The 118611-nt window shown below is 46.0% G+C and overlaps 1 long non-coding RNA gene across 1 annotated transcript; it reads right to left on the minus strand.

The window, feature by feature from the left end:
* Positions 1-38828: 38828 nt before the first annotated feature.
* Positions 38829-93559, minus strand: LOC135050953 (uncharacterized). Its single transcript, XR_010241943.1, has 3 exons — positions 92984-93559; positions 40134-40240; positions 38829-39159 (listed from the first exon to the last, which is right to left on the minus strand). It is a non-coding gene; the product is annotated as an uncharacterized LOC135050953 (long non-coding RNA).
* Positions 93560-118611: the final 25052 nt, after the last annotated feature.

Consider the following 118611-nt stretch of genomic DNA (forward strand, 5'->3'; position numbering starts at 1 on the left):
AGTTTTTGAACTTGTCACTGACTTATGATGAATGCGCTGCAGGTGACGTATAAGGGAGGATGTTCCGAGGTGGTTAACGTCCTTACTCCTACTTATTACAGCTTGACAAAGGCAACACACGGCTTGACAAATGTTGTCCGCATTTCTGTTGAAATACTTCCACACCGAAGAGCTGATTTTTTTGGTATTTTCACCAGGCATGTCCCACGGACAACAGGTGGCTCCCCGGGTGCCTGACTTAAACAAACCACCTCACCATCAGAATCCTCCTGGTCAATTTCCTCCCCAGCGCCAGCAACACCCATATCCTCCTCATCCTGGTGTACTTCAACACTGACATCTTCAATCTGACTATCAGGAACTGGACTGCGGGTGCTCCTTCCAGCACTTGCAGGGGGCGTGCAAATGGTGGAAGGCGCATGCTCTTCACGTCCAGTGTTGGGAAGGTCAGGCATCGCAAACGACACAATTGGACTCTCCTTGTGGATTTGTGATTTCGAAGAACGCACAGTTCTTTGCTGTGCTTTTGCCAGCTTGAGTCTTTTCATTTTTCTAGCGAGAGGCTGAGTGCTTCCATCCTCATGTGAAGCTGAACCACTAGCCATGAACATAGGCCAGGGCCTCAGCCGTTCCTTGCCACTCCGTGTGGTAAATGGCATATTGGCAAGTTTTCGCTTCTCCTCCGACAATTTTATTTTAGATTTTTGAGTCCTTTTTTTACTGATATTTGGTGTTTTGGATTTTACATGCTCTGTACTATGACATTGGGCATCGGCCTTGGCAGACGACGTTGCTGGCATTTCATCGTCTCGGCCATGACTAGTGGCAGCAGCTTCAGCACGAGGTGGAAGTCGATCTTGATCTTTCCCTATTTTTGGAACCTCAACATTTTTGTTCTCCATATTTTAATAGGCACAACTAAAAGGCACCTCTGGTAAACAATGGAGATGGATGGATACTAGTATACTTATGGATGGATGAGCGACTGCCGACACAGAGGTAGCTACAGCCGTGGACTACCGTACTGCGTCTGCTGCTAATATAGACTGAATGATAATGATATAAAAAATATATATATATCACTACTGCAGCCGGACAGGTATATATTATATAATGACGGACCTGCTGGACACTGTCAGCACTGCAGACTCCTAAAGTAAGCTACTAGTAGTATCAAGAAGATAGAAAAAAAAAAAAAACACCACAGGTAGGTGGTATACAATTATGGATGGACGAGCGACTGCCGACACAGAGGTAGCTACAGCCGTGGACTACCGTACTGCATCTGCTGCTAATATAGACTGGATGGTAATGAGATATAAAATATATATATATCACTACTGCAGCCGGACAGGTATATATTATATAATGACGGACCTGCTGGACACTGTCAGCTCAGCACTGCAGACTCCTAAAGTAAGCTACTAGTAGTATCAAGAAGATAGAAAAAAAAAACACCACAGGTAGGTGGTATACAATTATGGATGGACGAGCGACTGCCGACACAGAGGTAGCTACAGCCGTGGACTACCGTACTGCGTCTGCTGCTAATATAGACTGGATGATAATGATATAAAAAATATATATATATCACTACTGCAGCCGGACAGGTATATATTATATAATGACGGACCTGCTGGACACTGTCAGCTCAGCACTGCAGACTCCTAAAGTAAGCTACTAGTATCAAGAAGATAGAAAAAAAAAAAAAACACCACGGGTAGGTGGTATACAATTATGGATGGACGAGCGACTGCCGACACAGAGGTAGCTACAGCCGTGGACTATCGAACTGCGTCTGCTGCTAATATAGACTGGATGATAATGATATAAAAAAAAAAATATATATATATATATCACTACTGCAGCCGGACAGGTATATATTATATAATGACGGACCTGCTGGACACTGTCAGCTTAGCACTGCAGACTCCTAAAGTAAGCTACTAGTATCAAGAAGATAGAAAAAAAAAAAAACACCACGGGTAGGTGATATACAATTATGGATGGACGAGCGACTGCCGACACAGAGGTAGCTACAGCCGTGGACTACCGTACTGCGTCTGCTGCTAATATAGACTGGATGATAATGATATAAAAAATATATATATATATCACTACTGCAGCCGGACAGGTATATATTATATAATGACGGACCTGCTGGACACTGTCAGCTCAACACTGCAGACTCCTAAAGTAAGCTACTAGTATAAAGAAGATAGAAAAAAAAAAAAAACACCACAGGTAGGTGGTATACAATTATGGATGGACAAGCGACTGCCGACACAGAGGTAGCTACAGCCGTGGACTACCGTACTGCGTCTGCTGCTAATATAGACTGGATGATAATGATATAAAAAATATATATATATATCACTACTGCAGCCGGACAGGTATATATTATATAATGACGGACCTGCTGGACACTGTCAGCTCAGCACTGCAGACTCCTAAAGTAAGCTACTAGTATAAAGAAGATAGAAAAAAAAAAAACACACCACAGGTAGGTGGTATACAATTATGGATGGACGAGCGACTGCCGACACAGAGGTAGCTACAGCCGTGGACTACCGTACTGCGTCTGCTGCAGTGCTAATATAGACTGGATGATAATGATATAAAAAAAATATATATATCACTACTGCAGCCGGACAGGTATATATTATATAATGACGGACCTGCTGGACACTGTCAGCAGAATGCGTTTATAGAATAAAAACACCACACGACGAGTGTTTAACTTTTTCAGGCAGACAATCACAATATACTGGTGGTCAGTGGTCACTGGTCAGTCACACTGGCAGTGGCACTCTGGCAGCAAAAGTGTGCACTGTTAAAATATGTACTCCTGCTATAACTGCTCCCCAGTCTCCCCCACAATTAAGCTGTGTGAGCAGTGAGCACTCAGCACAGTCAGATATACAGTATTACATAGATGATGCAGCACACTGAGGGCACACTGAGGCTGAGCACAGATATGGTATGTGACTGTGTCACACTGTGTATCGTTTTTTTTCAGGCAGAGAACGGATTAATTAAACTGGTGGTCACTGGTCACACTATCAGCAAGTAGTACTCCTAATATGCTCCCCAAAATTAGTAAATCAAGTGTCTCTACTACTCTCTAGTCTACTCTAAACGGAGAGGACGCCAGCCACGTCTTCTCCCTATGAATCTCAATGCACGTGTGAAAATGGCGGCGACGCGCGGCTCCTTATATAGAATCCGAGTCTCGCGATAGAATCCGAGCCTCGCGAGAATCCGACAGCGGGATGATGACGTTCGGGCGCGCTCGGGTTAACCGAGCAAGGCGGGAAGATCCGAGTCTGCCTCGGACCCGTGTAAAAAGCGTGAAGTTCGGGGGGGTTCGGTTTCCGAGAAACCGAACCCGCTCATCACTAATATATACACATATATATATATATATATATATATATATATGTGTAAATATATATATGTATATGTGTGTGTGTGTGTGTGTGTGTGTGTGTGTGTGTGTGTGTATATATATATATATACACACACACACACACACATATACATATATATATTTACACATATATATATATATATATATATATACACACACACACACACATATATATATACATATATATAGCAAGTAATATCCGGCACTCCAATACAACAACCAAGCTCAATGCCGGGTGCCCTCCTCTTGTTAATAAGGCATGTCACAGAATTACAGGCGGCACTCACGGACTCACTCAGAAAACGACCGGGAACCCCAAGTCTGCTTACTAAGCAGGGTTCCCAGTCATTTTCGGAGTGAGTCCGTGAGTGCCGGCTGTAATTCTATATATATATATATATATATATATATATACACACACACACACATATATATATATATACACACACATATATATATATATATACACACACATATATATATATATATATATATACACACACACACATATATATATATATCATCCCCTCTCAAGCAGTTTGGCGCAGTGTGTACTCTACATGCATATTTTCAAGTATGGCACTCAGCAGTTTGTCTTCAAGCAAACACACGTGGCCAGCTTAAATGTTATATATATACCTCTGTACATATACGTAGACAATAATAAGCTCAGAATACCCTCCCCCCACTCTCCCCCCCCCCCCCCCAATTACCCAATTAGCAGAAAGCACAGCTTACCTAGCAAGGCAGTTTGTGACTTACTGCAGGCTGCCGCTGCTGCAGAGTCCGTGCGAGTGGCGGAGACAGTCTCCGCTACCCAGTCTCTCACCCGGCACAGTCACAAAGTCCTGTGCCTGTGCGGAAGCTGTGCGCTACCACTGCAGCTCCGTACGTGCGGCCGGCTTCTCAGTGCACGTGCAGCCACAGTAGAGATAAAATAACATTGTTCCACAGCGCTGATGGATCGCACGCCAGGGGGGGTTTCTAGGTACTCGGAAACCCCCCCCTGCGTGCGCTTGTGAAAGGTGACACTGGAAAGAGTAAAGGTACACATTGGAACATTGGGCCTTATTCAGTTTCAGCTGCAAAATCACAGATCGGATGATTAACGGCCGCCTGCGCATGCACTGCGGACACACTGCGCATGTGCGACCCGTGATTTGTGATTCTTCTGCGATCGCATCTTGCTAGGATGAAATCGCAGGTTGATTGACAGGCGGCAGGCGGCGTGGGCGTATACATGGCGTTTGTGGGGAGTGGTTGAGGAAACGCAGGCGTGTCGTGGCCATTTTTGGTTCATGCATCTGACGTCAGCTGCGATTGCTGCGACTTAAAACATGACGGCCGGTGCAATTGCATTCTCATTATTCTGACTAGCCCTGGGTCATCCGCAACTGTCAGTGGTGTTTGTTTTTTGTGATGCATTCAAGATTCTGCAGCTGCGTTGGCAGAATTGCACATGCATCGTGTGGGCGGTCTTGCTCTGCGATTGTGTGCAGTTCTGAATGAGGTACATTATTCCTATATTTCTAAAGTCCAGTGTATTGGGGAAACCAACCTTCCTTCCTCTCCTCTTTCCTTACACCCTTCCTTTCCTCCTTCCTTCCTTTCCCCTTCCTTCCTTCCCCCTTCCTTCCTTCCTTCCTTTCCCCTTTCTTCCTGTCCCCTTCCTTCCTCTTCTCTTTCCTAACACCCTTCCTTTCCTCCTTCCTTCCTTTCATCCCTCCTTTCCCCTTCCTTCCTTCCTTTCCCCTTTCTACCTGTCCCCTTCCTTCCTTCCTTTCCCTTTTCTTCCTGTCCCCTTCCTTCCTTCCTTCCTTCCTTCCTTCCTTTCACGCCCCTCCCCCCTTGCCCATCCTTCACCTTTGTGCACAACTGAATTTAATGGCAACATTAATTGGTAAAATCCCTTTATATTCCCAGATGGTGCCACATAATTTCCTTTTACATCTTGTTCAGGGATCTATGTGGTCACCAATACAATGCGGTGACCGTTTTTTAAAAGATGCTATTTAATTAGCATATTGTACATATTAGTATTTATCATTTTTCAATAAAATAAATATAAGTACATTGTGTGATTTCTGGAGCACAGGACACCTGACGTAGACACAGCAGCCTGGTGCACGGCATTGGACGCCCGGCTATAGCGTTCAGTCTGTAACATGCTGAGACAAAGGGGGTCATTCAGACCTGATCGCATGCTAGCAGATAGTCGCCGCCCACCGGGGAGTGTATTTTAGCTGTGCAAGTGTGCGATTGCATGTTTCGGAGCTGCGCAGAACATACTCAGCCGCTGTGATCACATGCCTGCATTTTTCCGACCACTCCCAGAAAACGGTCGGTTGCCACCCACAAACGCCTTCTTCCTGTCAATCTCCTTGCGAATGGCTGTGCGAATGGATTCTTTGTAAAAACCCACCGCACAACAACGATCCGCTTTGTACCCATGTGATGCACCTGCGCATTGTGGTGCATACGCATGCGCAGTTCTGACCTGATCACTGCGCTGCACAAAAAGCTAGCGTGCAAAAGGGTCTGAATGACCCCCAAAGTCTTTATGCGTTTGTGTTTTCTTTGTACCACACGTTGGGAGCTGTAGTTACTGTCCACTGTCAGAGCACAGCGGTTACTGGAGCGGAGGACGGCCTGCGGTGGGTGGCGGAGGCCTCTCGTGGTGCTCTCAGTGACCTGGCAGCAAGAAAGAAAGTTCACTTCTTCATTGGCTTAACCACTCCCGATAGAAGTCAATGATCTCCTTGGGCTCAGGACAGGTGTACACAAAGGCTTTCACCTCCCCAGCGTGGCAGAGATAGTGGGATAACCCGTGTAGCTCCTTTGGGATCTCAAAGTTCCGGTAGTGTTCGCACACAGTCTGCTGGAGAGAAGAGACAGCGGAGTCAGTGCTTAGCTCAAATAAATCTGCCGCAGAGCCACCTATACCGGGAGGTGTGACTGTGGAATGTGAAGTGGAATAAATGTATATATTTGCAGTCGGGGGCAGATGATGGGTCACGTTTCTCTGGCGTTAGAGAAGGGAAGGTAGGAAAGAGACGTGTTCCTTCCGCCGACTGTTCCACTGCTTTTACCTCTGCTCTGTTCTGCATTATAGGAGACAGCACCGGGGTCTCACCCTTTTTTTTTTTTTAAAGTTAGAATTTTTTATTGAGAATGAACAGTGTCCATAACATGAACAATAGTTAGGTTGTACAGGTTGAGGGCATAAACATGGTTACAGGTTGTGTACATAACATACCATCTAAATAGAGACAATTCTATGGCGATAAAGGCGAATCGGTATCATCAAAATGTGTCATATGAAAGTCCATACGTGAACCTAAACAATTCTCAATTTATTTTTTATTTATCGAATCAATTCTATATCCAGACTGAGTGTAATTCTATGGAGGATAGAAGCAAGAAAGAGAAGGAGGGGGAAGGGAGTAAAGAAGCAAGAAAACGGGCGTTATTAAAGGAGGAAGATTAAGAAGGTTCCCTATAAGAAAGTAAGAGGTTGGGGATATTCTTCTGGTTTGATACCATAAGGAGGGACAATCAGTGGGCTAGAGGAGAAAGTAATGCTAGTGATAGTAGCAGTATTAGCTATATTATTAATATTAGCAGTATTAGGAGAATTAACAGAATTAGCAGAGTCCGGGCATCACTAGAGAGCGGGCGAAGTACCAAGGAGACCAGGTGTTGTGGAACTGCGCCACAGTGTTATTCCTTAGGCTTGTAATGTATTCCATATTGGCTATGTGATTAATCTTAGTCATCAGTACAGCCTTGGAGGGTGGCTTATGGTCTTTCCAGCATTTAGCGATCAGTGCTTTAGCCGCCATGCAAAGTTGCATGATTAGCTTGTCTTGGGTTTTGGGTATTGACGGTATGGGGGTGTGAAGCAAAGCAATGTCAGGAGAGAGGTCAAAGGTGTGCCCGCAGGTTTGAGCAATAAGTGCTCCGACCGTGTTCCAGAAGGGGCGGATAGAGGGGCAAGTCCACCACATGTGAAAAAAAGTTCCCTCCTCTCCACAGTGTCTCCAGCACAGATTTGATGTTGTGGGGAAAATGGCGTGAAGTCTGGAGGGGACCAGATACCACCTAGTGTAGACCTTATAACATGTTTCCTTAAGTGCTACACTGATAGAAGCCTTAGCGATACGCATTCTAATTTCCTCCCATTGATCGTCTTCCAACGGATGGGAGAGATCTGATTCCCAGGCTATTTCGTGGGGTTCTCGGATTGGGGGGTCTGGTGCCAAGATTGAGTTGTATATTGTTGAGATATTCCCCTTTTTGCCGATTGAACGTAAACACATATGCTCATAGGAGGTGGGTGTTTTCAGAGGGGTGGTTTTAAGCTGAGACTTGAGGAAGCTGAGATTTGGATATATTGGTATTGACACGAGGAAGGGATACCAAAGCGCTCTTGAATTTCTCCAAAAGTGGACGGTGCTGAGAGGCCTTTAACATGTAAGAATCTTGTGATACCCTGAGATTGCCATGGGGCCGCTATTCTTCGCTCGCACCCTGGGGGAAAGGCGGTGTGACCCCAGATGGGTGATAAGGGTGAGGGGTATGAAGATAGATTGTGGGTGCTGCGGAGTTTATCCCACAGTCTGAGTGTGAATTTAACCGTGGGGACTGAGTAGGCCGAGGCTGGTCTGCAGGACCTGGGGAGCCAGGTAAGAGAGTCGAGGGGGACACCCTGATATAGTGAATTTTCGATATCTACCCATTTTCTGATCCCTATGGGGGAGTGCCAGGACACTATATGGTTAAGGTGACATGCGTTAAAATAAGCCTGAAGGTCAGGGTATCCCAAACCTCCTGAGGTGGCACTCTTTGTCAACATAGCTCGTCTTAGTCGAGATTTACGCTGAGCCCAAACAAATTTGTTGCACTGTGATTGCAAAGACGCCAGAGTCACTCGGGGCACCATTATTGGAATGGTCTGAAACAGGTAAAGAAGACGGGGGAGGAGATTTATTTTTAGGGCATTGATCCGTCCGATCCATGAAATAAATAAACGGTCCCATTTATCTAGGTCTTGTGTGAGAGTTTTAATTATGGGAACATAATTAGCTTGAAATAGGCTGGTGTAGGATTTAGTAATAAATATGCCAAGGTATTTAATAGCCGAGGGTCTCCAAAGAAAAGGGAAAGAAGACGTTAAGATCCTATGGGTATGTGGTGGAACGTTAAAATGTAAGAGCCTTGGATTTGGTGTGGTTTATTTTGTAGCCAGAGAGGGAACCATATAAGAGTAGTTCTCTTTGTAAGTTAGGGAGAGATATCAAAGGGTTAGTGATAGTCAAGAATACGTCGTCAGCAAACAATGATATTTTATACGGATTCTGACCCACTGTAACGCCCCCAATATCCGTATTAAGTCTGATTCGGGCTGCAAGAGGTTCAATGCATAGGGCGAAAAGTAGGGGTGAGAGAGGGCATCCCTGCCTAGTACCATTCTTCAAGTTGATTCGATGTGAGCTCAAGCCATTGGTCAGGACCGCTGATGAGGGGTTAGAATAGAGAGCCGCTATTGCTGTGATAAAGTGTCCATGGAAGCCGAATGCGGACAAGGTAGAAAACAAAAAGGGCCACGAGATGCGATCAAATGCCTTTTCGGCGTCTAGAGCCAGAGCAATCGCTGGTATTTTTGTCGTGTTTATTTGGTGAATCAAGTTACCAATACGTCTGGTGTTGTCCGAGGCCTGACGGCCGGGAACAAATCCTACTTGATCAGGGTCTATTAATGACGGCAGCACAGCGTTTAGGCGTGAAGCCAGTATTTTGGCAAAAAGTTTGAGATCGGTGTTTATCAAAGATATGGGTCTGTAGTTTGAGCAATACGAGGGATCCTTTCCGGGTTTTGGGATTACTATAATACGGGATGTCGTGGAGTCCGGGTGAAATAGTGTGCCCTGGAGTATTTTGTTAAACAGAGAAACCATATGAGGAATAAGTTGAGGGGCGAAGGTTTTATAGTACACCATCGGATAGCCATCCAGGCCAGGTGCTTTAGAGAATTTCTGGGTTTTTAATGCAGCCTCAATTTCCTCAGCAGATATGTCGGCATTGAGAGCAGTGTTAGTCTCCTCGTCTAACCGAGGGAGGGCGCATGCGTCTAGGTATTGTTGTGTCTGATCGGCTTGTGCTAAAGGGTCGGACTGGGGATCAAGATTATAGAGTGTCTTATAATAATCAAAAAAGACACTGTTGATTTTTTTGGGGTCGTAAGTGGTATTACCTGAGGGCTGTTTTATAGAGTGGATGCATTGGTTAGCCTTTTTGGCGCGCAAGCGATTGGCCAACAAGGTGTGTGCTTTATTACTTTTATCATAAAACGTTTGGTTAGCCCATCGAAGTGAACGCTCGACGTTCTCCGCCAAAAGTGATTGTAGGCCGTTGCGTGCCTTAGAAAGTTCGGCTAGAGTTTTTTTAGAGCGTGTGCGTTTGTGTTCCTGATCCAATTTTGCAATGTTATTTGTTAATAAAGCAATTTGGTTTTCCCGAATTCTCTTACGGCGGGATGCAAATTGTATAATAGACCCCCTGATGACCGCCTTATGGGCTTCCCAAATAGTGGCTATGCTGCAGTCACTTTCCACATTAACCGCGAAATATTCTCTAAGCTCAGTTTTAATTAAGTCTTGGAATTTAGGAATCTTCAATAACGTCTCATTAAGTCTCCACGTCGGTCTACCGTCAGGGATATCAAAAATGTCAAATGCCGCAGCTAGAGCTGCGTGGTCAGTCCAGGTAAGTGGGATTATCGAGGAAGAGTGAGCGGTCCGGGATAGGGGTGCACAACTCAGAAACATATCAATACGCGAGTACACGTCATGTGGGTTGGAATAAAAAGTGTAGTCTCTGGTGGTCGGGTTAAGAAAACGCCATACATCGAACAAACCAGCCTCGGCCATGCACCTGTGTAATACTGAGGAGTTTAGGGTTTGACCGCTGCGCAAAGGACCGGATCTGTCCATGTTTGCGAGAGCCATGTTAAAGTCACCTCCGACCAGTGTTTTGCCTCTTCTATATGAGTAAAGGTCGTGAAAAAACTTACGGAAGAATTTAGATTGGGCAGTGTTTGGAGCGTATAGATTAGCCAAGGTAACCTCCTCGTGTCCAATTTTTCCTCGCACCATTATATAGCGTCCCTCGTTGTCGTGTTTACAATCTAGAAATTGGAAGGGGACTGACCCTTTTACCAATATGGCCACCCCATGTCTTTTTGCTGTGTGATTGGAGTACCAGGCCATAGGAAATAGTTTAGACGTCAGGGAGGGATGGGAGTCAGCTTTCAAATGTGTCTCCTGTAAGAAAACCACATCACCTTTTAATGTCTTAAGAGATCTGTGGAGATGTGAGCGTTTCTGGGGAGTATTCAGACCCTTAACATTGATGGACAGGCATGTTAACGGCATGGTTAAAGCAAGAGTGGGGGTGGTTCGCTGGTAACCCCTAAGATCCCGGACTCTGCTAGGGTAGACAAGAAGAACCAAAGAGAAAGATATAAAGAGGAGAATGAAAATGTATGTTACTGTACACGAACAGTACTTAATAACTAGGCCTATTTGTCGGTGAACACAGATATGTCAGCTTGCCACTGTCTCGTGACGGGGGTCTAAGGGAGGAAGATAATAGAAGAAAGAGAAGCAAAGGAGACTGCCAAGATTGAGCTCTAGATGAGAGAAGGAGCTCACTTGCGGGATATAAATGCAGTATAGCAAAAGAGGGTATCAACCCACTATGTTTGAATGTACCTTTGATCCCTATGAGTCGGGGGAGGATGTGTCAAGACAGAGTCCCGACACCCCCCACCCGAGACCATAAGTGCACCAAAAATAATAATAATAATGGACTTATATGTAGCTATCCAAGACTTAGCTCTGGGGCGGATCAGTCCCAGATACCAAATGTTAGCAAAAAAGTAAGCATGTTACAGCTAGTATCAATAGGGTAATAACCTAATAACAATAGAGCTTACAGTAACGTCGCCGAACAGGTCGGCACCCGGAGACAGGCTCCATGGTGTCAAAAATGGGGTCAATCCAGGACACCAGCCACCGGGCCATGTCTCCGAGCCGCCGGCCAGACCGGCGAAACCAAACAAAAACGCTGCTTTACGCGGAGTATAAAAGTCCGCCAACAAAAGCATTGTGTGAAAACAGTAAAAGGGTCGTCAATATACTAATACGATATCTAAAACATGGATTACATGGCATTTGAGCAAAGTTGAGAGCAAAATCAATCATACTAGACGTTGTAAAAACGCAGCGTTCAAACATAAACGTAATGAGCAGCAGAATTATGAAGTAGCAACCGGGGACAACTGCAATTTTCGAAGAAGCTTGTCCCCTTCATCAGGAGAGCGGATGGTGTGATCTTTGCCATCAATCTCCACAATGAGGCGAAAAGGAAAACCCCAGCGGTATTTGTATCCATTGTCGCGCAGTGTAGAGGTGACGGCACGTAAATCGCGCCGCTTGGCAATGGTCACCGGTGACAAGTCTTGGTAGATCTGAATCCGGGAGTCTTCAAATAAAATTGTGGTTGAATTCCTGCACGCCAGTGTGATACTATTTTTGATCTTAAAGGACAGAAACCGTAGGATGACGTCGCGAGGAGGGTCCGAATCCTTCGGTTTAGGTCTCAGGGCGCGGTGCGCTCTCTCAATCGAAATAGCTGAATCCGTAAGCGACGGGACCAATTGCAGGAACAAGCGTCGGAGGTATGGTTCCAGTTCGGAAGTTGAGACAGATTCTGGAATATTGCGGACGCGTAAATTGTTCCGTCTTTCGCGATTTTCGCTATCCTCAACCTTATCCTTGAGGATTTCCAGCTCGCTGGATAGGTAGCTCATGTCTTCGCCCACTTGTTTACGGAAGTTCTGTTGGTGGTCTTCCCTTGATTCCAGCGCGGTTGTGCGGGAATCTAGAGCCGCCATATCTGATTTTATTTCCCCGATCGCTGATTGAAGAGCTGTCGTGAAGGAGTTTTTAAGGTCTAAGATCATGTTTTGAAGGGATTGAATATCCGCTTTGGTTGAAGGTGCTTCCGTCTGATCCATGACGGGGGTAGGCATTGACGGGGGTGGAGATGAGGTTTCAGACAGTTTTTCCCGGCGTGAGAAATGTTGCGAGATATCCTGTGAAGCTCCCGGTTTTTTTGCTCTGGTGTTCGCTCTGCTCATAATATCTGGTAGTATAAAAACGTCCATTTAAGGATTGGTGTCGAGAGAGGTTTACGTGGATGTTACGTGTTCAACAATTGGTCCGGGTGAGGGAGGAAGTCAGGCATCCGTAGTGCTACATCGTTTACAGGACCTAGGTCCTAATAATCTGTGAGATCAGTGAGAGGGATCCCCAGGAGAGCGTCCCGGTTTAACACACCTCTTTCTCTGGAATTATGGAAAGGTATAGCAGCAGCTGCAGGGTGAGGGATCTGGGATGATAAATCAATTGAAGTAGATCTGGTGGTATAAGGAGCGTATTTCCATTTATCTCCAGCGGGGGCAGCACAATTCAGGGGAGAGGGGCCTAACCTGCCACCTCCAAGATGGCCGCCGTCCGTATTGTGCAGCTTTTTTTTTTTTTTTCCTACTTAGTTAATACAATTTTTCCGTGGGGCCAGACCCTATTCAATCACTGGGTGTCCTCTGCAACCTCCGCTAAGTCCCCTCTGTCACCGCCGCGGCCCGCCGGTTAGCTATTTCAGTGCGGCGCCTGCTTTCCGGCAGACGCCACAACCAAGATGGCCGCCGCCACCGGACCTTCTCAGCGCCGCTCGTCTCCGGCCTCGCAGCTCCTGGGGCTCTCCGGCTCACCTCAGCCCCACATCCAAGGCTCTCCAGGCAAGGGGCATCCAGCAGGACGGCGGGGTAGGTTCGGTGCAGTATTTTAAGGCGGCGGAGGTCGATCTCACACGGGCGGGGGTGGACGGAAATTGAGGTCCCGGCTTCACCTCGTGGGGGGGGCCGCAACCTGCAAGCACAGGGCAGGCCTGTGCTCCGGCTCCGCAGCTCACTCCCAACGTGTCCTTATGTGCAGATAGTAGTGTGGGACAGTATTTAGGATCTATAGGCAGCGTGAGGGCAATTTTAAAGTTAAATAGAAGCTTGTACTAGCAGGAGCTCTCCAGGGGCCGGGTCTCACCCTTTTTAATAGACAGCTTGTGCTACAGATTGCCTCTGATAGCTTATCTTAATCTTCCCATTTGCTACAGGTGGCACTTAATTCAGGTTGCCTAGCAGTTTACTGGTAGCGTCCGGCCTTCGCTGTGCTGGAGCTTGAGATAATGAACTAAAACAAGGTAACTTCTGTAACGGGAGCGCCCTTTTTGCTTTCTGGTATATATTTATACATTTTGGAGCATCCCCCCTCCCCAGTGCTGAAATGCTTCTAGAACCCCGTTCACAGTAGGCTTTGCCAGGTCTCTCCTATGTGTGAACAGACCAAGCCTGGGGCTGACCTGGGTCACCTGTGGTGTGAAGGGCATTACCTGGGTCACGATGACCCTGGTCGTGCCTAAAAGGGTCGGATTGGTGGGACAGCTGCACTTGGAGATGACATCATCTCCAAGCGTCCATTATAAGCTGGAAGACCCAGGTCGGGTGTGAACGGTGATGAGTCACGACCCGTAAATATCCTGGGTCCATCACCCATGAGTGAAAGGGGTAAGTACTGAAACCCCCATGTGCTCAGTGTCTCGGGTCCGAGCTGGGTTAAAGCCAGGGAATATGAGTCAAAGGCGTATAACTTGACCATTCTGGTTTCCTAAAGGGTGGAGTACGGAGAAGTGGTTTCTGGTTGATGATTCCTGACTGAAAGCAGTGACATATAACAAACTATAGCAAGCAGTGTAAAGAATGGAAAAGTTGCCCACAGCAACCAATCAGACTTTATATAAAGTGTACTTAATAAATGCTATGATTCTATCCAAATGCGGCATTAAGCTGATTGGTTGCTATGGGCCGCCTCACCACGTTTCCTCTTTACAGTACTTGATATATCTCCCCCTTTCCGTTTTCCACTAAGGCTTTTGAGAAGTGGATTTATTACCATGTTCCAAAGCATTCCTAACACAACACCGCTTAGAAGAATTTTTGAAATAGAAATAATAGGATTTTAATACCTACCGGTAAATCCTTTTCTCTTAGTCCGTAGAGGATGCTGGGGTCACCATTGGAACCATGGGGTATAGACGGGATCCGCAGGAGACATGGGCACTTTAAGACTTTGAATGGGTGTGAACTGGCTCCTCCCTCTATGCCCCTCCTCCAGACTCCAGTTATAGGAACTGTGCCCAGGGAGACGGACATTTCGAGAAAAGGATTTATTGCTAAACTAAGGTGAGATTCATACCAGCTCACACCTGAAGCATGCCGTACAACATGGCATTCAACGGAACACATGTCAACGGACAAGAACAATTTCAGCAACATGCTGGCAATAAGGTAACACAACAAGTGTGAAACCACAACTTATAACAGCAGATACAGTACGCACTGGGGCGGGCGCCCAGCATCCTCTACAGACTAAGAGAAAAGGATTTACTGGTAGGTATTAAAATCCTATTTTCTCATACGTCCTAGAGGATGCTAGGGTCACCATTAGAACCATGGGGTTATACCAAAGCTCTAGAATGGGCAGGAGAGTGCGGACGACTCTGCAGCACCAATTGACCAAACTTGAGGTCATCATCGGCCAGGGTATCAAACATGTAAAACTTAGCAAAAGTGTTTAAACCCGACCAAGTAGCTGCTCGGCAAAGCTGTAACGCCGAGACCCCCCCCCCCTTGAAGTCACCCAGGATGAGCCCACCTTCCTAGTAGAATGGGCCTTCACCGACTTCGGTAACGGCAAGCCGTGGAATGCGCCTGCTGAATCGTACCACAGTTCCAGCGCGCAATGGTCTGCATGGAAGCAGAACACCCGATCTTGTTGGGAGCATTCAGGACAAACAGAGCCCCTGTTTTCCTAATCTGAGCCGTTCCGGCGACATAGATTGTCAAAGCTCTGACCACATCCAGATACTTTAACTCAACAAAGGTGTCAGTAGCCACATGTACCACAATAGGTTAGTTCATGCGGAAAGAGGAAACCACCTTCAGAAGGAATTGTTGACTTGTCCTCAACTCTGCCCTATCTTCATGGAAGATCAAATAAGGGCTCTTGTGAGACAAGGCCACTAACGCAGACACCCGTCTCGCAGATGCCAAGGCCAACAGAATGACCACTTTCCAAGTGAGGAATTTTAACTCTACCTTCTGCAAAGGTTCAAACCAATGTGAGTGAAGGAACTGCAACACCACTTAAGGTCCCACGGTGCCACTGGAGGCATAAATGGAGGTTGGATGTGCAACACGCCTTTCACGAAAGTCTGACTTCTGGAAGGGAGGCCAATTGTTTCTGAAAGAACACCCAAAAGGCTGAAATCTGCACCTTAATTGAGCCCAATCTTAGGCCAGCATCCACACCTGCTTGTAGAACATGGAGAAAACTTCCTAGCTGAAACTCCTCCGTAGGAGCCTTTTTGGATTCACACCAAGAAACATATTTTCTCCAAATACGGTGGGAATGTTTAGACGTTACCCCTTTCCTGGCCTGAATAAGTGTGGGAATGACTTCACTGGGAATACCTTTACGGGCTAGGATTTGGTGCTCAACCGCCATGCCGTCAAACGCAGCCGCAGTAAGTCTTGATACACGCACGGCCCCTGCTGTAATAGGTCCTCGCGCAGAGGAAGAGGCCAGGGATCTCCTATGAGTAATTCCTGAAGATCTGGAGACCAAGCTCTCCTTGGCAAGTCTGGGACAATGAGGATCGCTCCAACCCTCGTTCTTCTTATGATCTTTAGAACTTTTGAAATGAGAGGAAGTGGAGGGAATACATACACCGACTGAAACACCCATGGTGTCACCAGTGCAACCACTGCTATTTCTTGAAGGTCTCTCGACCTGGAACAATATCTCTGAAGCGTCTTGTTGAGACAAGATGCCATCATATCGACCTGAGGAACTCCCCAACGACTTGTCACTTCTGCGAAGACTTCTAGGTGGAGACCCCACTCTCCTGGATGGAGATCGTGCCTGTTGAGGAAGTCTGCTTCCCAGTTGTCCATTCCTGGAATGAAGATCGCTGACAGAGCGCTTGTATGTTTTCCGCCCAGCGGAGAATCCTTCTGGCTTCTGCCATCGCCGCTCTGTTTTTTCGTTCCGCCCTGACTGTTTATGTATGCTACTGCTGTTACATTGTCCGACTTGATCAGTACGGGCAGATCTCGAAGAAGATATTCCGCTTGTAGAAGGCTGTTGTAAATGGCCCTTAACTCCAGAACGTTTATGTGGAGACAAGTTTCCTGATATGACCATCTTCCTTGGAAGTTTTCCCCCCGTGTGACTGCTTCCCAGCCTTGGAGGCTTGCATCCGTGGTTACTAGGATCAGTCCTGGATTCCGAACCTGAGCCCCTCTAGGAGGTGAGAGCTGTTCAGCTACCACAGGAGTGAGATTCTGGCCTTGGAAGACAGGATTACCCTCCGGTGCACGTGTAGGTGGGATCCGGACCACTTGTCCAACAGGTCCCACTGGAACACTCTGGCATGGAACCTGCCAAACTGAATGGCCTCGTAGGCCGCAACCATTTTCCCCAGCAACCGAATGCAAGATGTATTGACACTCTTGCTGGTTTCAGAATTTGTTTGACCAGACTCTGAATTTCCAGAGCCTTTTCCACTGGAAGAAAAACTCTCTGTAACTCTGTGTCCAGAATCTTTCCCAAGAACGACAATCTCGTCGTTGGAAGCAACTGTGAGTTTGGCAAGTTTAGGAGCCAACCATGTTGTTGAAGAACCATCAGGGAGAGTGCAATTTTCTGCACCAACTGCTCCCTGGATCTCGCCTTCATCAGGAGATCGTCCAAGTACGTGATAATAGTGACTCCTTGCTTGCGAAGGAGAACCATCATTTCCGCCATCACCTTGGTGAAAATCCTCGGAGTTGTGGATAGACCAAACGGCTACATCTGAAATTGGTAAAGACAATCCTGGATTACAAATCCCAGGTGAGCTTGATGTGGAGGAAAAATGGGAACATGTAAGTAGGCATCCTTTTTGTCTACTGAAACCATGAAATCTCCTTCCTCCAGACTGGATATCACCGCCCTGAGAGATTCCATCTTAAATTTGAATTTCTTCAGGTAGAAATTTAGGGATTTCAGGTTTAGGATTGGTCTGACCGAGCCGTCGGCTTCGGGACCACGAAAAGGCTGGAATAAAAAAGCCTTCTCCCTGTTGTGCCGGGGAAACCAGGATAATGACTTGATTCTGACACAACTTTTGTATAGCCTCGCATACTACCTCCCTTTCCGGAGGAGAAACTGGTAAGGCCGATTTGAAAAATCGGTGAGGGGGAACGTCTTGAAACTCCAGTTTGCACCCTTGGGACAGTTGGGCAGATGTATTAACCTGGAGAAGGCATAAGGAAGTGATAAACCAGTGATATGTGCTAGGTGATAAAGGCACCAGCCAATCTGACCCTAACTGTTAATTTACATATTGGAACTGATTGGCTGGTGCCTTTATCACCTTGCACATATCACTGGTTTATCACTTCCTTATGCCCTCTCCAGGTTATTACATCTACCCCATTATTTGTAAAACCCACGGGTCTAGGCCTGAACGAGCCCAGAACTGACTGAAGAGTTTGAGACGCGCCCCTACCGGTGCTGACTCTTGCACGAGAGCCCCAGCGTCATGCGGTGGATTCAGCAGAAGCCGGGGAAGACTTCTGCTCCTGCGAACCAGACAAGGCTGGTGATCTTTTACCTCTTCCCCTTCCTCTACTAGCAAAGAAGGAAGAGCCTCGCCCTCTTTTGTATTTAGTGGGCCGAAAGGACTGTATCTGATAGTGGTGCGTTTTCTTTTTGTTGCTGAGGGACATAAGGCAAAAAAATAAGATTACTTACCCGCGGTAGTCGTAGGTACTAAATCATCGAGGCCATCCCCAAACAAGACACCACCTTTATATGGGAGAGACTCCCTATTTTTCTTGGAGTCTGCATCAGCATTCCATTTGTGAATCCACAATGCTCGCCTAGCCGAAACCACCATGGCCTTGGCCTTTGATCCCAAAAGGCCAACATCCTTGCAGATTCCCTGAGGTACGCCGCAGCGTCCTTGATATAACCCAGAGTCAAGAGTATGCTATCCTTATCCAGTGCATCTGTATCAGATGACAATTTCTTGTTTACGATCTGCTGGGTCCTTAAGGGCCGCCATGCCCGGTGCTGGCAGAGCCACCTTTTTAGATAACTGGGACAGGGCCTTGTCCAAAATGGGGGAGTAACTCCCACTTTTTTCTGTCCTCAGTGGGAAAGGATAAGCAACCGGAATTCTTTTGGGAATTTTAATTTTTCTGTCAGGGCTTTCCCAGACTTTTTCAAATAGAGCGTTCAGTTCATGAGAGGGAGGAACGTTACCTCCGGTTTGTTTCCTTTATACATACAGACCCATTTATCAGGAACAAACGCGTCCTCAGTGATATGCAATACATCTTTTATAGCCACAATCATGTACTGAATGCTCTTTGCCAATTTCGGATCTAATCTGGAATCACTATAGTCGACACTGGAATCAGTGTCCGTGTCGGTATCAGTGTTAACCAACTAGTCAAACGACCGTTTTTGTGACCCCGAGGGGTCCTGAACTTGCAATAACACATCCTGCACAGATTTTTTCCATGCCTGGGTCTGAGACTCAGACTTATCTAACCTCTTACTGATACGAGCCATATTCGCATCAATATATGGGTACACTATGAGGACCGAACCCAGGTCCCTGTGTACATTATACCAGTGCTTTAGCCCACTAGGCTATTAAGCCTCTTTCAAGACATTCACACAGATAGGAGTCGGCGGTGCCGACAGGTTCTCACCCACATTTATCTGTGTCCCCAATACAGCCTCCTCCTGGGAAGAGCACTCAACCTCACACATGTCGACACACGTGTACCAAACACTCACAGACACACCGGCCTTATATGGGGACAGACCCACAGTAAAGTCTATTAGAGAGACACAGAGAGGATTTGCCAGCTCACCACCCAGCGCCAAACAACAACCCTGAAAACACTAAATAATGCCTCAAAAGTTGTAGCAATGTTTTGCCAATATATTGCACCGAAATTTACTGCATCCCCCCCACCCCCGTTTTGCACCCTGATACATGTCAGTCAGTGGAAGGGAGGACCAGCGTCTCTGCAGCCTTGTGAGAGGAAATGGTGCCGAGCAGTGAGCTGAGGGAGTGAAGAAGAAGCCCGTAATGGCGCGCTTCTGCCCGCTCCTAAATAAATAAACAATTATACTGGGGGGGGGGAGGGGGGGTTTGGCACTATTGTCCTCTCTTGCCAGGTCAAATTGAGGATTTTATGCTGCCCAGGGCGCCCCCCCGCGCCCTGCACTCTGCAGTGCCTGGGATTTGTGTGGGAGCATGATACCTCATAAAGCCGTCACTGAAGAGAAGTCTTCTTTCTTCTGCTACTCACCTGTAGTGATGTGCACCGGACATTTTTCGGGTTTTGTGTTTTGGTTTTGGATTCGGTTCCGCGGCCGTGTTTTGGATTCGGACGCGTTTTGGCAAAACCTCCCTGAAATTTTTTTGTCGGATTCGGGTGTTTTTTTTTTACAAAAAAAACTCAAAAACAGCTTAAATCATAGAATTTGGGGGTCCTTTTGATCCCATAGTATTATTAACCTCAATAACCATAATTTACACTCATTTCCAGTCTATTCTGAACACCTCACACCTCACAATATTATTTTTAGTCCTAAAATTTGCACCGAGGTCGCTGGATGAATAAGCTAAGCGACCCAAGTGGCCGACACAAACACCTGGCCCATCTAGGAGTGGCACTGCAGTGTCAGACAGGATTGCAGATTTAAAAAATAGTCCCCAAACAGCACATGATGCAAAGAAAAAAAGAGGTGCAATGAGGTAGCTGTGTGACTAAGCTAAGTGACCCAAGTGGCCGACACAAACACCTGGCCCATCTAGGAGTGGCACTGCAGTGTCAGACAGGATTGCAGATTTAAAAAATAGTCCCCAAACAGCACATGATGCAAAGAAAAAAAGAGGTGCACCAAGGTCACTGGATGGCTAAGCTAAGCGACCCAAGTGGCCGACACAAACACCTGGCCCATCTAGGAGTGGCACTGCAGTGTCAGACAGGATGGCAGATTTAAAAAATAGTCCCCAAACAGCACATGATGCAAAGAATAAAAGAGGTGCAATGAGGTAACTGTGTGACTAAGCTAAGCGACCCAAGTGGCCGACACAAACACCTGGCCCATCTAGGAGTGGTACTGCAGTGTCAGACAGGATGGCCCTTCAAAAAATAGTCCCCAAATAGCACATGATGCAAAGAAAAATGAAAGAAAAAAAGAGGCGCAAGATGGAATTGTCCTTGGGCCCTCCCACCCACCCTTATGTTGTATAAACAGGACATGCAATCTTTAACAAACCCATCATTTCAGCGACAGGGTCTGCCACACGACTGTGACTGAAATGACTGGTTGGTTTGGGCCCCCACCAAAAAAGAAGCAATCAATCTCTCCTTGCACAAACTGGCTCTACAGAGGCAAGATGTCCACCTCCTCCTCATCCTCCGATTCCTCACCCCTTTCACTGTGTACATCCCCCTCCTCACAGATGATTAATTAGTCCCCACTGGAATCCACCATCTCAGGTCCCTGTGTACTTTCTGGAGGCAATTGCTGGTGAATGTCCCCACGGAGGAATTGATTATAATTCATTTTGATGAACATCATCTTCTCCACATTTTCTGGAAGTAACCTCGTACGCCGATTGCTGACAAGGTGAGCGGCTGCACTAAACACTCTTTCGGAGTACACACTGGAGGGGGGGCAACTTAGGTAAAATAAAGCCAGTTTATGCAAGGGCCTACAAATTGCCTCTTTTTCCTGCCAGTATACGTACGGACTGTCTGACGTGCCTACTTGGATGCGGTCACTCATATAATCCTCCACCATTCTTTCAATGGTGACAAAATTATATGCAGTGACAGTAGACGACATGTCAGTAATCGTTGGCAGGTCCTTCAGTCCGGACCAGATGTCAGCACTCGCTCCAGACTGCCCTGCACCACCACCAGTGGATTGGCTCGGAATTCTTAGTCTTTTCCTCGCAGCCCCAGTTGTGGGAGAATGTGAAGGAGGAGCTGTTGACGGGTCACGTTCCGCTTGACTTGACAATTTTCTCACCAGCAGGTCTTTGAACCTCTGCAGACTTGTGTCTGCCGGAAAGAGAGATACAAGCGAATTAAGGGCTCCATCCACAAGTCCCACATGCCTAGCGGAATCGCTCTGTTTTAGCTCCTCCTTCAATCTCTCCAGCTTCTTCTGCAAAAGCCTGATGAGGGGAATGACCTGACTCAGGCTGGCAGTGTCTGAACTGCCTTCACGTGTGGCAAGTTCAAAGGGTTGCAGAACCTTGCACAACGTTGAAATCATTCTCGCTGCGCTTGAGTCAGGTGCATTCCCCCTCCTTTGCCTATATCGTAGGTAGCTGTATAGGCTTGAATGGCCTTTTGCTGCTCCTCCATCCTCTGAAGCATATAGAGGGTTGAATTCCACCTCGTTACCACCTCTTGCTTCAGATGATGGCGGGGCAAGTTCAGGAGTGTTTGCTGGTGCTTCAGTCTACGGCACGCGGTGGCTGAATGCCGAAAGTGGCCCGCAATTCTTCGGGTTACCGACAGCATCTCTTGAACGCCCCTCTCGTTTTTTTAAAAATTCTGCACCACCAAATTCAATGTATGTGCAAAACATGGCACGTGCTGGAATTTGCCCACATGTAATGCACGCACAATATTGGTGGCGTTGTCCGATGTCACAAATCCCCAGGAGAGTCCAATTGGGGTAAGCCATTCTGCGATGATGTTCCTCAGTTTCCGTAAGAGGTTGTCAGCTGTGTGCCTCTTCTGGAAAGCGGTGATACAAAGCGTAGCCCTCCTTGGAATGAGTTGGCGTTTGCGAGATGCTGCTACTGGTGCTGCCGCTGCTGTTCTTGCTGCGGGAGGCAATACATCTACCCAGTGGGCTGTCACAGTCATATAGTCCTTAGTCTGCCCTGCTCCACTTGTCCACATGTCCGTGGTTAAGTGGACATTGGGTACAACTGCATTTTTTAGGACACTGGTGACTCTTTTTCTGAGGTCTGTGTACATTCTCGGTATCGCCTGCCTAGAGAAATGGAACCTAGATGGTATTTGGTACCGGGGACACAGTACCTCAAGCAATTCTCTAGTTTCCTGTGAATTAACGGTGGATACCGGAAACACGTTTCACATCGCCCAGGCTGCCAGGGCCTGAGTTATCCGCTTTGCAGCAGGATGACTGTTGTGATATTTCATCTTCCTCGCAAAGGACTGTTGGACAGTCAATTGCTTACTGGAAGTTGTACAAGTGGTCTTCCGACTTCCCCTCTGGGATGACGATTGACTCTCAGCAGCAACAGCAGCGCCAGCAGCAGTAGGCGTTACACTCAAGGATGCATCGGAGGAATCCCAGGCAGGAGAGGACTCGTCAGACTTGACAGTGACATGGCCTGCAGGACTATTGGCTTTCCTGGGTAAGGAGGAAATTGACACTGAGGGAGTTGGTGGTGTGGTTTACAGGAGCTTGGTTACAAGAGGAAGGGATTTAGTTGGCAGTGGACTGCTTCCGCTGTCACCCAAAGTTTTTGAACTTGTCAATGACTTCTGATGAATGCGCTCCAGGTGACGTATAAGGGAGGATGTGCCGAGGTGGTTAACGTCCTTACCCCTACTTATTACAGCTTGACAAAGGCGACACACGGCTTGACACCTGTTGTCCGCATTTCTGTTGAAATAATTCCACACCGCAGAGGTGATTTTTTTTTGCAATTTGACCAGGCATGTCAGTGGCCATATTCGTCCCATGGACAACAGGTGTCTCCCCGGGTGCCTGACTTAAACAAACCACCTCACCATCAGAATCCTCCTTGTCAATTTCCTCCCCAGCACCAGCAACACCCATATCCTCATCCTGGTGTACTTCAACAGTGACATCTTCAATTTGACTATCAGGAACTTGCCTGCGGGTGCTACTTCCAGCACTTGCAGGGGGTGTGCAAATGGTGGAAGGCGCCACCTCTTCCCGTCCAGTGTTGGGAAGGTCAGGCATCGCAACCGACACAATTGGACTCTCCTTGGGGATTTGTGATTTAGAAGAACGCACAGTTCTTTGCTGTGCTTTTGCCAGCTTAAGTCTTTTCATTTTTCTAGCGAGAGGATGAGTGCTTCCATCCTCATGTGAATCTGAACCACTAGCCATGAACATAGGCCAGGGCCTCAGCCGTTCCTTGCCACTCCGTGTCGTAAATGGCATATTGGCAAGTTTACGCTTCTCATCAGACGCTTTTAATTTTGATTTTTGGGTCATTTTACTGAACTTTCGTTTTTTGGATTTTACATGCTCTCTACTATGACATTGGGCATCGGCCTTGGCAGACGACGTTGATGGCATTTCATCGTCTCGGCCATGACTAGTGGCAGCAGCTTCAGCACGAGGTGGAAGTGGATCTTGATCTTTCCCTATTTTAACCTCCACATTTTTGTTCTCCATTTTTTAATGTGTGGAATTATATGCCAGTAATATATCAATAGCAATGGCCTACTGTACCGTACTGCTATATATTATATACTGGTGGTCAGCAAATTATGCACTGTCCTCCTACTATATATACTGCGCACAACTTAAATGCACCACAGGTATGGATGGATAGTATACTTGATGACACAGAGGTAGGTAGAGCAGTGTACTACTGTACCGTACTGCTATATATTATATACTGGTGGTCAGCAAAATTATGCCCTGTCCTCCTACTATATATACTGTGCACAACTTAAATGCACCACAGGTATGGATAGATAGTATACTTGACGACACAGAGGTAGGTAGAGCAGTGGACTACTGTACCGTACTGCTATATATTATATACTGGTGGTCAGCACAATTATGCACTGTCCTCCTACTATATATACTGCGCACAACTTAAATGCACCACAGGTATGGATAGATTGTATACTTGACGACACAGAGGTAGGTAGAGCAGTGGACTACTGTACCGTACTGCTATATATTATATACTGGTGGTCAGCAAAATTATGCACTCCTCCTACTATATAAACTGCACACAACTAAAAAGCACCACAAGTATGGATGGATAGTATACTTGATGACACAGAGGTAGGTAGAGCAGTGGACTACTGTACCGTACTGATATAATACTGGTGGTCACTGGTCAGCAAAATTCTGCACTGTCCTCCTACTATATACTACAATGCAGCACAGATATGGAGCGTTTTTCAGGCAGAGAACGTAGATATTTTCAGCACACTGAGCACAGATATTTGCAAGCACACTGAGCACAGATATTTGCAGCACACTGAGCACAGATATTTGCAGCACACTGAACACAACTGAGAGAACGCTGCACGTCCTCTCCCTATCATCTCCAATGCACGAGTGAAAATGGCGGCGACGCGCAGCTCCTTATATAGAATACGAATCTCGCGAGAATACGACAGCGGGATGATGACGTTCAAGCGCGCTCGGGTTAACCGAGCAAGGCAGGAGGATCCGAATCTGCCTCGGAACCGTGTAAAATGGGTGAAGTTCGGGGGGGTTCGGATTCCAAGGAACCGAACCCGCTCATCACTACTCACCTGTCTTCTGGCTCTGTAAGGGGGTGACGGCAGGCTGTGGGAGTGAGCATCTAGGCGTACCCAGCGATCATCACCCTCAGGAGCTAATGGTGTCCTGTCAGCCAGAAGCAGAGCCTTTGAACTCACTAGAAGTAGGTCATACCTCTCTCCCCTAAGTCCCACAAAGCAGGGAGACTGTTGCCAGCAGTCTCCCTGAAAATTAAAAACCTAACAAAAGTCTTTTTCAGAGAAACTCGGTAGAGCTCCCCTGTAGTGCATCCAGTCTGCCTGGGCACAATTCTAAAACTGGAGTCTGGAGGAGGGGCATAGAGGGAGGAGCCAGTTCAAACCCATTCAAAGTCTTAAAGTGCCCATGTCTCCTGCGGATCCCGTGTATACCCCATGGTTCTAATGGTGACCCCAGCATCCTCTAGGACGTATGAGAAATTTTAGCTGTTATTTTGCTAAATATACCTTTGTCTGATATTACACTTGTGCATTTTCCTTTTTCCTGTCAGTAACAATGCATTTTAAATGAGTAGGAAACGCTTGATTTACTTTAGCCTCTACCACCTCTGATGGGAGGCTATTCCACTTGTCCACTACCCTTTCTGTACAGTCATTTTTCCTCAAATTTCCCCTGAACCTCCCCCCCCCCCCCTCCCCTCCAGTCTCAGTGCATGTCCTCGTGTCCTATTGCTTCTCTTCAATTGGAGAATGTTTCCCTCCTGGACTTTGTTAAAACCTTTGATATATTTGAAAGTTTCTATTAGAGATGAGCGGGTTCGGTTTCTTTGAATCCGAACCCGCACGAACTTCACTTTTTTTTCCACGGGTCCGAGCGACTCGGATCTTCCCGCCTTGCTCGGTTAACCCGAGCGCGCCCCGAACGTCATCATGACGCTGTCGGATTCTCGCGAGGCTCGGATTCTATCGCGAGACTCGGATTCTATATAAGGAGCCGCGCGTCGCCGCCATTTTCACTCGTGCATTGAGATTGATAGGGAGAGGACGTGTCTGGCGTCCTCTCCATTAGAATAGAGATAGATAGATTAGATAGAGAGAGATTGTGCAGAGTCGCAGACAGAGTTAGTTTACCACAGTCAGTGACCAGTGCAGTTGCTAGTTAACTTTTATTTAATATAATATATCCGTTCACTTCTCTCTGCTATATCCGTTCTCTGCCTGAAAAAAAAAACGATACACAGCACAGTCAGTCACACAGTGTGACTCAGTCTGTGTGCACTCAGCTCAGCCCAGTGTGCTGCACAGTCATCAATGTATAAATTAAAAGCTTATAATTAATTGTGGGGGAGACTGGGGAGCACTGCAGGTTGTTAGCAGGAGCCAGGAGTACAATTATATTAATTAACAGTGCACACTTTTGCTGCAGGAGTGGTGACCAGTGCCTGACCACCAGTATAGTATTGTTGTATACTACTAATATCTCTTTAAATATCAACCAGTCTATATTAGCAGCAGACACAGTACAGTGCGGTAGTTCACGGCTGTGGCTACCTCTGTGTCGGCACACGGCAGGCAGTCCGTCCGACCAGAATTGTATTATTTATTATTATATACCTACCACCTAACCGTGGTTTTTTTTTCATTCATTATACCGTCATAGTGTCATCCTAATTGTTACGAGTATACTACTATCTCTTTATCAACCAGTGTACAGTGCGGTAGTTCACGGCTGTGGCTACCTCTGTGTCGGCACACGGCAGGCAGTCCGTCCGACCAGAATTGTATTATTTATTATTATATACCTACCACCTAACCGTGGTTTTTTTTTCATTCTTTATACCGTCATAGTGTCATCCTAATTGTTACGAGTATACTACTATCTCTTTATCAACCAGTGTACAGTGCGGTAGTTCACGGCTGTGGCTACCTCTGTGTCGGCAGACGGCAGGCAGTCCGTCCGACCAGAATTGTATTATTTATTATTATATACCTACCACCTAACCGTGGTTTTTTTTTCATTCTTTATACCGTCATAGTGTCATCCTAATTGTTACGAGTATACTACTATCTCTTTATCAACCAGTGTACAGTGCGGTAGTTCACGGCTGTGGCTACCTCTGTGTCGGCACACGGCAGGCAGTCCGTCCGACCAGAATTGTATTATTTATTATTATATACCTACCACCTAACCGTGGTTTTTTTTTCATTCTTTATACCGTCATAGTGTCATCCTAATTGTTACGAGTATACTACTATCTCTTTATCAACCAGTGTACAGTGCGGTAGTTCACGGCTGTGGCTACCTCTGTGTCGGCACACGGCAGGCAGTCCGTCCGACCAGAATTGTATTATTTATTATTATATACCTACCACCTAACCGTGGTTTTTTTTTCATTCTTTATACCGTCATAGTGTCATCCTAATTGTTACGAGTATACTACTATCTCTTTATCAACCAGTGTACAGTGCGGTAGTTCACGGCTGTGGCTACCTCTGTGTCGGCACACGGCAGGCAGTCCGTCCGACCAGAATTGTATTATTTATTATTATATACCTACCACCTAACCGTGGTTTTTTTTTCATTCTTTATACCGTCATAGTGTCATCCTAATTGTTACGAGTATACTACTATCTCTTTATCAACCAGTGTACAGTGCGGTAGTTCACGGCTGTGGCTACCTCTGTGTCGGCAGTCGGCAGGCAGTCCGTCCATCCATAATTGTATTATTATTATAATATATACCACCTAACCGTGGTTTTTTTTTCATTCTTTATACCGTCATAGTGTCATACTAGTTGTTACGAGTATACTACTATCTCTTTATCAACCAGTGTACAGTGCGGTAGTTCACGGCTGTGGCTACCTCTGTGTCGGCAGTCGGCAGGCAGTCCGTCCATCCATAATTGTATTATTATTATAATATATACCACCTAACTGTGGTTTTTTTTGCATTCTTTATACCGTCGTCATAGTGTCATACTAGTTGTTACGAGTATACTACTATCTCTTTATCAACCAGTGTACAGTGCGGTAGTTCACGGCTGTGGCTACCTCTGTGTCGGCAGTCGGCAGGCAGTCCGTCCATCCATAATTGTATTATTATTATAATATATACCACCTAACCGTGGTTTTTTTTTCATTCTTTATATCGTCGTCATAGTGTCATACTAGTTGTTACGAGTATACTACTATCTCTTTATCAACCAGTGTACAGTGCGGTAGTTCACGGCTGTGGCTACCTCTGTGTCGGCAGTCGGCAGGCAGTCCATCCATCCATAATTGTATTATTATTATAATATATACCACCTAACCGTGGTTTTTTTTTCATTCTTTATACCGTCGTCATAGTGTCATACTAGTTGTTACGAGTATACTACTATCTCTTTATCAACCAGTGTACAGTGCGGTAGTTCACGGCTGTGGCTACCTCTGTGTCGGCAGTCGGCAGGCAGTCCGTCCATCCATAATTGTATTATTATTATAATATATACCACCTAACCGTGGTTTTTTTTTCATTCTTTATACCGTCGTCATAGTGTCATACTAGTTGTTACGAGTATACTACTATCTCTTTATCAACCAGTGTACAGTGCGGTAGTTCACGGCTGTGGCTACCTCTGTGTCGGCAGTCGGCAGGCAGTCCGTCCATCCATAATTGTATTATTATTATAATATATACCACCTAACCGTGGTTTTTTTTTCATTCTTTATACCGTCGTCATAGTGTCATACTAGTTGTTACGAGTATACTACTATCTCTTTATCAACCAGTGTACAGTGCGGTAGTTCACGGCTGTGGCTACCTCTGTGTCGGCAGTCGGCAGGCAGTCCGTCCATCCATAATTGTATTATTATTATAATATATACCACCTAACCGTGGTTTTTTTATACCACCTAACCGTGGCAGTCCGTCCATAATTGTATACTAGTATCCAATCCATCCATCTCCATTGTTTACCTGAGGTGCCTTTTAGTTCTGCCTATAAAATATGGAGAACAAAAAAGTTGAGGTTCCAAAATTAGGGAAAGATCAAGATCCACTTCCACCTCGTGCTGAAGCTGCTGCCACTAGTCATGGCCGAGACGATGAAATGCCAGCAACGTCGTCTGCCAAGGCCGATGCCCAATGTCATAGTACAGAGCATGTCAAATCCAAAACACCAAATATCAGAAAAAAAAGGACTCCAAAACCTAAAATAAAATTGTCGGAGGAGAAGCGTAAACTTGCCAATATGCCATTTACCACACGGAGTGGCAAGGAACGGCTGAGGCCCTGGCCTATGTTCATGGCTAGTGGTTCAGCTTCACATGAGGATGGAAGCACTCAGCCTCTCGCTAGAAAACTGAAAAGACTCAAGCTGGCAAAAGCACCGCAAAGAACTGTGCGTTCTTTGAAATCCCAAATCCACAAGGAGAGTCCAATTGTGTCGTTTGCGATGCCTGACCTTCCCAACACTGGACGTGAAGAGCATGCGCCTTCCACTATTTGCATGCCCCCTGCAAGTGCTGGAAGGAGCACCCGCAGTCCAGTTCCTGATAGTCAGATTGAAGATGTCAGTGTTGAAGTACACCAGGATGAGGAGGATATGGGTGTTGCTGGCGCTGGGGAGGAAATTGACCAGGAGGATTCTGATGGTGAGGTGGTTTGTTTAAGTCAGGCACCCGGGGAGACACCTGTTGTCCGTGGGAGGAATATGGCCGTTGACATGCCAGGTGAAAATACCAAAAAAATCAGCTCTTCGGTGTGGAGGTATTTCACCAGAAATGCGGACAACAGGTGTCAAGCCGTGTGTTCCCTTTGTCAAGCTGTAATAAGTAGGGGTAAGGACGTTAACCACCTCGGAACATCCTCCCTTATACGTCACCTGCAGCGCATTCATAATAAGTCAGTGACAAGTTCAAAAACTTTGGGTGACAGCGGAAGCAGTCCACTGACCAGTAAATCCCTTCCTCTTGTAACCAAGCTCACGCAAACCACCCCACCAACTCCCTCAGTGTCAATTTCCTCCTTCCCCAGGAATGCCAATAGTCCTGCAGGCCATGTCACTGGCAAGTCTGACGAGTCCTTTCCTGCCTGGGATTCCTCCGATGCATCCTTGCGTGTAACGCCTACTGCTGCTGGCGCTGCTGTTGTTGCCGCTGGGAGTCGATGGTCATCCCAGAGGGGAAGTCGTAAGCCCACTTGTACTACTTCCAGTAAGCAATTGACTGTTCAACAGTCCTTTGCGAGGAAGATGAAATATCACAGCAGTCATCCTACTGCAAAGCGGATAACTGAGTCCTTGACAACTATGTTGGTGTTAGACGTGCGTCCGGTATCCGCCGTTAGTTCACAGGGAACTAGACAATTTATTGAGGCAGTGTGCCCCCGTTACCAAATACCATCTAGGTTCCACTTCTCTAGGCAGGCGATACCGAGAATGTACACAGACGTCAGAAAAAGACTCACCAGTGTCCTAAAAAATGCAGTTGTACCCAATGTCCACTTAACCATGGACATGTGGACAAGTGGAGCAGGGCAGGGTCAGGACTATATGACTGTGACAGCCCACTGGGTAGATGTATGGACTCCCGCCGCAAGAACAGCAGCGGCGGCACCAGTAGCAGCATCTCGCAAACGCCAACTCTTTCCTAGGCAGGCTACGCTTTGTATCACCGCTTTCCAGAATACGCACACAGCTGAAAACCTCTTACGGCAACTGAGGAAGATCATCGCAGAATGGCTTACCCCAATTGGACTCTCCTGTGGATTTGTGGCATCGGACAACGCCAGCAATATTGTGTGTGCATTAAATATGGGCAAATTCCAGCACGTCCCATGTTTTGCACATACCTTGAATTTGGTGGTGCAGAATTTTTTTAAAAACGACAGGGGCGTGCAAGAGATGCTGTCGGTGGCCAGAAAAATTGCGGGACACTTTCGGCGTACAGGCACCACGTACAGAAGACTGGAGCACCACCAAAAACTACTGAACCTGCCCTGCCATCATCTGAAGCAAGAAGTGGTAACGAGGTGGAATTCAACCCTCTATATGCTTCAGAGGTTGGAGGAGCAGCAAAAGGCCATTCAAGCCTATACAATTGAGCACGATATAGGAGATGGAATGCACCTGTCTCAAGTGCAGTGGAGAATGATTTCAACGTTGTGCAAGGTTCTGATGCCCTTTGAACTTGCCACACGTGAAGTCAGTTCAGACACTGCCAGCCTGAGTCAGGTCATTCCCCTCATCAGGCTTTTGCAGAAGAAGCTGGAGGCATTGAAGAAGGAGCTAACACGGAGCGATTCCGCTAGGCATGTGGGACTTGTGGATGCAGCCCTTAATTCGCTTAACAAGGATTCACGGGTGGTCAATCTGTTGAAATCAGAGCACTACATTTTGGCCACCGTGCTCGATCCTAGATTTAAAGCCTACCTTGGATCTCTCTTTCCGGCAGACACAGGTCTGCTGGGGTTGAAAGACCTGCTGGTGACAAAATTGTCAAGTCAAGCGGAACGCGACCTGTCAACATCTCCTCCTTCACATTCTCCCGCAACTGGGGGTGCGAGGAAAAGGCTCAGAATTCCGAGCCCACCCGCTGGCGGTGATGCAGGGCAGTCTGGAGCGACTGCTGATGCTGACATCTGGTCCGGACTGAAGGACCTGACAACGATTACGGACATGTCGTCTACTGTCACTGCATATGATTCTCTCAACATTGATAGAATGGTGGAGGATTATATGAGTGACCGCATCCAAGTAGGCACGTCACACAGTCCGTACTTATACTGGCAGGAAAAAGAGGCAATTTGGAGGCCCTTGCACAAACTGGCTTTATTCTACCTAAGTTGCCCTCCCACAAGTGTGTACTCCGAAAGAGTGTTTAGTGCCGCCGCTCACCTTGTCAGCAATCGGCGTACGAGGTTACATCCAGAAAATGTGGAGAAGATGATGTTCATTAAAATGAATTATAATCAATTCCTCCGCGGAGACATTGACCAGCAGCAATTGCCTCCACAAAGTACACAGGGAGCTGAGATGGTGGATTCCAGTGGGGACGAATTGATAATCTGTGAGGAGGGGGATGTACACGGTGATATATCGGAGGGTGAAGATGAGGTGGACATCTTGCCTCTGTAGAGCCAGTTTGTGCAAGGAGAGATTAATTGCTTCTTTTTTGGGGGGGGTCCAAACCAACCCGTCATATCAGTCACAGTCGTGTGGCAGACCCTGTCACTGAAATGATGGGTTGGTTAAAGTGTGCATGTCCTGTTTTGTTTATACAACATAAGGGTGGGTGGGAGGGCCCAAGGATAATTCCATCTTGCACCTCTTTTTTCTTTTCTTTTTCTTTGCATCATGTGCTGATTGGGGAGGGTTTTTTGGAAGGGACATCCTGCGTGACACTGCAGTGCCACTCCTAGATGGGCCCGGTGTTTGTGTCGGCCACTAGGGTCGCTAATCTTACTCACACAGCTACCTCATTGCGCCTCTTTTTTTCTTTGCGTCATGTGCTGTTTGGGGAGGGTTTTTTGGAAGGGACATCCTGCGTGACACTGCAGTGCCACTCCTAGATGTGCCCGGTGTTTGTGTCGGCCACTAGGGTCGCTAATCTTACTCACACAGTCAGCTACCTCATTGCGCCTCTTTTTTTCTTTGCGTCATGTGCTGTTTGGGGAGGGTTTTTTGGAAGGGCCATCCTGCGTGACACTGCAGTGCCACTCCTAGATGGGCCCGGTGTTTGTGTCGGCCACTAGGGTCGCTTATCTTACTCACACAGCGACCTCGGTGCAAATTTTAGGACTAAAAATAATATTGTGAGGTGTGATGTGTTCAGAATAGGCTGAAAATGAGTGTAAATTATGTTTTTTGAGGTTAATAATACTTTGGGATCAAAATTACCCCCAAATTCTATGATTTAAGCTGTTTTTTAGGGTTTTTTTTAAAAAACACCCGAATCCAAAACACACCCGAATCCGACAAAAAAAATTCGGTGAGGTTTTGCCAAAACGCGGTCGAACCCAAAACACGGCCGCGGAACCGAACCCAAAACCAAAACACAAAACCCGAAAAATTTCCGGCGCTCATCTCTAGTTTCTATCATGTCCCCCCTTTCCCTTCTCTGCTCCAAACTATACATATTGAGATTTCTTAGTCTTTCTGGGTATGTTTTGTGATGTAGGCCATGCACCATTTTAGTTGCCCTTCTTTGTACAGTTTCTAATGTATTAATATTCTTTTGAAGATATGGCCTCCAGAATTGAACACAGTATTCTAGATGAGGCCGTACCAATGACCTATACAGTGGCATTATTACTTCTTTCTGCTGCTGATTCCTCTCCCAATGCAGCCAAGCATCTGACTAGCCTTCCTCATTGCTTTGTTACATTGCTTACCTGCCTTTAAGTCACCTGAAATAGTGACTCAGTCTCCTAGATACCTTTCCTCCTCAGTAGTTTCCAGTGTAGTGCCATTAATATTATATTTAGCCTTTGGATTTTTGAGACCCAAGTGCATGATTTAGCATTTTTTGGCATTAAACTGTAATTGCCACTCTTGACCATTCCTCTAGTCTACCTAGATCCTCAATCATTTGTTTTACCCCACCTGGTGTGTCTACCCTGTTGCATACCTTTGTGTCATCTGCAAAAAGGCATACTTTCCCTTTAATGCCATTTGCAATGTCACTAATAAAGATATTAAAAAGCACTTGTCCAAGTACAGATCCCTGGGGTACTCCATTGGTAACATTTCCCTCCTGTGAATGCACTCCATTTACCACAACTCTCTGTTTTCTATCCTTCAACCAAGATCTTATCCATTCAATAATCCTAATATCCAATCCCAAACTTTCAAGTTTATTTAGCAGTCTGCGATGTGGAACAGTGTCAAAAGCCTTACTAAAGTCTAGATAAGCTATATCCATGGCTCCACCTTTATCCATCACTTTAGTCACACAGTCAAAAAAATCAATAAGATTTGTTATGATCTCCCCCCAGTGAATCCATGCTGTTTGGGATCCTGTAAATTGCCGGATTTGAGATAATCTACAACTCTTTCTTTTAAGAGTGTTTCCATCAATTTCCCTACTACTGATGTAAGACTCACTGGTCAGTAGTTGTTTGCCTCTTCCTTGCAGTGGGACTATGTTTGCTCTTTTCCAGTCCTCTGGAATTACTCCTGTAGCTAAAGACTGGTTGAATAATTCTGTCAATGGTGCTACCAGCACCTCTTTAAGTTCTTTTAATATCCTTGGATGTATCCCATCTGGCCCCATAGATTTGTCCACTTTCAGCTTTGAGAGTTCTGTTAGGACCTTCTCCTCTGTAAATGTACTTGTTTCATTTTCCTGAATATACCTGCAACTTAACTGTGGCCCCTTCCCCTCTCTTTCAGTAATAAATACTGAGCAAAAATAATTATTAAGATGATCTGCTATTACATTGTCTCCCTCAACAAGACTCCCAGTCTCTGTCTTTAGTTTTATTATTCCGCCTTTTGTTTTTCCCCTTTCGTTTATATACCGAAAAAAAAGTTTGCCTCCTTTACCCACTGACTGGGCCATTTTCTCCTCAGCTTGTGCCTTTGCACATCTGATTACCTTCTTAGTCTCCTTCTGTCTAACAAGATATATCTCTTTGTCTTCATTATTTTGTGTCTGGGAAGGAGAGGCGCTGTCTCTGCTCTGCATCCCTTCCCTGCTGCTGCGCCGCCTGGCCCGACCCCTGCTGCTGGCTGCTGTGCCTGTCACTGTATGACAGGCAGCGGCGCAGACAGCATGAAATGCCTATTGCCCGCCCCTCACCTGTAACAGCGGCTGTGTGCACTGCAGATATGAAAAGGGGGCGGAGCTACATGGGGTGCAGGGGGCGGAGCTACACGGGATGCAGGGTGCGGGGCTACACGGACCAGGCTACTGTAGCTGTACAGAGGTAGAGTAATTACAGTGACAGCCAGCCAGACTTAGGTAAGTGGAGGGTGAGAGAGAAAAGTGTGTGTGTGTGTGTGTGTGTGTGTGTGTGTGTGTGTGTGTGTGTGTGTGGTGTGTGTGTGTGTGTGTATAGTAGGGGTGTGAAGTGTGTCTGTGTGTGCACATTATGGATGCTACTACTGGGGGGTCATTACATGTAAGGATGCTACTACTATAGGGGGGGCATTACTTATAATGACGCTACTACTGGGGGAGGGGGCATTATGTATAATGACACTACTACTGTGGGAGGGGGCAGTACATATAAGGATGCTATTACTGGGGGAGCATTATGCATAAGGACGTTACTACTAGTGATGAGCAGGTTCGGTTTCTCGGAAACCGAACCCCCCGAACTTCACCCACTTTACACGGGTCCGAGGCATACTCGGATTCTCCCGTATGGCTCGATTAACCCGAGCGCGCCCGAACGTCATCATCCCGCTGTCGGATTCTCGCGAGATTCGGATTCTATATAAGCAGCTGCGCGTCGCCGCCATTTTTACTTGTGCATTGGAAATGTTAGGGAGAGGACGTGGCTGGCGTCCTCTCCATTATTGTTGAACTTGATTGTGCATTATTGCTTAATTGTGGGGAGGACTGGGGAGCAGCTGTATAATATAGGAGGAGTACAGTGCAGAGTTTTGCTGATCAGTGACCACCAGTTTTATCCGTTCTCTGCCTGAAAAAAACGCTCCATATCTGTGCTCAGTGTGCTGCATATATCTGTGCTCACACTGCTTAATTGTGGGGACTGGGGAGCAGCTGTATTATATAGCAGGAGTACAGTGCAGAGTTTTGCTGACAGTGACCACCAGTATACGTTGTCTGCCTGAAAAACACTCCATGGGGTAAATTTACTAAGATGAGAGTTCTATTTCAGATGGGATGTTGCCCATAGCAACCAATCAGATACCAGGTATTATCTTCTAGAAGGTGCTAGATAAATGAGAAGTAGGATCTGATTGATTGCTATGGGCAACATCCCCTCTGAAATAGAACTCCCATCTTAGTAAATTTACCCCCATATCTGTGCTCAGTGTGCTGCTTTATTGTGGGGACTGGGGACCACCAGTATAATTAATATTATATAGGAGGAGTACAGTGCAGAGTTTTGCTGACCAGTGACCACCAGTATATAATATATAGCATTACGGTACAGTAGGCCACTGCTGTACCTACCTCTGTGTCGTCATTAAGTATACTATCCATCTACATTCTATACCTGTGGTGCATTTTAGTTTTGCAGTTTGCTGACACAGTGACCACCAGTATACTATATATAGCAGTACGGTACGGAAGGCCACTGCTGTACCTACCTCTGTGTCGTCTTTAAGTATACTATCCATCTACATTCTATGCCTGTGGTGCATTTTAGTTTTGCAGTTTGCTGACACAGTGACCACCAGTATATATAGCAGTACGGTACGGAAGGCCACTGCTGTACCTACCTCTGTGTCGTCATTAAGTATAATATCCATCTACATTCTATACCTGTGGTGCATTTTAGTTTTGCAGTTTGCTGACACAGTGACCACCAGTATATATAGCAGTACGGTACGGAAGGCCACTGCTGTACCTACCTCTGTGTCGTCATTAAGTATACTATCCATCTACATTCTATACCTGTGGTGCATTTTAGTTTTGCAGTTTGCTGACACAGTGACCACCAGTATATATAGCAGTACGGTATGGAAGGCCACTGCTCTACCTACCTCTGTGTCGTCAAGTATACTAGCTTAGTCACACAGCGACCTTGGTGCGCCTCTTTTTTTCTTTGCAGCATGAGCTGTTTGGGGACAATTTTTTTGAAGTGCCATCCTGCCTGACACTGCAGTGCCACTCCTAGATGGGCCAGGTGTTTGTGTCGGCCACTTGTGTCGCTTAGCTTAGTCACACAGCGACCTTGGTGCGCCTCTTCTTTTCTTTGCATCATGTGCTGTTTGGGGACAATTTTTTAGAAGTGCCATCCTGCCTGACACTGCAGTGCCACTCCTAGATGGGCCAGGTGTTTGTGTCGGCCACTTGTGCCGCTTAGCTTAGCCATCCAGCGACCTCGGTGCAAATTTTAGGACTAAAAATAATATTGTGAGGTGTGAGGTGTTCAGAATAGACTGAAAATGAGTGGAAATTATGGTTATTGAGGTTAATAATACTATGGGATCAAAATGACCCCCAAATTCTATGATTTAAGCTGTTTTTGAGGGTTTTTTGAAAAAAACACCCGAATCCGACAAAAAAAGTTCGGTGAGGTTTTGCCAAAACGCGTCCGAATCCAAAACACGGCAGCGGAACCGAATCCAAAACCAAAACACAAAACCCGAAAAATGTCCGGTGCACATCATTAGTTACTACTGGGGGGGGGCATTACATGTAAGGACGCTACTACTACAGTGGGGCATTACGTATAACGACGCTACTACTGGGGGAGGGGGCATTGCGTATAAGGACGCTACTACTGGGGGTGCATTACGTATAAGGACGCTACTACTACTACTGGGGGGGCATTACGTATAAGGATGCTACTACTACTACTGGGGGGGCATTACGTATAAGGATGCTACTACTACTATTGGGGGTCATTACGTATAAGCACGCTACTACTTCTACTGGGGGGCATTACGTATAAGGACGCTACTACTACTACTGGGGGGGCATTACATATAAGGTGAATAAGATTGTGCTACTGTGTTTCGTAATTTTAAATGTGGGTACTATTGTGTGGCCATGCCCCTTCCTTGTGAGACCACACCCCTTTTTCTTTGGCGCGCGCTGACCCTTTGTGAAATATGGGATGGCGCAAATATATAGTTTGCAGGGGGGTGCCGAACACCCTAGCACCGGCCCTCGCCTGATAATCACTGGGTCCCAGGTTTTCACCCACTTTTACTTCCGATATTCTGTCTCCATTTGTAAGTATTAAGTCTAATATTGTGTCTTTTTTAATAGTTAGTCTGCTTGCAGTAGCCTGGGTGTGCCAGAAGGGGGCGCCTTTTGTGCAAATTAAGTTGCTGGATTTTTAGTACTTCTTTGAAATTTAAATGGCGATGGAAATAGCCAATAAGTGACCCCTATACTTACGTGTTAATATAATATAGTTACAGTGCTAATGGATGAAATACCAGCAACTGGATGTGTCACTGGTAACAGCCAAACAGAGGTAGCTAGATAGGTAGCGCCGCTGTATCATTACACCAGGCCTCTGGTACCTGCAGTACGAGTCTCAGTAATGTGTTTTTGAGTGGCATTTCCTTCCAGGTGATCACGTGCTTTTTGTGAGGCACACAATCGATTGATAGATTGTATGATTCATCGTATGCACATGAAACTCCAAATCGTGTGCTTGGGGCTCCCGGGGGATTGAAGGGAAATCTTATGAGGAATCGGATCGGATGCTGGTCGTATTAATGTATGGCCAGCATTAGGCCTTGTACATTTTCCCACAGTTTCTGTTATACAATTTCAAGGTATATATTTGTAAATATATTTGTTTTTATACGTTTAAATATGTTTTGCTTTATGCTTCTGACTTTTTCTGTGCTTTGCAGCTACGTTTTTTATCATCAGGTGAAGATGTCCGGAATTACAATACAGCACTGCGATGTATTGATGGACTACAGTTGTTTCCAGAGAGCAGCTGTATGTAATGGCAATGAGCGTCTGCCTGCTCATATAAAAACTTGGCTGAAAAGCACTGAAGGGAAACCTATGTATGTAGTAAATGTTACAAAATGCTAAATTTAATGCAACTATGCAAGGCATTAAAAACCAAAATTAGGTAGGTCCAAAAACCAGGACAATTATACAGTTACTGACCTCTCCCTAGTCCCTACATCCATAATTTGGACTCCTGGTCCCTTATTACAATGCATATACAATTTACGTTGATGATGTACAGTTTGGGCAAGAGATTACAGTCCGGCAGGGTCAGATTATCTCCGTCCAGGAATTTCCTTTGTGACACAGTTATTTTGGGGTCCTTGGCCAGTTTGTGAGGTAGCGGGGTCTTCAGGTAATGGTCAGGCATTAGCAGCGACCGCAGGAAACTCTTTTCTAGATCTGAAAATAGAATGGGGTCTGTCACTCAGCCGCTGATTATTTCTGCGGGAGAACACGCGTTGCCGCGGCGCCCTCACAAATGCAGATTTGGTCTTAGAATTGTAATTATTTTTGAACATGAAAATCCAGGAAACCTGGTAGTCTCACAGTAACTGTAATATTACACAAACTTTGAATTGTGAGATCAACTATACCTTGTGACATAGGCCCTCATTCCGAGTTGATCGGTCGCAAGGCGAATTTAGCAGAGTTACACACGCTAAGCCGCCGCCTACTGGGAGTGAATCTTAGCTTCTTAAAATTGCGACCGATGTATTCGCAATATTGCGATTACTAACTACTTAGCAGTTTCAGAGTAGCTCCAGACTTACTCTGCCTGTGCGATCATTTCAGTGCTTGTCATTCCTGGTTGACGTCACAAACACACCCAGCGTTCGCCCAGGCACTCCCACCGTTTCCCCGGCCACTCCTGCGTTTTTTCCGGAAACGGTAGCGTTTTCAGCCACACGCCCCTGAAACGCCGTGTTTCCGCCCAGTAACACCCATTTCCTGTCAATCACATTACGATCGCCGGAGCGAAGAAAAAGCCGTGAGTAAAATTACTTTCTTCATAGTAAAGTTACTTGGCGCAGTCGCAGTGCGAACATTGCGCATGCGTACTAAGCGGATTTTCACTGCGATGCGATGAAAAATACCGAGCGAACAACTCGGAATGAGGGCCATTGTCAGTGGTTGGGATTCCGGCGTCGGTATCCTGACCGCCGAGATTCTGACTGCCAGCAATGTAACTACATCCCCCTTAGACACCATCTATCTATAGCGGATCACGGGAACACATAGCAGTCATTTCTAAGTAAAATGACCAGGTTATGTGTTATTCCCTATTGATGGAGTCCATGCCATGAAGCATGGATGTATCGGACTGTGATCCAATATTATTATTATTATTATTATTGTGTATTCCGTGTACTCACGATCATCATGTTCTGGTGACTGGTTCTTGATGTAGGTAGAGAATTTATGGAAGACGTCATTGCCGGCTGTGTTGGATTCCTTGTATTTGAGTGTCATGCTCGGGTACCTGGAAACAGTAATATTAGTGTCACCTAAGACAATTGTAATATAGCTATAAAGTGGGTTCATATCTGAAGCTCAGTCGGTTTCTGGTCGGCCGTGTCCAATCCTCATAAATGTCGAGGCCAGCGACTGTTTTTCTCGTCACCTGTAAAGCTGGGACAGAAGGACCAGGAGGACCCTGGGAGAACAACCCAAACAGAGTGTGCTCAAGGACCACTACACAGGGAGACGGTGACAAACATTTATTGAACTGAGAGTATCAGTCACCGCTATAACTCAATTCTCATTAGAAGCAATTGCATAGGTTGAACATCATTACAATGGGTGTGGTTCGTTTTATCGACAGTGTCTAGGTCGACAATGTTTAGGTCGACCACTATAGGTCGACAGTCACTAGGTCGACATGGATGGAAGGTCGACAGGGTTTCTAGGTCGACATGTGCTAGGTCGACAGGTCTAAAGGTCGACATGAGGATTTATTTATTTTTGGTGTCGTTTTCTTCGTAAAGTGACCGGGATCCCAAATTAGTGCACCGGGTCCCCTCGCATGGCTCGCTTTGCTCGCCATGCTTCGGGCATGGAGCCTTCGCTCCGCTACCGCTTCGCTCGGCACACTTTACCGTTCCAATCGTAGTTCACATGGATCGTCAAGTATGAAAAAATCCACACAAAAAAAAAAATGTGAAAAACTCATGTCGACCTTTAGACCTGTCGACCTAGAAACCCTGTCGACCTTCCATCCATGTCGACCTAGTGACTGTCAACCTATAGTGGTCGACCTAAACATTGTCGACCTAGACACTGTCGATCTTCAGACCGGATCCCCATTACAATACCCTGATTCTTTTCCTGTCTATAACAGTAATCACAGCTTAGGTATCTCAAAGGCATGACAATAACTTAATTAGACAATCAAATATATCACGTGCAATGGCAATCATTTGAAAAGTAATAATATCTTAGGGCAAGAAACGTCTTGACAATATTTTAGATACACCTCCTAAACTGTCCATAGGGTGGCGCTGTACCCCAGGCACTAATGTTCAGTTCCCACGCCTCAGTGAGCGTGTAAGGTCAGTGTCTCTTTAACAGCACACTTGCACTCTAACAGTGCACTCCTGGGAAGACGTCAGTGGACGTAAGGTACCGTAAATATTTGTAGGAGGTATGCAGAACTGACTGTTGGTGATACCGCACAGTAGCAATGGCTAACGGTACTAACCGTATTTGTATCCACAGAAAAGGTAAGGTGATTACTAGAGATGAGCGGGTTCGGTTTCTTTGAATCCGAACACGCACGAACTTCACTTTTTTTTTCACGGGTCCGAGCGACTCGGATCTTCCCGCCTTGCTCGGATAACCCGAGCGCGCCCGAACGTCATCATGACGCTGTCGGATTCTCGCGAGACTCGGATTCTATATAAGGAGCCGCGCGTCGCCGCCATTTTCACACGTGCATTGAGATTGATAGGGAGAGGACGTGGCTGGCGTCCTCTCCATTAGAATAGATTAGAAGAGAGAGAGATTGTGCAGACAGAGTTTACCACAGTGACCAGTGCAGTTGTTGTTAAGTTAACTTTTATTTAATATATCCGTTCTCTGCTATATCCGTTCTCTGCCTGAAAAAAACGATACACAGCAGTCACACAGTGTGACTCAGTCTGTGTGCACTCAGCTCAGCCCAGTGTGCTGCACATCAATGTATAAAAGCTTATAATAATTGTGGGGGAGACTGGGGAGCACTGCAGGTTGTTATAGCAGGAGCCAGGAGTACATAATATTATATTAATTTAAAATTAAACAGTGCACACTTTTGCTGCAGGAGTGCCACTGCCAGTGTGACTAGTGGTGACCAGTGCCTGACCACCAGTATAGTAGTATATTGTTGTATACTATCTCTTTATCAACCAGTCTATATTAGCAGCAGACACAGTACAGTGCGGTAGTTCACGGCTGTGGCTACCTCTGTGTCGGCAGTCGGCACTCGGCAGGCAGTCCGTCCATCCATAATTGTATAATTATATACCACCTAACCGTGGTATTTTTTTTTTCTTTCTTTATACCGTCGTCATAGTCATACTAGTTGTTACGAGTATACTACTATCTCTTTATCAACCAGTGTACAGTGCGGTAGTTCACGGCTGTGGCTACCTCTGTGTCGGCAGTCGGCAGGCAGTCCGTCCATCCATAATTGTATTATTATAATATATACCACCTAACCGTGGTTTTTTTTTCATTCTTTATACCGTCATAGTGTCATACTAGTTGTTACGAGTATACTACTATCTCTTTATCAACCAGTGTACAGTGCGGTAGTTCACGGCTGTGGCTACCTCTGTGTCGGCAGTCGGCAGGCAGTCCGTCCATCCATAATTGTATTATAATATATACCACCTAACCGTGGTTTTTTTTTCATTCTTTATACCGTCATAGTGTCATACTAGTTGTTACGAGTATACTACTATCTCTTTATCAACCAGTGTACAGTGCGGTAGTTCACGGCTGTGGCTACCTCTGTGTCGGCAGTCGGCAGGCAGTCCGTCCATCCATAATTGTATTATAATATATACCACCTAACCGTGGTTTTTTTTTCATTCTTTATACCGTCATAGTCAGTCATACTAGTTGTTACGAGTATACTACTATCTCTTTATCAACCAGTGTACAGTGCGGTAGTTCACGGCTGTGGCTACCTCTGTGTCGGCACTCGGCAGGCAGTCCGTCCATCCATAATTGTATTATAATATATACCACCTAACCGTGGTTTTTTTTTCATTCTTTATACCGTCATAGTGTCATACTAGTTGTTACGAGTATACTACTATCTCTTTATCAACCAGTGTACAGTGCGGTAGTTCACGGCTGTGGCTACCTCTGTGTCGGCAGTCGGCAGGCAGTCCGTCCATCCATAATTGTATTATAATATATACCACCTAACCGTGGTTTTTTTTTCATTCTTTATACCGTCATAGTGTCATACTAGTTGTTACGAGTATACTACTATCTCTTTATCAACCAGTGTACAGTGCGGTAGTTCACGGCTGTGGCTACCTCTGTGTCGGCAGTCGGCAGGCAGTCCGTCCATCCATAATTGTATTATAATATATACCACCTAACCGTGGTTTTTTTTTCATTCTTTATACCGTCATAGTCAGTCATACTAGTTGTTACGAGTATACTACTATCTCTTTATCAACCAGTGTACAGTGCGGTAGTTCACGGCTGTGGCTACCTCTGTGTCGGAACTCGGCAGGCAGTCCGTCCATCCATAATTGTATTACAATATATACCACCTAACCGTGGTTTTTTTTTCATTCTTTATACCGTCATAGTCAGTCATACTAGTTGTTACGAGTATACTACTATCTCTTTATCAACCAGTGTACAGTGCGGTAGTTCACGGCTGTGGCTACCTCTGTGTCGGAACTCGGCAGGCAGTCCGTCCATCCATAATTGTATTATTATAATATATACCACCTAACCGTGGTTTTTTTTTCATTCTTTATACCGTCATAGTGTCATACTAGTTGTTACGAGTATACTACTATCTCTTTATCAACCAGTGTACAGTGCGGTAGTTCACGGCTGTGGCTACCTCTGTGTCGGCAGTCGGCAGGCAGTCCGTCCATCCATAATTGTATTATAATATATACCACCTAACCGTGGTTTTTTTTTCATTCTTTATACCGTCATAGTCAGTCATACTAGTTGTTACGAGTATACTACTATCTCTTTATCAACCAGTGTACAGTGCGGTAGTTCACGGCTGTGGCTACCTCTGTGTCGGCAGTCGGCAGGCAGTCCGTCCATCCATAATTGTATTACAATATATACCACCTAACCGTGGTTTTTTTTTCATTCTTTATACCGTCATAGTCAGTCATACTAGTTGTTACGAGTATACTACTATCTCTTTATCAACCAGTGTACAGTGCGGTAGTTCACGGCTGTGGCTACCTCTGTGTCGGAACTCGGCAGGCAGTCCGTCCATCCATAATTGTATTATTATAATATATACCACCTAACCGTGGTTTTTTTTTCATTCTTTATACCGTCATAGTGTCATACTAGTTGTTACGAGTATACTACTATCTCTTTATCAACCAGTGTACAGTGCGGTAGTTCACGGCTGTGGCTACCTCTGTGTCGGCAGTCGGCAGGCAGTCCGTCCATCCATAATTGTATTATAATATATACCACCTAACCGTGGTTTTTTTTTCATTCTTTATACCGTCATAGTCAGTCATACTAGTTGTTACGAGTATACTACTATCTCTTTATCAACCAGTGTACAGTGCGGTAGTTCACGGCTGTGGCTACCTCTGTGTCGGAACTCGGCAGGCAGTCCGTCCATCCATAATTGTATTACAATATATACCACCTAACCGTGGTTTTTTTTTCATTCTTTATACCGTCATAGTCAGTCATACTAGTTGTTACGAGTATACTACTATCTCTTTATCAACCAGTGTACAGTGCGGTAGTTCACGGCTGTGGCTACCTCTGTGTCGGCACTCGGCAGGCAGTCCGTCCATCCATAATTGTATTACAATATATACCACCTAACCGTGGTTTTTTTATACCACCTAACCGTGGCAGTCCGTCCATAATTGTATACTAGTATCCAATCCATCCATCTCCATTGTTTACCTGAGGTGCCTTTTAGTTCTGCCTATAAAATATGGAGAACAAAAAAGTTGAGGTTCCAAAATTAGGGAAAGATCAAGATCCACTTCCACCTCGTGCTGAAGCTGCTGCCACTAGTCATGGCCGAGACGATGAAATGCCAGCAACGTCGTCTGCCAAGGCCGATGCCCAATGTCATAGTACAGAGCATGTCAAATCCAAAACACCAAATATCAGAAAAAAAAGGACTCCAAAACCTAAAATAAAATTGTCGGAGGAGAAGCGTAAACTTGCCAATATGCCATTTACCACACGGAGTGGCAAGGAACGGCTGAGGCCCTGGCCTATGTTCATGGCTAGTGGTTCAGCTTCACATGAGGATGGAAGCACTCAGCCTCTCGCTAGAAAACTGAAAAGACTCAAGCTGGCAAAAGCACCGCAAAGAACTGTGCGTTCTTTGAAATCCCAAATCCACAAGGAGAGTCCAATTGTGTCGGTTGCGATGCCTGACCTTCCCAACACTGGACGTGAAGAGCATGCGCCTTCCACTATTTGCATGCCCCCTGCAAGTGCTGGAAGGAGCACCCGCAGTCCAGTTCCTGATAGTCAGATTGAAGATGTCAGTGTTGAAGTACACCAGGATGAGGAGGATATGGGTGTTGCTGGCGCTGGGGAGGAAATTGACCAGAAGGATTCTGATGGTGAGGTGGTTTGTTTAAGTCAGGCACCCGGGGAGACACCTGTTGTCCGTGGGAGGAATATGGCCGTTGACATGCCAGGTGAAAATACCAAAAAAATCAGCTCTTCGGTGTGGAGGTATTTCACCAGAAATGCGGACAACAGGTGTCAAGCCGTGTGTTCCCTTTGTCAAGCTGTAATAAGTAGGGGTAAGGACGTTAACCACCTCGGAACATCCTCCCTTATACGTCACCTGCAGCGCATTCATAATAAGTCAGTGACAAGTTCAAAAACTTTGGGTGACAGCGGAAGCAGTCCACTGACCAGTAAATCCCTTCCTCTTGTAACCAAGCTCACGCAAACCACCCCACCAACTCCCTCAGTGTCAATTTCCTCCTTCCCCAGGAATGCCAATAGTCCTGCAGGCCATGTCACTGGCAAGTCTGACGAGTCCTCTCCTGCCTGGGATTCCTCCGATGCATCCTTGCGTGTAACGCCTACTGCTGCTGGCGCTGCTGTTGTTGCCGCTGGGAGTCGATGGTCATCCCAGAGGGGAAGTCGTAAGCCCACTTGTACTACTTCCAGTAAGCAATTGACTGTTCAACAGTCCTTTGCGAGGAAGATGAAATATCACAGCAGTCATCCTACTGCAAAGCGGATAACTGAGTCCTTGACAACTATGTTGGTGTTAGACGTGCGTCCGGTATCCGCCGTTAGTTCACAGGGAACTAGACAATTTATTGAGGCAGTGTGCCCCCGTTACCAAATACCATCTAGGTTCCACTTCTCTAGGCAGGCGATACCGAGAATGTACACGGACGTCAGAAAAAGACTCACCAGTGTCCTAAAAAATGCAGTTGTACCCAATGTCCACTTAACCACGGACATGTGGACAAGTGGAGCAGGGCAGGGTCAGGACTATATGACTGTGACAGCCCACTGGGTAGATGTATGGACTCCCGCCGCAAGAACAGCAGCGGCGGCACCAGTAGCAGCATCTCGCAAACGCCAACTCTTTCCTAGGCAGGCTACGCTTTGTATCACCGCTTTCCAGAATACGCACACAGCTGAAAACCTCTTACGGCAACTGAGGAAGATCATCGCGGAATGGCTTACCCCAATTGGACTCTCCTGTGGATTTGTGGCATCGGACAACGCCAGCAATATTGTGTGTGCATTAAATATGGGCAAATTCCAGCACGTCCCATGTTTTGCACATACCTTGAATTTGGTGGTGCAGAATTTTTTTAAAAACGACAGGGGCGTGCAAGAGATGCTGTCGGTGGCCAGAAAAATTGCGGGACACTTTCGGCGTACAGGCACCACGTACAGAAGACTGGAGCACCACCAAAAACTACTGAACCTGCCCTGCCATCATCTGAAGCAAGAAGTGGTAACGAGGTGGAATTCAACCCTCTATATGCTTCAGAGGTTGGAGGAGCAGCAAAAGGCCATTCAAGCCTATACAATTGAGCACGATATAGGAGATGGAATGCACCTGTCTCAAGTGCAGTGGAGAATGATTTCAACGTTGTGCAAGGTTCTGATGCCCTTTGAACTTGCCACACGTGAAGTCAGTTCAGACACTGCCAGCCTGAGTCAGGTCATTCCCCTCATCAGGCTTTTGCAGAAGAAGCTGGAGGCATTGAAGAAGGAGCTAACATGGAGCGATTCCGCTAGGCATGTGGGACTTGTGGATGCAGCCCTTAATTCGCTTAACAAGGATTCACGGGTGGTCAATCTGTTGAAATCAGAGCACTACATTTTGGCCACCGTGCTCGATCCTAGATTTAAAGCCTACCTTGGATCTCTCTTTCCGGCAGACACAGGTCTGCTGGGGTTGAAAGACCTGCTGGTGACAAAATTGTCAAGTCAAGCGGAACGCGACCTGTCAACATCTCCTCCTTCACATTCTCCCGCAACTGGGGGTGCGAGGAAAAGGCTCAGAATTCCGAGCCCACCCGCTGGCGGTGATGCAGGGCAGTCTGGAGCGACTGCTGATGCTGACATCTGGTCCGGACTGAAGGACCTGACAACGATTACGGACATGTCGTCTACTGTCACTGCATATGATTCTCTCAACATTGATAGAATGGTGGAGGATTATATGAGTGACCGCATCCAAGTAGGCACGTCACACAGTCCGTACTTATACTGGCAGGAAAAAGAGGCAATTTGGAGGCCCTTGCACAAACTGGCTTTATTCTACCTAAGTTGCCCTCCCACAAGTGTGTACTCCGAAAGAGTGTTTAGTGCCGCCGCTCACCTTGTCAGCAATCGGCGTACGAGGTTACATCCAGAAAATGTGGAGAAGATGATGTTCATTAAAATGAATTATAATCAATTCCTCCGCGGAGACATTGACCAGCAGCAATTGCCTCCACAAAGTACACAGGGAGCTGAGATGGTGGATTCCAGTGGGGACGAATTGATAATCTGTGAGGAGGGGGATGTACACGGTGATATATCGGAGGGTGAAGATGAGGTGGACATCTTGCCTCTGTAGAGCCAGTTTGTGCAAGGAGAGATTAATTGCTTCTTTTTTGGGGGGGGGTCCAAACCAACCCGTCATATCAGTCACAGTCGTGTGGCAGACCCTGTCACTGAAATGATGGGTTGGTTAAAGTGTGCATGTCCTGTTTTGTTTATACAACATAAGGGTGGGTGGGAGGGCCCAAGGATAATTCCATCTTGCACCTCTTTTTTCTTTTCTTTTTCTTTGCATCATGTGCTGATTGGGGAGGGTTTTTTGGAAGGGACATCCTGCGTGACACTGCAGTGCCACTCCTAGATGGGCCCGGTGTTTGTGTCGGCCACTAGGGTCGCTAATCTTACTCACACAGCTACCTCATTGCGCCTCTTTTTTTCTTTGCGTCATGTGCTGTTTGGGGAGGGTTTTTTGGAAGGGACATCCTGCGTGACACTGCAGTGCCACTCCTAGATGGGCCCGGTGTTTGTGTCGGCCACTAGGGTCGCTAATCTTACTCACACAGTCAGCTACCTCATTGCGCCTCTTTTTTTCTTTGCGTCATGTGCTGTTTGGGGAGGGTTTTTTGGAAGGGCCATCCTGCGTGACACTGCAGTGCCACTCCTAGATGGGCCCGGTGTTTGTGTCGGCCACTAGGGTCGCTAATCTTACTCACACAGCTACCTCATTGCGCCTCTTTTTTTCTTTGCGTCATGTGCTGTTTGGGGAGGGTTTTTTGGAAGGGCCATCCTGCGTGACACTGCAGTGCCACTCCTAGATGGGCCCGGTGTTTGTGTCGGCCACTAGGGTCGCTAATCTTACTCACACAGCTACCTCATTGCGCCTCTTTTTTTCTTTGCGTCATGTGCTGTTTGGGGAGGGTTTTTTGGAAGGGACATCCTGCGTGACACTGCAGTGCCACTCCTAGATGGGCCCGGTGTTTGTGTCGGCCACTAGGGTCGCTTATCTTACTCACACAGCGACCTCGGTGCAAATTTTAGGACTAAAAATAATATTGTGAGGTGTGAGGTATTCAGAATAGACTGAAAATGAGTGTAAATTATGGTTTTTGAGGTTAATAATACTTTGGGATCAAAATGACCCCCAAATTCTATGATTTAAGCTGTTTTTTAGTGTTTTTGGAAAAAAACACCCGAATCCAAAACACACCCGAATCCGACAAAAATAATTCGGTGAGGTTTTGCCAAAACGCGTTCGAACCCAAAACACGGCCGCGGAACCGAACCCAAAACCAAAACACAAAACCCGAAAAATTTCAGGCGCTCATCTCTAGTGATTACATGCCTCAGTGTTCATACAGGGGTCAGCATAAGTGTCACTATCTCTCTCCAAGGCCTAGCGCTGTACCAAACCTCACATGCCCACCTATATACGCTGGTGGGGAGAAGCAAGAGTTTCGACTGGCAGGAGGCAAACAGGGGATTGAAAACAGATCTGTATTGGCTTTTTAGGGTTAGGGGCGTCCCCCTTCTTACCCAGAGGACACTGTCAGTGAGAGCCTCTCACTAGCCATAACCCTGCTGAAGTGAGGGGGTGACCGCATACAGGTCTATAGAGAGGGTACCTGTGGGATGTCAGTGCTCTCCCCACTGATCTGTGCTGACACGGTGGGGCACGACTCTTGCTGGCCTGGGCGCTCATATCTCCTGCTGCGCTGCTCACTCAGTGGCGTGTATCCCCTCTCGCTGGCCGGCGTTCCCCAGCGGGTCTTTATCTCGGCTGCCTCTCTCTCTCTCTCCACTCAGCTTCCGGCCACGGCTCCAACAGCGGGTCTCCGCCAGTGGCAGCAGACCTGCCTCCGGCTCTGGTAGCGGCTGTCACTCCCCGCCAGCGTGTCTCCGCCTGCAGCAGCAGTGGCTCCCGGCCCATCTCCGTCTGCAGCGCGCCTTTCAGCCGCCTCTCTCTACACCGCGCTCCGGCACACTTATGCCCTCGGTGAGTCCCTCCTCCTGTCTTCCCGCACTTTTTCTCCTCCAATCCCGGTGCAGCCAGGCTTCCCGCTCTCCCTTCTAGGGCTGGATTCCCCAGGGTCCCAGTGCTCTTCCTCTCAGCAAGACGTTGCTAGGCAGCGCAGGGGGGAAAATAATTAATCCTTACGGGCCACTTAACTAGCCTTGTAGGCATTACTGGCTGCCGTTTAGGGCTGTTACAAGATACAGCAGGGGTACTCCAAACGTGGGTACCACACAATGATATTCTTGTCCAAGGACAGATCATGTATACCAGACATCTTCAAGTAATTGTATCAGTGATGGGCAACAGGCAGCCGCCCCAACTATCACCCCCGGCTTGTGACCCTTGTGTAAAGTCTCTGCTGATATGTTATTGCAGATAGGTGTCTCTTTCATTGATTAAATGTATTTGTTTTATCTAGTAAGGATAATGTGTGCTCCTTTTTGAAGGTTAGAGGGTGTTCCTGGTTGCCTGTTACTGGGTTATGTAGTTATATAATCGCCTGGTGGCGATCTACCTCTGCTCCAGCACTGCCGGTACATCCATACCAGTATACACCTACTGCTCCCTTACTGTGAGTCTTAGATATAGTAAGGGTGGTCTATCTCTGGACTGGACTTGTTACCTCTGAGATAAACTACAAACGATTAAGAGCTTAAAGCTAAGCCATACATATACTTCGATCGTGTCACTGAATGCAAGTGACGGTGTCGGTGATCAGTGTATTTGGAGAAGATCTGAGTGTTCTTCTGAGTCCAAGCAGCCAGATTCCTTCTGAGATTATTTGGGCCTGTTCCGCAGTGGCCACCTGAAGTCATCTTTCCACCACACTTGCCTTGCTTCGTGCAAGGTGCCTCGGCATGGACTACGACCCAATCGTAGTCCATGTAGATGGTAAAGTATGAAAAAGTTGATTAAAATGCTAAACCCCCCCAAAAATGTGTTTTGACCTCTTGAACCCGTCGACCTTTTGTACTCGTCGAACATAAGCGCTGCCGACCTATTAACCATGTCAGCATTTTGTCTATGTCGACCTAATGCATGTCCCCATTAATGGTCAACCTAATGACTGTTGACCTTTTCATGGTCGACCTAGAGCCCAGATACCCAAAAAAGGTGTATCGTAACTTCATAAATTTTACCACCCTTGGAGGTTAAATATTTTACCAGAAACGTAAAAGTCTGTGGGTGGGATGTACTTAAGGGAAAATGCGATAAAACCCCCGTTTTATCGCATTTTCGTATGTACTAACCCCCGTCCGCCACGTTTTTGCTCCTGAGGGTATCGCCATCTTTGGATACCCTAGCCTATGGGCTTCTTAACGCCGGCTGCCGCGACCCACCGCAGATGCCTCCCCCCTCCCCCCGGCATACCTTCTTCAAGGAAGCCCTGGCCCGGAAGCAAAACTCCTCCTCCCCCTAGCAACCCATCCGGAGGTCCTTCCGGCTGCAGGGGGGAGGAGCAAATGCCCGGGACAGTATGCTGCCTGCTCCCCGGCAGGTGAGCAGGTGGAGAGCCCAGGGAAGTGACGGAGACCCCCCGCACACCACCTCACAGGCCTCCGTCACCGCATCGCAATGTTAATTGCATATGTTAGTACATATGCGATCAACATCGTTGCGAGGGACGGTGATGTATGTTAATACATCCCGCCCTGTGTATTATAATAATAATAATAATAATAAAAATAAGTTATATGCTATACCAAAAGTTTTTTCGTTTGTCTTTATTTTACTTGGAGTTCAACCTGGATCTCGGGTAAATATCTTTTTCTGAACAGTAGGACATCTACTGTACGTAACTTTTCCCCAAATATAATGTGACTTTTGCTTCATTGTCTCAGATCTCTCATCTCATCCTGTGCTCTGGTTCCTCTCCACACTGTTTATTAAGCAACCCAACGTCATCCATCTGACTGAAATTAAATTTTCTTCCTAATTAAAAGAGACTTACATAAACAAACTGTTTGCCAGCGCTCTTCTCTTGGCTGTCAGCTTCCCTTACTCCATCAACCGCACTCTTCTTCATCTGGATGACCTCACTCACCACACACCTCCTTGTCAGGGATTCAAGGCTCGGCTGCAGTCAATACATTCTTCAGCCTTATTGAAAGTGTCATGAATGGAGTTTTCTGACATAAGTAAGAGTCGAATCGTTCTCTGGCTAATGTCCTGTTTCTGGGCACTGACTGATGTTCTCATCAAAGCAATGGTAAATAGGCAGACATTTAAATGATAAATAGCAACGGGAATTTATTAAAATCATTGGAATGTATGTACACATTTACACAGAATGATGCGCTCCCCGAAATTTGGTGCCAGCCCTTAATGTAGATTAACAATGGGGTGGATGCAGAGGCAGAACTCTGGGAGGCAACGGAGTCATCTGCTGCCGGGCTCCTGCTCTGAAGGGGGCACCTCTGCTCCCATTCTGTGACACCAGTGAATTAAGTTAATTGATAGCTGCCGCTATATTTTCAGTGACCGACTTCCTCACTGGTCCCTGACCCTTACAAATCACACCCTCTTTATTATACATGTCACACCCAGGATTAGAAACTGATAGGGTATATTAACCTATTCAGGTCTGATTATGAACTCTCTTCAGTCATCAGTCAGAATGCTGTTCCCCTTTAGCAACCGGTTGGAGGTCAATGAATGATAAGATGACACAAATTTATGCGTAACCGAAGCAAATCATAAGTGACCCGCTCGGGGGCCGTCATGGCTTTATTATTTATAGCTTGAACACAAAGGGTTTATGCTTGCCAATACATTTTAGCCAATCAGAATACACCATGTATGTCTTGAATACATCGATTGTCATACAATGTTAGAAGTGGCAACTAGGACAGCCTTGAAAATGGTTATTATTTCGTTTATCAGTCTTTCGGACATAAACTCAAAAGATTTCTTTCTTTATTCTTCTCAATTAGCCTTGGATATATCTGGTGTTGCTTTGTCCGTCTTGGATACATTTCCAATACATTTAATGTTGCATTTGTCTTGTACAAGTCATGCCTTAAAACAAGATTATTCAGCAAATATAGTATTCTGACCAGCTCTGCACATTTTTCTTAAGGACATATCAACTCATTTTGTGATTAACAGTAAATATCTTAATAAATGCGAAAAACGTGAATCAATATATATATATATACTATACTGCGGAAGCTCCTACACTATCATTTCCCCTCTTTTTGATTCCACTTTTTCTCCCTATTCTACCTATACTATCTAGGCCTGATCACGACCTTTCACCTTAATTTTAGGTAGACATGGTTAGCAGCACTTGATATGGACCATCATATCTTGGTTCAAAGGTCTTTCTCACATGTCTCTTTAAATAGACCCAATCTCCTGGATTTAGCTTATGCATAGCTGATCCTTCTGGGTCTGGAATGGAAGAAAACACTCGGCAATGGAGGTTAGTCAATGTTTTACAGACCTCCTGTACATAACCTGTAAAAATCACCATGATTATGTTGTAATTGTTGTGGATAATAACAACCTGTTCTTAGAGCTGACCCAAACAATATTTCATATGGAGTCAGTTTACTAGGTTTCATGGGTGTGGTCCTAATATTAAACAAGACTATAGGTAGGCATTCTGGACAAGTTCTTTTGGTTTCTGTCATCATTTTCTGTAGTTTTAGTTTAAGGTCAAAGTTCAAACGTTCCACCCTCCCACTCGCCTGGGGGCGGTAAGGCACGTGGAAGGCCTGCTGTACCCCCAAATCTTTAATTATATGCTGCATGACTTCTCCTGTGAAATGTGTACCTCTATCTGATTCTATAACCTCAGGTATCCCAAATCCACATACTACTTCTGCTATCAGTTTCTTTGCAGTGGTTTTTGCTGTGGCTTTGCTTACTGGCCAGGCTTCGGCCCAGTGACTAAACATGTCCGTTGCTATGGACTGCTTCGTCGCCACTGTATATCAGTTTCTTTGTAGTCTTTCAAATGGGTAAGAGGCTTTGGGTATAGTTCCTAGAGGTGTCTTGGTTCTTTGTCCTGGATTGCTGATTCCACAGATCCAGCATCCTGCTACAAAGTTTGTTGCAGCTTTATTGAAGCCTGGAGCTATCCAATGCTCTTGTACTCTATTCACCATGGCTTCCTTTGACTGGTGTACTTGTCCATGAGCTACTTGTAACATGGGTGGAAATAGAGCTGCTGGTAGACAGTACTTCAATTCTCTTTATTTCCAAAGTCCATGTTCATCTTCTTCTGCCCCCAGTCATCTCCATGTTTCTTTTTTCTCCTTGTGATGCTTGTTGTTGAATTTTGATCAGCTCCTGTTCACTAGGCATTTGCTTCACAGCTTGAGCTACGAAGACTTGCTCAAGTTCTTTTGATTGTAAGGCAATTCTCTTGGCTTCTGCATCTGCAAATGCATTTCCTTTAGCTTCCATGGTTTGGCTCTTAGTATGTGCTTGTACCTTGATTATTCCAATTCTTTTAGGTAGTTCCAATGCTCTGAAGAGTTCCATAATCAAACTGGCATGTTTGATGGGTTTTCCGTTTGCACTTTTGAAGTCCCTACTTTTCCATATAACAGCGTAATCTTGGGACTAGATGTTAGCTGTCATGTTTTCAGCATGTATGCAGGCTTTGGTCATTGCTATGAGTTCTGCTTCTTGTGCTGTCATTCTTGGTAGCAATGCTCCAGAGTCTATGACTTCAGTTTCAGTTGTTACTGCATATCCTGTCTTTGGGGATCCATTATCATAATATCTTGATCCATCGACGAACAGGTTCATGTCTGGATTGTCCAGTGGTGTATCTTGGACATTTAGGAAGAGGTAAAGTCTCTAATTCCATGAAGGCTAGGCAATTACTTCATATTTGGTAAGTCTGGCTGCAGAAAGATGCTTGCTATTTTCTTGACTTAATATTTCTGTTACAGCGTGAGGTACTTGTATACACAGTGTAATCAGGCAATCCCAATGCTGGGGCTGTTATTATGGTTTGCTTTAGTTGTCTTACTGCTTCTTCAATGGTGTCCCTGTTTTCTGCTGACGCCTCCTTTTTTATTAATTCATATAGGGGTTGCATCAGTAATGAGGCTGAGGGTATCCATTCTCTGCAATAACCAATAAGGCCCAGGAAAGCTCTGATTTCTTTTAATGTTCTTGGGGTTTTTTCTTGAGTTATTGCTTTTGTTCTTTTATCAGTAAGATGCCTTGTTCCTTGAGATATGCAGTGTCCTAAGAAGACAACTTTTTCTGTACTAGCTGAAGCTTGTCTTTTGACACTCTGCAATCTTCTTCTGCCAAAAAGATGAGTAGTGATACTGTTTCCTTTTTTGCACTTCTCTTCTGTCTGTGCAGCAATAAGCAGATCATCGACATATTGAACTAACTGGGTGTCTGTAAAGTGTGGTCTCCATTTCTGCAGGATTAATGCCATTGCCTCTGAGAAATCTGATGGACTAGTGGCTCCCCCTTGGGGTAATTGTGTCCCACCATATTGTTTACCTTCGTGAGTGAATATTAGAAACTTCTGGCTTTCCCATTCATCAGTAGATAATCTGATTTTCCCTCCTTTTGAATCTTGAGATTCAACACCTTTATTGATTAATGTTGGAAAAGGGTTGCTGCGTTGAGGGTAATACATCTTCTGATGGTTACTTGTCGCATTTTGGCAGTGCTACTTCATACATGGTCAGCCTTGCCACTGACAGGTGTTTGGTTCTTGCTTGTTGAAGCTTCTCTGTACCTGCATGTGGACCCTGGATGATGAGTTCATGATTCAGCACTATGCCTGTGCTCTTTTCCTCTTCTAGGACTTCTGATTCATCACTGTGTCTGTGCTCTTATACTCTTCTAGGGCTGTTGCTGCTATCACTGCTCTGATGCCGGTAGGTGCTCTTTGATTACCGCTGTCAAGCTTGCTTAAGTTGTAGGCCACTGGTCTTCACCTCAGTCCATGATTTTGCATAAGGACTTCTATGTATGGCCTCCTTCTTTAATAGTCAGGTAGTTCTAGGGCTTGAGATGAGGCAACTGCTGTTTCCAAGTGTTCAATAGCTTAATTCATCTGTTGCTGTATGTAGGATGCGGACCCTCCTCCCTTTCAGTGTTGTCATACAATGCTTGCATGTAGACTGGTGCTAGAGGTATCCATGTTCTGTAGTGTCCTACTAGGCCAGGGGTGGCCAACCAGTCAGTGACAAAGAGCCAATAAACCTTGTTAGGTACGTCAAAGAGCCGACATCAAGCCGATGGCGCGCATGCAAAAATGGAATGTGGCCTTGTGCTTGCTAGACCACGCCCCTGGTATAAAATACATTGAAAAAGCCAGAACGACATAAAATAATTTTTTTAAAGCCATATCCATTAAAAAAGCCACTTTCACATAAAATAAAGCCAGATTCACATAATAAACTTCATCTCCCCATGTGTCACTCCAGCCAGCTCCCCCATGTATCACTCCTTCTAGAACGCTCCTGTCACTCCAGCCAGCTTCCCATGAGTCACTCCTGCCAGCACCCCCCCCCCCCGTGTCACTCCAGTCAGCTTTCCCACATGTCACTCCAGCCAGCTTTCCCATGTGTCATTACTGCCAGCGCCACCGTCACTCCAGCAAGCTTCCCATGAGTCACTCCTGCCAGCACCCCCGTCACTCCAGCAAGCTCTCCCATGTGTCCCCCTTGCTAGTACCGTATTATGTCACTCCAGCCAACACCCCCCTGTCACGCCAGCCAGCTTTCCATGAGTCACTCCAGCCAGCTCTCCCATGTCACCCCCTTGCTAGTACCCTATTATGTCACTCCAGCCAACACCCTGCTGTCACTCCAGCCAGCTCTCCCATGTCTCACTCTTGCTACCACCCTCCTATGTCACTCCAGCCATCTCTCCCATGTGTCATTACTGCCAGGACCCTGCTGTGTCACTTCAGCCAGCTCTCCTATGTGCCACTACTTCCAGCACCCTCCCACGTCACTCCTGCCAGGACCCTCCTGTGTCTCTCCTGCCAGGACCCTCCTGTGTCTCTCCTGCCAGCTCTGCCATGTGTCACTCTAGCCCACTCTCAGGCATCACTACAGCCCACCCACCAACTCGTGCCATTGCAGCAGCCCCTAATGTGTTCTCTGTTTGCTGATGGGTGTCTCTCACCTCTAGTATCTGGCTCCTTCAGTTTTCAGTCCCTGTAGTGCTGCTGCATGTCTGGCTGGAGTGCAGTGGATTCTGTATCTGTTGTGGTGACATGATTTTGAGTGTTGGGAGCCACATTTGAATAAAGAAAGAGCCACATGTGGCTCAAGAGCCACTGGTTGGCCACCGCTGTACTAGGCCCAGGAATGATCATCTGACTTGCTTGACACTAGTTGGCATCTTAGCTTGCAGTATAAATCTTTTCCTTCTCACTTTTGTTAGATGTCGGGTACCTTGAGTGTCCTAGGAAGATTAACTCTTGCTTGACTAGCTGCAATTTCTCCTTCTGAGGCTCTGCAGTCTTGTTCTTCCAGAAACTTCACTAAGGACACTGCCCCTTCTTGGTACTTCTTTTAGTAGTGGTGGCAATCAACAGTTCATTCACATCCTGTATTTAGCTGTGTGTTTTGTGGATATATCACTTGGTGATATAGCCCCTCCACAGGGCTATCCTGGTCCAGTAGTATTGCTTACTTTCTTCTACAACTGGTACTGCGGGAATGAGCCAATACTGAACTTCTGTTTTAACTTGCTTCTTGATGGCTTTTTGTTCTTTCCTTTGATAAGTTGCTGGAAAGTTAAACTTCTGCTGGTGTGTACTGTATTCTCCTTGGATAAGCTTTAGTACATTGTGCTTCAGCAAAGTCACTGGACATGTACTCCGAGGTTAAGAACTGGGCTGGTATTGGTGACTGTAGTTCTTGCATCTCCTGTCCTTTTAAGAATTTCTGATATCATCAGTTCTTGTGGTATCTCCCTCTGCTGTCTTCTGTGTGTGCTGGCTCCAGTATTCATTAGGCACAAACGTATTTCTCCAGTGGGCAAGGTGACTGTAATCACACCTTCTGCTGTTTCTTCTGGAGACATTATGTTCACTGGGGAGTACCTGAAGAAGCTTGTACTTCATATTGGCAGAAGAAGCATCATTCATTTGTTTTCTGGAACTTTTTCTGTCTTGTTCCTTATTATTTGCTTTAAACCCCGGAGCTTCTGTTGCTTTAAATCATGGCATTATCTCTGTAATCTTGCCAGGTAGTACTGACCACTTGTCAGATGTCTTTCTTTGTCCTTCTTAAAGCAGACTTCCTTTAGTCTCCAAACTTTCATGCAACCTTCATATTGTTTCTCAACTTTTCTTTTTCCAATCACCTCTCTTTATGATTCATTCTTTATTCTTCATACTTTGTCCTTTCTTCACTTGCATATTCTTTCTCACTGCTGCTGGCATGTCATTTTCTTAGTCCAAGTCCACCCAGGCTGGTGTTTAACATAATGATGTTTATGCTGGGAGTTGTTGTTCCTCTTTGTCTTACTTTTCCTGTGAGAGATAGTCTTGTATAGCAGTTTGTATTTCAGGTTACATCTTTGCTTTCTTGCAAGGGTAGGGCTTAACCTCCCAATCCAGTCGTTGCAATGGCTTGATCTGTAAGTAAACGTAGAGGAATCTGGTTGTGCATAAAAACAGCTCTTGAAACCCTTGGGTCTCCTGTGGGTAAAGTCACTTTTATCGAACTGCCAGTGGTGACTGAGTACACTGTTGCCGACACAGGAGTTGCACACTTTCATATTCTATCATCTTGTGTGTCGTATAGTGACTTTATCATAGTAAGTTCTGATGGACTCAGTCTTCTCCTGTTTCAAGTCTGGGGCTGCTGGTGCCCTGAGTGTCTGTGCATGACACCATCTCTTAAGTCTTGTCATGTACATCTTTCCACTTTCAAACGTTGTTCTATTTTCCTGTTCTTCTCTTTTCAATTTCACTGTTAGTGAGCTTGCAGATGATTCAATTCTGGTCATACTAGGGGTACCTGGGTGTGCATGCATGTCTGGGTATAGGGGTGGGGTATAGTGTGGAGGTGCTGTTGCTGGACTAGGTCTCAGTGGTCATTATTTCACTTGGTACCTCTTGCTGCTTTAAAATTGTTCGGCTTGCTCCCGAATCTATAATGCATTGATATTGGTGACCTGTTGGCAGTACAAGGGTCACTTGATCATTTTCTTGTTCAGATGGTGTTTTGGCAGGGAGGTACCTCGGGAAGCCACTTCTTCATGCTGTAGGTTTTTCTTGCTGGTTTTCACACCATTCTTTGTATTTCTTGCAATTCTTTTTAAAATGTCCTTCTCGCTTGCAGAAATAACATTTTCTGTTATCTTGCTTGGTTCCTTCTTTTGAATTTCTTTCGGTGGCCCCTTGTGTTGGGCTTCTGTTTTTCCACTTGCTTTGTTCCTGGACAACGTGAACTGTTACCTTCGGTATGGCATTCTTTTCTTTGGCTTTTCTTATTTTTTTATTTTCTCTTTCTTGTGCTACAGTGATCCAGATGGTGTTAGGGTCTCCTGCCCTGTGCTGCCACGTCGTCATGGCAACCGGGAGACAAGTGCTAGTGGAGTAACCTGAGCGCAGCTGATACTCCGGTTCGGGTCTTTTGCTGTGCAGTGGTTATAGGCTCTGTGCACGGCAGGGGATCCGGTGCTGGTTTTTGTGCTCACAGTCTGTGAGGTCTGAGTGGGGCGTGGACAGCACCTGCTTTATAAGGCCTCTTTTCAGGGTAAGCAGATGCTGCTGAATCTTTGTTGGTTAGTCAGTTCATGAACGTTAGCCAGTACTGTGTAGCTTTGTATTTGTTTGTTGCTTACTGCAAATAGGCCTGGGAATTTGGTATTACACTCTGCCAATCCAGACCTAGCAGTAAGACTGGAGTCAGTCGTTTAGCTTGCTGGGGTTCTGTTACTACTCTGTGAACTTAGCAAGTTTGCGGCTGTATTCTAAGACTTGCCTGTCTAATCCTGTCTCACTGTGCTAGGTGTCAGGGGTCAGTTTAGTGGCAGTAAGCTAAAACCTGTGCACTGCAAGTGAGAATTAGGATTGTGGAGATTCTCCTTGTGTCTATCATTCCATCTCTGACCAAGGAGTTTACTGCCACACCCGTTGGTAACCCTTTAGGGTTTTGCTGTTGCCCTTAGCAACAGCATTTCGGGTACTCTACGTATTAAAACACAACATCTTGCTTTTTCCATCTTAGCAGTTCTAATACAAGGGAGATACCCAGTTCCTTAGCCTCTGGGCTTCTCTGTTCACTTTGTGTGTATTTTGTTACCCTATCACCTTCTGTGTACGTTATGTCATATCCCCCAGTTTGTCTGTGAGTCCATCTGTTTTGCATAACAGTTCAAACACCAGTACATTCCTGCAGACACTGGAGTGCATAACAGTTCTGACACCAGTACTTTCCTGCTGGCACTGGTGTGCATAACATATTCAGCAGCCTAATACTACTGTTGAAATTTTGTGGGAATATGGAGCATACCCCTCAAAATACGTTGCAACAGGTGGTCGATCAGGTGCAGGTCCTGACTCGACAATTTAATGATTTGTCCATTAAAATGCACACCTCCCAGGCTGCTGGCGGAGCTCCCGCAGCAGCAGCACCTGCAGGGGTTAAGGAGCCGAAAGTAAATCTCCCGGATCGTTTTTCTGGAGATCGCTCGCAGTTCTTTTGTTTCAAGGAGAGCTGCAAGCTATACTTCCGGCTTAGGCCTCAGTCTTCTGGGTCGGAGATTCAGCGGGTGGGCATAGTGATTTCCTTGCTACAAGGAGACCCACAGGTCTGGGCATATGGGTTGCAGCCTGACTGTCCGTCGCTTAAAAGTGTTGATGCTTTTTTTACGGCACTGGGCATGTTGTATGATGACCCTGACAAGACGGCCTCAGCCGAGGCTCAGATTTCGATCCTTAAGCAAGGGCGAAGGCCAGTTGAGGTTTACTGTACGGAGTTTCGGAGGTTGGCCCATGATACCCAGTGGAATGACCCAGCCCTGAGACACCAGTACCGAAGAGGTCTTTCCTACCAGATAAAGGACCAACTGGTACAATATCCCTTGCCTGATAGCTTGGATCAGCTCATGCAGTTATCCATCCGGGTGGATAGACGGCTGAGAGAGCGTAGGCTTGAAAGGGAGACTGAGATTTCCTTCCTTCCCAAGGGAACCTCAGACTCTGAGGAATTTTCTGAGGAGCCTATGCAGATTGGGGCTACCCGCCTCTCCTCGCGTGAGAAGACGCGGAGGAGACAGCAGGGGTTGTGTTTGTACTGTGGGAATAAAGGTCATGTGGTAGTATCATGCCCAGAAAAGCCGGAAAACTTCAGGGCCTGAGGGTGATGGGAAATATCCTGTCAGGCCAGAAGTCAGAATTTCCCAAGAAGACTTTTATCATTCCGGTGACCTTGAAGATCCTCGGTCAAACTGTCAAGACTGAGGCCTTTGTGGACAGTGGGGCCGACGGGGTTTTTATGGACCGCCAATTCGCCCTGAAACACTCTGTTCCCTTAGTACCCTTGGCATCGGAAATTGAGATTTGTGGGTTAAACGGGGAATCATTATCCCAAGGTAAAATTACCTCTTGCACTAGCCAGATTTCTTTGTTTATTGGAGCCACACACTCTGAAAAATTGTCCTTTTATGTGACTGTCTGTACTTTTGCCCCATTGGTGTTGGGGTTACCCTGGTTAAGGGCCCACAATCCTCAATTTGACTGGGTCTCTGGGGAGATTCTTAGTTGGGGTACTGATTGTTTCAGGAGTTGCTTGAGCCTTCCAGTCAGGCTCTCGCAGCTAAGTTTGCCAGGATTGCCAGGGTGTTATGCAGATTTTGCGGACGTGTTCTCCAAAAAAGTTGCAGAGGTACTACCTCCCCATCGCCCCTATGACTGTGCCATTGATTTGTTGCCAAATGCTAAGCTTCCCAAGAGCAGGTTGTACTCCCTGTCACGTCCTGAGACTCAGGCTATGGCAGAGTACATTCAGGAGAACTTGGCTAAGGGATTTATCAGACCTTCACAGTCTCCAGTTGGGTCGGGGTTCTTCTTCGTGGGTAAAAAGGACGGTTCGTTGCGACCCTGCATCGACTTCAGGGAATTGAACCGTATCACGATTAAAAACTCATACCCACTGCCTCTCATTTCGGTCTTGTTTGACCAGCTTCGTACTGCCACCATTTTTTCTAAGATTGACCTACGCGGTGCGTACAATCTAATCCGAATAAGAGAGGGGGATGAATGGAAGACTGCCTTTAATACCCACTCAGGGCATTATGAATATTTGGTGATGCCTTTTGGGCTCTGTAATGCCCCGGCAGTCTTCCAGGATTTCATGAATGATGTGCTCAGGGAATATTTGGATAGATTCTTAGTTGTATACTTAGATGACATCCTAATCTTCTCCCATTCCCTGGAGGAACATCGGAAGCATGTACGCTTAGTCCTCCAGAAACTCAGAGACCACCGGCTTGGGGCGAAGCTGGAGAAGTGCGAATTTGAAGTTCAGCAAATCGCATTTCTAGGATATATTATCTCCCCAGAAGGTTTCCAAATGGAGGGTTCCAAGGTACAGGCAGTCCTGGATTGGGTGCAGCCCACTAGTTTGAAGGCGCTTCAGCGTTTCCTGGGCTTTGCGAATTTTTATAGACGATTTATCGCTGGATTTTCGTCTATAGTGGCGCCCTTGGTGGCACTCACTAAGAAAGGGGCGGATGTTGCTCACTGGTCTTGTGAGGCTAAAGCGGCTTTTGCCCGTCTCAAAAGGGCATTTGTTTCGGCCAAGGTGCTGCGACACCCAGATCCAGAGCGTCCTTTTGTGGTGGAGGTGGATGCCTCTGAGATGGGTATTGGGGCAGTGCTTTCTCAGATGGGAGTGTCTGATAATCGCCTTCATCCCTGTGCTTACTTTTCCCGTAAATTTTCGCCTGCCGAGATGAATTATGACGTGGGTAACCGGGAATTGTTGGCTATTAAGGATGCACTCGAGGAGTGGAGACACTGGCTTGAGGGGGCTAAGTTTGTGGTCTCAATTCTCACTGACCATAAGAATCTGGCATATTTAGAGTCAGCGAAGCGTCTCAATGCCAGGCAGGCACGATGGGCTTTGTTTTTTGCTCGCTTTAATTTTTTGATAACATATCGCCCTGGGTCAAAAAACATCAAGGCTGATGCGCTCTCGCGGAGTTTTGCTCCAATCCAGGAGATCACCGAGGAGCCGTTGCCCATTGTTTCCCCATCATGTATTAAAGTGGGCATTACCCAGGACCTCTTATCATTAGTCCTTAGAGCACAGGAGCAGGCTCCTCCAGACCTTCCGGTAGGTCTTTTGTTTGTGCCTCCTAGGTTAAGACAGCGAGTGTTCCTGGAATTCCATGCCAAGAAGTCGGCAGGTCACCCGGGTATTGCCAGAACTCGGGAGTTGCTATCTAGGGCGGTGTGGTGGCCCTCGGTGGCTAAGGATGTGGATCAGTGGGTTCGGGCATGTGACATCTGTGCCCGAAATAAGACTCCTAGAGGGGTTCCTGTTGGCCCATTACATCCACTCTCTATCCCATCTAAGCCATGGACCCACATTTCAATGGATTTTGTGGTGGACTTGCCCAAATCCTCGGGGATGACAGCCATCTGGGTTGTCGTTGACAGGTTTTCGAAGATGGCGCACTTCGTTCCACTGGTTGGGCTGCCATCAGCCAGACGCCTGTCTGAATTATTTATGCTGCATGTTGTGCGTCTCCACGGGTTGCCACTTGATGTGGTCTCTGACCGCGGATCCCAGTTTGTGGCCAAATTCTGGAGGGCATTTTGTTCCGATCTCCAGATTTCTGTCAGCTTGTCGTCAGGCTACCATCCGCAGTCTAATGGGCAGACTGAAAGGGTGAACCAGTCCTTGGAGCAGTTCCTCAGGTGTTATGTCTCCAAGTGTCAGACTGACTGGGTTGCTCATCTGTCCATGGCGGAGTTTGCCTATAACAACGCGGCTCACTCTGCTACAGGGATCTCTCCCTTCCTTTGTGTGTATGGGCATCATCCTAAGGCCAATTCTTTTGACCCCGTGGACTCCACGCCTGGTGGTTCCTCTGTGGTTTCGGTCCTTAGAGGTATTTGGCGGAAAGTGAAGAAAGCCCTTGTGTCTGTGTCATTAGTGACCAAAAGGGTTTTTGATAAGCGGAAAAGACCCTGCAGCTTCAAATTAGGAGACTTCGTCTGGTTGTCTACCAAGAATTTGAAGTTGAGACAGCCATCTCATAAGTTAGGGCCCCGGTTCATCGGCCCTTATAAGATCACCAGGGTTATCAATCCGGTGGCATTTCAGTTAGATCTGCCCCGTTCTTTGGGTATCAATAAAACATTTCATTGTTCCCTTTTAAAACGGGCGATTAGTAATCCTTCTACCAGTGGAAGACCTTCCCCTCTTCTGATACGTGGCCAGAGGGAGTTTGTTGTTGAAAGGATTCTTGACTCCAAGGTGGTTCGGGGTCGGCTGTCATTTTTGGTGCACTGGAAGGGGTATGGCCCGGAGGAGCGGTCGTGGGTGCGCAGTTGTGATCTTCATGCCCCCAGACTGATACGCTCTTTCTTCTCGCAGTTCCCCGATAAACCCGGTGGTAGGGGTTCTTTGACCCCTCGTCAGAGGGGGGGTACTGTTAGGGTCTCCTGCCCTGTGCTGCCACGTCGTCATGGCAACCGGGAGACAAGTGCTAGTGGAGTAACCTGAGCGCAGCTGATACTCCGGTTCGGGTCTTTTGCTGTGCAGTGGTTATAGGCTCTGTGCACGGCAGGGGATCCGGTGCTGGTTTTTGTGCTCACAGTCTGTGAGGTCTGAGTGGGGCGTGGACAGCACCTGCTTTATAAGGCCTCTTTTCAGGGTAAGCAGATGCTGCTGAATCTTTGTTGGTTAGTCAGTTCATGAACGTTAGCCAGTACTGTGTAGCTTTGTATTTGTTTGTTGCTTACTGCAAATAGGCCTGGGAATTTGGTATTACACTCTGCCAATCCAGACCTAGCAGTAAGACTGGAGTCAGTCGTTTAGCTTGCTGGGGTTCTGTTACTACTCTGTGAACTTAGCAAGTTTGCGGCTGTATTCTAAGACTTGCCTGTCTAATCCTGTCTCACTGTGCTAGGTGTCAGGGGTCAGTTTAGTGGCAGTAAGCTAAAACCTGTGCACTGCAAGTGAGAATTAGGATTGTGGAGATTCTCCTTGTGTCTATCATTCCATCTCTGACCAAGGAGTTTACTGCCACACCCGTTGGTAACCCTTTAGGGTTTTGCTGTTGCCCTTAGCAACAGCATTTCGGGTACTCTACGTATTAAAACACAACATCTTGCTTTTTCCATCTTAGCAGTTCTAATACAAGGGAGATACCCAGTTCCTTAGCCTCTGGGCTTCTCTGTTCACTTTGTGTGTATTTTGTTACCCTATCACCTTCTGTGTACGTTATGTCATATCCCCCAGTTTGTCTGTGAGTCCATCTGTTTTGCATAACAGTTCAAACACCAGTACATTCCTGCAGACACTGGAGTGCATAACAGTTCTGACACCAGTACTTTCCTGCTGGCACTGGTGTGCATAACAGATGGATGCTTGATCTCTACAATTATGCTTAATTATCCAACTCTTGTTACAGGAGGCAAATTTTTCCCATTTCTCTAAGTCTGGTGTCCCTTCTGACTGAAAACCTGCTCTTTTAAAAATTTTACTTATTCCTTTCAAAGCTTTCCTCCCCTCCCTGTTACTAACAATATCCACGGGTTTGTCGGGCCCTGACATCTTTACAGACCGCGCTCCCATGCCTGGGTGAACGTGCGCGGAACCCCTCCTGATGTGGTATTTTAGTAACTCCTTATGAGGGACTTAAAATCTCCTTTTAAAGCTTTGCTTCCCTCCTTGTTATTAACAATATCCACGGGTTTGAACCCCTCCTGATGTGGTATTTTAGTAACTCCTTATGAGGGACTTAAAATCTCCTTGTGAGACGCTGACTCTGAAGAATCTCTTCTATCCTTGTACCTAAAGAGCTCCTTAAATCCGTCTGTGGACAAATGACTGGGGTTGTAGTGTTGCCCCTTCCTCCCTGCTTTTGTGGAAAATCTATTAGTACTGCTCCCCAAGTGAGACCTGCATAATAGATTATTTCTTCTGGATCACTGAGATGCGTCCCTAATATTATTGTTAAGTTACTCCAAGGGTCTATCCCCCTGCCTATATAGACTCCTGCTTGTATCAGTATCCCTGTTGTTCTCAGTAAACTTCCCACTATTCTTGGAATATGTTCCCCTTGTGTTTGGAAAATTATGTGCCCTGTGCACCTTGGGCAATCATACCTGAGTCTCCTTGCTATCGGGTCTACCATTTAGTTTAAAGCTTGTTTCTTTTCAGAAAGTAACAGCTAACACCGGGGACTGCTTAGATGTGAGAAATACCTGTCAGTGTGTGTAGGAGAATCTAGTTGCTGGCTCTGGTTTCAGTGTTTCACAGACAGCCAACTCCCCCCACCTTTCCAAAAGCATATCAACAGAGTACATGCAACAGTGCAAGGATCTCAAAGCAAAGGGTAACAATAAGTATTATATCTGACAGATTCTTGACCATCTTTTATATCTGGTTTTTCTGTCTTCTGGATGCCCTCTCACTGCTACGTCTGTTATCTGTGTGTGCGGCAGCTGTTTGAGGCTGTATGGGCAAATGGGTCTTAGACCTGGGATTATGTGGTTCCTGGGCCAATAGGTTATGATGTTAAATCAATCATTCTTAATGTAATGTTCCAACAATTCTCTTTTTAAAATGACAACCTTTTGTACAATAAAATTCATCATCATTTTCCACATAACCAAATGAGACTTCAGTGCTTGTAATTGCCAGCAATCTTGGTGCTACAGACCCTTTGCATTTTCTTAACACAACAACACAGGTACAAGATTTGCATACACCTCTTTGGTTATTTATCAATTCAAACTGGTTATCAGCATTAGAACATATCTTGGCCATGCGCCACCTTTATAAAACGGCTCTATTTTCTTAATAAACATGCATTAGTACTTGCACAATTTAAAAGTTTTCTGCATACTTGATTAATTCCCCCTGTGCACTTGTGACAAATTATCTGAAATTATTTACCCACAATTCAACAATATAACACAATTCAACAATATAACACAATTCAACAATATAACATACATGTATGGTACCTTAAAAAAAATTTCTTCTGACTGACGCTGGGCTCTTTAAGATATCCTCTGACCTTCCCGACTGGACTCTCCCCTTGATTTACACAGGAAGCGCTGAGTTCAAGTGAGCAGGTAGAAATCTACACAATAAATCTCACTTACCGGTTTTTTTTTTGTTATCAGCGGTTCCTGAAAGATCAGAGGATTTATTGCCAGTGGAGGAGATGCTGGAATATCCCGGACGATGCTCCCAAATGATAGGGTATATTAACCTATTCAGGTCTGATTATGAACTCTCTTCAGTCATAAGTCAGAATGCTGTTCCCCTTTAGCAACCGGTTGGAGGTCAATGAATGATAAGATGACACAAATTTATGCGTAACCGAAGCAAATCATAAGTGACCCGCTCGGGGGCCGTCATGGCTTTATTATTTATAGCTTGAACACAAAGGGTTTATGCTTGCCAATACATTTTAGCCAATCAGAATACACCATGTATGTCTTGAATACATCGATTGTCATACAATGTTAGAAGTGGCAACTAGGACAGCCTTGAAAATGGTTATTATTTCGTTTATCAGTCTTTCGGACATAAACTCAAAAGATTTCTTTCTTTATTCTTCTCAATTAGCCTTGGATATATCTGGTGTTGCTTTGTCCGTCTTGGATACATTTCCAATACATTTAATGTTGCATTTGTCTTGTACAAGTCATGCCTTAAAACAAGATTATTCAGCAAATATAGTATTCTGACCAGCTCTGCACATTTTTCTTAAGGACATATCAACTCATTTTGTGATTAACAGTAAATATCTTAATAAATGTGAATCAATATATATATATACTATACTGCGGAAGCTCCTACACTATCAAAACCACAACCTATTACACTGGAAGCAGACACCTTACTGATGAAGCTGTTTGCGCCTGTATAGGAAATATGAGAATTGTAACTATATGAAGATACTTCTCTGACAATTACACGTAACTTCATATAGTTAGCATTCTCATGCTTCCTTTACAGGAGCAAATAGCTCCATCAGTAAAGTGTCTGCTGTTACACACACACACACACACACACACTTATCTTGATATAGGAAATAGGGGGGCACCAATATTTATCTTGCCTCCCGGCAACTGGGACGAACTTACGCCACTGGGTGGATGGGACTACAGCTCCAGGAATACGTAAAAATAGGTCCATTGCCATACCATAAAGCTAAAGTACATATAGTTGCTCTTGGTTACTATTGTGTATAGGGTATTTGGTATCAGAATACTCAGGGAAAACTAGCTGCTAACTTTTTAGTAATTTTTCCCCAACTTTTGTGAGTCTTACCTTCTGTAACATCCATAACAAAAAAATCAAAAAAAGATATTTATTCCATCTTACTGGCAAAATACGGATTTATCTGTCACAGAATAATAATAAAATTGATTTGTGTGAACTAAGAAATAGAAAATAGTTTTCCCATGTGAAACAGGCACATTTCCAAAATGTTACAATTGGTTTGGTGGTGAAGGAGGGCAGTAGTGAATTTCCCATTAGGCAGGTGAGGCATATGCTTTGGGAGTCACTTTCTGGAGAGCTGCACTTGGATGCTTATTTTCTTACTGTCAGTCCGGAATTACCCAGTAACAACAAAATATTTCCAATGTACAGTACACTATCTCAAGCGAGCTATGGACGGATGTGGAGTACTGTGATGCATAATGTACTGTATACTGGCAGCCAAAGTGACATAATGTGAACTAGGGCAATACTATGGGCTATAAAATTAATAACTGCTGCAGAGAGGTGTCGCTCTAGAAACATTGGGACAGGGGCCCCTTCAAAATATTGCTATGGGGTCCACAAAGCTCTGGCTACGCCCCTGATACATAAGGGAAATAAGGTATTACTACTGTTCTTTACAGTATACAGTCTACAGATCTACACTAAAAAGGGCTACAGTTAATAGCTCAACCAGTAACGTCGACAGGGTCAAAAGGTTGACATGTAAAATGTAGAAAGTTCAAAAGGTCGACAGGCTCAAACAGTTGACATGACTATGGTCGACACACATTTAGTAGACACAAGGTTTTTCCCCCCAAATTTATCATACTTTACAATCCACGTGGACCACAATTGGGAATAGTAACCTTGCCCGAAGCATGGTGAACATTCAAGCTATGCAAGGTGCCGTGATACACTAATGGGGCTTTTTTTGTGGTAGGAAAGTGACAAAATGCCCCCCAAAAATAAAATTGTGTTGACCTTTTGTGTGTCCATTTCCATGTCGACCTTTGACCCTGTCGGCATTTTCTACTGGCTGCCTATTCCATGATGACATTTTGACCCTGCCGACCTAATGCCTGTCGACCATTATTGGTCGACCTATCGACTGCGGACCTTTTAAATGTAGATCTAATGATCCACACCCGTTCTTTGCATTATATTCTGTGTGTTCGTAATCTGGGATCATTTTAGGAAGGCGACAAGAGTTTTGCAATATTAGCTTCCCACTCTACTGGAATTTCATGTTGTGATTTACGATTGCTGGAGAGCTAAATATAAGAGGGTGCAGAGTGTTAGTTACTAATACTGCAAGGCGAGAGATGGAAAAGCTGCAGATCAGGAAGTGTGACAGTGAATTCCTGGCAGGCTGGTGCTGCACGGACTCTGGAAACCTCACTCGCCCAATCATCTTCATTGCAGGAAAGAGCTGCATGCACATCATGTACAGAAGTCGATCCACTCCCAACTGGCATTTTCTCTGTCGCCCTTTTTTTTTTTTTTAATTAAAAATTGACGTCATTTTTCGAGCCACAGTAACACAATGGGCCGCAGTGAATGCAACAATGCTTAGTCAATGACTGTATTGATTTGTAGTACAGTTTTTTGTGTCGTCAACAACAGTGACACCTTCAGGATATAAAATCATACTGCACTCCATTGACTAAAACATTGGTGCACATTTTAGAGCATGTCGAAAAATGTCAGAAAGACAGCTATATTATTAACCCTTTCATGCACTTTGATGGGGGAATAAGCTTGTATTTAATTTGTTTCTCATCTAATTGTTAGATACATTTTTTTGACAACACCAAATAAAGGGACCCAGGCATCAGCAATCAAAAAAGAGATTCACAGATTTCCCCCCCCCAATTCTCCAATACACTAATATGCGCCCATACAGTGGCGATTTATAACAATGATTTGCAGATCAATTTCATCCAAAGATCAGATCTGCAAATCATGAAAATGGCCATTTTATTAGTAAAGTACTTGTAATGGGATCAGTATCAGATCCCGGTGGTCGGGATCCTGGCAGTCACGAGACCGACGCCAGGATCCCAGTGGCAAGCGCAATGTGTGTCCCCTCGTGGGATCGCTGCGCTCGCCACGCTTCGGGCACAGTGGCGACCTTCAGTCGCCGCAGGGTTCTATTCACCCGCCGGTATTCCAGCTGGTGGAAATGGAATACCGGAAATGACAACCATCACTCCACCATCTATATAGACATATCCTGAAGCACGGTGCTGGGCATAGGTCCCTGGTTGTAGAGACGGACATGGTAAATTTAGGTATAACTTCTAGATACGGCAGTTACATATATTAGTATACACGCACGTAGACCTGTCCTGCGAGTTACTGGACATTAAATGTCTGAAAGTCCCGGCAATTACCTGGCATTTCAGTGCCGGGTCATTTTGCCGGGACCTGCCTGACCCCTTCTTTCACACAGACATGCAAATTACAGAGTTGAGAATTTCGACCAAGTAATTTGCAGATCAACACGGGTATTTTGGGGGTCATTCCGACCCGATCACTTACTGCAGTTTGTCGCAGCGCAGCGATTGGGTCGGAACTGCACATGCGCCGGTGCCGCAGTGCTCCGGTGCATGGCAGCTTTCATTACCTAGCAATTGCTTCTGAGACAGAGATGGTCGCTAGGCGGGAGGGGGCTGAACGGCGCCGTTAAGCCGCCGTTTAGGGGGAGCGGTCCGGCCAACGCAGGCGTGGCCGGACCGTTGAAGGGGGGCAGGCCGCGACGGCTGCGTGACGTCTCACACAGCCGATGCGGCCAGCGGGAGCGACGAGCAACTCCCGGCCAGCCGCAGGAGCTGCGCTGGCCGGGAGTTACTCCTCAAATACAAAGGCATCGCCTCTGTGCAATGCTTTTGTATTTGTGCAGGGGGGCCGGCACTGACATGCGGGGCGGACTAGCCCTGTGCTGGGCGTCCCCCCACATGTCTGAGTTAACGATCGTAGCTGTGCTAACCTTAGCACAGCTACGATCAACTCGGAATGACCCCTTTGTCTGTGTGAAAGGTTCAACCCGTGTCATAATTCCCGTGTCTCTGACCCTGGTAAATTCCAGGGTTGAAATCCCGGGAAATACAACACGGGTTGACCCTTTCACACAGAAAAAGGACCCATGTGTTTTATGAAATTACCGGGTGGAACTGCTTCACCCGGTAATTTAATTTTCTGTCTGAAAGGGTTATAATTTGCTCCAGTGCTTTGGGATAGGAAATGTACCTAGCTGTAGGTAGTAGATAGGAGCAGTTATGGATTATTTTTTTATTTTTTGTCAAAACTAATTAAAAATGTAATTGTAACACGAAATGTGTGTGAAGGGAACGTTGTTCTTTCCTATTCATGTGATTTCACTGTAATTCTGTCACCCACGTCCCCGTTTTCTTCCCCTTATCCATAATATGTAAAATGAGCAAGCAATAATTAAATGTCATTGTAGATGCATGTAATGCTAATATGTAAAATGGAATGTGAAACGTATATGGGACTATAGATAGCTCAGGAGGGAACAGTGCTGCGGTGAAGAGACAGGGGGGAACACAACTATATATATAGTAATACATCAGAACACGAGGGGTCTAATAAAGCCAAAAGATTATAAATGTTCACGTTCCTGAGCAATATTCTCCAGATGTGCACTGTTTGCAAGAAGCACATTTAACAAACTCCCTATGTAAACATATAAAACGCTCCTTGGTAGGTCACGACCTTACTTTGGGGGAGATGTATCTAGTCCTCTAAAGAGTGAAGTTGCCCATAGCAACTAATCAACTTCTACCTATCATTTTATAGAATGTGCTTGATAAATGTTAGCTAAATGGGCAACTTACAAAACCTCAAATGGTCGACATGCAAAAGGTCAAAGAGTCAACAGGGTCAAAAGGTTGACAGGGTCAAAAGGTCAACATGGAAAAGGGACAGTAGAAAGTAGAAAAGTTTGACAGGGTAAAAAAGTCAACTTGAAAGTGGCCAACACAAAAATGGTCAACACAAAAATGGTCGACACAAGTTTTTTTTTGTGTCATTTTATATGTTTCACCATATCTGAGCCAAATTAGTGGAAACATGTCTTTGCTCACCATGCTCCAGGCAGGTTACTATTCCCAATCGTAGTCCATGTGTATGGTAAATGATGAAATATATATATATATATATATATATACACTGCTCGAAAAAATAAAGGGAACACTTAAACAACACAATGTAACTCCAAGTCAGTCACACTTCTGTGAAATCAAACTGTCCACTTAGGAAGCAACACTGATTGACAATCAATTTCACATGCTGTTGTGCAAATGGAATAGACAACAGGTGAAAATTATAGGCAATTAGCAAGACACCACCAATAAAGGAGTTGTTCTGCAGGTGGTGACCACAGACCACTTCTCAGTTCCTATGCTTTCTGGCTGATGTTTTGGTCACTTTTGAAAGCTGGCGGTGCTTTCACTCTAGTGGTAGCATGAGACGGAGTCTACAACCCACACAAGTGGCTCAGGTACTGCAGGTCATCCAGGATGGCACATCAATGCGAGCTGTGGCAAGAAGGTTTGCTGTGTCTGTCAGCGTAGTGTCCAGAGCATGGAGGCGCTACCAGGAGACAGGCCAGTACATCAGGAGACATGGAAGAGGCCGTAGGAGGGTAACAACCCAGCAGCAGGACCACTACCTCCGCCTTTGTGCACGGAGGAACAGGAGGAGAACTGCCAGAGAACTGCAAAATGACCTCCAGCAAGCCACAAATGTGCATGTGTCTTTTCAAATTATCAGAAACAGACTCCATGAGGGTGGTATGAGGGCCCGACGTCCACAGGTGGGTGTTGTGCTTACACTCCAACACCATGCAGGACGTTTGGCATTTGCCAGAGAACACCAAGATTGGCAAATTCGCCACTGGCGCCCTTTGCTCTTCACAGATAAAAGCAGGTTCTCACTGAGCACATGTGACAGACGTGACAGAGTCTGGAGACGCCAAGGAGAATGTTCTGCTGCCTGCAACATCCTCCAGCATGACCAGTTTGGCAGTGGGTCAGTAATGGTGTGGTGTGGCGTTTCTTTGGGGAGCCGCACAGCCCTCCATGTGCTCACCAGAGGTAGCCTGACTGCCATTAGGTACCGAGATGAGATCCTCAGACCCTTGTGAGACCATATCCTGGTGCGGTTGGCCCTGGGTTCCTCCTAATGCAAGACAATGCTAGACCTCATGTGGCTGGAGTGTGTCAGCAGTTCCTGCAAGATGAAGGCATTGATGCTATTGACTGGCCCGCCCGTTCCCCAAACCTAAATCCAATTGAGCACATCTGGGACATCATGTCTCGCTCCATCCTCCATTGCACCACAGACTGTCCAGGAGTTGGCGGATGCTTTAGTCCAGGTCTGGGAGGAGATCCCTCAGGAGACCATCCGCCACCTCATCAGGAGCATGCCCAGGCATTGTAGGGAGGTCATACAGGCACGTGGAGGCCACACACACTACTGAGCCTCATTTTGACTTGTTTTAAGGACATTACATCAAAGTTGGATCAGTCTGTAGTGTGTTTTTCCACTTTAATTTTGAGTGTGACTCCAAATCCAGACCTCCATGGGTTAATAAATTTGATTTCCATTGATAATTTTTGTGGGATTTAGTTGTTTGAGTGCCGTTTGTACCGATTTTGGAATATTATATATATATATATATATATATCAAAGCTTGTTGCACGGCACTCCCTGAGTCCACAGCTGGGATTGAAGCAAGATGAAATGGCCGGTGCCTTCCAGTGGTGCTGTGTCCAATAATAGATCCGGAATAAAGGCGGCACTCACGGCGTGAAATGAAGAGGCAGACGCAAGTCTGATATCAACGTTTCAATGTTATGAAAACATCCTGACGAAAATGTTTTCATAACATTGAAACGTTGATATCAGACTTGCGTCTGCCTCTTCATTTCACGCCGTGAGTGCCGCCTTTATTCCGGATCTATATATATATATATATATATGTATGTAACCCCTTCTCTCTAAGCTGATAGTTATCTGGGGGTTACCGTTAAGTGAAAATAACTATGAATATCTTGTGCCTCCACCCAAACCAATTTGTAAACCCGGGCTTGTTTGGGTAAGCCCTGCCGTTAGCTAGTGTATGTATGTATGATCAGTATGTTGTGCTATTTATATACACTAGCATACCTTATACCTTTCTCTCCTTTTCCCTCTAGGTTCTTTGGATCCTTCTTTCACTTCGACTCAGTGATGGTAAGTATAACAGGTTTTATTATGTTGCAAATGAATAGCATATGACCAATAACTCTTATGAAACACTCAATAACATGCAGTAGGGTTTTCCCCGCTAATCCCTCTCTATGGGCCTATACAAACAGATTTGCATGCAATACAAAACAAACAAAATAATAATAATACCATATATATGAGTGACCCGGGTACTCAGAGTTATTTAGTGCACTGTTGGGGCCCTGGTAAATTAGTTCACACTCTAACAGTGTTCTGGTTTACCTGGTAGTCTTGGTTTATTTGTATTATCCATCAGTCTTCTGCTCAACTTAACTATCTCCAGTAGTATAGCTGTGATATTTCCTCTGCGGTACACTAGTAAGCAAAACAATCACCTCTTGTAGTCAGCAGACTGATGATGTAAGTGATTACTTTGTCGCTAAGGCCAATTAAGGACACTCTTTCAGGGAGTACTTCACCACTGGGCTTCCAAGGTCATATAGTTCAAATTGTCTTAGTCAAATGACTACTTGGTGGGTCAGGGGTATAGTGGCGTCTATTCGCTAGAAGGGGGTATCAATATAGGTGCGTTGTGTTTCTACCTCACGCGGCTCGGAGAGTGGTTTTGCTAAAGTGGCACACCCCTCGTCCATCCATACAATTTCTGGCAGGGGGGAGGAGATCCTTGTACCCTGAGGGGTTGGTTTCACTGACACTGAGCATTAATGTCCATCATACTCCCTTTCCTATCGACCTGTGAACAGTCGAGAGGGAGTAGTGCTCTCTTTCTACTCTGAGTAGTCAATAACTTATTAACATCTGTATATTTAGGCTGCAGCTCATAAATGACTTAGTCCTCTTCCTCCTGATATGACTTCCAGTAATGCATGTGTGTATACCGCTCAGTCTCCCTGTACTAATGGTATCACATTCAATATGTAAATGTTCAGAGTGCCATATCCAAATACGAGGCAAAACTACTTCTCCACTGCTATCACCGTTAGCAGCCTGTCCCCGTGCATAGAGGGCTATGAATTGGGCTACCAGGTATTAACTATAATCTGGTCCCCTATTGATGTACTTTATCCTTTGATCCTCCCCGCCTCTCTCTTTAGTGTCAGTCAATGTGTATATGTAAGTACTCCCCCGACTCTCTTCCTCCACACTAGTCCTGACTTATCTGACGTGTAGTTCAGGGACACGGGCACTGAGCACAATCACCTCACCGACCTCCTCTGCAGGTGCGTTGCTACGGGTACCTGTCAGATACCTGACCTTACTGTACCGCTGCTGCCGCTGCCATTCTCTTCTCCTTCAATACCACCACCGCCGGTGGTGTCTCCATGTATCCCTCTTTCTCTATCAGCCTGATCTGCTGCTGCTGCTGTGCTCTCTCTCAGCACTGCCGCTCGCACCAACTGTCTTTTTCAGCCGTTACTTCGGGTCCTGTATGTAGTCCGTTTCTGCTGGCTCACGCTCCCTTCCCAGCGCTGAAAAGTCCCATTCCTCGAGACACCCCCGCTCTAGAAAGTTCTCCTGTTCCCTGCGTTGCATATCCATACTTTCTTGTTCAATATATCTATGCATGCATGTACATTATAACAATATCATATAGCACACTATCATTAAAGTTATATACATATTTGTTTTTATAAGTCACACTTGTCTCTATATTTTAATATTGTTTTATTTATCTGGGCTACACTCTCCCCCTGGTGATCTATGCAACTTTGTCAAGCTAGATCACCACACACTAGTATTCTAATATTCCGTTGTCAGCTATATTTCCTTCAAAATACGGCCAAGAGAACACCATACCAAAATGATTAACTCTGGGAATTGTACAAGGGGTTCCTAACTGATCATACGTAAATATCAAAGGAGCCCCTCTTTGTCTTTCTGGTCTGCTGTACTCCCCCTCAGTTGTGCTGTTAGAGTCACCTGCAGTATGATGCCTCCAGTTTCCCGGTACCTCCCTATATTCTTCTACCAGGCCTATTCCCAGGACATTCTCAATTACATCTTCCTCTATTATTTCCAACCCTTCCCCAGGAAAATCGCCATACTCAATATCAATGTGGTCTTTGCGATTCTCTTCTGCCTCCCTGATTGGATCCTTGTAGTAGTAACCCCCCACTTTCTTCTTCTACCTCTGTATCTCCAACTCCATTTAGTTCATCCCTCTTTAGAGACTCTCCTTTTGTGATCCGAACCTCATTCTCCTCTGTAAATGAGTCCAAGCATACTTTCCGCCCAATAGGGAGCAGGTGTTGTCGATGATAAGTTAAAATGGCTCCTGATCCATCTTCCGGTTGTATTTTATATACTGGCAGATTTGGGAGCTTCTCGACCACCACATATGGCTGTTCTTTCCACCTATTGACAATTTTGAATTTCTTTGGTGTCCCTAACCTTCGGAGCAATACTCTGTCTCCCGGTGCTAATACTTGGTCCCTCACTTTCCGATCGTATCGGGTTTTGTTCTTGTTTCCTAGTTTGTTTGCAGTACTCTCGGCTTACTCATATGCTCTCTTCAATTCTTCCCGTAATTTCTTCACATAACTTGTATGAGAAGAATAGGAACTTTCTCCTGAAGACACACCCATGCTTACATCTATCGGGAGTTTAGCTTCCCTCCCAAACATGAGGTAATAAGGTGAATATCCAGTGGCTTCGCTCTGCGTGCAGTTGTACGCGTGTACTAACTGAGTAATATGCCCTTTCCAATGAACCTTACTTAGAGGACTTAAGGTCCCAGCATATTAAGTAACGTCCTATTAAAATGTTCCGGCTGTGGGTCACCCTGGGGATGATAGGGCATGGTTCGTGATTTCGTAATACCACAGCTCTTACATAGTTCCTTGATCAACTTGCTCTCAAAATCTCTGCCCTGGTCTGAGTGCAGCCTATTTGGGAGCCCATAGTGGATAAAGAACTTGTTCCAGAGAGTATTCGCTACAGTGACCGCCTTTTGGTTGGGAGTTATGTACGCCTGAGCATATCAGGTGAAGTGATCTGTCACCACCAGAATATTACATTTGTTTCCCGATTCTACTTCTAGTGTCAAAAAATCCATGCATACAAGATCCATAGGACTCTTGAATGTCACCAATGGGGCTACTCTGAACGGTAATGTTTTCCTCACTACACAGTTCCCACAATTTCGGCAATTTCTGTTCGATCTCCCTGTTCATTCCTGGCCAATAGAATCAATCGGTCACTAGTTTTAGAGTCTTCTCATACCCCAGGTGCCCATGTTTATCATGAAGGGAATGCATGACTTTCAACCGGTGTTTCTTGGGTAGTACCAGTTGGTATCTTTCTCTTCCATTATTCTGCTTAATAAATCGATGTAATATTCCTCGAATGATAACCAAATTCTTCCTTTGCCTATTCAGGAGTCTAACTTCCTCTTCCACCTCAGGCTCAATAGAAGTGCCTCTACACTTTCCAGGCATTACATGTTTAATACTTGAATCCTTGAATTGGTCCTGTCGAATTTGACATTCTTTCAATTTGGGTAAACCTTCCAGATCCATCAAGCTGACCCAACAATACGATAGGGGTATAGCCTCCGGAGAAGCTCCCAGCGCACTTACTTGCATATTCTTCAGAGTGTTATCCACTCGCAGGATATGACACATACCCCGAATCTCTCCGGCAGGTACTTCAATCCACTCATCACTATCCTTCTTTTCCACTACCTGTCCAGGAATCCTGGATAAAGAATCTGCGTCAATGTTATTCACTCCTGGCCGGTACTTTAGAGAGAACTCATACAAGGCCAAAGCTGCCAACCATCGGTGTCCAGTAGCATCTAATTTCGCCGTGGTGTGTATGTAGGTGAGCGGGTTGTTATCAGTGTGAACCTCAAATTTTGCTCCATATAAATAATCATGGAACTTGTCCACAATGCACCACTTCAAGGCTAGAAATTCTAACTTATGTGTAGGATATCGCTTCTCACTATCAGACACTCCTCTACTGGCGAAAGACACTGGTTTTAGTTCATTCTGATGTCTCTGATACAGTACACCTCCAAGCCCTTCTATGGAGGCATCAATGTGTAGGACATAGGGCAAATTAGGGTCCGCATAAGCCAGCACCGGAGCTTTTGTCAATTTCTCCTTTAAGCCTCTAAAAGCTTTCTCACATTCACTCGTCCACCTCTCTCCAAATGGCTCATTAGTCTTATAGACATTCTCTATTATTCTTGTCTTGAGTCTTTTTTTTCCTTTTACAGGTAAGTATCCCTTCGTTAAATCGTTTAGTGGTTTAGCAAGTGCAGAATAGTTTGAGACAAACCTGCGGTAATATCCACAGAATCCCAGAAACGATCTTAGTTCTCAAAGTTTGGTTGGTCGTGGCCAGTTCTCTACCGCTCTAACCTTCTCAGGGTCTGTGGCTACTCCGTCTTTACTCACGATATGCCCCAGATATTTAACGCTCAGTTGACATAAGTGGCATTTATCTAATGATAGTTTTAGACCACCTTCAATCAATCTCTCTAGGACCTTTATGAGGCGACGGTTGTGTTCTTCAAGTGTGGCTCCAAATACGATTATATCATCCAGATACACCAACACTTCTCGGTAATTCATATCACCGATAATTTTCTCCATTGTCCTCTGAAAAGTAGCTGGGGCCCCTTTCACTCCCTGTGGCATTTGGAGAAATTTGTAAAATCCCAGTGGGCATATAAGAGCGGTTTTTATCTCGGTCCTCTGGGCACATTGGTATCTGATAATAACCATTCCTTAGGTCAAGGACTGAGAATACAACACTTCCCTGCAAACAGTCTAGAGCCTCATCTATTCGGGGTACCATATATTGATCGGTCACTGTCCTTTGGTTCAGCGTTCTATAGTCGATACACATCCGAATATTCCCGTTCTTTTCTCTGACGTCCTAAGTGGATGCTGGGGACTCCGTCAGGACCATGGGGAATAGCGGCTCCGCAGGAGACAGGGCACAAAACTAAAGCTTTAGGATCAGGTGGTGTGTACTGGCTCCTCCCCCTATGACCCTCCTCCAAGCCTCAGTTAGGTTTTTGTGCCCGTCCGAGCAGGGTGCAATCTAGGTGGCTCTCTTAAGGAGCTGCTTAGAAAAAGTTTTTAGGTTTTTTTATTTTCAGTGAGTCCTGCTGGCAACAGGCTCACTGCATCGAGGGACTTAGGGGAGAGAAGTTCAACTCACCTGCGTGCAGGATGGATTGGCTTCTTAGGCTACTGGACACCATTAGCTCCAGAGGGAGTCGGAACACAGGTCTCACCCTGGGGTTCGTCCCGGAGCCGCGCCGCCGACCCCCCTTGCAGATGCTGAAGATTGAAGGTCCAGAAACCGGCGGCAGAAGGCTCTTCAGTCTTCTTGAAGGTAGCGCACAGCACTGCAGCTGTGCGCCATTGTTTGTCACACACTTCTCACCAACGGTCACGGAGGGTGCAGGGCGCTGCTGGGGGCGCCCTGGGCAGCAATGTAAATACCTTTTATGGCTAAAAAATACATCACATATAGCCCTTGAGGCTATATGGATGTATTTAACCCCTGCCAGATATTACAAACTACGGGAGAAAAGCCCGCCGGAATAGGGGGCGGGGCTTATTCTCCTCAGCACACAGCGCCATTTTCCTGCTCAGCTCCGCTGTGAGGAAGGCTCCCAGGACTCTCCCCTGCACTGCACTACAGAAACAGGGTAAAACAGAGAGGGGGGGCACTTTTTTGGCGATATTTTATATATTTAAGCTGCTATAAGGGGTTCACTACGGGTGGCCGGCGGTCGGGCTCCCGGCGACCAGCATCCCGGCGCCGGGAGCCCGACCGCCGGCTTACCGACAGCTTGGCGAGCGCAAATGAGCCCCTTGCGGGCTCGCTGCGCTCGCCACACTACGGGCACGGTGGCGCGCTACGCGCGCCACACTATTTTATTCTCCCTCTATGGGGGTCGTGGACCCCCACGAGGGAAAATAAGTGTCGGTAAGCCGGCGGTCGGGCTCCCGGCGCCGGTATACTGAGCGCCGGGAGCCCGACCGCCGGCAAACAGAAGACCACCCGCTATAAGGATACAACACTTATATAAGGTTGTTCCCATATATATTATAGCGCTTGGATGTGTGCTAGCAAACTCTCCCTCTGTCTCCCCAAAGGGCTAGTGGGGTCCTGTCTTCGATAAGAGCATTCCCTGTGTGTCTGCTGTGTGTCGGTACGTGTGTGTCGACATGTATGAGGACGATGTTGGTGTGGAGGCAGAGCAATTGCCGGTAATGGTGATGTCACCCCCCAGGGAGTCGACACCGGAATGGATGGCTTTGTTTATGGAATTACGTGATAATGTCAGCACATTACAAAAATCAGTTGACGACATGAGACGGACGGAAAACCAGTTGGTACCTGCCCAGGCGTCTCAGACACCGTCAGGGGCTGTAAAATGCCCTTTACCTCAGTCGGTCGACACAGACCCAGACACGGACACTGAATCTAGTGTCGACGGTGAAGAAACAAACGTATTTTCAAGTAGAGCCACACGTTATATGATCACGGCAATGAAGGAGGCTTTGCATATCTCTGATACTGCAAGTACCACAAAAAGGGGTATTATGTGGGGGGTGAAAAAACTACCTGTAGTTTTTCCTGAATCAGAGGAATTGAATGATGTATGTGATGAAGCGTGGGTTAACCCAGATAGAAAAGTGCTAATTTCAAAAAAGTTATTGGCATTGTACCCTTTCCCGCCAGAGGTTAGGGCGCGCTGGGAAACACCCCCTAGGGTGGATAAGGCGCTCACACGCTTAACAAAACAAGTGGCGTTACCGTCTCCTGATACGGCCGCCCTCAAGGATCCAGCTGATAGGAGGCTGGAAACTACCCTAAAGAGTATATACACACATTCTGGTGTTATACTGCGACCAGCCATCGCCTCAGCCTGGATGTGCAGTGCTGGGGTGGTCTGGTCGGATTCCCTGACTGAAAATATTGATACCCTGGATAGGGACAGTATTTTATTGACTATAGAGCAATTAAAGGATGCTTTTCTTTATATGCGAGATGCTCAGAGGGATATTTGCACTCTGGCATCGAGAGTAAGTGCGATGTCCATATCTGCCAGAAGAAGTTTATGGACGCGACAGTGGTCAGGTGATGCGGATTCCAAACGACATATGGAAGTATTGCCGTATAAAGGGGAGGAATTATTTGGCGTAGGTCTATCGGATCTGGTGGCCACGGCAACTGCCGGAAAATCCACCTTTTTACCTCAGACCCCCTCCCAACAGAAAAAGACACCGTCTTTTCAGCCGCAGTCCTTTCGGTCCTATAAGAACAAGAGGGCAAAAGGACAGTCATATCTGCCCCGGGGCAGAGGAAGGGGTAAGAGAGGGCAGCAAGCAGCCCCTGCCCAGGAACAGAAGCCCTCCCAGGGTTCTGCAAAGCCCTCAGCATGACGCTGGGGCTGTACAAGCGGACTCAGGAGCGGTGGGGGGTCGACTCAGGAATTTCAGCGCACAGTGGGCTTGCTCACAGGTGGACCCTTGGATCCTGCAGGTAGTATCTCAGGGTTACAGGTTGGAATTCGAGAAGTCTCCCCCTCGCCGGTTCCTAAAGTCTGCTTTGCCAATGTCTCCCTCAGACAGGGCGACGGTATTGGAAGCCATTCACAAGCTGTTTTCTCAGCAGGTGATAGTCAAGGTACCCCTCCTACAACAGGGAAAGGGGTATTACTCCACGCTATTTGTGGTACCGAAGCCGGACGGCTCGGTAAGACCTATTCTAAATCTGAAATCTTTGAACCTGTACATACAAAAATTCAAGTTCAAGATGGAATCACTCAGAGCAGTGATAGCGAATCTGGAAGAAGGGGACTTTATGGTGTCCCTGGACATAAAGGATGCTTACCTGCATGTCCCAATTTGCCCTTCACATCAAGGGTACCTCAGGTTCGTGGTGCAAAACTGTCATTATCAGTTTCAGACGCTGCCGTTTGGATTGTCCACGGCACCTCGGGTCTTTACCAAGGTAATGGCCGAAATGATGATTCTTCTGCGAAGAAGAGGCGTATTAATTATCCTTTACTTGGACGATCTCCTGATAAGGGCAAGGTCCAGAGAACAGCTGGAGGACGGAGTAGCACTAACCCAAGTAGTGCTGCAACAACACGGGTGGATTCTGAATTTTCCAAAATCTCAGTTGACCCCGACAACACGTCTGCTGTTCCTGGGAATGATTCTGGACACGGTTCAGAAAAAGGTGTTTCTTCCGGAGGAGAAAGCCAAGGAGTTATCCGAACTTGTCAGGAACCTCCTTAAACCAGGAAAAGTGTCTGTGCATCAATGCACAAGAGTCCAGGGAAAGATGGTGGCTTCTTACGAAGCAATTCCATTCGGCAGATTCCACGCACGAACTTTTCAGTGGGATCTGCTGGACAAATGGTCCGGATCGCATCTGCAGATGCATCAGCGGATAACCTTATCGCCACGGACAAGGGTGTCTCTTCTGTGGTGGTTGCAGAGTGCTCATCTGTTAGAGGGCCGCAGATTCGGCATACAGGACTGGGTCCTGGTGACCACGGATGCCAGTCTGAGAGGCTGGGGAGCGGTCACACAGGGAAGAAACTTCCAGGGAGTATGGTCAAGCCTGGAGATGTCTCTTCATATAAATATACTGGAGCTAAGAGCAATTTACAATGCTCTAAGCCTGGCAAAACCCCTGCTTCAGGGTCAGCCGGTGTTGATCCAGTCGGACAACATCACGGCAGTCGCCCACGTAAACAGACAGGGCGGCACAAGAAGCAGGAGAGCAATGGCAGAAGCTGCAAGGATTCTTCGCTGGGCGGAAGATCATGTGATAGCACTGTCAGCAGTGTTCATTCCGGGAGTAGACAACTGGGAAGCAGACTTCCTCAGCAGACACGATCTACACCCGGGAGAGTGGGGACTTCATCCAGAAGTCTTCCACATGATTGTGAACCGTTGGGAAAAACCAAAGGTGGATATGATGGCGTCTTGCCTCAACAAAAAACTGGACAGGTATTGCGCCAGGTCAAGAGACCCTCAGGCAATAGCTGTGGACGCTCTGGTAACACCGTGGGTGTACCAGTCAGTGTATGTGTTTCCTCCTCTGCCTCTCATACCCAAAGTACTGAGAATTATACGGCAAAGGGGAGTAAGAACGATACTCGTGGCTCCGGATTGGCCAAGAAGAACTTGGTACCCGGAACTTCAGGAGATGCTCACGGAAAATCCGTGGCCTCTACCTCTAAGACGGGACCTGATTCAGCAGGGACCGTGTCTATTCCAAGACTTACCGCGGCTGCGTTTGACGGCATGGCGGTTGAACGCCGAATTCTAAAGGAAAAAGGCATTCCAGAAGAGGTCATTCCTACACTGGTTAAAGCCAGGAAGGAGGTGACTGCACAACATTATCACCGCATTTGGAGAAAATATGTTGCGTGGTGTGAGGCCAGGAAGGCCCCCACGGAGGAATTTCAACTGGGTCGATTCCTACATTTCCTGCAAACAGGATTGTCTATGGGCCTCAAATTGGGGTCCATTAAGGTTCAAATTTCGGCCCTGTCGATTTTCTTCCAGAAAGAATTGGCTTCAGTTCCTGAAGTCCAGACTTTTGTAAAAGGAGTACTACATATACAGCCCCCGGTTGTGCTCCCAGTGGCTCCGTGGGACCTGAATGTAGTTTTGGATTTTCTCAAATCCCATTGGTTTGAGCCACTCAAATCGGTGGATTTGAAATATCTTACATGGAAAGTAACCATGCTACTGGCCCTGGCTTCAGCCAGGAGAGTATCAGAATTGGCGGCTTTATCGTATAAGAGCCCATATCTGATTTTCCATTCGGACAGGGCAGAACTGCGGACGCGTCCTCAGTTTCTGCCTAAGGTGGTGTCAGCGTTTCACCTGAACCAGCCTATTGTGGTGCCTGCGGCTACTAGCGATTTGGAAGATTCCAAGTTGCTGGACGTTGTCAGGGCATTGAAAATATACATTTCAAGGACGGCTGGAGTCAGAAAATCTGACTCGCTGTTTATACTGTATGCACCCAACAAGCTGGGTGCTCCTGCTTCTAAGCAGACGATTGCTCGTTGGATTTGTAGCACAATTCAACTTGCACATTCTGTGGCAGGCCTGCCACAGCCTAAATCTGTCAAGGCCCATTCCACAAGGAAGGTGGGCTCATCCTGGGCGGCTGCCCGAGGGGTCTCGGCATTACAACTCTGCCGAGCAGCTACGTGGTCGGGGGAGAACACGTTTGTAAAATTCTACAAATTTGATACCCTGGCTAAAGAGGACCTGGAGTTCTCTCATTCGGTGCTGCAGAGTCATCCGCACTCTCCCGCCCATTTGGGAGCTTTGGTATAATCCCCATGGTCCTGACGGAGTCCCCAGCATCCACTTAGGACGTCAGAGAAAATAAGATTTTACTTACCGATAAATCTATTTCTCGTAGTCCGTAGTGGATGCTGGGCGCCCATCCCAAGTGCGGATTGTCTGCAATACTTGTACATAGTTATTGTTACAAAAAAATCGGGTTGTTATTTGTTGTGAGCCGTCTGTTCAGAGGCTCCTACGTTTGTCATACTGTTAACTGGGTTTAGATCACAAGTTATACGGTGTGATTGGTGTGGCTGGTATGAGTCTTACCCGGGATTCAATATCCTTCCTTATTGTGTACGCTCGTCAGGGCACAGTATCCTAACTGAGGCTTGGAGGAGGGTCATAGGGGGAGGAGCCAGTACACACCACCTGATCCTAAAGCTTTAGTTTTGTGCCCTGTCTCCTGTGGAGCCGCTATTCCCCATGGTCCTGACGGAGTCCCCAGCATCCACTACGGACTACGAGAAATAGATTTATCGGTAAGTAAAATCTTATTTTTCCTAGCGATGACTATGGGGGAAGCATATGGGCTCTTAGATTCAATTATCACCTGGTTTTAAAATAACCCCTTCAAGTGTCTTCTCACATCCTCAAAGTCAGCTGGCGCTATTCGTCGTGACCTCTCACGAAAAGGAGTGTCATCCGTTAACTTTATATGGTGTTCCACCCCTTTAGCCATTCCTAGATTCCACTCTCCAGTGGAGAAAGCTTGCCTTCGACAATCCAGTTCCTTGACCAAGCCATTCCTCTCTTCAGCTGTAAGCTCACTTCCAACAAAGCATACATCGAATTCACCAGTACTCTCCATTGGCTTTTCCTCTGGATTTACACTGTAAGAATAGGAAGGCAGATCAGCACATTCACTGTCCTGTTTTAGCCATTCTACTAGAATAGGGTATATTCTAGTGTTAGTCCCAATAATTACATGGGGTTCGGTTCTTCCTGGGGGGACTTCCGGGCAAACCAGTGCAATCAGGGGCACACATGAACTCTCACTCTCTTCTCTTTCCCTTTGTTGAAGTTCCATTGTTATTTCCACATACCCCAAGTATGGATATTTTTCCACACTAAGGCCCCATATAACCAATCCTGACAATGGTTGGATTGGGACATCAGGGATATTGTTTCGGTACCAGTTCTCAAATATTATAGAGACTTGGGAACCACTATCAATTAGGATCGTACAGTGATGCCCATTTATCCTAGCCGCCATAATTGGAGCATTTCCCATTAGTCCTTCGAGTAGGTCCCCGTTCCACCACGTGTTCCCCATTGCACAGCATCCGACTTCTTGGAGGCCTGTGTGGTCCGCAGGTCTCCCTCGCACATTTTCCTGGCTGGTATCTTCTCTATTAGCATTGGTGTTGGTTGTCCGGGATACATTGCAGTTGAGGTTGCACTCGAAAGCTCTATGGCCTATCCTCCCACACTTAAAACATTTATTTCTCCTTCCTGTATCCCTAATACCCACGTCGGAAGCAGCATTCTGTGAAGAGGCGTTGGTACTCTGGGTGGTTATAAACTGGTCTATTTTTTTTATTCTGTTCTTCTATCAGTTTTAGGATTTTATCTTCCAATAAATTAGTCTCAGTTGTGCATTGCACTACCTTAACCTTTTTGATGGTCTGCTCCCTCATCTCTATGAGTGCCTCCTCCTGCTTTACTTCTTTCAATAACTCATTAAAAGTTGGTGGGGGTTCTTTTGCCCCAGAACATCTCAGTTTTTGTGCCACCGAATCTGTTGTCAATGCTCCTCGTAAAAGTTGTTTCTTACGACTCTTGTCTACTTCTTCCTTACTTATTCCTCCTTTATCAACAATTGTATATAGCAATTTATCTACTCTTATTACATACGAGCTCAGTTTCTCTCCAGATTCTTGGAAAGTGTGGTATAGCCTTGACTTAAGGTCTACCACATCTTCCAGGGTGCCATAAGTATAATCTAAGGCATCTAAATTGGTCTCCAGGGTAGCATTTGGATTACTCCGTCTAGCCGCCTGGACTATCCCCATGGCCGGCCCTCTTAAGCTCTCTACAACTCGTTGACGTTTTATTTGATCAGGACACTGCCACTCCTCAGCCTGTTGCACAGCAGCCTCCTTCCAGTCTTCATAAGTTTCTTCTCCTGTAGGTACAGGCACAATGCCCGAGAAGATCCTTAGCCTCCGATAGCTTTCTTCGTAGTGCCATCACTCTAACTGTGATACTACCCTATCCACTATTGTCTCAAATTGTCCTCCGGTCATATTAGTGTCCCCATTTCCCTGGCCCGAGCCTACTGGGACTCCTAAAACACGAGTATCCATTACTCCCTCCTCTTTCCTGACCGGCCATACAATACTCCATTTCTTTCCTGTTTCCTCATCAGCCATCATCATTGGTGGGATTTAACTGGTATCTGGTTCCTTCTCCATTTCTATAAATACAGCCACCATTCCTCCAAAATCTCCCCTCAGTTTGTCCACTATCTTTGGTCTAGTGACTCCATATAGAGTGCTGATCCGGCTCAGTACCTCTTCTTCTGAATAACCTTCAAAGTCCCCCCATACTCCCATACATCTCCTAGGACTGGTCTCTTTTTTCTGACACCATGGCCAATATTTACTAAAAATCCGAGTTTGGCCGATTTGTGTTTTTTTTTTCTAAGTCCCAATCCAGCAATTTACTAAGCAGAAAACTCGGCAGTGTCTGGTCTATTCGTAATGGTTTGATTGGCAAAGTTATGAAATACGAATGAATAGACCATCGGTCAAACGCGGCTGTTATTTCATACAATACGGGCATTAACTATTCATTCGTATTTGGGTGTTAGTCTCTGAGTGCTCAAGTGCGGGTCTATTTTTTTTTCGATTCGTTAAAAAAAGCAGCAAAAAAATAGACCTGCATTTTCCAGTCGAGTTTGGATAACCATGCACGGATCAGTGAGATCTGTGCATGGTTATCTATGGTAAAGGGTCTGTTTAGTGTAAAAACAGAAAAAAAAATTGCGTGGGGTCCCCCCTCCTAAGCACAACCAGCCTCGGGCTCTTTGAGCCGGTCCTGGTTGAAAAAATATGGGGGGGAAAATGACAGGGGTTCCCCATATTTAATCAACCAGCACCGGGCTCTGCGCCTGGTCCTGGTTCCAAAAATATGGGGGACAAAAAGTGTAGGGGTCCCCCGTATTTTTTAAACCAGCACCGGTCTCCACTAGTCAGAGAGATAATGCCACAGCCGGGGGACACTTTTATATAGGTCCCTGCGGCCCTGGCATTAAATCACTAACTAATCACCCCTGGCCGGGGTACCCTGGAGGAGTGGGGACCCCTTAAATCAAGTGGTCCCCCCCTCCAGCCACCCAAGGGCCAGGGGTGAAGCCCGAGGCTGTCCCCCCCATCCATGGGCTGCGGATGGGGGGCTGATAGCCAAGTGTAAAATAAAAGAATATTGTTTTTGCACAAGAACTACAAGTCCCTGCAAGCCTCCCCCGCAAGCTGGTACTTGGAGAACCACAAGTACCAGCATGCGGGGGTTAAACGGGCCCGCTGGTACCTATAGTTCTTCTGGAAAAAAAAATACCCAAATAAAAACAGGACACACACACCTTGAAAGTACAACTTTATTACATACATTCCGACACACACATACTTACCTATGTTCAGATGCCGACTCGGCCCACGTCTCGACGTCGATTCCAGGGTACCTGAAAATAAAATTATACTCACCTAAATCCAGTGTGTCATGTCCTTTTTTAATAATCCACGTACTTGGCAAAACAAAAAACGGAAACCCGACCACGTATGTATGTAATAAAGTTGTACTTTCAAGGTGTGTGTGTCCTGTTTTTATTTGGGTATTTTTTTTGTAGAAGAACTATAGGTACCAGCGGGCCCGTTTAACCCCCGCATGCTGGTACTTGTGGTTCTCCAAGTACCAGCTTGCGGGGGAGGCTTGCAGGGACTTGTAGTTCTTGTGCAAAAAACAATATTATTTTATTTTACACTTGGCTATCAGCCCCCCATCCGCAGCCCATGGATGGGGGGGGACAACCTTGGGCTTCACCCCTGGCCCTTGGGTGGCTGGAGGGGGGACCCCTTGATTTAAGGGGTCCCCACTCCTCCAGGGTACCCCGGCCAGGGGTGACTAGTTAGTGATTTAATGCCAGGGCCGCAGGGACCTATATAAAAGTGTCCCCCGGCTTTGGCATTATCTCTCTGACTAGTGGAGCCCGGTGCTGGTTCAAAAAATATGGGGGACCCCTACGCTTTTTGTCCCCCGTATTTTTTGCACCAGGACCAGGTGCAGAGCCCGGTGCTGGTTGATCAAATATGGGGGAACCCCTGTCAATTTTTTCCCCATATTTTTTCAACCAGGACCGGCTCAAAGAGCCCGCGGCTGGTTATGCTTAGGAGGAGGGACCCCACGCAATTTTTTTCAGATTTTTAAACACTTTAAAAACCTTTTTAAGGTACACAATGAAGCCCTGCACGGATCTCACAGATCCGGCCGGGATTCCTTGTGTTTTGTCAGGCAGTGTTTTACTCATCACTCCCGTAAAACACAGCCTGATATTACGAATCACATTGACATCGGAAAATACGAATTGTGAAAAGTCGGCAGCTTAGTGAATGACCGTATCAGGATTCAAAAAGTTGCAGCAAAATGCACCCGATACCATTCGAGTTCAAACACCCTTCAAAATGGCCAAAACACGAATCTTTGTAAATGTACCCCCATGTATAAGTGCTATCTCCAGTCAACGTTTCCATGGTACTTAATAGTTACAGAAGTGATGCTTGATCAACTTTCTGGGTTCTACCAGCGCTGCTCTACCCATCTCAGCAGTGCCTCCACTTTGTAAGCCCTTCTCTCTAAGCTGATAGTTATCTGGGGGTTACCGTTAAGTGAAAATAACTATGAATATCTTGTGCCTCCACCCAAACCAATTTGTAAACCCGGGCTTGTTTGGGTAAGCCCTGCCGTTAGCTAGTGTATGTATGTATGATCAGTATGTTGTGCTATTTATATACACTAGCATACCTTATACCTTTCTCTCCTTTTCCCTCTAGGTTCTTTGGATCCTTCTTTCACTTCGACTCAGTGATGGTAAGTATAACAGGTTTTATTATGTTGCAAATGAATAGCATATGACCAATAACTCTTATGAAACACTCAATAACATGCAGTAGGGTTTTCCCCGCTAATCCCTCTCTATGGGCCTATACAAACAGATTTGCATGCAATACAAAACAAACAAAATAATAATAATACCATATATATGAGTGACCCGGGTACTCAGAGTTATTTAGTGCACTGTTGGGGCCCTGGTAAATTAGTTCACACTCTAACAGTGTTCTGGTTTACCTGGTAGTCTTGGTTTATTTGTATTATCCATCAGTCTTCTGCTCAACTTAACTATCTCCAGTAGTATAGCTGTGATATTTCCTCTGCGGTACACTAGTAAGCAAAACAATCACCTCTTGTAGTCAGCAGACTGATGATGTAAGTGATTACTTTGTCGCTAAGGCCAATTAAGGACACTCTTTCAGGGAGTACTTCACCACTGGGCTTCCAAGGTCATATAGTTCAAATTGTCTTAGTCAAATGACTACTTGGTGGGTCAGGGGTATAGTGGCGTCTATTCGCTAGAAGGGGGTATCAATATAGGTGCGTTGTGTTTCTACCTCACGCGGCTCGGAGAGTGGTTTTGCTAAAGTGGCACACCCCTCGTCCATCCATACAATTTCTGGCAGGGGGGAGGAGATCCTTGTACCCTGAGGGGTTGGTTTCACTGACACTGAGCATTAATGTCCATCATACTCCCTTTCCTATCGACCTGTGAACAGTCGAGAGGGAGTAGTGCTCTCTTTCTACTCTGAGTAGTCAATAACTTATTAACATCTGTATATTTAGGCTGCAGCTCATAAATGACTTAGTCCTCTTCCTCCTGATATGACTTCCAGTAATGCATGTGTGTATACCGCTCAGTCTCCCTGTACTAATGGTATCACATTCAATATGTAAATGTTCAGAGTGCCATATCCAAATACGAGGCAAAACTACTTCTCCACTGCTATCACCGTTAGCAGCCTGTCCCCGTGCATAGAGGGCTATGAATTGGGCTACCAGGTATTAACTATAATCTGGTCCCCTATTGATGTACTTTATCCTTTGATCCTCCCCGCCTCTCTCTTTAGTGTCAGTCAATGTGTATATGTAAGTACTCCCCCGACTCTCTTCCTCCACACTAGTCCTGACTTATCCGACGTGTAGTTCAGGGACACGGGCACTGAGCACAATCACCTCACCGACCTCCTCTGCAGGTGCGTTGCTACGGGTACCTGTCAGATACCTAACCTCACTGTACCGCTGCTGCCGCTGCCGTTCTCTTCTCCTTCAATACCACCACCGCCGGTGGTGTCTCCACGTATCCCTCTTTCTCTATCCGCCTGATCTGCTGCTGTGCTCTCTCTCAGCACTGCCGCTCGCACCAACTGTCTTTTTCAGCCGTTACTTCGGGTCCCGTATGTAGTCCATTTCTGCTGGCTCACGCTCCCTTCCCAGCGCTGAAAAGTCCCATTCCTCGAGACACCCCCACTCTAGAAAGTTCTCCTGTTCACTGCGTTGCATATCCATACTTTCTTGTTCAATATTTCTATGCATGCATGTACATTATAACAATATCATATAGCACACTATCATTAAAGTTATATACATGTTTGTATTTATAAGTGTAACCCTTATTTTAGTGCCTCCACCCAAACTTTAGGTAGGTAGTAACCTACTTTATAGGATCAGTTTGGGAAACCTTATGTGTAGTGTTTATTGTTTTACAGGTGCTGATATCTCCTACCTTCGTTATCCGGTTCCAAGGCTCTCCTCTTAATATCCAGGTAAGTTCATTCCCAATAAGTCAACATACTTGTAAACAATAATCTTTACTGCATATTCATATATGTTAAATCATACAAGTTAAAGACTTTGTTTAAGAACCATGTACCTTGCTACTATATATATATATCAACTACAGACTATGATATACTTATTAACGATATCCTCACGGAAAGTATATATATAACTATCTAATTACCTTGTATTATCACCCTATACTTTACTCATATTCTGATATAATGCTTCCATATCTATTGTTACAATTACGTTATATTATCTACTTATAAACTCTCAAATTACACTTTGCAATGTACATATATTAATATAAAGCAATACAATATATCATGTACAATTAGCCATCACAGTCTGTTCTTCAATTAGAGTCTATATATATATGCATATATATGTATATTGAATTCAATCCTCCAGGAAGCTGGCTTGTAAAATAGGATGTAAATAAATATATATATATATATATATATATATATATATTCTGAGTAATTTGGTAAACGATTGACTAAGTTACTGTCTCCTGAAAGGTACTTGAAATCCTGGTTGTAAAATGAAAACAACCTGTATGGTTATTAAGTATTTATGGTTAATTGTATCCAAGTAGTTTCCCGGGATAGTAATGTTACTGTTGTGTATCCACTGAAAATAAACAATCTGTTGCTAGGTGAGTGCTGACTGAGGTTATGACAGAGATATCCTCCAGATGTCACTATAAGCCCTTGTTCCTTCACTAACTTAGAATAATCTTTTAATCTTCATGGGAGGAATTGGTTATTGTAAGGATTGCAGAGTCTATCTGACGTTAATATTATATTCCTCTTCTGGTCATTTTTTAAATAATATTTAACTTTCAAAGGTGACCAATGAACATGGAGTATGCCTGTACTGTAGACAATGTGCCTCCTCTTAGCGATATTAATTGCTCAGCCTCTGGCAAAGTCACTACTGTTCCTAGTGGAAATTATAATAATAGACTTTCCTTACTGTTATGATATCCTGTTCTGTTATAGGAGATTTAAATATGACTCTAGAAATATATGTCTCCCTGTTGGATGTAGGTGCAATGTTAGGTGCATTATTACACAGACCTCAGACGTTTTCACTATTGACTCCTGTCAATAGCTGGAAGCCTTGAAGTTTAGCCACTCCCCTTTCTCACTCTCATTGGTGGGCAGTGAGGCTGCAATTATCCCTCTTGAGCTCACCGATAGGCAGGCACTCAGCAGGGCTGGGATGACCTTATAAGCGCTGGTCGGACCTGACAGCTGATGTCCCCCTGTACGTGCCGGCTCTTTGTATTGATGCTGCTGCTGAATACTGCTCTGCCTCTCCGGATGTTGCCGCCTCTCCTGACCTCTCCAGCGCTCCCCCGGCCTGTCACTCTGGGTGCCGCTCCTCCAATACGGATGTCGCCGCCTCTCAGTATTGCTCCAGCGCTCCCCCGGCCTGTCACTCTGGATGCCGCTCCGCCTTGCAGGATGTCGGCGCCCTCCATAAGTCTCCGCCTCCCGATCTCCACCTTCTCGAGTGACTCGCCGGCGCTTACAGGGGACAGCGCTCTTCAGTGCACTACCACCAGTAGTTGCGGCACCCTCTCTTCCAGCGCCCGCTGACCATTACAGCTCAATTCAGTGGCGCAGGAGAGGAGAAACCGCTCCCATGGCTGTGCACCCGATCCAAAAAAACCCTCTTTAGGCAGCTGGCTCTTCTATTTATACTCCTGCCATCAGGGTCGCGTGGAGGTGTTCTTCCCGCCGAGGTCTCGTGAGCCACCTGTATAGACATGTGCCCAAGGTTATTTCAGGCACTACATCCTCCAATCAGGTAACCTCCCTATTTCAATCCAGTGCCTGAGCAAAGGTTACCTCACCAACAGTGTCCTCCTGTAGTATTACACTACATCCTTCCCCTATATCACCAGGGGTACTCCATTCAGTCCATGGCATATAAGTTAGTATAATGTATATAATAGCCTCTCTCTATATATATAAGTATATATATACCTTTGACCCTGAATATACAGTCATTTATAACAGTATGTACATATATATATTCATATATTTGGCATTCTTTATATGAGAATATCATTACATTTCTCCCCCTGGAAATCAGATTAACCTTCAATATTATAATGCACAATCTGATCACCACTTTTGAATTAATACATTTTATGTTCTTATAAAGTAGACTACCTTATTTCAGATACTTTCATCAACGACATTAGTAAACCCAAAGTATGGCCATGAATAAATGATACAAGGATGAACTGTTCTTTCCACAATATTAGGACATCCTAACTGATCGTAAGTTAACATTTTAGGGGGCCTACGTACCCTCTGAGGTAGAGGGGGTGTTGAATAGTCACCTAGTGGATCCTTAGTATAGTCAACATAAGGGCCATTGCCTATTGATGACTCCTCGTTTAGATAACCCATCTCTCCTTCACCTGTTGGCAAACTAAAGTCTTGAACTGTTAGGTTAGTAGTCTGATTTTGAGGGGATGGAGTCATTTTTTCAGTCCTATTTTCATAGAAGTACCCGAATTCGGAATTCAGGGCTTCAGTCTCTGAATTATCAGATGGTAGTTCCATAGAGGATGTATGTGTTTTATTATCTGGAATTGAAGCAATTTCTAGATTAGTCTCTGAATCTTCATTGGGAAGAAACACCAAATCATGTTTAATGGGCAATAGGTGCTGTCGGTGATAGGTGAGTACAGGTCCATCCGTATGTTCTGGAACAATCTGATATACTGGTATTCCAGGCAATTTCTTTACCACTCGATAAGTTGTCTCCTTCCATCGATTAGCAATCTTCTGCCTTCTAGGGAAACCCAATCTTCTAAGAAGAACACGGCCACCGGGTGATAGAACTTGTTCTGTTACTCTCTTATCATAGGCCAATTTATTCTTATCATTCTGTCGTTGAGCTGCTTTGTTAGCCAGATCATAGGCTTCATTAAGTTCTTTTCTCAAATTATTCACATACTTAGAGTGAGACGGAGCTTTAACAGAGGTAGGGGAGGTGCCAAGGCTAATATCTATAGGTAATCGTGCTTCTCTTCCGAACATCAACAAATATGGGGAGTACCCAGTGGCCTCGTTCCTTGTACAATTGTAAGCGTGTACCAGTTGACAGATGTACTTCTTCCATTGGACTTTCTGCTGATGATCTAATGTTCCAAGCATATTCAAAAGGGTTCGGTTAAACCGCTCTGGCTGTGGATCTCCTTGTGGATGATAGGGTGTCGTATGGGATTTTTTTATTCCACAGGACATACACAATTCCTTAATGAGTCGGCTTTCAAAGTCGGGACACTGATCAGTGTGAATACATGAAGGTAATCCGTAATGCACAAAAAACCTTTCCCAGAGGGTTTTTGCCACCGTTAGTGATTTCTGATCTGGTGTCACAAACGCCTGGGCATACCTTGTAAAATGGTCGGTAATGACAAGGATGTTACTATCTTGCCCGTTAGGACCTTCTAAGGAAAGGAAATCTATACATATAAGTTCCATAGGTCCAGAACTTTGTAAATGAACCAAGGGTGCGGCATGCTGTGGTAGAGTTTTCCTTAGAATACAGTTTTTGCAGTTATGACAGTACTTTTCAATGTCTTGATTCATATAGGACCCGTTCAGCTATTAAATGTTGGGTCTTATCATAGCCTAGATGCCCATGATTGTCATGAAGGGCTTTTAATATCATGGGGACATAAGTGGCAGGCAACACTAATTGTATTTTAATTTTACCAGTAGTAGTCCATGTTCTTCTGTATAAAATCCTTTGCTTAAAGAATAATCTGGTTCATTGTCTAAGCAGTACTTGAGCTCTTTTGGACATATTAGGATGGCTTATCCGAGTTGATCTCATCTTGAGATATCGTATGACGACCCTTAAATCAGTGTCACTGTATTGAGCTTGTTTTATTTGATCTTGTGATAACGACAGTTCACCCATTTCAGTTTTGGATATCCAACAGTACATTAGCGGAAGAGCGGCTCACGATGCTCCTAATGCACTAATAGCTTCTGGAGTAGAGTTCTGTAATATAGAAATCTGATGACAAAGACCTTGAAGAGCAGGGGCAGGTAACTCTATCCATTCATCATTTGTGCTATCAGTTGGAAGATGTGGTAATCGAGATAAAGCATCTGCATCAGTATTTTGAAGTCCAGGTTTGTATTTTAGACTGAAATTATAATTTGACAGTGCTGCTAACCATCGATGTCCAGTTGCGTCTAACTTGGCAGTTGAGTTGATGTATATCAGCGGATTATTATCAGTATGCACAGTAAACTTTACTCCATATAGATAGTCGTGGAACTTTTCCACCACCACCCACTTTAGTGCCAAGAACTCCAATTTATGTACTGCATAGTTCTTCTCGCTGCTGGACAATCCTCTACTAACATAAGCTACTGGCCTTAACTGTTGATTTTGTTGTTGGTACAACACTCCCCCAAGTCCTTCGATGGAAGCATTAATGTGTAGTTCATATGGTAATTTAGGATTGGCGTAGGCTAAAATAGGAGAATGAGTCAGGAGGTACTTGAGTCGCTGAAAAGCATCTTCACACTGGTCCGTCCACCTATCGCCAAACTCTTCTTGAGGTTTAAAATACTTTCCATTTGAATGGCGACCTCGACCAGCAGGTGGATATCCTTTGGTCAGTTCCGTCAATGGGCGTGCGACTTTTGAATATAGTGGTACAAACCGGCGGTAGTATCCACTGAACCCCAGAAATGAGCGTAGATCTTTTAGATTCAAGGGTCTAGGCCAATCTTGTACTGCCGCTATCTTATCCGGATCAGTTGCTATTCCTTCCCTGCTGACAATATGACCCAGATATCGGACAGTTGTTTGACACAAACGGCATTTGTCGATAGACAGCTTCAGACCTCTCCTCTGTAATCGATCTAATACTTTTAATAATCGGTTATTATGCTCCTCCAATGTCCGGCCGAATACGATGACATCATCAAGGTAAACAAGAACTTCACGGTAACACATGTCTCCAATGATTTTTTCCATGGTCCTCTGAAATGTTGCAGGAGCCCCCTTGATTCCTTGTGGCATTTTAAGGAATTCAAAGAAGCCAATGGGACATAGAGACGCTGTTTTAGCACGGTCATCAGGATGCATAGGAATTTCGTAATAACCACAGCGCATGTCAAGAACCGAGAACCATCTACTCCCTTGAAGACAGTCCAAAGCTTCCTCCACCTTAGGTACTGTGTACTGATCCTCAATGGTACGATTATTTAGAGTACGATAGTCAATACACAATCGAATGTCACCGTTTTTCTTCCGCACTACCACAATTGGAGAAGCGTAAGGACTTTCCGATTCAGCAATCACATGATTTTCCAGAAGATGTTTCAAATGTTGTCTCACGTCCTCAAAATCGGCGGGAGCTAACCTCCTAGAACGCTCTCGGAAAGGTGTATCATCCCGTAATCTAATTCGATGTTCTACCTCAGTGACAGTACCTAAGTCCCACTCTCCAAAGGAGAAAACAGATTCCCTTAGTAGCATTTCAGCAATCAATTTATCCCTGTCCTTGGCAGACAGATCACTTCCTCTGAAACATTCTTCAATCTTGCTGGCAGCATCGACTGAACTTGTTATAGTATAGATGTTATTTTCAAGCATATCACTAGTACAGGATACACCATTGTCAGTCCTCGGAGTAAATTGTTTCATAGTATCCTGCTGTATACACCACCTAGCCAGAGTCTTAAAGAGATGGGAATTTGTCCCCACTATAATTGATACCACTCCCTGGTCTGATGGAGAGTCAGGGCACACTAACACCAAAAAAGGAAGGGGAGCTTGGTACCTTGTGTCGTCATCTGTGAATTCAATTTGAGTGGTCACATACCCTAGATAAGGATATTTTTGGTCGCTCAGACCCCATATCACCAGTTCATCAAAGGGCATTAGTTGTACATCAGAAAGATATTGTCTGTACCAACTTTCAAATATAATCGACACCTGTGACCCACTGTCCAATAAGACTTGACATGCTTTTCCATTTATCAAGGCCGGTACCATTGGCGCTTGTCCAATTATTCCACTGGGAACTAGGTTGGACCACTGAGTACTCCCCATTGCGCATACGTTTATAATCTGGGAGTCGATGCGGGGTTCATCGACGTCCCTTGCACATTTTCCGTCCGAGATGCTGACCGTGACTCAGTACTGTTCGCAATTACTCGGGTACTTTCATTCTGTATACATTCAAAAGAACGGTGTCCTAATTGCCCACATCGGTAACAAGTGAGGTTACTCCTATTATCTTGTCTTCGACTGAAGCCTCTCCCTCTGCCCAAAGGAGGTATCCTGGAATTTGAAGATGATGTATTCTGTAAAGAAATTAACTGATCTAATTTCTTATTTTGTTCCTCTAAAACTTTTAGCAATTGTTCATTTACGGAAGAAACTTCGGGGGTAGGAACAATAACGTTGACTCGTTTTAGACTTTTTTCTCGGTTTTCAATCTGCACTTCTTCCAATTTAACCTCTCTTATCAATTCTCCTAGAGTAGGAGGAGGATCCCTGGGCATACTACACCGTAATCTTTGAGCTACAGGATTGGTAGTCAGAGCTCCTCTCAAGATATACTTTAGTCGCATTGCATCAATCTCTGGGGGATTAATCCCTCCTTTATCTAACAGTTTGTAAAGAATTTTGTCTAAGCGATATATATAACTGGTGAGGGTTTCGTTAGGTTCTTGGTAGGTCTGATTTAATCGAGACAGCAGGTCTCCTACATCTTCTAACGTACCAAAAGAATAGTCCAAAGCCTCAAAATAGTCTTTTAGGGTAGCATGGGAATTACTTCTCCTAGTGGCATGAATGATCCCCATAGCTGGTCCCCTTAAGCTTTCTACAATTCTCTGTTTTTTAATATGCTCCGGACACTTCCACTCCTCAGAATGTTGCACTGCCGCCTCCCTCCATACATCATAGCTCTCTTCTCCAGTTGGAACTGGAATTACCCATGAAAATATCCTTAGTCTTCTATATCCCCCTTCGTAATGCCATCTTTCGAAATGGCTAAAAACTTTATCCATTACATTCTCAACTTTAGGATCTATTTTTTCTTCACCCATTGATGTTTCTTCGGATGTATTACTAGTATTATGGTAACACCCTGTGCTAGTACTCTCAACTTTACTATCTTCTTTCATTATGGCTTTCTCTCCTCCATCTGCATACTTATCCACTGGCCACCTCACTTGCAATCTCCTACCAGGTATCCTTTCTATTAAAATATTAGCTGGGATTACCGACGCATCTAGCTGATTGTCATTACTTATTAAAATGGCACATGGCTCATCACTAACATCTTTCCACTTATCTACAATATGTGCTTGTTTCACTCCATAAATCTTCTTTATTTCACTGATAATATCTTCCTCTGTAACATCAACAAAATTTCCCAGAATACTCACTTTTCTGTACATCCACCCCCTTACTTCTACACCAGCTATAGATATCTTCTCCACTGATCTCCATTTGTATCTATTTATTCGTATCTCAGCAGTGCCTCCAATATGTAACCCTTATTTTAGTGCCTCCACCCAAACTTCTGGTAGGTAGTAACCTACTTTATAGGATCAGTTTGGGAAACCTTATGTGTAGTGTTTATTGTTTTACAGGTGCAGATATCGACTACCTTCGTTATCCGGTTCCAAGGCTCTCCTCTTAATATCCAGGTAAGTTCATTCACAATAAGTCAACATACTTGTAAACAATAATCTTTACTGCATATTCATATATGTTAAATCATACAAGTTAAAGACTTTGTTTAAAAACCATGTACCTTGCTACTATATATATATATATATATATATATATAGATATATATATATATCAACTACAGACTATGATATACTTATTAACGATATCCTCACGGAAAGTATATATATAACTATCTTATTACCTTGTATTATCACCCTATACTTTACTCATATTCTGATATAATGCTTCCATATCTATTGTTACAATTACGTTATATTATCTACTTATAAACTCTCAAATTACACTTTGCAATGTACATATATTAATATAAAGCAATACAATATATCATGTACAATTAGCCATCACAGTCTGTTCTTCAATTAGAGTCTATATATATATGCATATATATGTATATTGAATTCAATCCTCCAGGAAGCTGGCTTGTAAAATAGGATGTAAATATATATATATATATATATATATATATATATTCTGAGTAATTTGGTAAACGATTGACTAAGTTACTGTCTCCTGAAAGGTACTTGAAATCCTGGTTGTAAAATGAAAACAACCTGTATGGTTATTAAGTATTTATGGTTAATTGTATCCAAGTAGTTTCCCAGGATAGTAATGTTACTGTTGTGTATCCACTGAAAATAAACAATCTGTTGCTAGGTGAGTGCTGACTGAGGTTATGACAGAGATATCCTCCAGATGTCACTATAAGCCCTTGTTCCTTCACTAACTTAGAATAATCTTTTAATCTTCATGGGAGGAATTGGTTATTGTAAGGATTGCAGAGTCTATCTTACGTTAATATTATATTCCTCTTCTGGTCATTTTTTAAATAATATTTAACTTTCAAAGGTGACCAATGAACATGGAGTATGCCTGTACTGTAGACAATGTGCCTCCTCTTAGCGATATTAATTGCTCAGCCTCTGGCAAAGTCACTACTGTTCCTAGTGGAAATTATAATAATAGACTTTCCTTACTGTTATGATATCCTGTTCTGTTATAGGAGATTTAAATATGACTCTAGAAATATATGTCTCCCTGTTGGATGTAGGTGCAATGTTAGGTGCATTATTACACAGACCTCAGACGTTTTCACTATTAACTCCTGTCAATAGCTGGAAGACTTGAAGTTTAGCCACTCCCCTTTCTCACTCTCATTGGTGGGCAGTGAGGCTGCAATTATCCCTCTTGAGCTCACCGATAGGCAGGCACTCAGCAGGGCTGGGATGACCTTATAAGCGCTGGTCGGACCTGACAGCTGATGTCCCCCTGTACGTGCCGGCTCTTTGTATTGATGCTGCTGCTGAATGCTGCTCTGCCTCTCCGGATGTTGCCGCCTCTCCTGACCTCTCCAGCGCTCCCCCGGCCTGTCACTCTGGGTGCCGCTCCTCCAATACGGATGTTGCCGCCTCTCAGTATTGCTCCAGCGCTCCCCCGGCCTGTCACTCTGGATGCCGCTCCGCCTTGCAGGATGTCGGCGCCCTCTGGAAGTCTCCGCCTCCCGATCTCCACCTTCTCGAGTGACTCGCCGGCGCTTACAGGGGACAGCGCTCTTCAGTGCACTACCACCAGTAGTCGCAGCACCCTCTCTTCCAGCGCCTGCTGACCGTTACAGCTCAATTCAGCGGCGCAGGAGAGGAGAAACCGCTCCCATGGCTGTGCACCCGATCCAAAAAAACCCTCTTTAGGCGGCTGGCTCTTCTATTTATACTCCTGCCATCAGGGTCGCGTGGAGGTGTTCTTCCCGCCGAGGTCTCGTGAGCCACCTGTATAGACATGTGCCCAAGGTTATTTCAGGCACTACATCCTCCAATCAGGTAACCTCCCTATTTCAATCCAGTGCCTGAGCAAAGGTTACCTCACCAACAGTGTCCTCCTGTAGTATTACACTACACCCTTCCCCTATATCACCAGGGGTACTCCATTCAGTCCATGGCATATAAGTTAGTATAATGTATATAATAGCCTCTCCCTATATATATAAGTATATATATACCTTTGACCCTGAATATACAGTCATTTATAACAGTATGTACATATATATATTCATATATTTGGCATTCCTTATATGAGAATATCATTACATTTGTCACACTTGTCTCTATATTTTAATATTGTTTTATTTATCTGGGCTACATATATATATATATATATATATATGGACAGGATAGAGGCGACACTCAAAGACTTGCACAAGTAGTGAAAAAAGCATCCATGCAGGGATGCTGTTTTAATTAGTGTTACGTTTCGGGGACGTATCCCCTTCCTCAGACAGTGATACAGTGCATCGATACAGATATAAATACATTTTTAATGTGTAGTATATTTATCTAGTATCTAGATGTTTTAAATTCATTGATTGTTTATGTTTCTTTGCTCTCTATGTGGCAGCTCAAGGCGCGTCGTCATGGCAACCGACCGGCCCATGTACGTCACTTCCTGACCTGCTGTGACGCAGAGACCGGAAGTGTGGGACGGGGGAGGTATGGAACACCGTGATGCACGCAGCTGGGAGTCATGGAAGGGGGGTAAGTGGCATAAATTGATTCATGTATTTATATCTGTATCGATGCACTGTATCACTGTCTGAGGAAGGGGATACGTCCCCGAAACGTAACACTAATTAAAACAGCATCCCTGCATGGATGCTTTTTTCACTACTTGTGCAAGTATTTGAGAGCCGCCTCTATCCTGTCCACATATCTGTGTGGGATTGCCCCACAAGGAAGGCACCTTAGCAAGCTAACGGAGCTGGAGTGCCGGAGCCGAGCGTTTGTATATATATATATATATATATACACACTTACCGATAATTTCTCTTCTTCAAGATACTTCATGGCAGCCCATTATTTACCCTCCCTTAGAGTGTTTTTGCACAAGTACTGGACATAGGAGACACTCAAAAGACTGAGGAGGAGGAAAAGGAGGTGTGGCACTATATACCCTATGTGGGCAGTCCCTTGTGTTAAAAAACTTCCTGTCTAGAACTAGGGGAATGGGATGCAATCCCAGAGTAATGGCTGCCATGAAGTATCTTGAAGAAAATAAATTATCGGTATATATATAATTTGCTACTTTTTATTTTTTATTCCTTTTTTTTTTTAGGAGGAGGTGGGAGTCTGTCTATTTCGTCAGTCCCGGGCCCCACAATTTCTGATGGTAGCCCTGTCTCTGATATCTGAATTTCTGCATAAGGGTGCTCAGAATGTCCACCAAAAAACTAAGCTGATGGGGCCAGAAAATCTGCGTCCAAAGACGCAGTCGCTGGCTCTGGCCCCCCCAAAACAGCACATTACACCTTCGTTTTTAGCAAACATTCCCCATCCCCACTCCCAAATGCCTGCAGTTTGTCTATCAAACTACAACAAACAACAAACTGTGACTGGTGTTGCAACTTTATCTGAGCACATGCGCACTGGGGCTTTGATGCATGCGCAGGTCACAAATAAACATTGGTCAATTGTGACCTCCTGTAAACTGCATCCACCTCTGAGGGTGAGCAGGGAAATAGTAAACAGTGACACACCAGAAGTGTGGATGGGGAGCAGTGGGGAAGCACTAACAAGAGCGGGGTGGAACTCAGTGTTAAATAACAGTCTGATCTGATGTTACAACTGCTCCGATCTCCAGCTTAGACGCAATTGGAACAATTCCATGAGTGCATGGTTTACCTAAGTATTCAAACCTCCCAACTGTCCTGATATTGGCAGGATAGTCTGTAATCACAGATTTTGATTTAGCATGAAATACTGTAGGTGGAGTTTTATATAAAAGTGGGCATTCTGAGGAGGATTTGGGTGGACTTTGGGCAGATCAGGGGTGGAACTTATAATTTTTAGTGCGAAATTTATTTGCATGTGTGGCACCCCACTTGTTATGTTAGGCCTTGAACACTTATTGTTATGAGCTTTCACTCCTTTACGAGACTGCGGGCTGCCAGGCTATTCAGGGACACTGGCAATGCAGGGGTTAATAGACATATTCCCCTAGCTCACTTGACGTCATCAGCGCCAGTAACACTGAGAGCATTAGGACCCAGGACGTCCCGGCAACATACTAGGAGAGCGGGGAGCCTGGGTCCTGTGTGATTAGCCAGCACAAAAGGGGAAGACAGGAAGGCGGGGCTTACAGCTGAGGAGAGATTCTGTCGGTGGTGTGAGGAAAATGGTTCAGGAGCGGAGAGCGCAGAGAGCCACGTGAGAACGACGTGTGCTGCTGGGAGCTCAGGGGAGACCAGTGGAGGCAAGAGGCACTGTACCTCAAGACTGTGGTGTGTGAGCGTGCCGGGGGAAGGAACGCTATGGAGCTGGTTCACTGAGGTAGTGCCAGGCTGCGATGTCAGAGAAGGTCGCAGACCTCAGAGAGCTGGTGACAGAGAGCTGTGGAGCCCAGCGCAGGGGAGCAGCCTTGTGTAAAAGGCTCAGGAGCGCACGAAAGCAGCGACAGCCATAGGTATCTCAGACATTTGCCTTCTCTGTAGCCATTCAACAGACAGTGTGGGCAGAGTCTCATTCAGAGACTTCACCCCTCAGATCCCCTATATCAAAGCAAGCTCTTATGGGCCCTACACACTTAGCGATTACACTGAAAGATATGGACGATCTTGTTCATTAATGAACAAGATATAGGCCCTCATTCCGAGTTGTTCGCTCGGTATTTTTCATCGCATCGCAGTGAAAATCCGCTTAGTACGCATGCGCAATGTTCGCACTGCGACTGCGCCAAGTAACTTTACTATGAAGAAAGTATTTTTACTCACGGCTTTTTCTTCGCTCCGGCGATCGTAATGTGATTGACAGGAAATGGGTGTTACTGGGCGGAAACACGGCGTTTCAGGGGCGTGTGGCTGAAAACGCTACCGTTTCCGGAAAAAACGCAGGAGTGGCCGGGGAAACGGTGGGAGTGCCTGGGCGAACGCTGGGTGTGTTTGTGACGTCAACCAGGAACGACAAGCACTGAAATGATCGCACAGGCAGAGTAAGTCTGGAGCTACTCTGAAACTGCTAAGTAGTTAGTAATCGCAATATTGCGAATACATCGGTCGCAATTTTAAGAAGCTAAGATTCACTCCCAGTAGGCGGCGGCTTAGCGTGTGTAACTCTGCTAAATTCGCCTTGCGACCGATCAACTTGGAATGAGGGCCATAGTTCATATCTTTCAATGTGTATGCACCAATGATGAACGATGCGCGGCCCCGCGCTCATTCATTGTTGATTCCGCCTCTTTTAAACATGCAAGTGTTAGGGATATACTATTTGTCTAGCAATAGCCTTCAGTTGTCTGATGATTCTTGTACCAGCTGCTGGGAGACAGTAATCAAGACACAAATGCAGTATCTATGTCGAAGCTGATTCTGAACTGCGCTTGTTTATTTTCTAGGAGTTTTTATGGCAAAGTTTTCACATAATGAATTCATAATGAATATGTCATAAAGGGATTTGGTAGAGATGTGCAGCTGGCATTTTTCGTGTTTTGTGTTTTGGTTTTGGATTCGGGTCCACGGTCGTGTTCTGGATTCGGACGCGTTTTGGCAAAACCACCCTTTCGGGTTTTGGATTCGGGTGATTTTTTTTTAAAAACTTCAAAAACAGCTAAAATCATAGAATTTGGGGGTAATTTTGATCCTATAGTATTATTAACCTCAATAACAATAATTTCCACTAATTTCTAGTCTATTCTGAAAACTGAACACCTCACATTATTACTTTTAGTCCTAAAATTTGCATCAAGGTCGCTGGATGACTAAGCTAAGCGACCCAAGTGTGCAGCACAAACACCTGGCCCATCTAGGAGTGGCACTGCAGTGTCAGACAGGATGGCACTTAAAAAAATAGTCCCCAAACAGCACATGATGCAAAGAAAAAAAGAGGCGCAACGAGGTAGCTGTGTGACTAAGCTAAGCGACCCAAGTGGCCGACACAAACACCTGGCCCATCTAGGAGTGGCACTGCAGTGTCAGACAGGATGGCACTTTAAAAATAGTCCCCAAACAGCACATGATGCAAAGAAAAAAAGAGGTGCAATGAGGTAGCTGTGTGACTAAGCTAAGCGACACAAGTGGCCGACACAAACACCTGGCCCATCTAGGAGTGGCACTGCAGTGTCAGTCAGGATGGCACTTTAAAAATAGTCCCCAAACAGCACATGATGCAAAGAAAAAAACAGGCGCAATGAGGTAGCTGTGTGACTAAGCTAAGCGACCCAAGTGGCCGACACAAACACCTGGCCCATCTAGAATTAGACTCCAGTATCATGTGAATTATAAGGCAATATCACTGGAATTATTCGTTCTAATCAATGGCATTATTGGTCCAAATCACTGGAAGAAAATGACAAAATCACTAGAATTAAAAGCCAGTATCATGGGAATTATATCAAATGGCAGACACTGAGCAGAACAATGCAGCACAAGACACTGAGCACTGACCACTGATACTGAGCACTGATGATACTACTGAGCACTGATACTGAGCACTGATGATACTACTGAGAACTGACACTGAGCAGCACGATGCAGCACAAGACACTGTACTAGTATTAGTAATGTAGTATTACTGAGCACCACAAGACAATGAGCAGTGATACTGAGCACTGATGATACTACTGAGCACTGATACTGAGCAGCATGATGCAGCACAAGACACTGTACTAGTATTAGTAATGTAGTATTACGGAGCAGTGGCGTCACAAGGGGGGTGCGGGGGGTGCGGCCCGCTCCCGGGTGTCACCCGCCGAGGGGTGACACCAAAATGCCGGCTCCTGCAGAGTGACAGAAGCCGAATGCTGCACTGTTATATTATGTGCAGCACTCGGCTCCTGTCACTTTGTAGGAGCCAGCACTGCAGGGACAGCACCTCCCGAGAGTCAGCCCTCACCTCCCACACCACCCAGTGAAAAAAAAAAACGGGTGTCGGGACGTGAAGCCCCGCCCCTCCGCAAAGCCCCGCCCCCTTTGCGTGCCTGCAATGGTTTAAAAATGGGTTCCGCCAATGAAGCCCCGCCCCTCTATTTAAGCCCTGCCCATTCCCGCAAAGCCCCACCCCTTTATCCTCGCTGCCACACCGGGTGTCACAGAGGTGAGTGACGCCTCTGTTACGGAGCACCACGATGCAGCACAAGACAATGGGGGTAATTCCAAGTTGATCGCAGCAGGATTTTTGTTAGCAATTGGGCAAAACCATGTGCACTGCAGGGGAGGCAGATATAACATGTGCAGAAAGAGTTAGATTTGGGTGGGGTGTGTTCAATCTGCAATCTAATTTGCAGTGTAAAAATAAAGCAGCCAGTATTTACCCGGCACAGAAACAATATAACCCACCCAAATCTAACTCTTTCTGCACATGTTATATCTGCCTCCCCTACAGTGCACATGGTTTCTCTGACGTCCTAGTGGATGCTGGGTACTCCGTAAGGACCATGGGGTATAGACGGGCTCCGCAGGAGACTGGGCACTCTTAAAAGAAAGATTAGGTACTATATCTGGTGTGCACTGGCTCCTCCCTCTATGCCCCTCCTCCAGACCTCAGTTAGTATCTGTGCCCGGCCAAAGCTGGATGCACCCTAGGGGGTCTCCTGAGCTTCCTAGAAAAGAAAGTATTTGTTAGGTTTTTTATTTTCAGTGAGATCTGCTGGCAACAGACTCACTGCTACGTGGGACTGAGGGGAGAGAAGCGAACCTACCTGCTTGCAGCTAGCTTGGGCTTCTAAGGCTACTGGACACCATTAGCTCCAGAGGGATCAAACACAGGCCCAGTCCTCGGTCGTCCGGTCCCGGAGCCGCGCCGCCGTCCCCCTTGCAGAGCCAGAAGAACGAAGAGAAGTTGAAAATCGGCGGCTAAAGACTCTTCATTAAGGTAGCGCACAGCCCTGCAGCTGTGCGCCATTGCTCCCTTAGCACACCACACACTCCGGTCACTGATGGGTGCAGGGCGCTGGGGGGGGGGGGGTGCCCTGGGCAGCAATTAGATTACCTTACTTGGCGAAAAGCACATAATGCAGTCTGATAAACTGTATATGTGCATTAACCCCCGCCATTAAAGTACATAAAAGGACAGAAGCCCGCCGCTGAGGGGGCCGGGCCTTCTTCCTCAGCACACCGGCGCCATTTTCTCTTCACAGCTCAGCTGGAAGGAAGCTCCCCAGGCTCTCCCCTGCAGTATCCTGGTACACAAAGGGTAAAAATGAGAGGGGGGTGGGCACATAAATTTAGGCGCAAAACTGTGTATATAAGCTGCTATAGGGGAAAAATCACTCAGTATAGTGTACATCCCTGTATTATATAGCGCTGTGGTGTGTGCTGGCATACTCTCTCTCTGTCTCTCCAAAGGGCCTGGTGGGGGAACTGTCTTCAAATAGAGCATCCCCTGTGTGTGTGGTGTGTCGGTACGCGTGTGTCGACATGTCTGAGGTAAAAGGCTCCTCTAAGGAGGTGATAGAGCGGATAAGTGTGTGGGAGGGTGTCTCCGTCAACAACGCCGACACCTGTTTGGATATGTGTAAGTGCTGAGGTAAAATGATTGCACAAAAGGTTAGGGAACAGAAAGGAAATCTTCCCTGGTCTGTCCCTATGTCACAGAGTCCTTCAGAGCCTCTCTATGTTCACTATCCAAAATAACAAAGTATCGACACGGAGTTTAACTCCACTGTCGACTACGATAATGCAAAGTTACAGCCAAGAGGGCTAAAAGATATTCAATATATGATTATTGGAATAAAAGATGATTTGCATATCACTGATGACTCATCTGTCCCTGACACGAGAGTACACATGTTAAGGGGAAGAATGATGAGGGAAAATTTCCCTCCTCTCATGAGGAAAAAGAGCGGGAATCTCCAGACAAGAGACGGCAGCTTCCCACAAGAGAATTCTCAGGCTGTATCCTTTCCCCACTAGGGCCAGGATGTGTTGAGAATCTTCCCCTTGGGTGTCCTGTTTGCACTAGCTATTCTCAGGGATCCTGCAGATAGTGTGCACATTCTAGTATACTACCCAGACCGGCGATTGTGTCGGCATGGGTTTACAGCGCTGTGGCAGCGTGGACAGGTACCTTATCAGCAGAGATTGAGACCCTAGTATGCATATAAATATTTTAAGATGCTTTCTTAAGTGATAGATATATAATTATAAAGCATGCCCAAAGGGACATGAGTATACTGGGTCCTAGAGACAAAAGCTATGTCGATTTCTGCTTGACGTGTCCTGTAGAATATACATTGGACAGATGATGCCGACTTAAGAGGCATATGGAAGGCTGAGGATTGTGTGGAGAAAGGTTCTCGGGCCTGGTCTCCACAGCTATAGCTGGTAATTCTGATATTTTGCCTTATATTCCTGCACAGCCTAGGAAAGCACGACATTATTAAATGCAGCTTTTCGAATAAAGAAACAAGAAAGTCTGAGGTGCGTCCTTTCTTGTCAGAGCCAGGGGCAGAGGAAAGAAGCTGTACAACACAGCTAGTCCCCAGGAACAGAAGTCCTCCCCGGCCTCTACAAAAATCCACCGCATGTCGCTGGGGCTCCACAGGCGGAGCTAGGCCCGGTGGGGACACGCCTTCGTAAGTTCAGCCGCAAGTGGGTTCACTCCCTGTTAGATCCCTGGGCAATAGAAATTGTATCGCAGGGATACAGGCTGGACTGTGAGAAGATGCCCCCTCACCGAGGACCCGGCGGGCTTCCCTCCAAGAGAGGGAGCCAGTGTTAACTGCAATTCGTAAATTGTATCTTCAACAGGTGGTGGTCAAGGGTCCCCTCCTTCAACAAGAGGGTGTTATTATCGACCATGTTATAATCCCGAAACCAGACGGTTCGGTTAGACCCATATTGAATTAAAATCCCTGAACATATACCTGAAAAGGTTCAGGTTCAAGATGGAATCGCTAAGAGTGGTCATTGCAAGCCTGAAATGAATCGGGACATAAGGGATGCATACCTTCGTGTCCCCATTTATCCACCTCATCAGGCGTACCTCAGAATTGCGGTACGGGATTGTCATTACCAATTTCACCAAGGTAATGGCGGATATGATGGTGCTCCTGCGGAAGCAAGGTGTCACTATTATCACATACTTGGATGATCTCCTCATAAAAGCGAGATCAAGAGAGCAGTTGCTGGACAGCGTATCACCTTCTCTGGAAGTGAAACGGCAACACGACTGGATTCTATATATTCCGAAGTCGCAGTTGGTTCCTACAGCTCATCTGCCTCGCCTAGGCATGATCCTAGACACAGACCAGAAGAGGGTTTATCTCCCGATAGAGAGAGCTCAGGAGCTCATGACACTGGTCAGGAATCTATTGAAAACCAAAACAGGTGTAAGTGCTTCACTGTACTCGAGTCCTGGGAAGGATGATGGCATCATACGAGGCCATCCCCTTCGGCTGGTTCCATGCAAGGACAATGGAACTTACTGGACAAGTGGTCCGGATCACATCTTCAGATGCATCGGTTAATCACCCTATCCCCCAGGGCCAGGGTGTCTCTACTGTGGTGGCTGCGGAGTGCTCACCTTCTCGAGGGCCGCAGATTCGGCATTCAGGACTGGGTCCTGGTGACCACGGATGCAAGCCACCGAGGGTGGGGGGCAGTTACACAGGGAAGAAAATTCCAAGGTTTGTGGTCAAGCCAACAGACTTGCCTTCACATCAATATCCTGGAACTAAGGGCCATATACAGCGCCCTAAGTAAAGCGGAGTTCCTGCTTCGCGACCAACCGGTTCTGATCCAGTCAGACCGCAGGGGCTCATGTAAACCGCCAGGGCGGCACAAGGAGCAGGGTGGCGAGGGTAGAAGCCACCAGAATTCTTCGCTGGGCGGAGAATCAAGTAAGCGCACTGTCAGCAGTGTTCATTCCGGGAGTGGACACGACCTCCACCCGGGAAAGTGGTGACTTCATCAGGAGGTCTTCACGCAGTTTTGCAAATTGATGGAAACTGCCTCAAGTGGACTACATGGCGTCCCACCTCAATAAAAAGATAAAAAAGGTTTTACGCTGGGTCAAGGGACTCTCAGGCGATAGCTGTGGTCGCACTAGTAACACCGTGGGTGTTCCAGTCGGTCTATATATTCCCTCCTCTTCCTCTCAGACCCAAGGGCTGAGAATTGTAATAAACGGAGGAGTGTGAACAATATTCTTTGCTCCGGATGGGCCAAGAAGGACTCGGTACCCGGAACTGCAAGAAATGCTCTCAGAGGACCCATGGCCTCTGCCTCTCAGTCAGGACATGTTGCAACAGGGACCCTGTCTGATCCAAGACTTACCACGGCTGCGTTGGACGGCATGGCGGTTGAACGCCGGATCCTAGCGGAAAAGGGCATTCCGGATGCAGTTATTCCTACGCTGATAAAGGCTAGGAAAGACGTGACAGCAAGACTTTTTCACTGTATATGGCGAAAATAGGTTGCTTGGTGTGTGGCCAGGAAGGCCCTACAGAGGAATTCCAGGGGGGTAGAGTCCTGCACTTCCTACAGTCAGGAGTGACTATGGGCCTAAAATTAGGATCCATAAAGGCCAAGATTTCAGCCCTATCCCTTTTTCTCTCAAAAAGAACTGGCTTCACTGCCTGAAGTTCGGACGTTGTTACAGGGGTGCTGCATATTCAGCCCCTTTTGTGCCTCCAGTGGCACCTTGGGATCTTAACGTGTGTTGGATTCCTAAAATCCCACTGGTTTGAGCCACTTAAGACCGTGGAGCTAAAATATCTCACGTGGAAAGTGGTCATGCTTTTGGCCTTAGCTTGGACTAGGCGTGTGTCAGAATTGGCAGCTTTGTCATGTAAAAGCCCATATCTGATCTTCCATATGGAAAGGGCAGAATGGAGGACTCGTCCCCAATTTCTCCCTAAGGTGGTATCATCGTTTCATTTGAACCAACCTATTGTGGTGCCTGCGGCTACTAGGGACTTGGAGGATTCCAAGTTGCTGGACATAGTCCGGGCCCTGAAACTTTATGTTTCCAGGACGGCTAGAGTCAGAAAAACTGACTCGCTATTTATCCTGCATGCACCCAACAAGCTGGGTGCTCCTGCTTCAAAGCAGACTATTGCTCGCTGGATCTGTAGCACGATTCAGCTTGCACATTCTGCGGCTGGACTGCCGCATCCTAAATCAGTAAAAGCCCATTCCACGAGGAAGGTGGGCTCTTCTTGGGTGGCTGCCCGAGGGGTCTCGGCTTTACAACTTTGCCGAGCTGCTACTTGGTCGGGTTCAAACGCTTTTGCAAAATTCTACAAGTTTGATACCCTGGCTGAGGAGGACCTTGAGTTTGCTCATTCGGTGCTGCAGAGTCATCCGCACTCTCCCGCCCGTTTGGGAGCTTTGGTATAATCCCCATGGTCCTTACGGAGTACCCAGCATCCACTAGGACGTCAGAGAAAATAAGAATTTACTCATCGGTAATTCTATTTCTCGTAGTCCGTAGTGGATGCTGGGAGCCCGTCCCAAGTGCGGACTCTCTGCAATACATGTATATAGTTATTGCTTAACTAAAGGGTTATTGTATGAGCCATCTGTTGAGAGAGGCTCAGTTATTGTTCATACTGTTAACTGGGTATAGTTATCACGAGTTGTACGGTGTGATTGGTGTGGCTGGTATGAGTCTTACCCTGGATTCCAAATCCTTTCCTAGTAATGTCAGCTCTTCCGGGCACAGTTTCCCTTTCTGAGGTCTGGAGGAGGGGCATAGAGGGAGGAGCCAGTGCACACCAGATATAGTACCTAATCTTTCTTTTAAGAGTGCCCAGTCTCCTGCGGAGCCCGTCTATACCCCATGGTCCTTACGGAGTACCCAGCATCCACTACGGACTACGAGAAATAGAATTACCGGTGAGTAAATTCTTATTTTTGCCCAATTGCTATCAAAAATCCTGCTGCGATCAACTTGGAATTACCCCCAATGAGCAGTGATACTGAGCACTGATGATACTACTGAGAGAACTGACACTGAGCAGCACGATGCAGCGCAAGACACTGTATTAGTAATGTAGTATTACTGAGCAGCACAAGACAATGAGCACTGATTATACTACTGAGCACTGATACTGAGCACTGATGATACTACTAAGCACTGATACTGAGCAGCACGATTAGCACAAGACACTGTACTAGTATTAGTAATGTAGTGTTACTGAGCACCACAAGACAATGAGCACTGATTATACTACTGAGCACTGATACTGAGCACTGATACTACTGAGAGAACTGACACTGAGCAGCACGATGCAGCACAAGACACGGTACTAGTATTAGTGAGTAGCACAAAAGCACTCTAGAATTGTCACCCCCCAAATACCACTGTGACTGGAATGATGATGACCGATGCACAGTCACAGGACACTACTACCACAGCACCCTACAGCAGCAAGATGCAGCACAAGAGAGACACTTTAGTAGTATTACTGAGTGACAATAAGCACTGATACTGAGCACTGATACTGAGAACTGACACTGAGAGAACGTAGCCACATCCTCTCTGTACCCTCTACAATGCCGAGTGAAAATGGCGGCGACGAGCGGCTCTTTATATGGAATCCGAATCTCGCGACAATCCGACAGCGGGATGATGACGTTTTGCCTCGTTCGGGTTTTCCGAGTCAGGCGGGAACAACCGAGCCGGACTCGGACCCGTGTTTGACACGTGGAGTTCGGGGGGGTTCGGTTCTCGGCGAACCGAACCCGCTCATCTCTAGTAATAACTACAAATTTCTACAAAACAATACAGAACATTTTTAGCAAAAATTACAATATTTCTGCATGTCAGCAAGTTCTCATGAGTCTCTTAGTCCAGGGAATTGTTTCTTGTAGCTGTTATCAATGTTCCATCAAGGTTGTGTGGCTGGAACATCCCACCTCCTAGTTACTAAAACTTGTTGGCATCGAGACTCCTCTGCCTCATATCTGCTATAAACTGCTTAAGGTTCAAAACACATATATATGTTATATTTGATTTGCAAGCATCTAATTTAAGCACAAGCCAATATGGACAATCTCATCCATATTAGCATGCAGGGCTGTGGGGCAGGGTGACGGGGGGAGTGAAGAAACTTCACTCCCCCCCGTCAGCCACCCCCTCCCCGCCGCTGGGTCGGCAGTCAGGTACCTCAGCAAGTGTGTACAGCCTATTAGACACTAGCCTGTAAAAGCTATGATCACCCAGCATTGTACCTGCTTTATTCACTCCGGAAAGAGAGAGACTGTGTCGTTCCCTGAACTTTAATCCTTAAACCAATCACAGTACTTTATGATCACCTCAGGGACCGTGTGCCTTTATTTACGTTGCTGGTGGAACTGCTTATTCACTGCTGTCACAGTGAGGGATTCTAAGTACACAGCTGTAGTTGATTTCAGACTGAACCAGGAGCTTTACCGACGAGTTTGTGCTTTCCATCTAAATCGCATAATCTTTCTGTATTGAATACTTTCTGACCAGGCCCGTTGGTACCCGCTCAGCGAAGGGATGCAGTGCAGGGAGGCGCTGGGATGGAGAGGCGCTCCCCCTGCTCTGCATCCCTTCCCTGCTGCTGTGCCGTCCTGTCCCCCCTGCTGCTGCTGCCAGCTGCTGTGCCTGTCACTGTATGACAGGCAGCGGCGCTGGCAGCATGAAAAGCCTCCGCCCCTCACCTGTGTGACAGCGGCTGTGCAGGATCAGGTGGGGGCGGAGCCACAATGGACAGAAGGGGGTGGAGCTAAATGGGCCGGAATGGGGCGGGGCTAAATGGACCAGGCTGCTGTAGAGAGAGGGACAGTAATTACAGTGGCGGCCAGCCAGGTAATTGGAGGGTGAGAAAGAAATGTGTGTGTGTGTGTGTGTGTGTGTGTGTGTGTGTGTGTGTGTGTGTGTGTGTGTGTGTGTGTGTGTGTGTGTGTGGTGGGTGTGTATATATGTGTGAATTGTGTGTGTGAGGTATGTCTGTGTGCGCACGCATTATGGACGCTATGGATACATTACATATAAAGACTCTACTACTGGGGGAGGGGGCATTACGTATAAGGATGCTACTACTGGGGGAGGGGGCATTACGTATAAGGACGCTACTACTGGGGGGCATTACGTATAAGGATGCTACTATTACTGGGGGGGCCTTACGTATATGGACGCTTCTACTACTGGGGTGCATTACATATAAAGACACTACTACTACGGGTGGGACATTACGTATAAGATGAATAAGATTGTGCTACTGTGTGGCGTCATTTTAAATGAGGGTACTATTGTGGCCATGTCCCTTACTTGTGAGACCACATCCCTTTTCCTGACCCTTTGTCGAATATGGGAGGGCGCAAATTTATAGTTTGCAGGGGGGCGCCGAACACCCTAGCACTGGCCCTGTTTCTGACTAACATCATCACTGGCTTGTATGCTAAGATAACCAGACACTGCTTCTATTTACTGAACGGTCTACCCTGACTACTACAGGACACAGAGGGTCATTCCGAGTTGATCGCTCGCTAGCAGTTTTTAGCAGCCGTGCAAACGCTATGCCGCCGCCCACTGGGAGTGTATTTTAGCTTAGCAGAAGAGCGAACGGTTGTATCGCAGAGCGCCTGCAAAAAAAATGTGTAGTTTCAGAGTAGCTCAAAACCTACTCAGCGCTTGCGATCACTTCAGACTATTCAGTTCCAGATTTGACGTCACACACCCACCCAGCGTTCACCCATCCACGCCTGCGTTTTCCCTGGCACGCCTGCGTTTTTCCGGACACTCCCTGAAAACGGTCAGTTGCCACCCAGAAACGCCCACTTCATGTCAATCACTGTGCGGCAACCAGTGCGACTGAAATGCACCGCTAGAGCCTGTGCAAAACTGCATAGTTCGTTGTGCCGGTACGTCGCGCGTGCGCATTGCGCCGTATACGCATGCGCAGAACTGCTATTTTTTAGCCTGATCGCTGCACTGCGAACAAATGAAGCTAGCGATCAACTCGGAATGACCACCACTGTCTCTAGTCATTGGATTTTTGCAAGAAAAATTGATCCTCTGCGACCCTAGACTGGAGACTGAGAGTAGCTAGGGCACTGCCGTGCATAACAGGAGTTACAGGCAGTAAATCTGAGCCATATAGAGTTGCAGGCTGCCACCTGGTGGATACTTAAGGTCATTGTTAGGGTCTAACAACCCAGTTTCCCCGGGAACTATGGCCCTCATTCCGAGTTGTTCGCTCGCTAGCTGCTTTTAGCAGCATTGCACATGCTAGGCCGCCACCCTCTGGGAGTGTATCTTAGCTTAGCAGAATAGCGAACGAAAGATTAGTAGAATTGCTACTAAATAATTCTTTGCAGTTTCTGAGTAGCTCCAGACCTACTCCTAGATTGCGATCAGCTCAGTCCGTTTAGTTCCTGGTTTGACGTTGCAAACACGCCCTGCGTTCGGCCAGACACTCCCCCGTTTCTCCAGACACTCCTGCGTTTTTCCCTGACACGCCTGCGTTTTTTAGCACACTCCCGGAAAACGCTCAGTAACCACCCAGAAACGCCCCTTTCCTGTCAATCACTCACCGATCAGCAGAGCGACTGAAAAGCGCCGCAGGATCCACAGCAAATCTACTAAGTTTTTAGTTAAATAAGTAAGCGCATGCGCCCTGCGTGCCTTGCGCATGCGCATTTAGCAATAAATCGCAGCATAGCGAAAATCGGCAACGAGCGAACAACTCGGAATGACCACCCATATACTGTTATTTGATGCTGTATTATATGAACTGCATTTTCTCGCTGTCACATTTCCAATGTTATGAATATTTGATGACTACAAAATTATAACTGTTATCCCATGTGCACATACTGTATGCACTTGTAATCCCCTAATCCCACTTAACTCTAAATTGAACCTAAATTTAATTTCTAGCAGGGATCCATCATCTTCCTGTTAAATAAACTAACAATTACCGTCCTAACGTGTGGTGGCTTGTCTAGGCGGTTCTTTGGGGTTTTCTACGTCCTTCTGCCCAGGGTTGCATTGGAGAGACAGATGGGTCAAGCTGAAGAGTTCAGGTACGGCCACACACCCCACCGGCATTCTACCAACATACAGTACTTCTCACTTGTTACACGTGTTAAAAATGCATTTTAAAAACACCAGTCGTTATATCCTTCTAGGATAGCTACCTACAGGTTGCAAGAAAATAATAAATGCAATTATTATACTATTTAAAATTAATGTTTAGACAAGTGGTTCCCAAACTGTGCGCCTAGGCTCCCTGGGGTGCCACAAGACTCTTGCAGGGGTGCCTCGGGTTGGTGGTCCAGGACCAAACCAAATTATTTATGTTCAAAGTGATAGGCAAAACCAGTGCTACTGGCTGCCAACATAAAATATGTGAACAATCAGAAGCACTCTGTACACCACTTCATAACTAACCCATAAGGTCCATACACACGGGGCATTTTTGCCCAGCGTGTATGCACAGTGATGTTCGCTGATATCGCTGGGCTGAAAAGCGCTCAATGCATACACACTGAGCTCTTTTCCCCGCTGCCCAGCTTAGTCAGCGGGGGTGAGCGGCTTTCCATAGCAGGACGCTATGGAAAGCCGCTCACCCCGCCGTTCATCTACTGGTAATACCAGCTGATGAACGGCGGCCGCCAGCATGAAGCGGGAACGCGCATCAGCGCTCACCGCTCATCGCTTGTGCATACACACTTGGCGGCTTTGAGCTGAAAGCAGCTCAACACACCAAAAGTGAGCGTTTTTTGCTGTCCTGCGATCAGATAGTCGCCGCCTACAGGGGGAGTGCATTTTAGCTGTGCAAGTGCGCGTTCCTATGTGTAGCAGAGCTGCTCAAAATAAGTGTGTGCAGTCTCTGCGCAGCCCAGGACTTACTCTTCCTGTGCGATTGAATCCTGCTGATCGGGGCCAGAGCTGACGCCACACACCCTCCCTCAAAACGCTTGAGCCCGCCTGTGTTTTTCTGGACACTCCGTATAAATGGTCAGTTGCCACCCACAAATGGCCTCTTCCTGTCAATCACTTTGCGAATGCCCGTGCAAATGGATCCTTCGCACCATCCCATCACTGACCGCTGATGCCCACTGTAGCCGTCTGACGTGCCTGCGCATTGCGGCTCAGATGCATGCGCAGATATCTGAGCGCCCGCTGTGCGAATACGTACAGCAGCAATCAGATCTGAATGACCCCCACTGACAGATAGGCACAATTTACTTCATTTAATCATTTTTTCTAAATGAATCAATAAAAATCTTTTATCCTAGGGGTACAGTGAAAAAAGGGTGCCATGATTAGGGAGGCCAATCCCGGGATTCGAGATTGAAAAATTCTCAATTCCGGTATTCCCGAGATCCCCGGGATTGAGTAGGTCAATGAGAAAAATATGTATTTTTTACTTTTTCTAAAATAGAAATGACTGACTAGCACAAATTATGGTTTTAAAGAACAGTATCCTCAGGAAAAAGTCACCATTTATGGCCCAGCAGCACAGGCCCACAGAAAAAAAGTCTTATCTTCTTCCTTTGGGCCTGTGCTGGGCCATGAATGTTATTTTATTCCTGAGGTTTTAGGGCTCATCCAGGGTCCCAACACCACAGGTATAAATAACATTCATGGCCCAGCACAGGCCCACAGTAAAAAACAGAAAACCTTTTCCTTTACCTTGCTCCAGTCCCCCACAGGAATACAGTATCTTTCATGGTCCCAGCCCCCCCCCCAACACAGGGTGACAGGAACTATCATAATCATGGCCATTGCACACAACCCTACCACCCCTTTACCCCTACCCACCCCCAGGAATAAAATAACTTTACTGACTCACCCTGTCTGAATACAGTAGCAATCTTCTAAATCTCTCCTCTCCAAAAGAGCAGCATGCACTTCCTAACTGGGCATGAGACTACTGGACAGTGTGGCGCTGTTCTGACACTGCTGCAGGCAGTAGTCGGCAGCAGCAGGGCTCCGTCCTCCTCTAGTCCCCACTCCAGACTCCCCCTCGAGTCCGGGGCCGGCCA

Source organism: Pseudophryne corroboree, chromosome 2 (assembly GCF_028390025.1).
Source record: "Pseudophryne corroboree isolate aPseCor3 chromosome 2, aPseCor3.hap2, whole genome shotgun sequence".
Taxonomy (NCBI): Eukaryota; Metazoa; Chordata; class Amphibia; order Anura; family Myobatrachidae; genus Pseudophryne; species Pseudophryne corroboree.